Source organism: Anolis sagrei, chromosome 3, assembly GCF_037176765.1.
Source record: "Anolis sagrei isolate rAnoSag1 chromosome 3, rAnoSag1.mat, whole genome shotgun sequence".
NCBI lineage: Eukaryota > Metazoa > Chordata > Lepidosauria > Squamata > Dactyloidae > Anolis > Anolis sagrei.
The window spans coordinates 72,839,072-72,965,153 of record NC_090023.1 but is presented as its reverse complement, the minus strand read 5'-3'; the positions used below and the strand labels follow the sequence as shown (position 1 = coordinate 72,965,153).

General features: G+C 40.6%; 1 protein-coding gene across 5 annotated transcripts; it reads left to right on the top strand.

Moving 5' to 3' along the window:
- Positions 1-9,407: 9,407 nt before the first annotated feature.
- Positions 9,408-78,481, top strand: BRWD1 (bromodomain and WD repeat domain containing 1). Of its 5 annotated transcripts, none has more exons than XM_060770323.2 (42): positions 9,413-9,597; positions 9,835-9,893; positions 10,054-10,083; positions 11,555-11,614; positions 14,216-14,366; positions 19,873-19,971; positions 20,782-20,942; positions 21,985-22,206; positions 23,976-24,076; positions 24,366-24,436; positions 26,712-26,812; positions 31,805-31,845; positions 33,244-33,342; positions 34,608-34,758; positions 36,412-36,546; positions 37,844-37,972; positions 38,412-38,637; positions 39,640-39,825; positions 41,416-41,599; positions 42,937-43,030; positions 43,845-43,973; positions 44,581-44,666; positions 45,218-45,410; positions 46,954-47,085; positions 47,995-48,102; positions 49,434-49,558; positions 49,643-49,725; positions 50,198-50,309; positions 51,626-51,687; positions 53,186-53,341; positions 53,578-53,698; positions 54,738-54,863; positions 55,330-55,405; positions 55,592-55,633; positions 55,815-55,961; positions 56,866-57,018; positions 58,869-59,044; positions 61,144-61,376; positions 62,125-62,337; positions 63,320-64,183; positions 71,219-72,127; positions 75,801-78,481. In XM_060770323.2, exons 1-42 carry the CDS (start codon positions 9,522-9,524, stop codon positions 76,820-76,822), a joined length of 7,644 nt encoding a protein of 2,547 aa, XP_060626306.2. In that variant the 5' UTR covers positions 9,413-9,521; the 3' UTR covers positions 76,823-78,481. The 5 variants fall into 5 exon arrangements, with proteins under 5 accessions (XP_060626305.2, XP_060626306.2, XP_060626303.2 ...); XM_060770320.2 differs by having other exon boundaries at positions 53,183-53,341; XM_060770321.2 differs by having other exon boundaries at positions 34,605-34,758.
- The last annotated feature ends 47,601 nt before the right edge of the window (positions 78,482-126,082 follow it).

Genomic DNA, 126,082 nt, shown 5'->3' with positions numbered 1-126,082 from the left:
GCCCATGCCCTTGAAAAGATGGTGACCTTTTAAAACCTAGAAACATCTATCCTGGCCAGAATGTAAACAATACTAATTAAAGCCACTAAGAGCACTATGTCTCCAAGTTGAGATTCTCATTCAAAGGAGCACGAGCAGCAGCAGATCACAATAACTTGCCTCTAGTTCATGTGAGGTCACAGTACCTGCCACTCTACTGCAGGTTTAAATCTTTAGCATGAAGTCACAATGATCAGTCTCTAAGTGGGCAGTATTTGCATGAACTCACAATGGCCACTTCCCTATTTCAGGAAATCATAATTAGGACAGACTAATATTGAAGCAGACAGCAATATAGGAGAGGGAAGCCATTTCAAGCATCATGGAGAAGCTGTGGCATGAGGTAGCTCTTTCTCATCAATGAAATTATATGCAAGAAGTTTCTAATGAGTTAGGCAAGACCCATGTATTCATAGTGACCACACTATTGGTGGCAGTTATCTGGACGGGGAAGCAGTAAAAAAATAGAAGAGAGCTGGCAAGAACTGCAGCTATTGCAGCAAATATTCCATAATACTTTGACATGCAAAGAAGTAATGGTGACAGTGAATTGGATACAAGGATGGATATGAATCCTGTGAACATCATGGAGAGACATATGTATAGAAAAGAGCTGTAGGATTGCTCCTTTGGTCCCATGTGTCCTTTGTCTCATCAAATGTTTATATATTAAGTATGGTCAACTACAGAGAAACAATTTTCATCTTTGTCTAGGGTTTCATAATTAGTGGAAAATGGACATAGTCTTTTCCACATGGATATTGAGGGCAAGAGCAAACTACAGGGTTTGAAAAGCAGAAGTATCTGCAGGAAATTTTTCTCAGAGGGGGCAAACCCATATATAAATGTTAGCATATTACATATTCGCAGAATACACTGATACAGAATAGTGTTGCATTTTGCTCGTGTAAATGTCTACAATGTGGGAGGAAAATCAGAAAATCAGAAGCTGATCGGTAGCCAGTGGAGTAGGCATAACAAAGAAGTTGTATATTCCCTGTGCGTTGCTCCGGTGAGCAACCTGGTTGCTGACCGTTGGACTAGTTGAAGCTTCCGGGCAGTCTTCAAAGGCAGCCCCACATAGAGTGTGTTGCAGTAGTCTATTTGGGATGTAACAAGAGCGTGGACCACCGTGGCCAAGTCAGACTTCTCAAGGAACTGGCGCAGCTGGCGCACAAGTTTTAATTGTGCTCTCGCACCTACATATATTACTCCAATCTTGGTGATGATGCTTGAAAAACTGACCCCATTTTCAGTATACCTTAACAACATCTTCTATTACTTACCTTGGTCCTTTCAAATCTGTGCATGAAAATTTGAACTGCTGTAGCACGATCAGCAGGAAAACATGCTTTCCTATATTTCTGTGCCAATTTAACCTTCTACAAGAGGAGATGGAGAAAGGCTGCAGAAATATGCCAGAAAATAATGCTTAAGGAAAAGAGGAAACATTGTGTTGTCAAAGGCTTTCATGGCTGGAATCACTGGGTTGCTGTACGTTTTCTGGGCTATATGGCAATGTTTCAGAAGCATTCTCTCCTGACATTTCACCCACATCTATGGCAGGCATCCTCAAAGGTTGAGGGGTCTGTTGGAAACTAGGCAAGTGAGGTTTATATATCTGTGGAATGTCCAGGGTGGTAGAAAGAACTCTTGTCTGCTTGAGGCAGGTGTGAATGTTGCAACTGGTCACCTTGATTAGCATTTAATGGCCTTGCAACTATAAAGCCTGGCTGATTGCTGCCTGGAGGGAATCTTTTGTTTGGAGTTATTAGCTGGCCCTGATTGATTCATGTCTGAATTTTCCCTGCTTTTTGAATGTTGCTCCTTATTTACTGTCCTGATTTTAGAGTTTTTTAAATACTGATAGCCAGATTTTGTTCATTTTCCTCGTTTCCTTTGTTCTCCCACCCTGGACATTATTCCACAGGTATAGAAACCCCACTTGCATAGTTTCCAACAGACCTCACAACCTCTGAGGATGCATCGTATAGATGCCTCCCGGAAAACTCACAGCAACCCATTGTTCACAGATACTGAAGACTCCAAAGAGAACCCTGGATGAAATTATTCTCCATAAACATAACACTTTTATTCATTACTGATAATTGTAATGAGTTGTAGGTCAGCACAAGCACTGCAGTTTTGCTTTAAAGGTAATCTATTCTCTCTCAACCCTTTAACTATATTTGAACAAGCACCTGCAGGACAATTTAGTATAGGTGTTTTTGCTGCCTTAAAAAAGTGTCCAAAATGTATGTATACAACCATAACAGTTAAAGCACCTGCAGGATAATTTAGTCTAGATGTTTTTGCTGTCTTAAAAAATGTCCAAAAATGTATGCATACACCCGTAACAGTTAATATCTCAGTGGGTTGTTTTTTTTTTTAAATCCCCTTCTATCTCCCTATTATACACTTTAGAGCAGGCATTGTAAACTTTGACCCTTCAGGTGTTTTGGACTACAACTCCCACAATTCCTGGCCTCAGGGCTCCCCCCCCCCCCCGCCCAGCCACTTATGTGAGGGGAGGGGGAGAAATAAGGTTTAACACTGTGAAAGCCATTCACTGCATGACTATCAGCCTCCTCCCAGTGGACTCAAATCACAGAAAAGCTTCATGAGAACCACCACTCCGCTAATTGTTCCTCCAGCAACAGCAAGAATATCCCTCTAGGCCAGGGGTCCTCAAACTAAGGCCCGGGGGCCAGATATGGCCCTCCAAGATCATTTACCTGGCCCTTGCTCAGGGTCAACCTAAGTCTGAAACAACTTGAAAGCACACAACAACAACAATCCTATCTCATCAGCCAAAAGCAGGCCCACACTTCCCATTGAAATACTAGTAAGGTTTTGTTAAAATTATTCTTAATTTTAATTATTGTATTGTTTTTAAGGGGGGTTTTTTTGCATTAAAAATAAGATATGTGCAGTGTGCATAGGAACCCATTCATGCTTTTTTTTCCAAATTATAATCTGGCCCTCCAACAGTTTGAGGGACTGTGACCTGGCTGTCTGTTTAAAAAGTTTGAGGACCCCTGATCTACAAACATCACATGCAACTCCTAGAACGATTCCATCAGTGCTGCCTCTAAAAAATCTTGCAAATCTCCTGGGAAGACAGGCAGACAAATGTCAGAATGCTGGAAGAAGCAAAGACTACTAGCGTTGAAACAATGGTCCTCGATCATCAACTCCGCTGGACCAGCCACGTTGTCTGGATGCCCGACCACCATGTCCCAAAGCGGTTGCTCTGATATTGAGCTAGAATTTAGAGACTCCCACCTAGGAGAGAGGAACCCTTAGATCCACCAAGGAGGATCTGGTACTCTGGCGAGCGAAGAGAAAAGAGCCAGAAATTTTCCCTGAATTTTCCCAAATAAATCTCACCAAAATTGAAGAAAAGCCACTGAGTTGTATTTATTTCGTCCAGCTGGAACGGATATCAAACAGCGATAGTTCGTCAGGAGAGACATCCATGCAATACATTTTGGTACAAATGGAGCTGTCAAAGTTCAAATTTCCCATCCATCCCCTCGCCCCTTAGCCGGCATCTCCCTGATTGGCTGTTGTCATCAGCTGGTGGGGAGGCGCGGCCGGATGAGCTGCATTTCAGCCAATCAGAAAATCAGTGCTGCTCCGGGCTCTCGACCAATGGGAGCGGAGGAGGCGGTCCTTGGGAAGAACAATGAAGTAGATGTCCAGAAGATTGATTTAAAGTGCCTTAATGTGTCCAAATGGCCGGAATTAATCTATGAATAGATTCCTCAAGCTGGTCGAGTCTCTTGAAAGGTTGAGATATGCAGATAGGGCTGGCACGATCGCCCAGCCCTAGTATTTCCTGATCACAGATATGGGTTCAGATATGATTTCATTGTGTTGTCTTATGTTTTCCTGGGTCCATGGGGAAAGACAAAAGGGAGGAAAGCTGGGACATCCTGGCTTCCTTTGAAAGCAGGATGCCTCTTTGTTGGAAGATAACTAGTTTACCAGGTGGCTCCCCCCAAGCGGTCCTGCTCCGAGACTTGAGGGGGCCGGGTTATTATCATGCAATCAGTCTGTGCTTGAAACCTTGAATTAATAGGGACAAGCCTTGGGAAATGGGCTACACAAGGCTGATGTCATGCTGGAGGTCACGAAAAGGTGGCTTTCCATATTTCATATACAAAACATACACACAGGGGTCAGGGAGATACATAAGGAATAATGAAGCATTAGGGAATTTCATATACACCCATCCCACCCACCAATCCACCAGAATAAGTTCATAAGCATGAAATCATATCATCCCTCAATCATGAGAGGGGATTCCATAGGGCTTGGGGAAAAGTTCCATAAAGTTTTTTTTAAGTTCTTGAAAGTTTGGGAAAGTTGTTCAAAATTGTAAAATCCAGAAAAGGCCAGTGGGAAAAGGTGTCCCAGTGTCCACAGAGTCCTTATGGCCATCCACCAATGCTGAATATCGAGATCCATGGAGAGAACTACAGATCCCTCCACACCAAGGCGGCCCGCTGACATCTTAGGGATCCCATGGGTTGACCGCGACAGTTTCCCAGGATCAGCAGGCTTCTTGGACACCCACAAAATGGTGGCAGTGAGGCAACATCTTTGGAAAAACAGCTGGGATTTCAGAGGCAAAAAAGGTTAAAGGGCGGGAGGGGCAGCGGAGCAAAACCCAAGGGAAGAATGACACAATTTTTGAAGTAATCCGTTGACTTGCAGATACGGGGGCCCGAGGGGTTTCCGTATCCACAGTTTAAGGGAACACAGTTTTGGCCTCCCCGGGATGCGAAAATCGCATCCCAGGAGGGCTGGCAGCCATCTGCAGCCCGGGAGAACAAAGGTTTATTGAAAGAGAAGTTTTGAGGCAGTGTTGTTGTTGTTCATTCGTTCAGTCGTCTCCGACTCTTCGTGACCTCGTGGACCAGCCCACGCCAGAGCTCCCTGTCGGCCGTCACCACCCCCAGCTCCTTCAAGGTCAGTCCAGTCACTTCAAGGATGCCATCCATCCATCTTGCCCTAGGTCGGCCCCTCTTCCTTTTGCCTTCCACTTTCCCCAGCATAATTGTTTTCTCTAGGCTTTGCTGTCTCCTCATGATGTGGCCAAAGTACTTCAACTTTGTCTCTAGTATCCTTCCTTCCAGTGAGCAGACGGGTTTTATTTCCTGGAGGATGGACAGGTTGGATCTTCTCGCAGTCCAAGGCACTCTCAGCACTTTCCTCCAGCACCACAGCTCAAAAGCATCGATCTTCCTTCGCTCAGCCTTCCCTATGGTCCAGCTCTCACATCCGTAGGTTACTACAGGGAATACCATGGCTTTGACTAGGCGGATCTTTGTTGCCAGTCTGATGTCTCTACTCTTTACTATTTTATCGAGACTGGACATTGCTCTCCTCCCAAGAAGTAAGCGTCTTCTGATTTCCTGGCCACAGTCTGCATCTGCAGTAATCTTTGCACCTAGAAATACAAAGTCTGTCACAGCCTCCACATTTTCTCCCTCTATTTTCCAGTTGTCAATCATTCTTGTTGCCATAATCTTGGTTTTTTTGACGTTCAGCAGTAAAGGACACAAAGTACCACTATGGAGAGGGAAAGGTTACAATTAATTGATACCTGTTTATTGGGGGGATTAGTTACAATGTTAGGAAGCGGAAAAAGGCAAAGAAATGAAAAGGCTTCTGAGTTGCAGCTGCTGCTGTGCCCACGTTCATGTGGTTGGTCGAAGTGGGAGAACTGAGGAACTCCCTGCTGCGAGTCAGATCAACTTGAAGGCAGGGAGTTCTGGGTTTGGCCTCAGCTCTATTCCGAACTCAAGAACGGAAAACGGAATGTTGGAGGACAAGAAAAGAGATTTAAAGATGGGCTCAAAGCCAACCTTAAAAACTGTGGCATAGACACAAAGAATTGGGAAGCCCTGGCCCTTGAGCGCTCTAGCTGGAGGTCAGCTGTGAGCAGCAGTGCTGTAGAATTTGTGGAAACCGATACCTTCACTGCAGAACATGCGGGCCAAGAATAGGGCTCCAGTCACCTACATACCCACTGCCAGTACACTGAACTTGGAAGACAATCTTATTCTAGGTTCTTGTGGGTTTTTTTGGGCTATAGGGCCATGTTCTAGAGGCATTTCTCCTGACATTTCGCCTTATTCGGTCAACCAGGGATCGCCTAACTATTCATTTTTTTCGTATCAAAAGCATTGCCTAAATTAGTATAAAACTGCTAAAAATAGGAACATAAGCGGCTAAATAATATCTTTTGACCAAAAACGGGCAACAGTGACTGCATTGGGTTGTTGTAGGTTTTTTTCGAGCTATATGGCCATGTTCTAGAGGCATTTCTCCTGACGTTTCGCCTGCATCAATGGCAAGCATCCTCAAAGGTAGTGAGGTTGTGACTGCATTGTCTGTAGCCTCTGACAATTCTTCCTCTGTGCAGACAAACATACAGATGCGGAGTTGTCTGCTCTGCTTCAGAGTCATAGAAGGATTCTTCTAGGTCAGTGGTTGCCAACCTTTTTTTTTTTTTAATCACAGACTCCTTAAGAAATGGGGCCACAAAGTGGAGTCCACGACATGTCAGTGTGGAGAAGAACAAACCATGGACCGCCTATTACAGGGGTCCTCAAACTTTTTAAACAGAGAGCCAGGTCACAGTCCCTCAAACTGTTGTAGGGCCAGATTATAATTTGAAAAAAAGAATGAATTCCTATGCACACTACACATATCTTATTTGTAGTGCAAAAGACAATACAATAATTAAAATGAAGAACAATTTTAACAAATATAAACTTAGTATTTCAATGAGAAGTGTGGGCCTACTTTTGGCTGATGAGATAGGATTGTTGTTGTGTGCTTTCAAGTTGTTTCAGACTTAGGTTGACCCTGAGCGAGGGCCGGGTAAATGCCCTTGGAGGACCGCATCTGGCCTCTGGGCCTTAGTTTGAGGACCCTTGCTATAGAGAGTCGCAGGCATATAGCAGGGTCGGGGGGACAATAGCTTTATAAACAAGTTCTATACTAATTTAGGAAATGCTTTTGATGCGGAATAAATGAATACACCCCTCTTCAAAATCAATGCCTTTACTTAACTTTCAAATAATCACGACGGTAGCAACTATGAGATGTTAAAGGGGGCATATATATATACTAGCAGTCCTCTGCCACGCATTGCTGTGGCCCAGTCTTGTGATCTGGAAAATAAAGTAATTAGAAAGTGCTGGTTTCTAATATATGTAATGTCTTTATGCTTGTGGGTAAACTGTATTTCTTGATGTTTCTTTGACAGAATTGACATAGAGATTGTCTGGTTTGCCTACTCTGGAACATGCAACATATAATTGTCCATGTTTAGGAGTTCCTTTCAAATCTATAATACTTTATCTCTGTGTGTATGAATCATATATATCTATATCTATGGCTGGATGGCTCTCTGTCAGGAGGGCTTTAATTACGTTTTCTTGCCCTGGTGAAGGGAGTTGGACTGGATGGCCTTAAGTATTTTCTGTTGGTCAGGGGGGTTCTGTGTGGGAGGTTTGCCCCAGTTCTGTCATTCGTGGGGTTCATTCAGAATGCTCTTTGATTGTACGTGAACTATAAATCCCAGTAACTACAACTCCCAAATGCCAAGGTCTATTTCCTCCAAACTCCATCTGTGTTCACATTTGGGTATACGGAATATTTGTGCCAAGTTTGGTCGAGATCCATCATTGAGTCCACAGTGCTCTCTGGATGTAGGTGAACTACAACTCCCAAAGTCAAGGGCAATGCCCACCAAACGCTGCTAGTATTTTCTGTTGGTCATGGGAGGTCTGTGTGCCAAGTTTGGTTCAGTTCCATCTTGGTGGAATTCAGAATACTCTTTGATTGTAGGTGAACTATAAATCCCGGCAACTACAATTCCCAAATGGCAAAATCATAATTTTTTGAGTGATGGTCATTCCTTGTGTTGTGAGACGTTTTGTTGCCAAATTTGGTGTGATTTCGTTCATTGGTTCCTTTGTTTTTAAGGTACTTGTGAAATCTCGGCCTGTTTATTTCCAAGTTGGACTGTTCCATTTTGCCGAGTTTAGGGGAGAAGCTTAGGTTCCCCCTAGAGTCCAAGCTCAGTTGGTGCGGCCCATTCTGACTCAGAGCCAGAATGGGCTGGTGATAGAACTTATGGCATTTTTTGTTGGTCATAGCTTATAGATAGTTGCCAGATAGTGTCTGGTCTGGCCTAGCAATTTGAGCAGGCCATCCTTATCACATATTTGCCATAGAATAGATAATATTTGCCAAAGTTTATAGATTATAGAATACGCCATAGTTAGTAGTCATATTTGCCATAGAATAGTTGTAGCAATATATGTTTCATAGATAGATAGTTTATATTTGCCTTATAGACAAAGAGTTCATAGATAACACATATTTGCCTTAGAGTTTGTAATAAAGAATAGTTAATAGTTATATTTACCTCATAGAAATTATAGTTGTTTTTTACCTCAGAGCTATACCATCATAATCAAACTGTACTTTTATACCTTGATTGTTCAGTAAACAATTGTTGAACTTAATCTTGTTTGTAGAGTTTTATTTTGGGGGAATTACAGTAATCAGGGCATACCGATGGTCACTGAGAAAATAGCCAGACACATTTAGGTTTCTCATTAGATCTTCCTGGTGTGCCATCATAGTACTCATTATGCACAGAGCATTTATATATATATAGATAGATAGATATGCCCCCTCCTTCATAGTCGCTGCCGTCGTGATTATTTATGTATATATATATTCATGTTTGCAGGGACTGCCTCTGTGCCTAGGAAAGCGAAGAGGGGAGCTCGCCACAGACCTCCTTCTTGAGACGTTGCGTCTCCTCGGCCGCCATAGACGTGTCTCCTTCCGCGCTGCACTTCCTTCGCAGAACACACTCAACCTCCACATTGACGGGGAAAAGAAAGGAAACACGGGCCTGGCGTACTTTCTGAGACGCTGCCGTGTGAATATTTCTCCTTCTATTAAAGAGAAATCGTCACACGAGTCCTCTCAGCTGACAGTCGGAGGCGGACTATTTTTCCTCCCGCCAGCCGAGACCCCCGCCCCTTTCCCCCCCGGTGACGTCAGAGAGCCGTGTGAGGCCTCTCGGCGCTAATGGCAGCAGCAGCAGCAGCGGGCAGGAGGGAGGAGGATTAATGTTCGAGCGCGAGGCTTTAGAGAAGGGCGGTGGCGCGCGCGCGCGTTCTCGCTCTGTCGCGAGACAGGCAAGGGGCGGTTGGCTGGTCTGTGTGCGCGCGCATGCTACCCGTCCGCGCGACCATTCCTCCCTCCCTCCCAGATTTATATCCAGTATACGTAATACAGAGCGAAGGGCGGGGGGGAGAGCGAGAGGGGAAAAAAGGGAGGGGGCACGCGCCGGGAGGATGACGTCGAGCTAGGCCTGGCGCGGCAGACAGAGCCTTTTGAGTCCTAATCTTGTTTTGGCAACAGCGGCCGCTACTGCGGATATGGCCGAGTTGTCGCCTCCGCCAGCGGCCTCTCGTTCTGCGTTGAGCGCTGCTTCCCCGCCACTCGTTGAAGCAGGTAATAATACAGAACAGGACGAGAGAGGCAGGGAGAAAGAGCCGAGGGACGGGACAAGCTGAGGAAGCGAACGCTCGCCTCCCCGCCGCCATCTTACATTGGTGTTGTTTGGTTATGAATTGCAGTCACCGAAGTCCCCCCTCCACTCAGCCTCCCCTCCCACGCTGCCCCAGCGTCGCCAGCTGTGAATTCATTTCTCTCTCTCCCTCCCTCCCTCCCTTTCTCTCTCTCTCCTAGAACTATACTTCCTCATAGCTCGGTTCTTGACCACTGGGCCTTGCAAGAGAGCAGCAGAGGTGAGTCCTCCTGAATTATTACCCAGCCTCACACCCCCCTCCCCCCCCCCCAACACAAACTGAAGGGCTTCACAGCGCCCCCTTTCCTCCTTCGGTCAGCATTTTTTTTAAACCTTATTCAAAACAGTCTTCTTTTTTCCCCCTCCTTCTTCCTCTGCAGGTGCTAGTGCAAGAACTGGAAGAGCACCAGGTTGGTTGGACGCTTTCTCTTCGTTTTAATCATTTTGAACTCCTCTCAGACTTCATTCCACTACCCTCGCCTTTTAAAGAAAATTCTACCACATTTATGCGAGCTTTTGTAATATGCAGAAGAGACAGTTGAGAAGGAGACATGATAGCCATGTATAAATATGTGAAACTGTCATAAGGAAGAGGGAGCAGGCATGGTTTTTTTGCTGCCCTGGAGATTGGGGGGGGGGGGGGCTCTTCCACACAGCCATATAACCCAGAATATCAAGGCAGAAAAACCCATAATATCTGCTTTGAACTGGGTTATCAGAGTCCACACTGCCAAATGTTCCAGTTCAAAGCAGATAATATGAGATTCTACCTGAACATTAGGAAGAACTTCCTGACTGTAAGAGCTGTTCAGTATTTGAACTCCCTGCTACAGAGTGTAGTGAAGATTCCTACTTATGAGGCTTTTAAACAGGCTGGATGGCCATCTGTCTAGTGAGCTTTGATTGTGTTTTTCCTGAATGGCAGGGGGTTGGGCTGGATGGTCTGCAGACTATTTTTTGACTCCAGGGAGAGCATGGATGAGCTCCCTCTGTCAGCTCCAGCTCCCCATGCATGAGAGAGGCTTCCCACAAGGATGTAAAATATCAAAACATCCGGGTGTCCCCTGGGGAATGTCCTTGCAGACGGCCAATTCTCTCACACCAGAAGCGACTTGCAGTTCCTCAATTCGCTACTGTCATGAAGAACCCCCCCCCCCCCCCGAAGGGGTTATTTTTCTTTGTGTCAGGAGCGACTTGAGAGAGCACAACATATAGGGTGGAGAACAACATATATATGGCAAACATTCAATACCGGAACACAGAAGAAACGATAAATACACATAAACACTAAAATCAATTGTGTCTGCTTTAAAAACAATTGTTTTAAACCATCTCAAATCAGCCATACTGGATTATATTGTTGCCTTATTGCACTGTCCCAAAGGCTTGTTCCCACAGCCAAGTTTTTAACCATTTTTCTGAAGGACAGGAGGGAGGGAGCCGATCTAATCTCACCAGGGTGGGAATTCCATAGCTGAGGGGCAATCACTGAGAAGGCCCTCTCTCTCGTCCCTGCCAATCACGCCTGTGATGGTGGTGGGACTGAGAGCCGGGCCTCCCCAGAAGATCTAAATCTAGGACTCAGAGCAATGGGTCCAAATTCCAGGAGATTCCACCTGGACATAAGAACTTCCTGACCATAAGAACTGTTCAGCAGTGGAGCTCTCTTCTTTGAAGTAAGATGAAAACTTTTGCTTTGGAAACTTTTAAACAGAAGCTGGGTGGCCATCTGTCAGGGATACTTTGTGCTTTTCTTGCATGGCAGGAGGTTGGATTAGATGACCCATGCGGTGTCTTCCAACTCTATTCTTCTGTGATTCTATGATATTCTGTTGTGCCATGATCTCCCCATATCTTTATTTTCCTTGTTTTAATTTTTAGTTGCTTCCTAAAAGATTGGATTGGGAAGGAAACGAGCACGGCAGAAGTTATGAAGACTTGGTGAGATTTTAAAAGTTCTCTAAATTTTGGTTTACTTGGAAAACCATAAGCATTTGTTTGTTAAGTGAAGAAACACGCTCTTTCATTTAATCTGTACTTTGCTACTAATGGAAGGTATTTATTCTTGTGGTTAACAAAAGCCATACATGGGATTCAGTGAACAGAGGATGTATGTTGTCAACGGTGGTGCAGTGGGTTAAACCAGGCATGGGCAAACTTTGGCCCTCCAGGTGTTTTGGATGTCAACTCCCACAATTCCTAACAGCCGGCCAAAGTTTGCCCATGCCTGGATTAAATCCTTGTGCTGGCTGGACTGCTGACCTGAAGGTTGGGTTGCTGACCCGAAAGTTGCCAGTTTGAATTCGCGAGATGGGGTGAGGTCCTGTCTGTCAGCTGTAGCTTGGGGGGACATGAGAGAAGCCTCCCAGCAGGATGGCAACACATCTGGATGTCCCCTGGGCAACATCTCTGTAGATGGCCAATTCTCTCACACCAGAAGTGACTTGCAGTATGTTCTCAAGTTGCTTCTGACACAATAAAAATGGTGGAGTGTAACAGTGTGTGACCCGTGTTTGTCTTTTCAGATTTTGTATCTTAGGATGATGTAATAATAATAATAATAATAATAATAATCTTTATTTGTACCCCGCTACCATCTCCCCAAGGGACTCGTTGAGGCTTACATGAGGCCGAGCCCAAAGTACATCAGACAAAACATCAATAAACACAACATCAACAAACAATCAATAAAATACAAATAATATAAATCACATAAACAGAAATCAATCAATAGTCACATAAACAATTTTAAAAATGGCCGGGCCAAATGTAATAGATTGAATAGATTAAAATTGAAAATATGCTTATGTGAACAAGGTAAAATATATATAGGATAGGATTTTTTGGAGAGAAATGAGGGAGCACAGTTCATCCTAAGTCAGTATTAAAGTGCATTGTGAGGACATATTGCTGAGAGTTCTCCTTATTCTGGGAAGGCACACTGGAACAACCACGTTTTCAGGCTCCAACTAAAGACTAAAGATGTACCCTGAAATGATGTTTTATTTTTTAGTTTCTATAGAAAATTCTCCTAAACAGTTTTAATTTGTCAGTGCTTTCTTGCTGGTTTCCAAAAATCATCTTGTTCTTCTGAAGTGCTTCCGTTAGACACTTGAGCTGTTAGAGGCTAGAATGTCAAACAGTTTACAGTAGTTGTAGATAACCAATCTGAAATATAGTTTATGCTTAGTGTTTGGTATGTGGCACCATGAAACTAGAATCTCGCCTTTGCTTTGTTTTTGAGTGACCTTTGTGCTCTTAGTTTCTATTGTATGAATATTAAACATGGATAAAGAATGCATTTTAGAGTGTTTTACCTATTTAAATAGAGTGATCGGGAGGGACTTTCATTGATGGACTTTCATTGATAGTTATCGTATGCATATCTACCTATTAATTAGTCTTCATAAGTACTATCACAATTGGGTATTTGCCTGTCAATAATCATTTATTTTTTACCGGCCTCTCCCCACAGCTCGAGGTAGGTCATAACAGTTAAAAACACACAAATACTATATAAAATTATACAAATACATTAAAATTCAGTTCCATAAAAGATTCAGATCAAAGTATTTATGGCAAGTCTGTGAATGTTCATAGAATTGTTTTAGACAAGGAATATTCAGAGGTGGTCTTGCTAGTTCCTTCTTCTGAAATGGGGGGTCCTTCCGGACAGGCCCTTTATCCCAGGATCTGACCCCAGGTTTTCGTTTTTAACCTGGATTATATGAGGCCCTACTGCCAGATAGTCTGGGATAAACAGAAAACCTGGGATCGGATCCTGGGATATAGAGTCTGACTGGAAGGGCCTATAGTTGAAAGCACCTGTTATTTGTTGATTGTCTCCCATCCAAGTACTAGCCAGAGCTAATATTGCTTGACCTTGTGGGGGTTTTGAATCTTTTTTGTTCAAATAATTGAAGTGAGGTTGCAGTCTTTATGTACACCTGAATCTGGGGTTGATCCTGAACATTTCTGTTTTGGTCCAGCTCCATATTCTGCAGAGCTCTTCAGATGCTATATCTCCCTCCCCTGCTCCCCACCCGAGCAGCAGCAGTGGAATTTGAACTGTCCAGTGAGGCCAATGTTTGTCCTTTCCAGACAGTTACGGGGAAAAGGGGATGATGGCACTGGGCATGTGGACAGTGTACTGATTCGAATTAGAGCTGCTCCAGCTGTGCACACTAACGCTTAAGTGCAGGGCTGCTCTGTAGAACTTCCCAATTTATAATGCAGGGTAAAAATGGGTTAGCTGGTTTTACCCCTTATTATAGTACAGAGGTTCGTAGACATCCAGGAGTGACCTCTGGTTGAAACCAGAATATGTGAGAGTGTAGACTCACTCCCACATATTCTGTTTTGGAGCACTCTGAGATTTTTTTGGTGAGTAACCTTGAGTGGTGATAATTGCAGATAAGAAATATAGAATTTGGAGCCGATACAGTTAATATACAATTGGTTTTGATAACCTAAGCTATGGAAACATTATTGCGTATTTTATTGGTTGTAGAAATTGAAAATTAAATCCTGTTTTTGTGTCAGGTTTTATGCAACAAACATGTGGCTCCTGATCACTTATTGCAAATTTGCAAGCGGATTGGCCCTATACTGGATAAGGAGATTCCACCCAGCATTCCGAGAGTAAATTCATTGTTGGGTGCAGGAAAGCAATCCTTGCTACGAACAGCAAAAGGTATGTATTCTTTATAAATATGGTTTCCCCTGATTTATTATATGTTCCCCAACTTATTATAAATATAACAGTAGTTGCATAGGGTGGAAAGAAGGCTCGGGTAGAGATCTATATATCCCTCTTTGAAAACTAATGGCTTGAAGGACTGCATTTCTGGATTATTACGTAAGAGCTGAGGAGCCCCCGGTGGCGCAGTGGGTTAAACCCCTGTGCCGGCAGGACTGAAGACCGACAGGTCGCAGGTTCGAATCCGGGGAGAGGCGGATAAGCTCCCTCTATCAGCTTCAGCTCCTCATGTGGGGACACGAGAGAAGCCTCCCACAAGCATAAAAACATCAAATCATCCAGGCGTCCCCTGGGCAACGTCTTTGCAGACGACCAATTCTCTCACACCAGAAGCAACTTGCTCCTGACACGACAAAAAAACAAAAACAAACAAAAAAACACACGTAAGAGCTATCGCTAGATATCCTTTAGTTATAGTGAAGGTATTTGGTACAAATCCAGTATTTATAATTTCTTTCATATAGAAATTTTAGTCATGATTCAGTTAAGTCTCTTCCAGTAGTAATTATGGCTAATCCAAACTTCTATAATGTTCCTTTATTCAGCATCTGAAACCATGTAACCAGGAAAAAACTGATAAAATGATATATATAATTCCGAGGAATATTTTGAATTCCCTAACTTCTATCATGTATGCATAAGCAGTCTTAACAGTCACCGTACCTCCACATACTAAGCTGTTCATTTCTGTTCCATGCACTGGTTCTTCATCTATCTGTTATGTATCTTTTTAATACATGGTATAACCAGATATTTGAAGAAAAAGAAGCAAAATTTGAATCCGCATATATTTGTATTTAGTTAACTACAATTTATAATTACCAAGAAAAGGATATAATTAGCAATGTCTATTGATGATGATGGTGATAATAATTATAATAATTATTATAATAAAACACTTTATTGATATTACGCTCTATCTTCCCCAGGGGACTCAGAGTAGATTACAACATACAGATAGGCAAACATTCAATTTTTTTTTGTTTTGGAAAGTTAGTCTATATATATAAATTTCCTACTGGTGTCCAACAGAGAAGCAAAACTCTAAAACCCCTCCACAAAACTCTACCAAAATTGCCATGCCCCAAGGACAACCCACTAGGTACAAACTAATCCACTCAGAAATCAAAACCACACAACAACAACCACAAAAAACGGGAAAGCAACTGAGCATGCGCACTGGCGCAAACTCCCCGACGCGCGCGCACATATGGCCCCTCCCCCTCCCCCCCGGCGGAGCACACACACGCGCGCGCCCCCTCACTCCCCCGGCGTGGCACACACACACACACCCACACGCGCGCCCCCTCACCCCCCGGCGCGGCACACACACACGCGCGCGCGTGCGTGCCCCCTCACCCCCTGGCACACACACGCACGCGCGCGCCCCCCTCACCCCCCCCCCCGCGTGGCACACACACACACACATGCCCCCTCACACCCCCCCCGGCGCGGCACACACACGCGCGTGCGCGCCCCCCCTCATCCCCCCGCACGGCACATACACACACACACGCGCCCCTCTCACCCCCCCCGGCGTGGCACGTGCGCGCGCGCGCGCCCTCACCCCCCCGTGCGGCACCCATTCTAAACCCATCCCCCCTCTCCTCCTCCCTCTTACCCCTCACGTTACCTCCAAGCCCCGCCCCCTTCTAAACCCATCCCCCCTCCCCTCCTCCCTCTTACCCATCACGTTACCTCCAAGCCCCGCCCCTTCTAAACCTATCCCCCTTCCCCTCCTCCCTCTTACCCCTCACGTTACCTCCAAGCCCCGCCCCTTCTAAACCCATCCCCCCTCCCCTCCTCCCTCTTACCCCTCACGTTACCTCCAAGCCCCGCCCCCTTCTAAACCCATCCCCCCCCTCCCTCTTACCCCTCACGTTACCTCCAAGCCCCGCCCCCTTCTAAACCCATCCCCCTCCCCTCCTCCCTCTTACCCCTCACGTTACCTCCAAGCCCCGCCCCCTTCTAAACCCATCCCCCACCCCTCCTCCCTCTTACCCCTCACGTTACCTCCAAGCCCCGCCCCCTTCTAATCTGTCAAGGAAGAAGGGAGAGAAAGAGGGAGGGAAAGAAAGAAGGAAGGAAGGAATGAGGTAGAAAAGGAAGAAAGGAGAGAAAGAGGAAGGGAAAGAAAAAGGGGGGAGGAAGGAAAGTTAGAGAAGGAAGAAGAGAAGGAAAGAAAAAGGAAAGAAGGAAGGAAAGAAGGAGCGAAGGAAGGGGGGAAGATGTAGAGACAGAGGGAGGGAAGGAAAGATGGAAAGAGAGAAGGAAGAAAAGAGACTGCAGAAGAGAAAAAGGAAGAAGGAAGGAAAGAGGGAGCAAAGGAAGGGGATAAGATGTAGAGAAAGAGGGAGGGAAAGAAAGGAAGAAAGAGAGAAGGAAGAAAAGAGAGGCAGCAGAAGAGAAAGAAAAAGGGGGAAGGAAGGAAAGCGATAGAGAAGGAAGGAAGGAGAGAAGGAAAGACGGGAAGGAAGGAAGGAAGGAAACAGGGAGTGAAGGAAGGAGGGAAAGAAGGGGAGATAGGGGGAAGGTTGGCCACAGCAATGCGTGGCGGGTACAGCTAGTAACTTGATAAATTTAATAATACTATTCAAGGAACATGGCTACAACAATGTTAGTCTACAACTAGAAAGAATATTCATGGTCTCCAGTCATCCTGCTTTGTTTTGCTTTGTTTTATGTCTGTTTCTTTCTTTGTTTTACTTCTGTTTCTGTTCAGTTGTGTAATTTGTTTTACCCAGTTCTTCCACCCAAAAAATATATAAAGTGATTAAAAGTACAGAACATATTGCAGCTTTTTGCATATATATCTTTGTTTCTTTAGAGCACATCTTGCTAAACTGTGTTACAACACATTAATGTGTCAGGTGCAATGTGTAGGTGTGTAATGTGAATGTCATGAGAAACCTCTGAGTCTGTGTGAAATTAGAAATAGTTCATATATATTTAAAATATTAGGGTTTTCATGAGATATGTTGGGTCCACATACATTTTGTTATTACAATTTATGTACGTGTTCATATCTCGCATAAGGGTTGATTTAACCTCTGGTTTGCTAGTAAAACTGCATTACATTGTTGCAAAATTGTGTATCTCTAAAAATGTTTCACCAACATGAGGATAGCTACAGGTTCAGAATGTCTCAGAAGTCAGGGGCTGATCATCAGTTACTGGACAGATTTGCTTATTTTACAAAGAACAAATGATTACTTTTGAGAAGATAAATACTCCTGATTTAATAACTTACTGGAATTCTGCCAATTTAAAAGCCTAAAATTTTTACGATAAATGATTCTCCATTTAGGCACAGTGGCCAATCTTTTTAGTGATAAGTAGAACAGCAATTTTTGAGTTAGATTCTGGACCCATCTGTAAAGGAGCGTAAAATTACTGCCACCAAATTTGTGAGGAAAGCCGGGCAATGATCAGTATCAGCTTAAGAGGGACTATTATTATAAAGGGGCTATTATTTGCAGAAGTATTTATTCATTTGATAGCGTAGCGTTTACTGTCCCTGGTTTGGTTTTACTTCTTATGCAGGCTGTTTGACTTAGGAGAAACTGTATCAAAGCAATGCTTAAAGAAACAGTAACAAGTTTATTGGAACAAGCAAGGTATAACAGATTCGATGTTTCTTCTCTAGAGGCACAAATCTTGATAGGTTACATTAGTAAGGTTTCATGAGTAACTTTAGGTACAGACTTTTAAGAGGTTTCTGTAAGCAGATGTATCTTTCCTGGTCAACTGTCCTAATAAAACCAATAAGCTAAAAGGCTTATTTAACAGAATTGGCTCCCAGCCACACCTTGATTCTTAACCCAGAATCAATAATCCCCTGTAGCTTTATCACTACTGGGTCCTTTCCTGTAACCCTTTTGGTCACAAATTAGTTCCCTGAGTCTCCTACCCAGAGATTTCAGTGTTCTCTGTAGCTCATCGGCTTACAGACTCTTCCCTGATTCTCCCACTAGAGAAATCAGTCCTTCCTGCAACTCTAATGGTCACAGACTGCCTATTTCAAACAGCCCTGAAGCTAGGTGACAGTTGGCTCCACCCCCGTTGCTATGGCAACTCAGGCCAAGCCAGCCACCATCTCTAACAAAATATAATCTTACATACTTACCATTTATTAACTACTGTTTAAACAACACATAACCATAAGAATAAAAATTACACATCGTCACACCATCACTTTCCAAAATCTTCCAATCTTTATATAAAATCCTGGATAGCAATACAATTTGTGATTTGCTGTGCCATATGTGAAATGCCTGATATATATTTATTCCACAAAACTAGCTATTATTAGTTTATCTGATTTCAACATAGATTTATTGATTGAATATTATCTATATATATAAAAATGCTCTGTGCATAATGAGTACCTTAAAAACAAAAAAACTACAGGGCCAAATGACCCCAAATTTGGCAACAAAATTCCTCACAATCCAAGGAGTGAAGAACCCCCCCCCCACAAAAACACCTTTAAATTCAAAAAAGAAAGAAGACAACACACTTCCCCTGCCCCCCCCTCGCACTAAGGACACAGAATGAGGGTTCTGAAGCAGCAGTGGCGGCAATGGTTGCTGCTCCCTGTATGTCTCTCAGTCCATAACTAACACTAAGGCAAGGGATGAAAGGGCAGAGGCTGAGGAGAAGGGGGAGGGGGAGGAGAGAGTGAGGGGGGAAGGAAAAAAGAGGGAGGCGGGCTCTACCATGATATTGGGGGAGAACAGACAGGAAGGAATGAGAGAGAAAGGAGGGAAGAAAAAAAGGAAAGGAATGAAGGAGGGAAAGGGGGAAGGAAGGAAGGAGGGAGGGAAAGAAGGAGGGAAGTAGAGAAGGAAGGAAAGAAAGAGGTACCGAAGGAAGGAAAAAGAGAAATAGAAAGGAAAGAAAAAGAGAAAGGAAGGAAAGAGATAAAGAAGGAAGGGAGAAGAAAAGGAAATAAAAAGTAAAAGAAGGAAGGAAACAGGGAGGGAAGCAAGGAGACAAAGGAGAAAGAGAAAGGGGGAGGGAAGGAAGGATGAAACCAAAGAGCGAAATAATGAATGAAAAAAAGAGGTAGAGAAGGAGAGGAAGGGGAAGGGGAAGAAAAAGGGGGGAAGGAATAGGTAGGTATCTCTTTCATAATAATCCAGATATCTTCTTCTACTTTGAAAATTCTTACTATAGGCCACAGCAATGTGTGGCAGGGTACAGCTAGTTAGATTATAAACATAGCCATTACATAATTGTAGTTTAACCATGCTGTTTCTAGAAATATTTAAATATTTCAAATATTTAAAACTCCTTTGTAATTCAAATACTTATAGGTGAGGCTAGGGAGATTGTTTTCTCTATGCATCATGTTTGAGCTAACATCTCTTAACTTTGCGTACTGAAAGGACTATTCTTACAATATATTAAGTAACTTTACATACAACAAACTTTTCAGATGGCAGAAAAACAATTTGGAAGGGCTCAGTTCTTGCTGCTCTTCATAGAGGAAGACCTCCTGAAATGTCTGTTAACTCTACTACATTGCCAAGTCTCGGTAAGTTTACTTTTGATTTCTCTATATACTTCATTCATGTATTACATATTTATAAAAATGACACAATATGAACACATGCAGTAATTCTACATATACCAATTTTGTTAAAATCAAGAGGCAGTAATGTGAAATGAAGGGAAACTAGCTCTCTCAGCAAGCTATTTTATACTGCCATGAAAATTACTTCTCTATAATGACATCCATTGCTAGTAATGTTTTTTCCTAAGCTTCTTTACAAATTCGATACTATCCTTTTCTTGTTACTTAAATATATAGATCTGTCCTGATGAAATACTGAATAGGATCACCTGCGGACACTTGTTTTCCACTTGTTGCATTTAAAATTGGGAAAGCAGCAACAAACTGCACCCTTCCACTGGATAAAAATGATGGACAAATAAGAATTGAATGTGATAATAAATCGTGTTTGGTCTTAAAAACTGGTTTCAAGATTCCAAATACTAATTGACCAATATTATTACTTTAAATTTGACACTTAAGTACAATTACTAGCCTTCATAGTGTTTAATTTACTAAACATGATTACTGTAAAAGCCAGTGTGGTGTAGTGGTTTGAGCACCAGGCTACAACTCTGGATTCCAAGGGTCATATCCCCATTTGGACATTGGAATCCAGTGAATGACTTCGTCAAGTCACTCTTTCTCAGCCTTAGATGAAGGTAAAGCTGAACCAGCTCTAATCAGATCTTCACAAGAAAACTGATCACCATAAGATGGAAGGTGCAAAACAATAACAATATTTAAAAAATAACCTTTATTGTATGTCCTTAACTGATATTCCTCTTCTAGTGGAAATAAATTATGCAAGACAATTAACCGGATGCACAAGATCCAGTTCTTCATTACCGGTCAACATGTATCAGCATATAAAGATGCATAGACGAATTCTTGGTCATCTCTCTGCAGTTTACTGTGTGGCATTTGATAGGACTGGACACAGAATATTCACTGTGAGTTTACTAATGAAGTTATGTGTTCTGGAAGTCTGTGAAGAATAGAGAAAGTTTACTTTAGTCACCCAGTTTTGCTCTAAATGTTAAAGTTTAATAATTGCAGATGTTTAAATTGTCTCCCTGTGGCACTTAACAGTGAATTTTATGAGTTCTTGGTAGAGTAGTTCAACAATATGTCAGATGTAGCAGGTTTTTTTCATAGGCTTGAAAGACTTATGTATTACCATATATGAACAGATCCAATGTCACTGACTTTTGAAGACACTAGATTAAGAAATGTTTGGTACTAGAATTTTGGGCAGCTATAAAATAGAAAAAGAAATGGATTGTAGTTTCGTAATCTTGATTACATTAGATACCATGACTGAAATCATATCTCTGCCAGACAGATTTTAGATAACTGCCTGTTCCTCAGAATAAGCATTTTACCTGGAATGAGAGGTAAAGAATTACTTTCTGTGCTTGTCGGACATTTTGTGAGTTGTTTATTATGTCCCTTTTGGGGATATTTTTGTTTGGGTTCTGGGCTCATAAAATGGAATCACTTTTTATGTATGCAAGAGAAAAATGCTTTTGCTGTTTTAGAAAAACGTCTTGAAGAAATTAAGGCCTTTCTTAATACGAAACTTAGAATAACTGTTTTCAGTAATAGAAAACATCAAGACATAAGAATTAAATTGTCGCCAGCCTGTTTCCATTGGATTGCAGTATTTTTAAACAAGATTCCATATTGCCGATGGTAAAGTTCATGAACTATAATCTTATGAAAGTGTTGCAGTATACCAAATGTATGTGATCCTGTTTGGATATAGTTCTGCTTCTCTCCTTTACGTTACCTCAGCATATTCTATAGCATCATTGTAAATGATAAATCAGGACTGATGCATACTGCTTAGTAACTTCCCAACTGATTGTATGATTATTTATGCAAGTGCATGTGGCTGTGAACGTTTTAATCTTACCAGCATGTAAACCGCGTTAATGACTTGAAGCAGGTTTTGTATTTTGAAATAAATTAGCATATTCTTTTTTAAATCAGGGATCAGATGATTGCTTGGTAAAGATTTGGTCCACACACAATGGGCGTTTGCTTGCTACATTAAGGGGCCATTCAGCAGAGATATCAGATATGGCTGTGAATTATGAAAACACAATGATTGCTGCTGGCAGTTGTGATAAAATTATCCGTGTTTGGTGTCTCAGAACATGTGCTCCACTTGCTGTCCTACAGGGACACACCGGTTCAATTACATCATTGCAGGTAAGTTCCTAACTAAATATTGAAATGTTTGCTTTTGTATGTTGTAAAAATTGACAAAATTCCACACTTACTCATTTATATTGTATGTGTTTTCTTGAAACCTTCAGAGTTTACCTCAGTTATGGAGAACATGAAAAGATCTCTGTGGTCTATCTTCAGTTTAAATATTAGTATTTCCATGCAATCAGACAAATACCCGTTTGGAAAACCAGAAGATAGGGAACTATCTAGAACTATAGAGGAATCTTCTAGGTCCTCTAGTGTTTGCATGGTATGCTTCTGCCACAAGCTAATGTAGAATCACCCTAGAAGATGTAGAAAATTCCTAGGAAGAACACATCTCAAGGAATTTTTTATATCCCCCAGAGCGATTCTATGGCAACTTTCAGCAAAAATCATTCAGCATGGTTAAGAGTGAATGTAATGTTTTTATATGTTTTAATGTGTCTTAAAATGTTTACTTTAATTTTACATTGTTTAAGGCGTCAAATAGTTGTCTGTATGTAAAGCCACCTTGAGTCCCCTTCAGGTTTAAAAAGGGTGCGGTAAAAATATGGTAAATAAATAAACTATGTATTTTGCTCATTTTGTGCAAATTTATAACTTTTTAATGAGTCTGGTTAATTAAATTGCTGCAGTAAATATTAATCTGCTCTCAAATGTCTGAGTAAATATAGGGGTCGTATTATACACACACAGTGGTACTGTATGCATTTTCCCAACTACATAGTGTGTGTTTGCCACAGTTTCTAGACTCAGCCCACTTATTATGTACAGTTGTCCTCTTTAGTGTGAACTTAATACAGTATCGTCTAGTGTGAAGCTAAGACAATCAGTTCCTGGTGTATAATATTCTTTGGCACTTCTAGTACCACTGTTTATCATAGTTAAGTTTGATATAGTATTGCATTTGATAGGTTTTTCATTTATGCTTAATCACACCTTTTAATGGACAGTTAGTTTTTTTTATGAAGCAATCCTATGTGTGCATTAATTGCTTGCTTGTTGTAAAAATGTGACTAATCACAGTGAGGTTCTACAGTTTGATGATCAATGAGTAATCACTTAAAACTATAATATACAGGTTGAGCATCCCTTATCTGGAATTATGAAATCCAAACTACTCCAAAATCTGAAATTGTCAATGTGGGTGGCTGAGATAGTGACAATTTTGCTTTACGATGTTCAGTGGACTCAAATCTTGTTTCATGCACAATATTAAAATATTATATAAAATTACGTTTAGGGTTGTGTATAAGGGTATACACAAGACTCCCTTAAAAGTGAAAAACAACAAATAAAAAGTTGCTATTTTTTAACTTGTGAGAATACCTCTCTAGGAATCTCCAGGTACTCCAGCATGACTATAGCCAGCCTCCAGAGAATATTAGCCATAGAGTTGCGATGGAGAACCCAGAGCATACAGTTTAATTTAATCTGAATAATCAAATCCTAAAAAGTCAAAGCTGTTAATGTGGAGGGCTGACCGTAAATGAAACACAAATAATTTTTGTGTTGAAATTTGGATCCCATCTCCAAGATATCTTATTACACATATGCGCAAATACAAGTTTTCCAAAATCTGAACATTTTGGATAAGGAATACTCAATCATATTTTTTTTCTTTTTACGTTTCACTCCTTTATTCAATGAACATTCAATGTAAACTTAATGGAAAATGAAAATGTTTTAGAAGTTAAAGAAAATCAAATATTTGTTGTCCCGTTTCTTGAAAAGATACAATTACTCATAGTTTTTTTAATTTCTAGTTCAGCCCATTGGTCAAAGACACCACACGATACATGGTTTCCACGGGTGTAGATGGAACAGTTTGCTTCTGGCAGTGGAATACAATTTCTATGAAATTCAAGTATGTCGTTATCTTGCTTTGCTGATTTTATTCACATACTAAGCATTTTGCTAAATCGGATTCAACATTACATTGTAGAATAGAAAAATAACCATCCTCAAACTAGTTTATAATATTATATTGACAGCTTTACTGTTGCAGAATGTAGTAAAAAAATCAAAATTGCAGCTGCTTTACAGTGTATACAATACAAAAAAGAAATTTATTTTTAATAAAGTTTTAAAGTTAAGATCTTCATGGGATTGATTACAGCATTCATATATTAAAACAACTCTTATTGTTTCTTAAGTAATCGGCCACTGAAATTCACAGAAAAACCTAGACCTGGTGTTCAAATGCTTTGCTCTTCATTTAGTGCTGGTAAGTATATGTTCTCCATTGTGGTCTCTGTGAAATCGCACATATTCCTATTATGTCTCTTCCTTAATCATACCTGGAGCCTTGGCTTAAATGAAGTCATTTTAAGTTTCTTTTCGTCATTTTGTAGATTTGAGGATTTATGATCAAATAATGTATACAGTTTTTCTATTTAAGTCTACTATGGTTGTTCAAATTAAATGTTTTTTCATAACTTTCAGACAGCGATTCAAAGGTAGCAGATTGTTAAGTTTGAGCTTTTTCTTGTCGTGGACAGATTTTTCTCCTTCCTTCATTGGTTTGATGTTGCGTTCAAATGTGACCTGGAACGTTGCTGATCTCCAAACTATAGTTACTGTATTTTCTGGCGTATAAGACTACTTTTTAACCCAAGAAAATATTCACAAAAGTCAGGGGTTGTTTTATACGCTGGAATAGTCTTATGCACCGGGAGTCGTCTTATAGAGCAGGTTCTGAAACTTCCAATCTGGATTGGAGAATCTGGTTGCTGCATATGGTGGGGGGAGCTCAAAAATGGCAGTGGCCATGTCCCTGCCGTATTCAGCGACTGTATGAAAGCATTAAGGGCGACACTGTACAAGTACGGTAGAAGAAAATCCATTCATCAGGATTCGTGGACTTAATGCGGTCCTGATGGTGAGGTGAAGGGGCGCGTCACTGGGAAGGTGTAAGTGAAGGGTTAGGGTTAAGTGCAAGCTGCAGGTGTCTGGGATGCCCAGGGTATGGAAAAAAGAGATAGAGAGGCTCTGGGCCCAGAAAAAACACACCTCATTTACCTGTCTGGCCCGCCCTTGTATCCTATTATCGTACCTCCTCCTCTGCCTCTCAGATCTCGCTCCTGAAGACTCCAGTGAAGCGGTGCAGGTGCGCATGTGCGAGATGTGAGAGGCAGAAAAGGAGGTACAGTAATAGGAAAATTATCATATTGAAATCAAATCCGATGCTTTTTAAATTTTTATTTGGTGTGCGTTGGAAGAGGGTTAGTCTTATACAGTGAGTATGTCCCTAACACTATATTTTAACTGGAAAAGTTGGGGGGGGGGGGTGTCATTTTATACGCTCAGTTGTCTTATATGCCAGAAAATACAGTAGATCAGATTGAAATGTTATGGGAGATCCACTGGTGCATGTGAGAATATAAAGGCCAGCAGCATATTTCTGATATTTAGATCATGGTATAAAGCTCAGGGAGGATTCAAAATTGTGCCAACATAGGAGCAGTTAAATAGACAAGATGGACAGAGTATTTAATTATGTCTTGCCTTTTAGGCACCCCCCACAAAACAAAATAGTAAAAAAGATTCAATAGTTCATGTCCTCAAGTTTGCAGTTTGACTAAGGCATGACACACACACAAAGGTTGGAGCAGAAAGAAATTTAACTCGGCCCATAAGGACTTGCTATTCTTCCTCTTCCATCTCCAGCAAAGCAGTGTGACAGTTGGAAAACTGAATGCAGGACTCTCAGCAATAAATGGGTTAAAAATTCTTTGAAGTAGAAATCACCATTACTGCATCTCTGCAGAGCAGCCTTTCTCAACCTTTTAACCTAATATGACCCTTGAAATAGTTTCTCAGGGAATCAGTACATAAGAAATTATATTTACAGCTCAAAGAAAGTTCTCTCATGGCACCTCTAGCAACTTCTCCTGGAACTCCAGGATTCTAAGGAGCTTCTCTAATATATTGAGAAGCTTAATTTCTAAAACAACAATGGAATTGTATAGCCCCTCCCCCCTCTCAAAATCCCACAATCCATTTAAGGTAATTACAACTGGTATATCCAAATTGATGGAGAATAAATATGCTCTGGACCATGAAGACAAGGATTTAAATCCTATCATGATGTTCTTATGTATTCCTGCTTTCTAGAGAAAGGGGAGATCAGGTGGGCTCCAGACTGTCATGTTTAAAGTAGGTCTGTTGATGCTTCATTTTGTAATGACTAGATGTACTGATTTCAGTAGGCCTGCTCTGAACATGGATCCAGTCCACAGTATATGATGAGATTAAACATACCTCTGCATTTAAAGAACCAGCCTAGTAGTAAATATATCAATGTTGTTGCAATATAATTAAATGAGTTGCATATGTTTAGTTGTAGAAATAGAATAATTAACATCTAGATTGAATTTCAGATCCTGCGAATATCAGAGTAATATCTTGGCTTCATTAAATAGAAGTTCTTGTATGTTAGTCTAGATAATGTCCTATGGTTTATTACATCTCAGCATCCTAAATTGTTGTTTAAATTGTAGGTGGGATGTTCTTAGCAACTGGCAGCACTGACCATGTTATTAGAATTTATTATTTTGGCTCTGAAATCCCTGAAAAAATTTCAGAGCTGGAGAGCCATGCCGTAAGTAATGTTAAATTTTAAAATTAATTTCTGTTGACATATAATGTTATATTCAGATTTTTTATTTTATTAAAATATTTCAATTTAATTTCAATTCTCCCCTATATTACAAAGCATGGTATGGGAGAACAAAATGAAGCGGGACGCAGGCTGATAGAATTTTGCCAGGAAAACTCGCTGTGTATAACAAACACTCTCTTCCAACAACCTAAAAGACGGCTTTATACATGGACCTCACCAGATGGTCAGCACCGAAATCAAATTGACTACATTCTTTGCAGCCAAAGGTGGCGGACGTCCATCTAGTCGGTGAAAACAAGACCTGGGGCTGACTGTAGCTCAGATCACGAACTTCTTATTGCTCAATTTAGAATAAAACTAAAGAGATCAGGGAAAATACACAGACTAGTTAGATATGATCTCACTAACATTCCTAGCGAATATACAGTGGAAGTGAAGAACAGATTTGAAGGACTAGATTTAGTAAACAGAGTCCCAGAAGAACTATGGACAGAAGTCTGAGACATTGTTCAGGAGGCGGCAACAAAGTACGTCCCAAAGAAAAAGAAAATCAAGAAGGCAAAATGGTTGTCTGCTGAGACACTGGAAGTAGCCCAAGAAAGGAGGAAAGCAAAAGGAAACAGGGATAAGGGGAGATATGCCCAGTTAAATGCGCAATTCCAGAGGTTAACCAGGAGAGATAAGGAACTATTTTTAAATAAGCAATGCATGGAAGTGGAAGAAGACAACAGAATAGGAAGGACAAGAGACCTCTTCCAGAAAATTAGAAGCATTGGAGGTAAATTTCAGGCAAAAATTGGTATGATAAGAAACAAAGATGGCAGGGACCTAACAGAAGCTGAAGAGATCAAGAGAAGGTGGCGGGACTATACAGAAGATCTGTATAGGAAGGATAATAATATTGAGGATAGCTTTGACGGTGTGGTGAATGAATTAGAACCAGACATCCTGAGGAGTGAGGTTGAATGGGCCTTAAGAAGCATTGCTAACAACAAGGCAGCAGGAGACGACGAGATCCCAGCTGAACTGTTTAAAATCTTAAAAGATGATGCTGTCAAGGTGATGCATGCCATATGCCAGCAAATATGGAAAACACAAGAATGGCCATCAGACTGGAAAAAATCAACTTATATCCCCATACCAAAAAAAGGGAAATGCGAAAGACTGCTCAAACTTCCGTACAGTGGCCCTTATTTCTCATGCCAGTAAGGTAATGCTCAAGATCCTGCAAGGAAGACTCCAGCAATACATGGAGCGAGAGTTGCCAGATGTTCAAGCTGGGTTTAGAAAAGGCAGAGGAACGAGAGACCAGATTGCCAATATCCGCTGGATAATGGAGAAAGGCAGGGAGTTTCAGAAAAACATCTATTTCTGCTTCATTGACTATTCTAAAGCCTTTGACTGTGTGGATCATAATAAACTGTGGCAAGTCCTTGGTGGGATGGGCATACCAAGCCACCTTGTCTCTCTCCTGAGGAATCTGTACAAGGACCAAGTAGCAACAGTGAGAACTGACCACGGAACAACAGACTGGTTCAAGATTGGGAAAGGCGTACGGCAAGGCTGCATCCTCCCACCCAACCTTTTTAACTTGTATGCAGAACACATTATACAATGTGCGGGGCTTGATGAATGCAAAGCTGGGGTGAAAATTGCTGAAAGAAACATTAACAACCTCAGATATGCAGATGACATCACTCTGATGGCCGAAAGCGAGGAGGAGCTGAGGAGCCTTCTAATCAAGGTGAAAGAAGAAAGCGCAAAAGCTGGGTTGCAGCTAAACATAAAAAAAACCAAGATTATGGCAACAAGAATGATTGACAACTGGGAAATAGAGGGAGAAAACGTGGAGGCCGTAACAGACTTTGTATTTCTAGGCACAAAGATTACTGCAGATGCAGACTGTGGCCAGGAAATCAGAAGACGCTTACTTCTTGGGAGGAGAGCAATGTCCAATCTCAATAAAATAATAAAGAGTAGAGACATCAGACTAGCAACAAAGATCCGCCTAGTCAAAGCCATAGTATTCCCTGTAGTAACCTACGGATGTGAGAGCTGGACCTTAGGGAAGGCTGAGCGAAGGAAGATCGATGCTTTTGAGCTGTGGTGTTGGAGGAAAGTTCTGAGAGTGCCTTGGACTGCGAGAAGATCCAACCAGTCCATCCTCCAGGAAATAAAGCCCGACTGCTCATTGGAGGGAAGGATACTAGAGACAAAGTTGAAGTACTTTGGCCACATCATGAGGAGACAGCAAAGCCTTGAGAAGACAATTATGCTGGGGAAAGTAGAAGGAAAAAGGAAGAGGGGCCGACCAAAGGCAAGATGGATGGATGGCATCCTTGAAGTGACTGGACTGACCTTGAAGGAGCTGGGGGTGGTGACGGCCGACAGGGAGCTCTGGCGTGGGCTGGTCCATGAGGTCACGAAGAGTCGGAGACGACTGAACGAATGAACAACAATATTACAAAATCATAGAGAAATGTATAAGTAGTAATATGGATGGAAGCATTATTCCTGTAGTAAAAGTCTTTGAAGACTGGAATGCTAAACTCTAAATGTAGCTTACATAGACCATCCAGCAATTTCTTTTTGTTTTTAGGTTTGTTCCTGTGGTTATTTGAGGCACTGATTTGGGAAGTTGTATTAGCTAGGCCACATCAGTAATTTTTTTAATATGTGGTTATCATGATTCTTTATGGGCAAGCATACGGTATCTGGTATATGGCATATGTTCTGTATCTCAGAGACTAAAGCGGATAGGGGAAAACTCCTGCCATTTTTGGAAACAGCAGTCAAATATACCCACTTGATACTTGAGGCACCAAATGTGTATGCAAGTGCTATTGTTGTTATAATTACAAGTGCAGTTATGCTAATGTAATATCGTAGTTATGCGAGTCACCATTGAATCTCATTTTTTTTAACCTTGAAACCAAAAAAAGTATTTGCTACTGAATATAATGTGAAGTGGCAAAACGTTGCTGCCTGCTTAGAATTCTTTCTTTAAAAACAAAAGTATTGGAATGCCAAAGCTTCCAGCAATGGAAAAAAGAAGTCTTTGAGATGCAACTATGCTGTAGAATGAATCCACTTTAACGGCCCTGACACAGTGCTATGAAATAAATGGGCCTGTAGTTTTACAAAGTCTTCTCAGCCAAAGAACGCTGATATCTCACCAAACTACAAATCCTAGGATTGCATAGCCTTGAGCCATTGCAGTTAAATTAGAGATTATTGTACCTCAAATGGGAACTCCAGATGCAACTAAAGCAGTTTTCCCCTTTGCTTTGGCTCAGCACTATAATTAACATATGATGCAAATCTGATGCTCACCTTAATTTTGGTGAGGTAATTTAGCCCAAAAAAGATGAGCATTAAATTCTAGTAAATAGGATATTTCTTGTGAAGATTTTGTCCATGCCTGGGGACTTGTTGTTTTCTTTCTTTTCTTTGGTGAAGAATAGTCATTCTAGTGATATATATTTTGATTACATTTTAGATATGTTTTTAAGTAAAGTGAGTAGAATTAAATGTCTTATAAAATAGAAATGTTTTTGTCTGACCTTTTCCTTTAATATTTTTATATTTAATATTTTTAGTTTTTGAATGGTGATGTTTGCTTTTTTCCTGCAGTGTGGGTAGGGAATACTTACACTATGTATTTCTTTTCCAGTCTGATTGTAGGCAGTGCTGCATGCAATGTCATTCATTCTTTCCACTCTGTAAAAGAATCAGCCCCCTTTCCCAGTTCAGGACAGGGCTTACTGTGCTTCGGCTGTTTATCTTTTGTGACTATTTAATTGGGGGATCTTGGGCTGGTTTTTCTATTCTGGGAGTATATTTCAATTTGGAATAACTTTTCTTATCTGAGTTTTCCCACTAATGGGAACCAAGAGCCTCAGTGAATTGCAATGGATCATAAACTCAGGACCAAATTCTTCTCAGATAAGGACTATAGGGTTGATTGCAAAACTGAAGATGCACCTTTAAAGGTGTATTCAAAGAGTAGACTGATCTACCCTCACACAAGAATTGTTTTTGAGCCATGGAAGCTGAAAACACATGTGCCTGTTTTGTGAGGAGCGGCCTCAGTACATGTGATATCTGGATAATGTGTCTATGACTGTGAAGGTAAGTGATACGGACACACGTGCTTCCCTTCCACCCCTTCTTCTTAAGGTAGTTTTTCATCAATCTCAGGAAATTGTTCTGCTGCCTTTTCCCCCAGATCCCAAAACACAGAACAGGAAAAAGAGTGTCACAGGTTGGATGTGTGTAACACAAGACTAAAGGGGTTAGGTGAATACCTTTGTGTTTCCTTTCAAAAGTCTCTGAAAGTCCCCTTCCTCATAGTGTAAATGGCTGAGTTGGCTTATCTGCACAGTTCTGCACAGCTTCCTTAGTGGATTCAGGTCCATTCCATGAGGAGTGCTGCATTGAGTATAGCAGTATCCTTGCTGGAATTTGTAGATCAGCTATTTTGACTTCCTTGTAATCCATTGTTGTTAGTAAGTAGAAAATTGAAAAAAATGCTTCTGTGGATGTGTCTGCAACAGATGGTAGCATGTGTAAAGCTATATTACTCACCTGACAGGTATAGTGATCACTTATGTTAGGTACCAGTGTATTCACACACTGCAGAAAAATGTCACATTGGTACTGATCCCAAAGTTCCCTTTTCTGTAGTTGTACGGGGATTATTTCCCACTCTGGTTGGTGATGTTTTTTGTTTTGAAATTTCTGGCGATATGTATATTTTTCTTGTTTGTCTGGAGCTTTGTCAGGCCAACACTGGGCAATGAGGCTGGTTCGTATAACTAGGGTGGAAAGAATGATTGACATCAAATAAAGCCCTACCTACATGGAGTATAGGAAGAGCTATACTCAATGTAAGCATTCCATTCTCACAACTGCATAATAAAAACTTTCCAGTGTTACATTTGAATGTAATATGTCTTTCTCTCTTAACAGGATAAAGTTGACAGCATCCAGTTTTCTAATAGAAATGACAGGTATGATCAGAACAATAATACACTGGAAAGCTAGCATAAACTTTGAAGTTGATGTTGTTGTTGTTCATTCGTTCAATTGTTTCTGACTCTGTGAACTCATGGACCAGCTCACACCAGAGCTCCCTGTCGGCCATCACTACCCCCAGCTCTTTCAAGGTCAATCCAGTCACTTCAAGTTGATGTAGTATATACAAAAAGTGGCTTAAACCAGCATGGAACAGAATTCCAAAAAGTATTTATTAGAGGACATTGTGACTAACATAGCCTAAATTCCCATTATGTTCACCAAACTGAAGGTTCTTCTCTTCTGTCACAAAAAGAGCATTGAGTTATACTATAACACTATATAACACAATTTGAGGGGGGGAAATCTGTTCCTGGTTTGAAAGTTTAATTGTGTGGTACTTACTTTAAAAGTAGTTGTTATACTTCAGAAGCTTCGTTTTTGTGATTTCCACAAACTATGTTGAATTGGTTGAGACTCGGTGAGATATTTATTGAAAAACTATAGCAAAATGTGTTGCAGGATGGCCCATTGCAGTTTAATAAACTTTCCCCATGTTTTTATGATAGCACCAATTAAGAAATGACATTTATAACCCAGGAACAAAAAAATTGTTAAATACTGAAGTCTTCAGAGAAAACTAGACTGCGTGACATTGTAAAACCTTAATGTTGTCTGGCTTTTAATGCCCTATCAAAATACCCAATAATTCTTTTTTATTCAACCTTATTATTGAAAAACTATTGTAGGAGAAATACAAGGGCTTATCATCATTCACAAAAGATGAATTTGCCTTCATTTTTTTTAGCATTGATAACATAAGGTTATACTGAAAATAATGCTTGTCATGTCATAAGTTGTTTCCTCCACTATGGCAACATATGTAGAAACTCCACTTAGTAGATTCCTTTTGTTCCAATTGATAAATCAGACAAGTGAGATCCTCATGTGGTTGGATATCAAAGAAGTGGCTTGCACATTTCTAAGTTGCGGGGACAACTATAGTACTTGGGAAATACTTCTTCCAAACCTATTAAAACAGGAAGTGGGGGGAAAGAGCATAAGTCAGGAAGAACTTTGGAATTATTGATTTGGAGGCAAGGGGTTTTTGTGTTAATTTTGTTTGAACAAAGCATTAACTAAAGGTGTCTAGTAAAGAATACTGTGTTACCAATTTGGTAATATTTTAATTTGAGATACTTATATCAGAAGATTCAGAAATAGATTATCCTACATGCATTAAAAAGTGTTTGACTATAGTCGGAGGCCAACTTTTGAAGGACATGTACCTGGTTAAACTACTTTTTTTGAATCTGAGTTTATAACCAGTCATAAATTGAATTACCATGATTACTTTCTGTATATTATATATTATCTTTTCACATTATGTCAAGGTTCATAAGTGGCAGCAGAGATGGAACAGCTCGGATATGGCAATTCCAGCAAGCTGAGTGGAAAAGCATATTGTTGGACATGGCTGACAAATTACCTGGGTATGTACAGCATTTGGGTCTTTATTTGTCTATGTGCATGTGTCAATAGGTGGTCATGAAATTTGCTCTGATACTGTCATTCGAATGAACTTTCTGAATACAGTTGGCCTTTTTAAAAAATGGGGTTTGCATCCTTGTATTCAGCTTTGTCAGGAGTGCTCCAACTAGATGTTCCTAGGTGGCAGGGGGTCAACTGGATGGCTCTTGTTGCCTCTAACAGCTCTCTGATTCTAACCAATGGATACTGAGGGCCCACTGGACTGTGAAAAAATGTTAGATATCTTTGTTGAGCTTGTGCATAGTTTTGTGGAAATTTTTAGACATGTTTTCACTACAAAATAATTATGCTCTTTTTTAAAAGAGGTTCCCAGTAGTCTTGTGGTTTTGTATAGAATTGCTATCCATTTTCAGTTTGTTTCATTCGTATGGCCCTGTTTTAGTTTTGGAGCGCTGTTTCCGAAAATAGGGCCTTTTGGAATGAACTGTTATTTATTTATTTATTTATTTATTTATTTATTTATTTGCTTTCATCTGAATGAACAAAACTTTTGTCCCATTGACCAAAATGAGAGGGCTTCTCATACTCCCATTCCCCTTAGTTTTAGGGCTAGAGGGTCTCACCATTTCACTGATCCTCAGACTTTCTCCAGCAGTCATTTGAGTTGTTAGGGTTGGTGGGTTAAACCCCTGTCTCTGAATCTGGATAGGCAAAATGCTGGTTTTGGCTCATTGATGCTGTTTTTTCAGCCCTTGCTTTTTCTTCAGGCAACATGGTCATTTTAAATGGGTAGCAAGCCTCCCCCCTGTACTTTGCAACACAGAGAAACTTGGAAAGAGACTCCCTTTAAGAGAGTGTGTGTGTGGCCTGCAGTCCCAAAGTGCCCATGACTGCCAGGGATTGCAGTTGAGTACCAAGTGCCTAGTAAGAGGCACTCTGCCCTCCACTTTGCGCTGACTTGCAGTCTCTGGCAGTCACAAGCACTTTGGGTCTGCAGACCCAAATGGATGGTACGAAATGAAAACACGAAATAAATGGGTGACACAAATACCAGGCCCATGACTAGTTCCCAGTAAAGTTCTTACTTCTATAGTCTTTACTTTAAATATTAATTTGGGGTAGCTCATCACATATTTGTACCTATAGTTAAGGAAATAACTTTTAGTTGTCAAAGAGATTATTTAATTCCTTAATTCCATTTCTGTCAAGTTCAATATATTTCAAATAAAGTTTTAGAGTATTGAAGTCTTCCATTTATTTTCAGTAGTGAGGTGTGCTCAGAAGAAGACAAATTTATGAAGCCAAAAGTAACCATGATAGCTTGGAGTCAAAATGATAAATTGGTGGTGACTGCTGTGAACAATCATCTCCTCAAAGTCTGGAATTCTTATACTGGGCAGTTGCTTCATGACCTCACAGTATGTATGGTTGCATTACTTTCTAAAAATATTTTCTTCAGGATGTAATATTGAATATTTTTGAAAGGTTCCAAATGGCTTAGACTAATGCCAAAAATAATTTTGGGGAGTGAATTGTAAGTAGAAATGTATTTATTTCTAAAAAAAAATGTCAAGAATGTCATGTTAAATTTTTGTGTATCATATATTACTAACTATTGATTTTTCCTATATGTAGCCTTGAGATTCAGAATGCAGGGCAATATGTATTTATTTTAATAACTGAAGGATATGGTTCAGCCTTAAAACAATAGGTTAATAAAATATGATACATAGATTTAATTTGTTAACTGTCAAAATATGTTAACATGAAGGCTGCCAGAAAAACACATAATTTTAGATGACTATTACTGCTCTTTATTGTTTAAATGAAGCAACAATTTAACTTGGAAACGTTATCACAAAGTATGTGCAGTAGAGTAAAACTACTTAGTACTGATAAAAATAGTTTAGAATTTAAAATTAGAGATCTTTTTTCTTTCCTGCCATTCTTCTTCACTGTACATGGTGAAAATAAATAATAGGGGCAGCTGCAGAAAACTGATGAATGAATTATGAGTTGGTTATTGACTGTTGAATTATGTATACCTTGAGTACTGTATTTCATAGCATAATAGTCACACCCCCTTTTGGTATCCCAGTTTTGGGAGTTTACAGTTTCTTGCATTATAGTTGCACTTGCACCCCCATCTGCATGCATGCCCCTGTAGCTCCAAGAAACAGGCACACAGATGGGTGAAGGCAGGAGACCTAGGAGGCTTCTCTCGGTGGCTGCCAGCTGATTGAGGCTTCCTAGCTTTCCCCAGCAGGCACACAGGCGGTTTTGCAGCTTTGAGATTTCCCTTGGCTGGCTGCTGAGGGAAGCCCTGTAGCGGCAAAACATTTTCATTGCATAATAGTTGCACCCAAGAGGGGAAAAGTCTGCTTTTTATGCAGTGAAATATGGTATCTTATGTGTTTTGTTTATGTTACTGTTTTTATGTTATCTATTTCGTGTATCTAAGCTGACTACTATCCCTTTGCTAGAATGTCAAAATCTGAAATTGTACACATGGGTGACTGAGATGATGACACATTTGGTTTCTGATGTTTCATCGTACACAATCTTTCTGTCATGCACAAAATTATTTAAAAAATATTGTGTATAAAATTACCTTGAGGATATGTGTATAGGTGTATATGAAACCTGAATTGAGACCTGGGTCCCATTTCCAAGATACAGTATGTCCCTATGTACATGTTTATATACAGAGGTTTTCAGAATAGTTGGAAAAAACCCAAAATCCAAAACAGGTCTGGTCTCAAGCATTTTGGATATGGGATAATCAACCTGTATAAAAATACAGTGTAACTATGAGGGAAACATGGTTAGTTGTTTTTAAGACATTCAGCAATGTTACAATTCGTCGTTCTCCCATCATAGTTACTAAACTTAGAATTCTAGTTCCTTTGAAAACTTGTTTCATTTATCTGTATATAAATTAATTTTATTGTGATAGTCACAGATCAGGGGTACAAAGAATTAAAACAGAAAAATCAACGTTTTTAAAGCAATACATTAACGTTAAGAGCAATGATTCAAAGCATTATCTTTTCTCTGCTCTTTTCAAAAAGGGACATGCTGATGAGGTATTTGTTTTGGAGCCCCACCCATTTGATCCTAGAATTATGTTATCTGCTGGCCATGATGGCAGTATCTTTATTTGGGATATAATAAAAGGCATTCAGATGAAACATTATTTCAATATGGTAAGTAGTGATCTTAACTTTTTCTCTTCTAACAATATATGTCCTTTTTTAAAACTATTTTTGGTTGTCTGAACAATTGTGAACATATGAGAGCTTACAACTTACTTGTCTGCTTATCTTTTATCATTTGAGATCAAAAGACTCTTAAATATCACTATCCTTTAGCACCGGTGGCGCAATGGGTTAAACCCTTTTGCTGGCAGGACTTCTGACCGAAAGGTCGGCGGCTTCAAATGGGAGTGGGGTGAGCTTCCATCTGTCAGCTCCATCTTCTTATGCGAGGACATGAGAGAAGCCTTCCACAGGATGGTAAAACATCCGGGCGTCCCCTGGGCAATCTCCTTGCAGATGGACAATTCTCTCACACCAGAAGCAACTTGCAGTTTCTCAAGTCACTCCTGCCATAGAAAAAAACCCCATGTAAATAATTTATTTTCTGGTAGTATTGAATACCTGTATATAGTTATAGAACAAGGACCTTCATATGGAATGTTGTGGACTGGAATCAGAATTTATTGTTAAGAAAAGAGACACAGTTACTGATGCAGGGAAGTTCCTAAGGGAATTGTTTGTGTGGGGCGGAGGGTGAATGCTGATGGTGGGCAGGGCTGAAACAGTGGTGACCAAGAACAAAAATGAGGACTTGATGAGACTATCTTAATTTCTATTTCTTGCTTTTCATCTCTACCCAGCAAACTGCCTGGGGAAAAACAAAACTCTCCAAAAATCTGAATTACTTACTTTGCTCACAAAAGCCTTTTGAAAGTAGATGCAGGGCATTTTAAAATTATAACTTAATAACCTATTGTTGTGCCATTAGAACATCTGCCAGGTGCAGTAAGGCTGAATCAAAAATCATATCTTTTGCATGCAAAAAAGTTTAACATTTAGTTCCTGACATTTCCATGTAGGGATGGGAAAAAACCCTGTCTGAGGTCTTAGAACAGTGGTGGGCTATTGTGGGGAGCTAGAGCCCCAAAGGAGACCCAAAGGTTACAAAAATGGCCTTGGGGTCCTACACTTTACCCACGCCTGTTGTTAAAGTAGTACTGAGAGTTCTGCACTACTTGGATTGAAGACCATTCTGTGTGCAGAGTGACTTTGACATTTCTTTTAAATCTGGAAAGGTGTTTTAAGGGGTGCTGTGGTTTTGATGGATTTTAAATGATTTTTGTGCTGGTTGTGTTTAATTCTATTTTAATTTTTGCATATTTATATTTTAAATGGTATACTAATGCTTTTATGTCAGGCCAGTTTGAGTCCCCTTTATAATTAAAATTATTCTGTTTTTCTTCAGATTGAAGGACAAGGACATGGTGCTGTCTTTGACTGCAAATTTTCATCAGATGGACATCACTTTGCTTGTACAGATTCTCATGGGCACCTCTTGATATTTGGCTTTGGCTGTAACAAACCTTATGAAAAGGTATTATTTCATTAGCCTTCCTAATAATTTTAGTGATATCAATGTATTTAGTGTTAAGCAATAGTTCTTCTAAACTTGTCTTTGCTTCAAGTATAGTGTAAGTCTGCAAGTTTCACAGATAGTTTAGACATAAGCTTGTTTTGGACAGTAGACAACTTCAAGTAATCTGTGCATCTGGCTTGAAAGGAGAGTGCTGTGTTAAATCACAACGTTCATTGGTAGGTGCAAGAAATGGGTCAGAATAAGACCTGCAAAGACCCTGGGCCACCAAGATTTGTTGCTAACAGATGTAGGATATTTCTCATATATGATTAAAGCTTTTAGGCAGCAACTTGAAACCTATTTTTCTTTATTCTTAAGGATCTGCATTTAGCATTCTATAACTTTCCATGCATTTTTTATTCAAAGGTGATTATATGTAAGCTTCATTTCTTTCTAGATCCCTGATCAGATGTTCTTCCACACTGACTACCGACCACTGATTCGAGATTCTAACAATTATGTCCTAGATGAGCAGACTCAACAGGCTCCTCACCTCATGCCTCCACCATTCTTGGTAGATGTGGATGGAAACCCTCACCCAACAAAATATCAGCGGTTGGTACCAGGAAGAGAGAATTGCGCAGATGAGCATCTGATTCCACAGCTTGGATATGTAGCAAGAAGTATGAATGGCAGTTTTCATCCTTTAGCTCTAAGTCTTAACTTTAATATCAAAATATGACAATTTTTTAAAAAAATCATCTGAATGTGTACCATAGTTTTAAAGCGATAGTGTTTCAAAGGTGGCGTTCAGTCAATCAGTCAATCTATTAAAATGTTTATTGTGCTAGCCAAAGGCTATGACAAAGAGCTATAAAATATATAGGACATTCAAAATTTAGAAAGTACAGCGAAATGTATATGCTTGGTAAAAGGCTAGTTCATAACGTATTTGCTAGGTAGATTTATACCTCAGCTTTTTTCAGGTGTATCCAGGTTTGTGTGCATGGCTCTCTTTCCCCATCATTTTACTTTCTAAACAGCAAACCTCTAAAGTAGATCAGATTGATTAAATGGCTTAGAGCAGTGCCTCCCAAACTCTGGCCTTCCACATGTTTTGAACTTCAACTCCCAGAAACCTCAGCTGCCTTGGTCAGCAAGCAGGGATTCTGGGAGCTGATGTCCAAAATACCTGGAAGACCGGAGCTTGGGAAGCACTGCCCTACAGTCACCCAATAAGGTCATTTTGGATTCTGATCGTGTCACTTATTAGCCCTCGTGTCACCTATTAGCATTAGCCTTCCTTCCCAATTTTGTGTCATCTGCAAATTTGTTAAGCTTGTGTTCTGTTTCATTGCCCAAATCCATAATCTGCTTTAAAAGAACCTGAAAGAAGCATCTATCCTACCCTACACTCTGCCCTGACCTTTTTGAATGTCTGGTGAGATAAAGGTCACAATGGTGGCCAGGGATAACTGGCCCCCTGATACGGTGTTGATACTTTACTCTCTCCATATCAAAATCCATAATCTTGACCCCAAAACATGCCCCTGAATTACACATAAGGTCTACCTATACACAAGTATATACAATAATCATGTACCATATGTGAGTTCTGGTGAGACTCAGAATTTGATGAAAATTCTAACAATTGACAATATCTTATTTTATTCAAATTTTGCAAGGTGATGGAGAGGTTGTTGAACAAGTAATAGGTCAACAAACAGCTGAACAGGATGAACAAGGTCCAGAATCTAGCATACTTGATGGAATGATTAGACAGTTGCAGCAACAGCAAGACCAAAGTAATGGCATTGATCAGGAAATTTTTCCACCTGAGCCACAAAATGGTGAAGAAACACCCAGAAGAGGTCAGTTCTTGCTTGATGGCTTTAATGAAACATTGACATCTTTTCATTATTATGAGAGCCATTTATTCTCCTTAGTAATAGAGTAAGCCCACTTAGTAGTACTATGGAATATTATGAGAAGTATGCTCTGAGATTATCAGATAAATAATTTAAATTGCCTGAATTCAAATACCTTAAACATTTTGCAGAATAACATTCATTGTGTTGGGATTTCACATAGACATTTAGAACATGATCTCATTTTAATGGGAGAGAAATTCTTGGTTATTTCACTGACTACTCCATGCACATTTACAACAAAGTAATTATAGTAGCTCTGGGGCCTTGAATATTCCCTGATACAGTACTGAGGATGGCATAATTCTCTCCAAAACAAAGGAGAACTGTATGTGATCATTGAGAACCCATGTTAAAGGATTTTTTTCAGTATGCTATTAAACAGGTGACCCTTAAGATGTGAGAATATGTGTGAAGAGAGAGAAGAAAATAAAATAAATAATAAAAAAGGTTCTGAAGTACTGAAATAATGCATTTTCCACTGGTCTAAGTAATGGTGCATCTACACTAGAAATAGTGGAGCTTGACAGTACCTTAGTTGCCATGGCTCAGTTTTATGGAATCACAGAAGTTGTGGTTTTACAGGGTCATTAGCCTGTGTCAAATAGTGCTGGTGTCTCACCAAACTGCAACTCCCAGGATTTCATAACATTGAGACATGGCAGTTAAAGTGGTATCAAATTGCATTCAATCTACACTGTAGGTGCACCCTCAGTTTCCTCTTTTTTATTTCCATTCAGGTTGTCTTACCTGTCCTTGGGTATCTTGTCTTTATGGCTCTGATTTTTGTTTTTCCTCTTAAAAACAGAAGAGACCTAGGTTTAGATTTTGCTTCTTGGTAATGTTAAGTTCTGTGTATTTCTTTTTTCTTCAATTTTATTTGATTTTTATTTTCCCATTAATTTTAAATTTTATTTATTTATTTATTTACTTTGCTTATATACCGCTGTTCTCAGCCCGAAGGCGACTGGGGTAATTTATACTGGGTTGGCATATTAATTTTCACATGAGACCATATAGGGATATTTGCTGCTGCTCTGCTTAGATATATGTCAAACCTTTATTGATCTTTGTGCTAAAATGTTGTGCCAGCTACACATGCTCATAATTTTTCAAAATCTTTTTTTAGATTTTCAAAATTTTTAATCATTTGAGCTCTTGCTACAGTGAAGTCTTAGCATTGCAAATAGCACACAGTGAAGTTTATTGAAATGTTGGACACAATGCATTATGGGTCTAAAGGTGTGGCACAGAAGCTTTATGATAAACTTTACCCTCAATTGCTAATTGTTTAGCTATGTTGCAAGATAATTGAGTTGTGTGGTAGCCCTGCTTGAATTTTGATCCCAAATGCAGCATGCTTCATGTTGCCTTCCTCATGGGTTTTAAACATTACAGAATAATCTGGATAATGATGTGCTGAATTACACAAGAAAACTGCTGGGTTGTAATTAATTGGTTAATGGAAGATACATGTCTATGGTGTTTACTCGCAGAATATTTGTTCACCAGTATTTAATATATTTTTAAAAGATTTTCGGAGACCAAGTTTAGATATCCAGTCTCCTCCTAATATTGGCCTGAGGCGTAGCGGTCAAGTTGAAGGTGTGCGCCAAATGCATCAGAATGCTCCAAGGAGTCAGATTGCAACAGAAAGAGATCTACAAGCTTGGAGGCGGAGAGTAGTTGTTCCAGAAGTACAGCCCAGTATATTCAGGTGTGTGTGTGTCTGCTCATCTAATATAATCCTTGTGAAATCTACTTAGATTGATAATATTTGTGTAACAATCTTGAAGTCATTTATATCATTTACATCTTTAAAATAATTTTTTACAAATATATATCTAGATAACTGTCGACCTAATGTTTTTGTGTGTAGGAGCTTTGATGCCATGTGCTTCTCTTTTGACCTCCATACACAAGTCATTTTTTCACTTTTTATTTTCAAACTATTGATTTTTTATTGAAGTCTTTTCAGGGTGTAGTCATAAAATTTCAGCGTTCTATACGTCAGCATGTCTTTGGGAAAAATTATTGTGTTGTTTTCCCATTGTGCCAGCAAATGGCACCATATTTTGTACCACTGATTTCTATTATTTGTTTCTTTCCTGAAATTCTCCAGTATCTGGCAACCAGAGTCTACCATTGATCCTGGGGACACTGTTTGAGTAGCACTTTAAGATCCGTTTATTCAGACATGTTGGATGAGTGGAAATTGTTATGATAACATTTACATAAAGCCCATTGTTTTGTTGGGTCTATTTCATTAGAACCAACAGTTGTATTTTATTTTTATTATGCCTCTCAGCCAAGCAAGCTGTAAAGTACTCTTACTTATTAAGAAGTTTTTTGAAGAACTGTGAGCCCTAAATTTGAAAACGTTCCTCTTTACATATGAAAATAGTGGTATATACTAGGCCTAGGCGGTTTCGTTTCGTTAATTCGTAATTCGTTAATAATTGGTTAATTTTTCCAATTACAAAACGATAACGAACCATTCTGGAGCAATCATTAAAAAAAAACGAATTTTTAAACACGTTTTGTAAATTCTTCATATTTTGTTATTGTATTCGTTTCGTTATTGTTCTGAGGTCATTTCATTATTATTTCCGCATGTCTGGGCCAGTTTTATGGTTTAATTAGTGAAAAAAAATTATAATATCACACCAACAGTCAAGAACAGAGGGAGAGGGAAGCTTCAGAAGTTTTTGGAGGTTTTTTAGCGTATTTCGCGGTCGCGTCCGCCATTAACGAATCGATTCGTTATTGTTTCGGAAATCGATTCGTTAATTTTTTACCATTTATGAAATTTCGTAAATATCGAACTTTTTAAAAGGAAAATTTTGTAATTATTTTAAATATCGAAACAAAAAAACCCCCCAAATACAAATCGATCTTAGAAACAAATTTTTGCGTTGTTACCCAGGCCTAATATATACATATTTCCATTCCTTAAAAACATATGTTCATTGCAAAATAATTTGATCTGGAAATACTTTTTTGCCCAGAGCTCTGATTTTACAGTTTTGACAGTTACCAAAATGTCTTTTTTAGAAATCAAGAGGAATATAGAATAGCAAAAGGAGAAGAAGAAAAATGTTTGTATAAAATGGAGCAGAAAAGAAGGATATTGCAATCTTCAGAAAAGGTAGGAATTGATGTCTGCAGGGAGAAAAAAGAGGTCTTACTTGTAATATGGGGAGTACACAGTATTCAAAGAGTCTGCTGGTCTGTAAGAGCTTATGCTTAGCTTTTTGGGTGTGGGAGAGATAGCAGTGAAAAATACAAATAGTTCCATCATTGTGCATAATTTCCTTGGTTTCTTTATGTGTGCTTAAATGATTCTTTCAGACTGCAACCGAAGAAATATTTTGAGTCTATTTTGCAGGCTTAGGTATGCTTTGAATTTTTTGTAATGATCATGACGTCATGAGTGGTAGTGCTTTAGCGATTACACACAGTGCACATCTGTTATCTAGGTATGGTCTTGTCAGTTGTTGTTGATGATGATGATGTTTTTATTGTTATTTATACCCTGCTTTTTAATATACAGCTCACAACATAAAATGCAATTTAAAATCTACAAAACATAAAATTAAAATAGAATTAAACTTTCAGGTCCGTTAAAATTGCTTAAAACACATAGAAACAGTAAAAATAAAACTCTGCACAGCATCACTTTGACTTGTTCTTTAAAAATATTTAAAAGTCTGCCTGAATAAAGAATTTTAGCCTACTTCTGGAAGAATAGCACAAAGGGAGCCATTCTAGCCTCTCTGGGAAGGGAATTTCAGATGCTTGGGTTATTTGTAACATTAGCCATCCTTCTCCCTAGTATGCCCAGTGGTCTATAATTAAACAGCTGCTAAATTTGGTCTAGAATGCGTTGACATATGGGCTTCTATATTTTCTGACAAAATTGATTCCAGTGGTTTTTTTATTATTATTATTTCTTACTTCAGAGTGATTCTGAAGATTCATTGATGCAGTCCAAGAGGCGGCTTTATAGACGTAAATATGCACGAAATAAAATTGACCAATCTGATTCTTCTAGTGAAGATGTGGATGATTGTTACGGGTTTATGGAACAGGTAAATATTTATATTTTTTCACTTTCATTGTTGGATCTACCACAAATTCTGACATCTTTTTTTTCCTTTTGGGGAGAAGTGGATCTAGGGCTTTAGTGTACCCTGAAAAGTTATCATGCAGCCCAAGACCCTCACGGTTCCCACCCCTTAATAATAATAATAATAATAATAATAATAATAATAATATTTATTTATACCTCATTCCATCTCCCCCAGGGGGACTAGGTGTATGTATGTATAATCAGTTTGTTATTAAATATTGTTTGCTTCATGCTTACTAAATGAGCATGTTGCTGATGAAACTTGAAAACTTATCTATAACAAAAAAAGATGGTTTGCACATGTAGAATTCTGCTACAAGAAAGAAGACTGCAATAATCTATGTTCAACTGCATAGAAATGTTAATGTCTTTAATAATCCTATTGTGTGGGACAGCATGGCAGGGGTTGTTGGCAGAATGGATTAGATATGTGGCACTCTTCTCTTTTCCTTTTGGCATAGCTTTCTTCTTGTAGTAATAAGTGAGAGCATAATAGTGATAAATTATTTGAAGATCTTTCAACTACTGGCATGATTTTGGACTGAAACCTGTTCCCTTTACTCTAGGAGGCAGAAGAAAGTGATGGGTTGAGTTTGTCTTCCCATGAGGAAGAATGGCAAAGTGATAGGAAAACCAACAGCAACAGTTCAAGGTAAAATCAGTTTGTGTCTTATCTCTGAGCTTTGAGAAGAGTGTGTTTAAACTGATCTTTTGAAAGAGCTGTTAAAGCCTTCTTGGTGCAAACATTATGTTACCTTGGGTTTTTCAGCATTTCCACAAAGGTTTAAAACTCACACCTAAGAAATCTTATATATTAAATTGTAATAACAGTGATGAAATCCCATTCATTAGCTCTGAACCAGACTGTTTCTATGGTAATCTGATAGAAATAAAAATAAACTTGTTAGCTCCTTGGTATTCATTATGTACAGTGCTCCAGAAAATACACTGCTAAAGAGTGATGGATCATCATCTTGGTGTGCTAGACAATGTGACATTATGCTTTTAACCCTTTAAAGCCTACATATGTGACTGTAGAGAATACTAGCTGCAGAACAACTAATCCATTAAATTACCTCTGTACATGATGTAATCTAGCTCAGCCTTGTGCAGTTCAGGTCTAAGAAACACAGCACAAACACTGAAGCACAAGTACTATTGCAGTTAGACCACTTAATTTGCTTTGTGATTGTTTTTGAACAGTGACTCCTCAAGCCAGTATTCTGATTGGATTGCTGATGCAGGGATCAACCTACAGCCTCCTTTAAGAGCCTCTCGCCGTAAAGCTCTTAGATACTGTAGTTCTTCTGAAGATGAAATATCATTGGGGAAAAAATCTCCCCGTCAAAGGAGAAAAAAAAGACGAAAGAAATACAAATCAAAAAGACATGAGAAGGTATTGTTAGTTTTTGAATCTATTTTTGGATACAGGCATTCTATTAATCATGTTAGATTTTGTCAATACCTATTTAGTGCTAACATCTTAAATTGCTTTTCGTAAATATCCATGAACTACGTAGAGGAAATACAGCAGGCAATATAAATGATATATTGTAAGGTTTTTTTCTCCTTTGGATAAAAAATGAAAAACATTTTTAACTTTAAAATTATTTTTTAAAATTGTGTATAGTGCTTATTTAATTCCTTATCTTTATCTTTCCCCTTTATTCTGGCAATAAGACTTTTCCATTTTGCCTCCTGTTTGAAGTAGGGAGGATGAATACTGTGATCTGGGCCATCATATTAAATCCAGGTCTTCACTCTGTTATGGTTTCTGACTGACCCCCCTCCTTTATGTAGAATGTACATAAAAAGTATTGTGTAATAAATACCTGTACAATATTCTATTTTATTTTCAGGTTCCCTTTTCTCTGTGCATATCTATATCTATCTAGATAGAAGTCATAGTATACATGTATGTATGTTGGTTTGGTACCACAAAGACTCCTACATGACATGATGGATCTGGCCAAACTTGTCACACATACCCTTCATTATCCTACTTTGAATAATTAAGAGGGTTTGAACTAAAAAACCCCCCACAAAACATCACCTGAAGCCCAGAGCAGAGGGAAAGAAAATGAATAAAGTGGATTTAGTGTGGCTCACTATGTGACTGGGAAATAAAGGGAATGAAGCAAATTAGCTGTTGCTAGGAAGGAAGGAGAGAGGGAGGGAAGGAGAAAAAGAAGAGAAAGGAGGGGGAGGGGGAATGAAAATTGGAAAGGCATAAGCGGAGGAAAGAGAAAGAGTGTGTCCACTGTTGCCAGAGTGTTGCCATGGGGACATTGTGAGGTAGGCTTTCTCTGAGCTGGAGAAGGGGGAAAGTAGGTGGGCAGCGACCACTCTGACACCCAAGCAGTGCCGGGTATATAGTAACTGTATATATGTTTAAGTGTAGTTTCATTGTTTTCACCGAACAGCAGAGAAACTTCTGTAAGCACACTATATACATATAAACAAAGTGTAACAATTAACGATTCTCTGCAAGTCTGTATTATTTACTGCCAAGTACCTGAGTGACTGTGATCTATTTAATTGTGTAGGGCTTGAATTTGGATATCTGCATTCTGTTCAGTTCATTAGATGGCTTGGCACAAAGAATTCAGTTTTTTTTATGATCTCCACTTTTACTTATGCACAGAAATTCCATGTTGTGTAAACTAAGACAAACATTACCAAACGTTTCTCCATAAAAAAATCCATGCCTAAAATCCAATTTCTGTTTAAGGGCCCTTTTGCTTTTGGATGAATTATGATTGACTAATCTTGTATAGTTTAGTATTCTGTGATAGCTGGGATTGTAAATGGATTGTGATGGTATTACAGCAGGAAAAATTGGAACCTGGATAACTTTATATAAATAATCTTATAAACATTCAATGAATGGATTATTAGCAAATGTAACACTTCATTTTAAACTGAACATTTCTTATTAGAATGTTGAACCTGAAGTGGATGCCTCTCATCAGACTTCAGACCCAGAACTGTCTTTTGAGTTCCATCCTCCAGATTGGATAACAGACATGAGACTCCGAAGATCTCCTTTTGTCCCACAAATGGGTGATGAGGTGAGAGAATTTATACTGTGCCAGATAATTTGCTGTCTCTTTGTAGTATCATAACTGATTCCAGACCTTTAACTCCCTGCATTGCATGGGAGAGTAATAATAGCAAATAATACTGTCGTGTTCCTTTTTATTGACAGTAGAGTATTTCTTGAACTTTAAAGGAATGTAACTGATCACATGTGAACCTTGGCTGCTTCCTAAGTGGTCCTTAAAGCCAGTAGTACTCAATCTACTTTTCCCCATAGCCCCTCTGACTGGTCTGTAGCAATTAGGAAGACTTGTTTATCTGCTACTAGTAGTGGCAGGGAAATGGATATTTCAGTGGAGGTTACTGGAGATTAGAGCACATTGTGCTTTATGTATGTGCACACATGTGCATGATTGATCCTGCACCAATATTAGATTCAAAAATTGGAAGTTAAAAGGTATGTGCAAACCTGTATTAAGTCACAAAATGAAGAACCAGATTGCTTTTGCAGTATATAAAAATACCTGTAACATGTTATTAGCCTATCTGACTACACACAGCTCTCTGAGTTCGTTATTAAGAGATACTAAAATGTAATAACTGAAAGCTAATAAGGGCTCTCATGAAGATCTCATAAGACAGTAGTGGCAAGGAATGTTCTAAATGCAGAATGGCAGAATATAGCAGAATTAGTCCCTGTACTCAGTTTCTTGTTTTGGAAGAATGGAGTATACAAGAGAGACTAATTGTTTTATAGCTGTTTTCATTCAGCCTGGTGGCCTGCAATTTTGTTGAGGAATAAATAGTGAGTGCAACGGGCAAATGAATGGTCATTATCTTCAAGTAATTAATGTAACCAAACCTGATCTGAAACTTTCTAACTTCTGTCAAATTAATTTTATACTTTTGACTCATTAACTGACAATAATTTTTTATATTAGGTGATATATTTTCGACAAGGCCATGAATCTTATCTTGAAGCTGTGAGAAAGAACAATATTTATCAGCTGAATCCTCATAAGGAGCCATGGCGAAAAATAGTTCTTAGGGTAAGACTGATTTGTTGCTGGCTGTATATTCCTTTGCAGAGTAACTTAGAGTTTTTCTCATCAGTTGCCTTACAAAAAACAGTAGACAAGAATATTACAAATTGGAGGGTGAAGTTAGTGAATTTCATAGCATAGTGAGGAATTTAGGTTTCCTACTTCAGACATAATCTGCTAGCTGTCATATAGGTTTATGTGTCACTTAATTCCACTTAAAACTATGACATTCCACTATTATAGGAATGGGCAAATTGTGCTCCATGTTCTGCATGTGGCCCCTTAGGGGCTTTCTTATAATGCCTGAATCCTTGTTGATGGTCTCCTACACTATTATCAAATATTTTAAAAATGATTATTTCTACTCCTGGAAGCTTGCAGAAGGGAGATTGTTTCATCATCCACAACTTGCTTTGCGGGGAAGTTTACTGGAGAGAAAAACAAGACCACCGTTAGCAGTAGAGCGTGACCATCCAGATACACTATTTTATTGCCTTCTTTCTTTTTCCTCCTTGAGTAAAGTTGTTGTTGTTTTGCATGCTACAATGTGCACACTGATCCAAGTTCAATTCAGTTACAGCATTTAGAATCTTGGTATTTATTAATGTGTGCTCTAACAATGTATAAACATTGCCCTTGTTTCTGTTGATATAAATCTGAGGCTTTATGGAGAAACAGTTCAAGAACTGTATGGAACAGACCATTTTTGTCTGAGACAGGGGCCATGGTCAGAAGTTGTTAATGGGCCACTTCCATGACCTTTGAAATGGATATAGGACATCAAATGAAAATGGATATGAGACATAAAATAAAAATGTCCAGCCACTGTCATAGAATTTAAATGCACAGTTCACCAACAAGAGTTCTGACCAGAATTTAGAAGAGGTGAAGAAATCTGGAGGGAGGGAAAGTGAGTGATTTGGGGGTAAGGTTACTATCACTTGTGTAGTCCGTGTTGAGAGAAGAAAAGGCTGAATAGTTTTGTAGAAAGTATAGTTGTCCCACAATGATTCAGTGCTTCTGATTCACTTGTTTGGAAGCAGAGATCCATGGAGGCAGAAGCTGCACCTATCCCTTTTTTCATTTTCTGGATATTCCTAAGGAAAGATTAGATCTATAAAGAAAATATGTGAACAAGCACCTCTGTTCAATTACTTTCCATCTCATTAGGGCTTTGTGTTTTGTATCTAAAGAGTCACATGTAGAAAGAATATAGTGCTTTTCTTTTTAGCATTTGAAGTATATATATCCTGAATAACTTTCCTCCACAATTATAACAAGTGTCATTATACTAATATCAATGGGCATCTTCATTATGTGTGTATCTTCTTGCTTAGGAACAAGAATTGGTGAAAATCGTTGGGATTCGTTATGAAGTTGGTCCTCCTACGTTATGCTGTCTTAAGCTTACTCTTATGGATCATATTACAGGGCATCTTCAGGACAAATCATTTTCTCTCAAGTACGTATGATTTCCATGTAGAAAATATGTACAGAAAAAAGGTCATTGTATAAATCAGATAACTAAATTTAATCTTCTTCTTAGATACCATGATATGCCAGATGTTATTGATTTCCTAGTGTTACGTCAATTCTATGATGAAGCTCGGCAAAGAAACTGGCGACCTCGTAAGTGTATCCTTCTCAAATGCTGGGAGTGTCTTGTCAAATGCTGTAAAAAAGGAAGGAATAGTGTGGCATTTGTAGTGGTATACTAATATTGATACTTGGTTGCATTCATTATCAGAATCCAACTAAGAGCTTGAACACTTCGCATTGAACATTTATTGATAGGACAGTGGAATGAATAAGTGTGTCTTACTGCATAAAAAGTAGGGATTTGTACTTTGGAAAATGTTCCTTTATCCTTATAGTGAACTCCAAGTTTTGAGGACTTGAGTTTTGAGTCTTCCAGGTTTTTCCTTTGCCTACTTTGATATCAGAAGAATGCAAGTAATACAATTCACAGCTTAATGCATTTGTCTTCGAGAGCAACTAGTTAGAAAATGAAATGAATAATCACCATTTTGCATGTGACCTATTGCTAGAAATGGCTCGAATCTGAATTGTATAATATCTGATGGACTTTTTTTCCTTACAGATGACCGCTTTCGTTCAATTATTGATGATGCTTGGTGGTTTGGAACTGTTTTGAGCCAAGAGCCTTATCAACCACAATATCCAGACAGCCCTTTCCAGTGCTATAGTGTTAAGTATGTGCATGGTGGTGTTTATTTTAAGCTGGTCATTTCAGATTGATAATTAAAACAGATTTTAAAAATATTTGCAGTGTGTGGCAGTGAAAGCATGTAATTGTTTATAATGAAGAATGGGATGACAATAGGAAAAACAAGCCCTTTCTCACTTTTTCTTTATGTATTCGGATTTTTCAGTGAGCAAGACTATACTGAGCATACACAATCTGAAATCTCAGGAATAATGTAATAAAATAGCCGAATAAAGAGGAATATGGGAAATCATGATTGCTTTGTATGGAACTGTACAAAGATTGAGCTGCAACTGTAAATGTGCTTCCTAGGAAATAATCTGCAACTGTAGGAAATAAGCTCCATTGAATACAGTGGGACTTATTTCAGAATAAATATGCATAAGGATTGAACTGCTCGTCCTCTCTTTGCTCAAATGTTAGTTCTTCTGCTGACTAATTTCTATAAAATTACTTTTTTAGGATCAGAGAACTTGGAATGATTTAATTGGTAATTCTGAATTAGAAGGACACAATTACCATTATAACACTATTGAAGCCCAGTGCAGTTTGGAATTAAAAAGATTGTGTCAATTGCCTTTGAATAGGCGTTTTTCAGTTCAAAATGGTTTAGACATGAACATATGTTGCTTGATGCATCTTGGAAATAATTATTCATTAGTTCCTAGTTTTTACACCAGAAAGAAAAATAAAGATCCTTGGCCAAGGGACATTTTTTCATTATAAAATATGTATTATTAACATAGCAAAGTTTCACCAATGATGTAGTAGCTATCTGCCATCAAGTTGACTAATTAGTGGTGACCCTAGGAAAGATTTTCAAATCATTTTGTCATCAACAGGGTCGTGACTTCTTTATTAGGCCCATCCATCAGTAATATGATCTTCCTCTTTTCCTACTGGTTTCTCCCTTGCCGTCTTTCCTAGTGAATCATGCCTTGTGGCATATCCAAAGTATGATAGTTTTCATGTAGTTACTTTGGCTTCATTTATTTGCTCTAGACAAATGAATGAATTTTATTGTGACAATTACAGACCAGGAGTATGTAGCATTAAAACATTTAAATCAGGGTTTTAAAAAATTACATTAAGATAAAAACATTAAAAGCAGAAAGTCTGCAACATTGACATTTAGATCAATGATTCAAAACATTAAAAGCAGAAAAGTCCCCAAAACCTTTCTGCTCTAAGGCTCTAAGTTTCCTAGAACCTGTATTTTAAAAATACTACTTTTACAGTGCCTTACATTAAAAGCAATATTTTCTGTCTGAATATATTTTTGCTTTTGCATCTATTTATTAGATGGGATAATGGAGAAATTGAAAGACTTAGCCCTTGGGACATGGAACTGATTCCAGAGAATGGTATGTAAAAATAATTGGCTAGAATTTTTCTTGCTAACTGTGCAGAAGTATATGTATTTCCAATATATCCTGTAATTTTTCTTCTTGGTCTCTGTGAAATCAAAGAAGTGAATTTACGTTGCCCGGGCAGGGTCCAACGGTGGCTTTTTGCTAAGCTCTGATTTTTGAGTTTTGGCAGTAACCCCGCCTACTCCCCAGCACATAAAAGGTGCCCTGGCCTGCGGCTCTCCAATTCCCCTTTTTCCACTGTTGCAGCAGCTCTCTTCTGAAGCTTTGCTCTTGCCTTTGTGCTCCACGTTTCTTCCTTCTTGCTGTCGTGATGTCCACCTTGCAGTCTAAACGCTGCATCCAGTGCACCTCGAAGATTCCAGACTCTGATGGCCACTCGAAATGTCTCCTCTACCTTAGGGAGAGCCACCTTGTTGGGTCTTGCCACCATTGCCAAGCCTTCACAACTCAGGCCAGACTTCGATTGCTCCTCTGTCAACAAGCACTGGTTCCATCAATTCCCTTGATAGGGCTATCGCAGACATCCACTACTCAAGGGCTTCAAAAGCCTCAAAGACTTTGAGACTGTTGAGACAGAATGCAAGCTGTGTGGTTGTCAAAGCCTCTCAGTCTTCTAACTAGCAAAACACTATCCTGACCAACAGAGAAGGGAAACATTTCAACTCTGTAAACAGCAAACTTTACTTTGGAGTATCCCTCCTAACTGGAGTGGCAAAATATGCAGGGAACTTTGAAAGAAGAAATCCATCAAAAGAAGGAAGCCCCTTCAACCATCCTTTTGCAGAGCACAGCATGCTGCCTTGTCACTTCCTGTTGCCTCACCCTGTTCCTAACTATGAGTTGTTTGTATGTTGGATGTTTGTAACTCGGGGACTGCCTGTACTTGGGAGAATGGGCAGGGTTACTGCCAAAAAAAATCTGCCTAGAAGTTTTCAAAGAGGCTCTGCGCAGGTGCAGAATATTCAGTTGTGTGAAATCACAGGTGACCACTTGAAGAAATACAGTTAAAGGTAAGTGTCCTGTCCATAATATTGTTTAATTGATATATATTAATTATGGTTCCTTAGAAATCTTTTACAAATATATTAAAAGTGTGCTTGCAAATGAAGTAAGTCATATGTGTATGCTTAGTTCATTATAGTGAAGCTGTAGTGGTAACAGTGTAGCTGATGTGAGCTCCTTTTGAATATTCAAATAACTCAGTTGAATTTGGTCAATAATAGCTCTTTAAAAAATTGTCTTTGCACCACATACTTTAATCATGACATTTAGTTCATATATATCTCTGACTTCTTTTTAGTTGGAATCATTCCCAGAAGTTGGCATGTTTGAATAGGCAAATGATGAACAAGGGACTGCAGTTTTATCCATTTAAGAAAAAGAAATGATATTGTTGTCTTCAAGTTGTATCATAAGAATTGATATTTTTAAAATTGGTTGCATTTCATCCCCCCTTTTTTTATCCCCTATATTTGTTTTAAATAAGTAGTTGAGCCACCTGAGGAACTGGGAGCCAGTGTTTCTGTGTCTGCTGAAGAGATGGCAAAACTATTATACAAACCTCAAAAGGGAGAGTGGCAAGGAGGATCCCAGGATGAAGAATGTGAAAGGATTATTTCTGCAATTGATCAGCTTCTAACTCTTGGTAAAGATATAGAAATCTAAAAAATAGATTTGGAAGTAGGGGATGAGATTGATGGATTAAGATTAGAATATTCCCTGCATATATGTTTTGTGATGGTAAGTACAATTTGTTCCAATCTGTTTGAAGTCATCCAAGCAAAGTTTAGCTCATGTTAAAATACTGTGTGATTAGTTTTGTGAAAATTTGTGTATGGCACATTTCAAGTGCTTTAACTGACTGAAATTACTTTCTGACAGATATTTCAGCACCGTTTGCTGGTCCAGTTGATCTGAATACATATCCAAAATACAGTACAGTAATAGCTTATCCAACAGACCTTTGGACTATTCGGATGCGACTACTTAACCGGTTTTACAGGTTAGTGTGATGGGGCTTTAGAAAAAAAGAATATTTTTCATTTTTAAAAGCTGGTGAAAAGTTAAGCTACCAATACATTTCCTTCCAAAGAATATTTTGTAAAATCTTCATGATAAAAGAATATTCATATAGAGTGAATTGATGAAAGTGCTATATGTTATTCAGCGCACAGTCAATTTTAACTTCAGTTGGAAGTTGTTTGTTTGTTAACTTTGAATGTTAAACTGGAAAATCCAGAGTAAGATCTTCAAAAGGTCCTCTTCTTGGTGCATACTCAACCTTCAGAACTGCTATGGTACAGGTCATTGCTTTAGCCACAGCATCTTAGTATTTTTAGTAGTACAAAGGAACAGTGAGTTGTTCATAACCATATATGAGAGTTTTTTCTTCTCTTGAGAGAGGAATGGCATACACTTTGGAATGCATGTCTAAAAGCTTTTCCTCTTCCATGTAAGTGCAGGATAACAGACTTCAATCAGAAACAGGCAAGCTGTTAAGGTGCTCACAATAGTCCTTTTATTGCAGTCTCATCACAGAAAGATTCAAAGGTGTCTGGTTTTCCTCCTCCCTTCCCTTCTCTGCATCTTTCCTTTTTATTTTCCGCCAGCCTCACCCTTCACACACACTCTTCCAATCACTAGGCTGCTGTTCAACAAGCCTTGAGCCACTGTTTGTGTTTCTTCCTGTTGAATTAGGGCAGCGTGCTGTCCTCTCCAAGGGCTGGACCCTCTGCCTTCAACACCCCTCACACCATAGAATATGGAACAATATACCTGGCTCTTACTGCTTTTTGTGTTTTTCATCCTCTTTCAGTATTTGTATGTGGATTTTCTGTTGGATTAAAATATGTTATATAGCGTCACAGTTCTACTCAAACATGGCAAATGCAGGATATTTTTATGTAGAGTGCTGTTAGAACATCAATGAAAATTCAGATACTTTCACTTATAAAAGATCTCCCGCTTTAGTAATATTTTTGCATAATAACTCTTTCCAATGATACTTTAAATTGTATTCTCTTTATATACTTTAATTATAGGAGACTCTCTGCATTGATTTGGGAAGTGAGATGTATTGAGAGCAATGCCCGCACCTTCAATGAGCCCAATAGCACAATTGCCAAGTCTGCTCAAAAAATCACAGATCAACTCTTAGAATTCATTAGGTAAGTGAAGTATTCCCAACTCATAATGAATGCAAGTTCAGTGCATAAAATAAAATCAGAATTGTGTTATTTCTGGCCATTGCTAGTGGTGTCAGTTTCTGTAAGAGTAGTTTTAAAAATACTAATTATAGGCTTTTCAGCTGATACCTAAACCATAGCCCATATTCAGTATAGATGTACGATTGCTTCCAGTAGCTATTGTGGTGGGGATATGGTTCCATGTAAGTTATCAGGCTGGATGTATTATCACTTACTATTATTACCAACCTTTAAATTTTCCTTTTGTCTTAGAAAGTGAGCTGAAACGTTAATCAGATTTGTTTGTTCGCTACAGCAAGTGCATTTAAAAATATGTTCCTGGTTCAACATTATTTCAAAAGACAAATTTCTGCTGTGTTAGCTGTAGATTTGTGGATAGCCAAGAACTGAAGTTTTTTTCCCTAAACATAATGTTTTTATTTTCCAGAAACCCAAACTGTACAGATATTTTTGAGTTGAGTATTGCAACAAATAGCGAGGATAGCATTGATGCAGCTGAACTGGTAATAAAAAATACATTTTTATTCTTATGTTGTACATATTTTCATTTACAGTACTGCTGTTTTAGAGCTCTGTTTTTCTTAAATCACACCAGTATTGACTTTGCATTATGAATTTGCTAAGTAAGATGGTGTCTGGCACTTTATCTCTGTTCCATAATGTTTCAAAATGTTTTGTTTGTTTTGTAGGATGATGAAGAGGCTTACATACCAAGAGCACAATCTAAAAAAGTAAGTTAGCCTGATTCAGCCATAATTTTCACCCTTTTCGGAAGATACTAGCAATTTTGCAGTTTTGTTGCTGTGTGGAATATTATAGTCCAGTAATATTGATGTCATATCCTAATGTCTTAGGTATATGTAGACCATTCATTGATGTGTTATTTAGGCATATTATACTTCTGTCTTAAAGCGGCAGACCATGAAGAAGAAAACCATTGTGAAACCTAGCTTTGATGGAAATAATTGGAAGAAGCAATGCATGGAACTTATAAATTTAATTTTCCAATGTGAGGATTCTGAGCCATTCAGACAACCTGTTGATCTGAATCAGTACCAAGTAAGTTACTATTTATTGATGAGACTATGATTACTTTCTTTCACTTTATAGAGATAATCTCCTCTGAGTTTCTTAACTTGAAAAACAGCCAGGATAATTACAAGATGTTTGTTTGAGATTAATAATGCAGAACATTAAATTCCATTTGGCATTGTATCAGCTTTTTCAAACCTGTTTTGGACTCTTAACTCCTGTCATTTTGACCTTTGTGGGTGAGTGGAAGTGATACCAAGATGGAGAAGCTCTATGAACAGTGACTAAATGCAAATGATTGACCCATGTATAAATTCACATTGAAATACCTCATGTTAATATTATTGTCACCAATACTACGATGCATAAAGTGTTCCAAAGTAACCCCAGTTTGAAATTAATTTAATTAATTTTGCATCTTTCCTTTCTCCAGTAAAACTGAAGATTGCTAACAGTACAAATTAAAACATTAAAGAGAATAAAACCTGCTGACACCAGTTTTAACAAAGCAGTGTTTTGCAAGTTAAAACAAAATACCCATGATTTGAGATTTTTTCACAAGGACAATTTTGGAAGAGTATGCATGGAAGAGAAAGACATTGCAAAAATGCAGGGTTTTGAGATTTACTCTCATATTTCCAGAATTGTCTTATAGTTTGTTCTAACATTCTTCAAATACTACTCCCTATGGTGGATTAAGAAATACGAATTTCAGAATTGGTCCATAAGGTTGTATGTTTAAAACTGTGTCTATCCGTCTGTCTTATTTATCTCACAAATTATAGTTTATATTATTCACCTGGGTTATACTGCAAACTGTGTCATGTTTGGCCTTGTCAAGAGCATATGCATATAATAGAAGCCCACCCCCATTTTATTTCGCAGCCCCAAAATGTTTAAATAATGTAGTCATTTTGGTTTCTTTATTTAGGACTACAGGGAAATTATAGACACACCAATGGACTTGAGCACTGTAAAGGAGACGCTAGAAGCTGGAAATTATGACACACCAATGGAACTATGTAAAGATATCAGATTAATATTTAGCAATGCTAAAGCTTATACCCCCAATAAGAGGTCCAAGGTAACATTTCTATATTATTTTCCATAACAGTCCAATTTGCATTTAGATTAATTAAAGAAGGATTGAGGCAGTGTTGGCATTGAAGGGTGAAAGAAAGTGTTACCAAGGTGGAGAAGGGATAACTTAAGTTACAAATACCTAAAACCACAAGTTGTACTTATCTAAAATGATACTGTATACATTTGCTAAACTGTGTGAAACTAATGCAGTTTTAAACTACATAAAATAGTAGGAAGTGGTCAGAGATAAATTGGTTCATTTGGATGTGTAGGATGTGTTTATTGCATACACCTCCTGAACATGATGTCTACATGTAAGTGGTTCTTGCCAGCAGCCATTGAGTTCGTTTCTTATATAAAAAGTGACAAACATTTTTTTTAAACTATGAATGACTGTTTTCCCTCTAAAAACAGTCTTGTAGACCTTTAACATTTTATTACAACATGTTGAACATGCAGGTTTGAAATAATATAGTCAAACAGGTCATACAAATTTTACAGATTATAATAGAAAAAATACCTGACAAATCAAATAAAAAAACCACAAAAGTGATTTAAATACAACTAATAAAAAGCTTGCCAAAATAAAAGAAACTATATAAACCAAAAGTGAGGAGGAGCAGAGGAGCCTTCTGATCAAGGTGAAAGAAGAAAGCGCAAAAACTGGGTTGCAGCTAAACATAAAAAAAAACCCAAGATTATGGCAACAAGAATGATTGACAACTGGAAAATAGAGGGAGAATATGTGGAGGCCGTGACAGACTTTGTATTTCTAGGTGCAAAGATTACTGCAGATGCAGACTGTGGCCAGGAAATCAGAAGACGCTTACTTCTTGGGAGGAGAGCAATGTCCAGTCTCGATAAAATAGTAAAGAGTAGAGACATCAGACTGGCAACAAAGATCCACCTAGTCAAAGCCATGGTATTCCCTGTAGTAACCTACGGATGTGAGAGCTGGACCTTAGGGAAGGCTGAGCGAAGGAAGATCGATGCTTTTGAGCTGTGGTGTTGGAGGAAAGTTCTGAGAGTGCCTTGGACTGCGAGAAGATCCAACCAGTCCATCCTCCAGGAAATAAAGCCCGACTGCTCATTGGAGGGAAGGATACTAGAGACAAAGTTGAAGTACTTTGGCCACATCATGAGGAGACAGCAAAACCTAGAGAAGACAATTATTCTGGGGAAAGTGGAAGGTAAATGGAAGAGGGGCCGACCAAGGGCAAGATGGATGGATGGCATCCTTGAAGTGACTGGACTGACCTTGAAGGAGCTTGGAATGGTGACGGCCGACAGGGAGCTCTGGCGTGGGCTGGTCCATGAGGTCATGAAGAGTCGGAGACGACTGAACAAATGAACAACAACATATAAACCAAGCAAAAGCTCAATGAAAAACCTAATCCAATCTCCCAGAATTTTAAAAATCTATTAAAAATATTGGGAAAGGCATTATGGTATCATTTGTAGGTGAAAAAATGGAGCTGTCCATTCTGCTGGCTGTTTCTGTTCAAATAATTAACTTAGTGATTGACCAATTTGAAATAATTCTGTTGCAATTTAAAAGAGAGCCAAGCTATTGGCAGAATAGCGCCCCATAATTAGCTAAATGGAATTCTGGGCTGTAGTGAATTTGGGAAATAAGGTATAAGCTCAGAATTTAAGTGATGTGCCAATAGCAGTTTTACTTACATAAATTGGTTCTACACTAGTCCATAATGGCCAATATAAACAAAATGGCATTAACTTATACAGTCATTTAAAGGGGTAAATCTCACATAATTTATGAATTGTGTTTATTTTTGTGTTTGAGAACTTGGCTCGAGTATTTTAATGTTCACTCTTTATTTCCCAATATAGATTTATAGCATGACATTGAGAATATCTGCACTGTTTGAGGAAAAAATAAGGAAACTCCTCTCTGACTTCAGAACTGGACAAAAATACAACAAAAGATTGCGGAGAGGCCGGAGAAGTCAGAAATACAATAGAAAATTGCAGGGCAAGTCTACAGAGTCCACTACCAAAACACTCCGGTAATCTCCTAAATCAGACTTGGATCTAACATTATATTTCTCATAGCAGAAATGGCTGTACTGTTGGAACTAGGATGAGGGCTCATCTTCATGATCTCTGTGTCTCACACAAATGGATTTTTATATCAGTGCAGAGACCATATCAACATGTTCTGGAGGTGGTTAGCTTTCTGGGAACCTTGTTCCTCTGTGTACTATGCATGATATTACCCACTAAGCTATCATCCCTTCATTTTCTCTCACTTCTTTCAGTGTGGTCTAGTGTTGAATAGTTTTGCTTCTATTTTAATCTTTTTCTTCATATTTCACTAATTACTTCATATTTTTCTCTATCTGTACCACAAACCTCCTCTCCCTTCTGTATCTTCTGCCTTTTTATTTAAAAATTGTTCCTTGTGTCAGTGAAAAGGGTCATTATCTAACGGCCATACTGAATGCTTACTCTGTTTGAGAGTCGGGCATAACACTACATACACTAGACCTGCTGCTGATTTACTAATCAAGTTCTGAAAGGTTGGGCTTCTCGTCTTCAGTTCACTTCTGGCAACAATCTACATTTTGGATCAAGAAGCAGCTTGTAAATTGGTCTTCATCGCGTTTGTTACTAAATTGTGTGACAAATCTGAAGCCCTTTTTGGCTTTGAAACTGGCAGCAGAAACGTCAGGACCAATGCAGCTTCCTGGTACTGAAAATTATGATGTCACAGGCTTTGGACCCATTGTCCCACTCTTATAAGAGTTCAGACCCTGAGGCACAGAATCTACAATAATTAATAGTCTGAAGTCAAGAAGCCATAAACCAGAATTATGTCCAGGTAGAGGGCGCTCTGTGGTCACGAAGAGTCGGAAACGACTGAACGAATGAACAACAACAACAAAAGAGGTCAATGAGTAAGCCCAAGTGCCATAAATCCAAGATATACAACAACAGGCTTTGGTGGTCACAAGGAGGACTGATGTTGCATTCAACACCAGCCTTTTACCAAGCCTGATAGTATTTAGAGAGTGCATCTCACAGCTGTGGGCAAATAATCCTTTGCTACCTCTGGGGGCCTGTGCTGAACACTTAATTTGACTTTGGTCAAAAGAAGTGGGATATCTCTCCTGCAGCAAAACATGGGTGAAATCTCAGCTGAGGCTTTAGTAACTACTTCTCTAGCTATCAACACCAGCACCAACTACTGAGCTTATTGTTACTACAACTCAAGTTACAATTACTCCTCCAACTTTGGTCCTGACTGTTTTGTTACAGTTGCAGTCTGACACTAGTCAGCACACAGTGGGTTTCATTTCCATGTCCTCCATCAATGCAGATTGTGCAGACTCCCAGTTGTGTGATTGGCAGAAATAACGAAGAATAACTTTTATCAGACATTACAGATTGGACTGTAGTGCAAAAGCATTTGCAGGATTTGGCCAGGCTACTCTTTATTCTGTTATGCAGTGACCTGACCTACCACCCATTGCCAAACTTCATAGTAATCTATTTGTGTGAGGCCCAGAGACCACAAAAGAAGATGATTTAACAGGCTGCTTACCTGTAACTGATTCTTTGTGTGGTCCGCATGCCCTCACACAAACCCACCCCATGCCTTCCCCTCTGTTTAGGTCTCTGCCATTGCTGGATTTAGTCATTGAGGGGATGTTAGCTTGGTGGGAAAAATCAACTGCAGTATGAGGAGGGCAGCCTCTCTGCTCTAGAACATTCCAATAGGATCTCAGCACAAGCATGAAAACTCATGTTTGTGAAGGCATAGACCCCAGTTACACATAAGCAATCTGTCATACCTTAGATTCCACTTTAAAGTAGCATAGTATAAAATTGTGCATCTGATCAGATGAAGAGGTGTTGGCTAACTGAAAAGGTTAACAGAAAATGTATTATCAGATATTTCTGCAGTTTAATTTTTATATGTATTACTGAAAGTGTGGGTGAGACACTTCTATTTATGAATACTTTCTAAAATTGTGTTGCATCTTAAAATTAATTTCATAGTACAAATTGCAGTATTCCATAAAGTTGAAAAACATTTTAAACACAAAGAAATATTACAAAATCTATATTCATAAAATTTATATTGTCTTACTTTTTTGTCAAGAAATTCAAAGCAGAAGCAATGCAAATCTCAGCCAAAAATTCAGTCTGAGGCAGAAGACTTATCTAACCAAAATAACTCATGTAGAAGCATCTGTACAAGCCTTAAACTAAATACAGGCAGCTGTAGCCGCAGCATTGCCAACTTATCTTCAGACTCCAATTCTGAATCTTCTTTTGGGCAATATGTACGAACAAGAAGCACGGCTGTGCTACGCAGTTCCACGTTATTATCAGGTGAGTAATCTATGAAGAAAACATGTTGCAATAACTTGTAATAGTATTTGCAAACTCTCCTGTGTCTCAACCTGGCTGTCGATTGAAGCAGGCAGATTCCTACAGATAGTAGAAAAGAGAGAACTTAAGATGAAGGGCACTGTCATTTCCTGCCTCTTATTAGGTACCTTTGGGAGACCAAATGATGGGTAATTACTTTTTTCTGTCCTTCCTTGCTTTTTGAAAGCATTTAAAAATTATTCCTCCTGTTGATCCTATGCTTTATGTGATTTTTTTACTGTTTCTAGGGGTGTCTGGACAATTTGAATCTCTCATCAGGTCTTTTTTCCCTTCATTATTTTGGAGGTTTAACAACAGGAACATCAACAGGAATATCAGCAGTGGATTTGCTGCTAGTGCTTCTCAACTGTTAAACTTCCAGTAACTCTTCTTTCATGTGTCTTCTTCTTTTTTTTCTTTTTTTCTTTTTAAAGAGATTCTAGAACACAGATTTTTACAAAGGCTATGATGGGCACAAAAGTTTGTTTCATTGGAGTGAATAATCTATTGTATTTCTTAGAACTCCAGAATTTTGAATACTTGAGATCCATTGTTAGCAACAATTTGTTCAGAATCTTTTGTCAACAGAAAAAAATAGCATTTGACCGGCATAAGGCTACAGAAGAATTCAAAATTTATTTTTATCTTCCCATGCTGTTAAATCTGGATACTTCTGGTGAGTTGTAAATATCTCTAACTTTGTTCTCAGAAAGTGAACTAGAGCAATCAACAATGGATTCATCTTCAAGTAGTTCAGAGGAAAGCAAAGAAAGTTCTCCAGCTATTTCATCTTCTTTACCATATAATGGATTACATGGGAAAAAGAAAAACTTAAGGGTTACTAGAAATAGAGCACATAATCAAAAACAAATAAAAAAAGATGTTGATTGCAGAACCAGAGTTGCCCACTCTGTTATGCCAGGTATGTAGCTCTGTATTTATTTTGAAATAACCATATCTTTTGTCCCCCTTTCCCAAAGTCAATAAAATATACTAAGAAAGACAAAAATGCATAACATTGCTAAAATAACTAAATTAACTATCCTAAATTTTATATTAGCCTTAATTTTGAAGATTTGTCTCCTAAATGATTATTTGTTAAACGTAATTTTACTATGTCATATCTAATTTGTTGTAATGTTTTCACTATTACTTGATGTGGGTGCTAATTTTTTTAAATTTATGATTGCTTTGGTTATTTTGGTTTTTGATTGCACTTTATGGCACTGAATGTTTGCCGTTGCCGGTTGTAAATAGCCGTGAGTCCTCATGGGGAGAGAGGGCGAGATAAAAATAATGTTTTATTATTAGTATTATTATAAGATATTAAAGCCAATAGTCACACTAGATTATAACAAATATCGCAGCAAAGAGAAATGTAATCAGATCACCATTCTAAAAAGAGCTTAATATTAAATTTTAGTGTTTTTTGTTAATGAGAAAATGAGCATATCAAGTCTCCCTGGAGACTTTTCTTGCTTATTAACTTTATCAGCAAAGCTTCTGGTAGTTGAAATGACTCCCTGAGTGCTCACCACTGGGTGTTATAGAAGATATGGAGAGGTCATGCAGCAGTAGGACTTCCTGTGCTAATATATGCAAGGAAAGGTCAAAATCAGTAGCTCAAATTCCAAGAAATTAAAAGAGAGGCAAAGCAACTGGCAGGATGCGAGTTTGGAATTTTTCATTTGCATATATGCTAGCTTAGGAAAATGCTATATTAAATGCATCCTTTCCAAGATCTTTTCAGATAACTCTCCTGATATGTTATCAATTGTGTGAGAACTAACATATAAATGATTTTCTGGGGATTCAAATGGTAGTAGTATGCCAGTAACATAAATTAAGGGTAGTGTACAACTTCAAAAATATTTGACTTTTGTGCACATTTGTATTATGCCTAGCTTCTGAAGAGAATGAAAATAGTCAGAGAACTGCCAGAAAAAGAATACCAATGAAAGAAACAGATACTTCAAATGAGCTATGTAGAACTACAAACAACAGGCGTGGGAGGCACAGAAAAGTTCCACGTAGAAGTGCTACTGTGGCAGCTAATAAATTAAGACTTATGAGTGATGTAGAAGAGGAGTGCTCTAGCTCAGAAAGTGCTGTTATTGGATGTAAAAACAGAATATTGCCTCATCGTAGTGCCTCTGCTGCAGCCAGAAAAGTGTTGCTAAAAGACTGTGATGAAGAAAGTTATTTTACATCTGAAAGTGAGAAAGAACAATTTGACGTGAGAAGTCCCTGTCAAGATAGTTATCCTCTTCGAAAAAGGCATGTTAGAGAGTCTGAAAGTGGAAGCTCAGATTCTGATTGTGGTGTGCAAAAAACACCAAAGTGCTATCATATTAATGGTCATAAACAGAGAGTTGTTTTTCACAAACCTTCCAAATTAAAGGGCATAATGGACTCTTCCGAAGACAGTCCTCAAAGTTCCATGCCAGAAGAGAGGGTTGTTAAAAAAACTGCATCTTTACACAAAAAAGATGCCAGGAGCAACTCTGAGGAGGATTCTGAGCCAGAGAGAGACAGTAGTTTACCAAAAAGGTTAGCCACTCACTGCAGAAAAGCTAAAGTTTTAAGTGATTCAGAGGAAGGAGGACAGTCGGAGAAAGAAGATAAAAATGCTGTTATTTCAGAGAACAAAAGCTCTCCTAAGACTTCAGGACAACCCACCAATCGCTCCCACTGCTCGTCTAATTTAGAACAAGGAATGGATAGCCGTAATTCAGCAGAAAGGAAGAAAAGGGAAGCTACCAAGAAAGGTGATGTATGAATGGATCAAGCCCAGTAATTTTTGCTTTCTTTAGTTTTAAAATGCTCTTTCTTGTAATGCACACGGGAGTTGTTGCCACAAAAGTGAAAATGTGGTAGATTTCACTTTGTTGAATAAAATATGTCTAAATAATTGTCTCTAGGAGTTAAACCAACCTACATCCACTCAGGATTGCAACCCTAATAACCTTGCTAAGCATTGTAAATATGGTTGATTAAAAGAGTTCTTTTCATATGTTTCTTAAACATGATTTCTATAGAATTACAAATTAAGCTCAGTATAAATGATAATGGTAGGTTACATACCTGTGACCATCTTTCTTCGAGTGGTGCTCTGCGAATTCACACTTGTGGAGAGACTGCGCCTGCGTGGGCTCCAACGGAAACTTCTACATTTTAAAAACTTTCAAGTTTTGGCGGTAACCCCGCCCAGCCCCGGCAGGGGATAAAAGGGCGCCCCGCGCACACCGATCCAATTCCTACGCCGCTACGGTAGCGAGAAATTGGAGGTTTGCATAGAGGGGAGGCTGGGCGGGTTAGTGTGAATTCGCAGAGCACCACTCGAAGAAAGATGGTCACAGGTATGTAACCTACCATTTTTCTTCGTGGTCTCTGCGAATGCACACTTGTGGAGACTAGCAAGCTCAGGTCCCGGAGGCGGGAAGAATGCAAACCGACTAGTCAAGTCAAGGGCCAAACAATTTTATTAAGTGCAAACAGTTAGCAAACAAGAGATTGTAATCACTTCCGAAGAAGGGTACAGTGCATAAAACTTATGGGAGTACGTGATCCTCCCGGTCACGCGAGGGTGACCAATTAACAGTGAAAGACACTCAATAAATGAGGGCATTCGTGAACAATAAGAACCATCTCATGACCCTTGAATTAAAACACATGGTGATTTTCGCAGACACTCATTGCAATGAGGGCACATTAAGTAGTTACACAAAAACAGTTTTGTTAACAAGTGCAAAACACATTAGCAAGGCAAAAAGGCGTCGATATCGACACAAACACTACCCGTGGTGAGCCTCATTAGGCTATAGTGCAAGGTTGCCTGTGCCCCAGGCAGTAAGGCATCAAGTAAAAAGGTGCAACTACATTCACTGGCACCGGTAAACAGTCGAGTTCAAGTAAAACATGGTAAACAACACTCAAACAATGTACGGTACCGAAGAAGCCCTCGGTACCGATCAGCACAAGGAAAAGGAAAAAACACCTGGTATCAATCAGCACAAGGAAAAACACTTTGCAAGTGTTAGGAAGGACATGATTCCAAAATCGCCCTCCCAAAGGCCATGTCAGGTGTACACCTGGTATTTAGTCTATAATGTGAGACAAATGTCTGAGGATTCTTCCAAATGGCCGCTTTGCAAATAGCGTCCAAGGGAATCCCCTTAAGGAAGGCCGTCGATGTCGCCATAGCCCTGGTTGACCGAGCCCGGACAACCAATGGGGGTTGCTGTCGAGCAAGTTGGTAACAAAGCTCGATTGTCGAAGTGATCCAATGGGACAGGCGTTGCGCCGTGATCGGCAGGCCTAATTTCTCTCGGGCGTACGCTACAAACAGTCTCTGAGTCCTTCGAGACCGAGCAGTTCTGTCCTTATAACAGAGTAAAGCCCTCCGCACATCGAGCATATGAAGTCTCTCTTCCCTTGGGGTAGAGGGGTGCTGACACAACGAGGGAAGGACAATGTCTTCATTCACATGGAAAGGGGACACAACCTTGGGAAGGAATGACACATCCGTGCGGAGGACTGCTCTGTCCTCGTGGACAACAAAATATGGTTCGTCCACACGCAGTGCTGCCAGTTCCGAAGGCCTACGGGCCGAGGTGATGGCAACAAGAAAAGCCACCTTCCACGACAGAAGTCGAAGGTCAATAGATGTTATTGGTTCAAAAGGCTCCTGCACGAGCCGAGCCAGCACAAGGTCGAGATCCCAACCCGGAGTCGGGGAGCGGACTGGGGGGTGTAGGTTGTTGAAACCCCGCAGGAAAGACTTCACGGAGCTCTCCTTGAACAAGGAGGCCTCTCCTGTCCGTTGAAACTGCCAAGAGATAGCTGCCAGGTGGGATTTGAGTGACGACAGCGACAAGCCCCGTTCAGTAAGATGCAGCAAGAACGAGAGGATTGACGGTATCGACGGTTGATGATCGTCTAGGCCCTTCTCGGAGAGGAAGGCCTGGAAGCGGTTAAGGCACGCCGAGTAGCACTTTTTGGTCGCTGGTTTGTGGGCTGCCTCTAGGATCGGGAGAACTCCCGGGCACAGGGACCTCAGAACTGGATCCTCCACGCCGAAAGATGCAGAGAAGCGAGGTCGGGGTGGAGAAGCTGGCCGTCCTCCCGGGAAAGCAGATCCTGCCGAAGTGGAAGGCGTCTCATCCGTCCCCCCGATAGTTGGAGAAGGACCGAGAACCACGGTTGTCGTGGCCATTCCGGCGCGATCAAGATGCAGTTCGTTTGCGCCGACTGGATTCTCTCGATCACCCTCGGGATGAGCGGGAAGGGAGGGAAGAGGTAGAGGAGATGCCGCGACCAGTCCAGTAGGAACGCGTCCCCGAGACATCCCGGTACCGTGTTCGGAGCAAGCCGGGCACCGAACTGAGGGAGCTGAGCGTTTTGCGGCGACGCGAAAAGGTCTGCGGTCGGGAGGCCCCAATCCCTGAAGATCTTGGCCAGTTCATCGGGGTTCAACTTCCACTCGTGGGAGGTTGCCCTGGTCCTGCTGAGTGCGTCGGCCTCGACGTTGACCTCTCCCGGGAGGTGCAAAGTTGTTATCGACACCGACCTGGCCACACACCAGTCCCAAAGTTCCAGTGACAGCTTGAGAAGTTTTCTCGAGCCCGTTCCCCCCTGCTTGTTCACGTAGAACATTGCCACCATATTGTCCGTGAGGATCTGGACCGACTTCCCCGCGACTAAGAGAGCAAATGCCCTCAGGGCTTTGAAGATTGCCAGCAGCTCCAGGTAGTTTATATGGCACTGTCTCTCTTGTGGAGACCAGAGGTCGTGGACTGAGAGCTCTCCTGTATGGCATCCCCATGCGAACATCGAGGCGTCTGTCGTTATCGTGACAGCTGGGGGTTCTGGGTGGAACGGGACGCCTCTGCAGACATGCTGGCGGTTCATCCACCAGTTTAGAGAGTCCTTCACCGGCTTCGGTATCAGCAGGCGTTTTGCAGCACTGTCCCGCATGGGATTGAAGTGGTCCAAGAACCATCTCTGGAGGGGACGGAAGCGGAGCCTCGCCAATGGTGTCACCATCACCGTGGAGGCCATGTGCCCGAGGAGGACTTGTATCTGCTTCGCCGGGACCATTCGGGATCGACGCACTCTGAGCACTTCGGCTCGAAGAGCTCTGAACCTCTCCTCCGGAAGGAAGACTGTCTGGGAGAGAGAATCGAACATGGCGCCGATGAATTTTATGCAGGTGGTGGGCTCGAGATGGGACTTCTCCCTGTTCAGCTGAAGGCCCAGGTCTTCGAGGAAGGAAAGGGTCTTTGCCACTTGGAGACGCAGAAGGTCTGGGGAGCGTGCTGCCAACAACCAGTCGTCTAGGTATGGGAAAATGCGGATTTTTTCCCTCCTGAGGGCTGCCGCGACCACCGACATGCATTTGGTGAAGGTTCTCGGTGCCGTCACGAGACCGAACGGGAGGACGTTGAAGACGTATGTCTGTCCCGCTACCCTGAAGGCCAGGAAGTGCCTGTGATGCTTTCTGATTGAGAGGTGGAAATAAGCATCTCGAAGGTCCACGGACGCGAAGAAGTCCCCATACCTGAGGAGCGGAAGGATGGACGATACCGTCACCATCCGAAACTTTTGAGGTTTGATGAAGGTGTTTAAGTCTCTGAGGTCGAGGATGGGGCGGAGGGAGCCATCCGGCTTTGGGATAGTAAAGTATCTGGAGAAGAAGGCTCGATGGTTTTGAGAGTCCGGGAGAGGGGAAATTGCCCCCTTTAGAAGCAAGGTCTCGACTTCTGCCAGGATTGCCGAGGACGGTTCGGTGTCGACAATCTGTCCTGTTGGTGGGAGTTCTTCGAACTCCAATGCATAGCCTTCGTCGACAATCTTTAAAACCCATGCATCTGAGGTGATATTTTCCCATGCAGGGAGAAAGTCTGTCAGGCGATCTCCGAATGGTGTCGAGCCGGATGGAAGGAAGAGGGCGGGTACCATTGGGAGGGACATGGGAACAACATCGGTAACGAAAGAGCAAACGGTATCGTCCATTAGGGCGTCAAATGCGGCGCCTGGCCTGGTTGCCTCCAGAGGCCTGACGGGACCGCGAGCGTTGTTGCTGCTGGTGCTGCCTCCTTTGCTGCTGGGGTTGCTGAGGGTGGGTTTGCTGGGAGGTATGCAGAGGGCGGACTGGTTGACGGTATTGTATGGTGCGGTACGGGACCGTGTGTCGGCGTTTGTACTGGAACCATCTGGTCCTCTGCGCCTGGTTCTGATTCTCGAACCCACACTTGGAAGCCAAGGTCTCGAAGTCGTGATTTGACTTCAGCTTGTCGTCCGTTCCCGCATTGAAGAGCCCCAGGGCGTCGAATGGGAGGTCTTCGATCACCTGCCTCGACGATGTAGAGAGGCCCGAGGATCTGAGCCAGGCATGCCTCCTGATTGCCACGGCGTGAGCAATCATCTTGCCCGCGGTGTCTCCCGTATGTTTGGCCATCTGCATCTGATGATGCGCCAGAGAGTTCGCCTCCTGAGCCAAGGTGGAGAGGGCAGAGCGGTCCTCCTCAGACATTCTTTGGAAAAGTGGTGTTGCTTTCTCCCAAAGAATCTGTTGGTATGCGCCCATACAAGCGCCATAATTAGCCATGCGGGCCAGTAGGAGGGCACCGGAGTACAGCTTCCTGCCCACCGCATCAAACCTCTTGCCTTCACGGTCGGACGGCGCCGACGATTGCCTTCCGAACCCCTGAGCCGCCTTCACGACCACCGAGTTAGGGTCGGGATGGTGTTTCAGCCACTCCAAGCCCTCATCGTCCGTTCTGTACCATGATTCGATTTTCTTAGAGGTTGGAGGGATGGAGGAAGGGGTCTTCCAGGAGCCCTGGATCACTTCAAGGAGGTATGGGAGGAAGGGTAGGAGAGGAGCGGGTGGGGATTCTGCTTGCACCCTCTTAAACACCGGGTCTTGCACAGCCTTGGAAGTCTGCTTGACCTCCAGGCCTAAGGCGTCAGCCATACGAGCCATTTGATCTGCAAAGGCTCGGACATTGTCAGTGGGAGATGGAGGGTCAGCCTCATAGGCGTCGTGAGTGGGTGATCTCTCGATCCCGAGAGACAACACAGACCCCGAGTGTACCGATCCCGGCAACTCACCATCTTCTTCCTCGTCATCGGCCGCCAGGGATTGAGGAGGAGGGGATGAGGAGACATCCCGACTCGAGCGCTGCACCAGAACTGCTGGAGGGGCTTTTGAGGCCGAAGCCTGAGTGGCACGGGCCAGAGCTAGTCTCATAGTCTGTCTGCCCCTTTCCGGAGTCTCCAGCACTGGAGAAGTCTCCTGTCTTGCCGTCACAGTTGTCAAAGTTGTGACCGACGGGAAAAGCTCCTGTCTGGCTGTCACATGTCGAGTTGGTGCCTCGATCACCGTGTCCACTGAGATCACCGGGGACTCAGGTTGTTCCGACGGCCGTTCTAGCGGAGGCTGTGGCTCCTGGGCAGGTTGAGGGGCCGGTTGGGGTTCAACCGGTTGCAAAGGCGATGACCTCGCCGACGAGGTGGCCGAGGAGGCGGTGGTCTGCTTTCGGGAAGAAGAAGAAGACGAGGATGGAGGCGGCATCGTCTTCTTCTTCTTTGCCGGCGGCTGAGCTGTCTTCGACACCGACTTGCCCGGGGTGGGCGGAATGGAGGAGGGGGTGGAAGCACGCCGAGATTCCTCCTGAGACCGGCGAAAGGCAATGCGAACCGCCGTGGAAGATGGCGGAGTCGCCGACGTCGACCTCGTGGACCTGATCGATCTCACTGACGCCACAGAGCTGGTTGAGGAGTGCCGGATGCGTACGGTCTCGGTCGTGACCGTACATGGAGCCTTCTGCTTCGTAGGCTTTGCAGCCTTGGAAGCTGTCGACACCGAAGCCTTAGAGGCTGTCGACATAGCTGCTCTCGGCCTCTTCTGTGCAACCTTCTTCGCCCTTGTCTGGCGAAGCTCGGCCTCCGCCGAGGGGTCGACCGGTCTTGATGTCGATGCTGCCTTCGACGTCGAAGCCGAAGTTGAAGGCCTGGATACCGTGGCTGACGTCGACGCCGATGTCGATGTTGAAGGTACCGGAGCCAACGTCTGCTGGTAGAGCAGGTATCGAAGCCGATGGACCCGATTTTTACGGGACTGTGCCGTCAACGAATGACAATGACGACACGAAGAAGTAATGTGTGCCTCCCCGAGACACAAGAGACAAAGAGCGTGCTTGTCCGAATCAGGGATCTTCCTCGGACAATTCGCGCATCTTTTGAAGTGAGTTGTTGACATAATACAGTCAACAACTCGAAGAATATTCTGAGAATCACAATCTAATCGAAGTTCCGAAGCGAGCCGTGCGGCGGAAAAAAAGGAATTGGATCGGTGTGCGCGGGGCGCCCTTTTATCCCCTGCCGGGGCTGGGCGGGGTTACCGCCAAAACTTGAAAGTTTTTAAAATGTAGAAGTTTCCGTTGGAGCCCGCGCAGGCGCAGTCTCTCCACAAGTGTGCATTCGCAGAGACCACGAAGAAAAAATGAGTATACAAATATTAAAAACAATACTGTGGAAAAAAACACTTGCCTTTATAAGGTCTTGTGAACCTTATGTTGAATGTATTGTCCAACCTTATCTTGATTTAGTATGTCATGTGAAGATAGGTTAATGATGAGTGGACTGCATGTTTTGATCACGATTTGACTATTTACTACTGTTGTTATTTTGGCAAATATATGTCTTCTAACAAATAGCTTTTATTAGTAAATATTTAAAGCTGTATTACACATTTTGTGATTTCTCCACATTCTAAGGACACTTTAATTTCTTTATAGAACATGCCAGTCAAGAGAATGGGCGTGAAAGATCATCCAGGAAAAGATCATATGAAAATGATTTTCAAAAAGAAAAAACTCTTAGTAAAATACAAAATAGTGTTCATCATGATTCACGCCGATTACCCTGCAGAAGGGCAATTGTGGCAATCAACAAATTGAAGTTAATGGGTGATGAAAAATACTTCTCTAATTTGGAAGCCAGAGACCTTGCAAACAAGAATGGAAAACTAAATAATCACAGCGTTTCTTCAACAGCAAGGGAGGAATCAGCCAGCTCAGGAGATACAAGTCAACCATCAGAGGAAGAAGAAAATCGACACAACATCAGGAGAAAGTGCACCTTATCAGGTTCAACGAGTTTTCCTGCCAGGAGTCATGATAGTGACTCTGAAAATAGTTCAAATTCTGAAAATGCTGCAAGAAAAAAGAGACTTATTAAAGCCCATAGACACAAAAATACAACTGTTCATGATAAATCCTCTTGTATAAAACCCAGAATGGAAATTTCTAAGAGAAGCCAAAAGAGCCATAAATTAAAAGATAAAAATAATGATAAATTTCCTGCAGTGGATACTATAGCCAGTTCTGAATCTCAAGAAGAATCTCAGTGCAGTGAAAAAGTAAGGAAAAGACGTACTTATCAGAAGACTGCAGCTATTTCTAGTAAATCAAGCTCCCCAAATCAAATCAGTGCCACAACAGATACTGATGTGGAACATAGGGAGGGTGGAATAGGCTCTGTGCCCTACAGCAAGAGATTTTCTAGAAAAGCAAAACAAAAATGCACTGTAGACACCAGTTGCCCTTCCAATTTGGAAAATGAATCAAATTCCAATAGTAGCAATTGCAGTGATGGCATGATCGAACACAAGAGAAAGAAAAGAAAAACAGAAGTAACTAAGGAAGGTAATATTATAGCATGACTGTATTAGACTTTGCTTAATTCAAAGATGCTGTTTTAGTATATATCAACACGAATATAAAGATATCCTGTGTCATGTTCTCAGTTTGAAAGAAAAAAGCTTATAGCATAAGCTTTCATGGACTCAATCTCCTTGTATCTGATGAAGTCTTTGAAAGTTTCTGCTACAAACTACTTTCTCTCAATTAGTCTCAGAGATGCTACAATGATTGCTTTGTATCCTGTGTGGTATTGGTGGTTTGTTGTAGATTTTGTTGCTGGTGATCATTATGCTTAAATCAGAAATAGTGTAGGGTTAACAGAAAGGATAGTGACTCAGAGGCTTCACTCAGTACTAAATACATAATGAGATCCTCAGATTCAAAATAGACTATATGGCTGCCCTTCCACATTTATGGTTAAAAATTTATGGGTTTGATTACTTTAGGATTTTTGTATTTGCCACTGCTCAAATTATGTTCTAAATATGGCTAATTAAATTGTATTCTCTAGGCATTTCTTGGTCCTCCAGTACAGCCCTGTGCTGGGGACTTAGAAATGTTAACACAAGAGTTCTCTTGCAATTTTAATTTATATTTACTGCTTTTCCTTTTTCATGAGGACCCTATGTGCCTCCAACAAATGTGGAAGGATTACTTTAAATGAGGGAAAAATGGCTGTAATGTAAAATACTATTGGTCAGTTCTAGTCTTTGGTCACTAAGTCCAAAAAGCAGATTTTAAAAATTTGTATGGTGCTGATGAAAAGTCTTTTCAGGTTCTACCTTCTCCTGATGCCCTCCAGTTTGTCAGCAACTTCATCCATCTAGCTCAGGGGTGTGGAACTATTTTTCACTGAGGGCCGTATCAACCTTATGATTGCCTTCAAAGGACTGGTTGTTATTGTAAGACTATAAATGTTACTACTCGTAACATATTGTTAAATAACCTGAGACACCATATCACACACCATCCTTGGTGCATTCTGGTTGGTGTTTCCCTCTTTATTATCATTTTGAGCACAAATCACATTGATAAGAGTCATTTTTAAAATAGGAGTGGGAAATGGACACTGATTTTAAGAGTCTTCAGAGGCATCCCAATTGTTTGTCCAGTTAGAACGAACAAGATTAATGTTGAGAATATCTTTTGGGTTCTTCGCTCCCTTCTTGGAAGCTGGATGGCCATCTGTCAGGGGTGATTTGAATGCAATATTCCTGCTTCTTGGCAGGGGGTTGGACTGGATGGCCCATGAGGTCTCTTCCAACTCTTTGATTCTATGATTCTATGATTCTTCTCCCTTCTTCTTTCTTATCAGTCCCCACCCCCACCCTAGTTTCCTCTTTGCTGAAGTGTGTGTGTGTGTGCACACGCGTGCATTTGTATATATATGAAGTATCTTTAGGTTTATTTGATTAGAGCCAAAAGGAGTCTTTCCCCTCTGCACAACCCATTTCCCTTTTAAGGTCCTGGACTGCTCTGTTGCCTTTGTCTTATTCATCAACTGCTGCTTTCTTTTTTGTCTCCTTTGATTTGTTTATTTGCATGTCCCCAACTTTGTCTTTCTTCTCTCCTTGATCCTTTCTCTCCCCCTCCCAATATATCGAAAGAGAAGAATTAAAGTGCATACATAACAACAGGAAAAAAGCAGAAATTCTTTTTTGAAAGACAGAGAAGAGGTGGAGAAATGGGTTGAAAGCCTTGAATACACAGAGGAAGAAATTTTTGGAAGTTTGTGTTGTTGGACTGTGGATGAGAACTTATTACATACTTTCCCTGGAATCAAGTTGCTCCAGAGATCAGTGCTGTTCAATTCAACGAGGGGAGGTGGAGTGTGGGCTAGAGGAAGATTGGGGTTCTTTCTCTCCCAAGTAGATCGCCCCTTGAGCACTTTAGTTCCTGGGTTTGGGGGATTAGTTGGTTGGGAGGTTGGTGGCTCATTTTGTCACAATGTGTGTGTGTGTGTTTGAGAGAGAGAGATAAAGAGACCCTGTGTGTGTGTTTTCATTGTGTTTTGAGGTAACCCAGACTAACCAATACTTGTCCCATGGATTGCATTACCAGTTTTTTCATCTTTTTCAAAGCTTTGAGCCTGACGGGCAAGTAATCTGCCTTTTGCCTCTGTGCCCCCTCTCCCAACTGATGGCCAGTTTACTCTCAAGTGAATCCACTGAGCTGAAGTGATGATCTCCAGATGTAAGGGGGTGAGAGTAAGGAGTTGTGTGCACATGTGTTTGTGTTTGCTTTGGAAAGGTGGAAGAGGAGAAATGGCAGTCATAATTGGGGCAGAGGGACAACCCACTCAGTCCCATGAGGAGGTGCTCAATTCTGGGTGCTATTAGGCTCCTTCATAGCACCAAAGGCACTTGAGTATTGGAGAAAAGGAAGATAGAATTGGGAAGACGGGGGAGAGAATAACCTGTGGCAAAGCAGCCAGTAAGCAACAGTTTTGACTATAAAGCTGTTGTAAGGGTCCCTAGTGGCCTCTCTTTCCTTTCTCTTCCCCTTTTTTTTGTCCCTCCCTCCCTTTCACTCTTTTTAGTTTTCTTCCTTTTGCTTCCCTCCTTACTTTTTTCTTTCCCTTCAAATCATACCTTTGCCCTGTCTTTTCTCTTCCTTCTCTCCTTTTTCGTTCTTCCCCTTCCTTCCCTTCCTTCTCCCTTCCATTCTTTCTTTCCTTCCTTCCCACCATCTTTTCCTTCCCATTCTTTTTCTTTCTTTCCTTCCTCCTTTCTTCCCTACCTCCCTTCTTTTCTTCCCCTTCTTTGTCTCTCTTCACTTCCTCTCTTCCTTCCTTGATGCACATAACCTAGCAGTAGCCAATACGCTTTTCCTTGAGTAACGTGACAGACAACCATTTCACCTATCCACAGCCGGTACACAGTTCCTTCTTCCATCGCTCTGGGCCAAAGGGAGTGGGTCTTTTTTGCTCATACCTCACAATTCTTTTCAGTTGTATAATGGAGAGTATGTGTGCCAAGTTTGGTCCAGATCCATCAAACTATGTAGGAGCCTCTGCGGTACAAACCAACCAACAAACACACGTACATACATTGACTTTTATATAGAGAGATTACTGCCAACACTAGAGCCATCTCATTGAATGCTATTGTTGCATCCCCTAGGAGGGACTGTTTTGCCTTGCCCAACTCTGAGACAAAATGTCCACACCACATAGAAGGGCTCTTTTTTCCATCGATGATGATGATGAAGAAGGAGAGAAAAATGGTAGAGTGTTCAAGCACCTAGAACTGTTGAGGACTCTCTTCAACCATTGATCATGGCATCCCTTTTTAAGCATATTTATTTCTCTGTGACTCACATGTATGAATGTTCTTTGACTGCCCAGAGCCAGTTGGTTGCTTCTAGAATTAAGCTAATTGTTTTGTTGGGAGTGGGATCCCAGCAAAAATACAATTTAACTGTTGAAAGTTTGAACTGTTTTAGTACAGAGGCAAGGCAACCTATATATGTAAGTTCACATATATATAGGTTGAAAAACAACATTTATAGGCAACAACCTGTTTTGTGCCTGGAGTTTGTTTAGCTGTTCCTTCTGACAAGAAGCTGGACAGGGGCACTTACGCAGCACAAGCCTCTACATGTGATATGTCAAAGTGAACTAATTAATTTCTCTTGCAACTATACCACTTTTAACTGGATTTTTTTTCTTTTGTAGACTTGAATTCTCAAGAGATGAGCCAAAGTCGAATAGTGCTCAGGGGCAGGAAAAAATACAAATATGCAAAACAGAATAGTGAAACAATTACAGTCAGAACTCTTAATGGACAGAAAATACCACGCCGAAGTGCTGCTGTGGCTGCAAACAAAATTAAGCTAATTACTGATGCTAGAGAGGAAAACTCAAGTTCAGAAATTGGTTATACTCCAAACAAGAATAGAAAGTTGCCAGGTCGGAATGCATCTGCTGCAGCTAGAAAGATATTGGATGATCCACCTAAACCCTCTGAAAGTGAAGAAGAATTGGTAGAATGTAGGGTTGAGGAAGAACAATTTGAAACAGGTAGAGAATCTAGTAAAGAACCAGAATGTAAACATTTGAATTCTGAAAAAGAGAGTAAGGTGAAACAAAAAAGTAAGCACAGAAATAGACAACAACTTGTTCGAACTGTGAGTCAAAGCTATCCTAAACGGAAGAAACTTATAGAATTTTCTAGAGAGGAATCCTTTAGTGGTACTACATCTGAGGAACAGAAAGATTTGAGCCAGTCGTCTCCAGATTACCACAATGCAAAAATCAACTCTGCGGGAGATTCTGATTCAGAAAATGTGTGTATGGTTAGAACAGTAAGAGGCACGGCAAAGAGTGCTGAAGGAGCTTTATCAAAGAGCCAGAAATCAAAAGCTTCAGGGAGTTCAAAATCTGAACCAGAATGCAGTTCTAATATTTCTTCAGATTTAGAAACTGAAACAGAGTTGAAAAAAAGCAGCAAAGTCAGGAAAAGAAAAAAGAGGAAGAGGAAAGCCATTCCAGTCAGTCAAACAATAAGTGATGCTTTTTCTGAATCACCCAGAATACCTCAGAGAAGAAAACGGCCAAAAGTGAATGAAGAGAATGATTCTGAAGAATTGAAATATACAAAATATCGAAGAGTAAATCGACGTTCCAAAATCAGAACTAGAAATGGGGGCAGGAGAACTGTAAGATACGCAGACGAGGAAGATGATTGCGAAATGTAATATTTTTGTGATGTAGCCCATTTTTCTTTTACTGGTGATACTAGAATTAATAATAAACGGGATCTTCTCTTCCTATAATTCAGGGAATAGATATATATTTTTCTATGAAAAAGTTAAAATGCAGAGATTTTTCTTTTCATAATATAACTTGCACTTGTCTGCCTGTGTAGCAGCATTTAGCACATATGCCAAAATGTGCCTCATTATAGGGGCAAACATTTTCTCATTAATGGTATTTTGGTAATTATAGTAAGTGGCAGAAGTGGATGGATGGTTGGAAAAAGTGAATAATTTTACGGTGCTGCAAAGATACACTACCTAAGTCATACTGCATTAGGCTGTTCAGTAAATTGATTAATCTTAACAGCTGTGTGTCTTAAGATTTGTTACAGTAGTAACAAGTCTAGCATCTAATACTGTATATTCTAAACAACTCAAAGTGGTTACTTGTTTTAAAGAACAACTATGGCAAATGGTTACCAAATAATGTAACAACTTGTAAAAAATTAGCGGTGCTATAGATGTCTGAAAAACAGCTTGAAGTGATCAGTAATAAATACTATTTACTGATTTTATAAATATGTTGATAGAAGATGTTGCTCTTATACATAAACCCTTTAATATATGGCTTCCATGCTGTAAATTTGAGATCATTAGAATACAGGTGATCACTTGAGCCTAAGATATTTTTTGGGGTGGGAGGGGGTGCATTTTGTTACGAACAAGCAAACATGTAAGTAAGCTCTGTGCTTTGTGGTTTTTCTTCAAAATTGATTAAATTGTTAATGCTGGGAGTGCTATGATTAACATGTTTTGCTGAAATGTAATGCTTGATTCCTTAAGATTTAAATTATTTATAACTTAGATTATTGGTGCACTTAAACCAACCCACCTCCTGATTTGTCATAGTAAAGCACCTTCTTGTTGGTTGTGTTCAAGTCGGCACTGTTGGAGGAAGTGTAATTTCATTTCATTGCATATCCAGAGTGGGCAGTACTTTATATTGTATAACTGTTTAATGGTAAGATGTATACATTTTCTTTTTAAAATAACATTATCCCTTGGATGACCTTCTGGAGAGTATTTTTAACCCTTGTCTCTTCTAGAGATACCTTTTTTGTTATAGTATACCCCCTATTTGTTCTAGTCATACCTCATGTACAGTTTTCACGTAATATGCATTTAATTTATCCCTGTGGGCCTCCTGATGTTTATTTTGTTAGAACTATTAATGCAGGGTGATATTCATCTTTTTTTTATTAAACAAGCAAAACCCTGGTCTTTGGAATGTTGGTTTTGTCTACAACTACTAGGTTTCTCAAGATAATATTTCCCCAATCATATAATTTGTTTATTAATAAAGAAATGCTATTGATAAAAGTTATTTTTTTATACTAGAGAATGTGTTTGACATGGATACATTTACATTTTCCTGTATTTAAAATGAAGCTGAACTGGAGAAGATTTGTTTGTTCAGGAGCCTTGGGATTGTACTGTGTTTCTGAAAGAACAGTAGTAAAATGACAAAGAGAAGGCCTCGGAGCCCTGTAATTGATCAGAAGGGCACTGCTATGTAAACAGGCTTCTATAACAATTGTTTAATTTTGGTTTGTTTAAGTAAACCAGTATAATATGAAATAAAGCTCCACACAAAATGTATTTCAATTAGTAGAATCAAAACTGGAATTGCCCAGTGACACACCATCAGCCAAATGTTCTAAAATAAAATGAGGAAAGGATGGGAAGACATGAATATTATAGTTATGGCTGCAGGCTCCCTCAAGGAATGGAACAAAGTTCTCTAGTTTGAAGTGGCCATTACATCCTTGCTGCAGTTGGTTCATACACGAGCATGAAGCATTGCCAAACCTGAAGGTGTATCTCATCAACTGCATTTCTGTTTGCTTTTTTCTTTGCTTAATGCATTGTAAACGGGGGGAAAGATGATAGGACCAAAAAAAGAGGAATTTAAGTATATTAAAAAGTGCAAGTCAATACTTCCCTTTTCAAAACAGCAAGTCAAAGAATCTCCTGCATTAAAGCTAATTGCTACACGCAGATACCAGGCCTCAAAGTATGGGAATGGATCTTGTAGCACCTTTGAAACTAATTGACAAGTTAATGGCACCATCTTTTGTAGACTTAAGACTTCTGATGACATAGATGTCATCAGATCTGATAAAGTAAATTTAAGTATGAAAGCTTGTGTTACTACATTCTTTCTCTCAGTTGCAAACACACTGTAAACGTACTGATCCTGACTAACATGGTTACGAGTGTCTTTGAATTCTTTAGGCCCGAAAATGTTGAACAAGATTAATCCAAATTGCATGGTAGGCTTAATTAATCATTGGGAATATTTTTCAGCAATAAGATAATGAGTTCACGAGTAAGAAAAATGGGGAAAATGTTAAAGTAAAATAAGTTTTTGATTACTCTTAGTTGAATAAGAGATGTGATGTCTTCTTCAGCACATTCTGAGGCAAGTTTACATTTAGCTCTCAAATTTAGGAATTGACTATCTTAAAAGAAAAAGGAAGTATAGTTTTAAGATGTGAAGAAAACGTCCTCCAATTTTTAAAACAGTAAGTCAAAGTAGCATCTCACATTCTAAATTACCAACATTAAAGGCATTTCCCCCCCTTGGGGGCAAGTCCTGTGATCCGTGGCTCTCTCATATACTTACTGGAGATCAGCATTCAGAAGGCTCAATTTCAATCCTGTTGTAATATGTTATAACAGAAGTAACTTTTGATCAAGCATGTGGTAGTTTGAATACAGTGTCGTGGATAGTCTCCAGTAGTTCCCTCTGCTGATGGAAGCCTAAACTGTGATCTAGTGGAGGCTTTCGTTACTATATTGAGAGAAGAGTCATGCTCCTTAAGTTCCTCACACTATTTTCTATTGTTCTGGAGGCACTTCAGCTGTTGGATACTATAAAAAGGGATAAACTAGGAAGTTTTCACTTCATCAAAGAGCATTCTCTTATATAAGAGGGATACCCCTGGTAGCTTTGAGAAAGTTTTTCGTAATTTTTCTTGTTTCCTCTAGAAGCGGTTAAAATAGATCTTTCCCCGTGGTGGAAATTCCTCCTTCATGGTCTCTGTGAATATGTGCCAGTTGGTTAACTGCTTCCATAGTGCAGATTGGAACCTTCTAGGATACATTTTGGCAGTAGCTCCACCCACCATTTCGATGGTATATAATGGATAGGCTTTGCAATTGCCTCAGTTCTTTTCATTCCACTGCATCAGAAACAAGGGAAATAAGCTTTGCTTGCTAGCATTGCAAATTTAGGCCTTAATACTTTAGTCTGTTACCTTTCAGTAGTAGTTAGTCTTGGACCCTTTCTACACTGCCATATAAAATCCAGTTCAAAGTGGATAATGTGGATTATCTGATTTGATAATCTGGATTATATGGGAGTGTAGAAGGGGCCTTAGCACTCAATCTTTTTGCTGTCGGAGCTCCCATCTGGTCCTGCCAGCCAACTAGTTGAGTTATATATACTCTGTTTTGTGAGCCTATGGACCTCTCAAAACACCTATTTATCCAGATCCTGAGGCACAGTGCAATGTCAACCACACTAAGTTAAACGATGTGCAGGCCATAAGGCCAAAATCCCTAACAATGACCATTTGTGCAGCTTAATGTACCTTGGTGAAGTTCATGTGGTCTCCGTCTGCAAAATTTGCCAGACCTTCACACCAGCAGCCAGGAAAAATGGAGTAGCGTGTGAAAGCGGCCCTCTGCGAGACCATCCTTAAAGGTCGGCCTTCCTCTGTCTCTATTGCTCAGGAGCCTTTTAGGAACCTCTTGAAGAGCAAACACAGGCTTCCCAACAACCTAAATTTGAAGAAGTTTCTATACAACCTCAATCTATGGAGTTATCCCTCCACACCAGCAGGAGGCAGAAGTCGAAACGGGCTCAATTGTGCTCTAATGCCATCTCACTGGGTGGCCCTTACAAAAAGCCTACTCTCACTCCCCGCTAAGGTCCAGATGTTTGTGCTTTCACTGTTTCAGCAGAGCTTCTGTGGTCTCCTAGCTGTCAAGATAATTGGTCTGTTGGCACAAGGAACACCAATCTCGAAGTGCCCAGAATGATAGGCATGCATTGAATCAGGTCTCTGGGCCCTTGACAGCTTCCCCAGACCTGACATACATGGACTACTACCCTCACACGCTGATAAACGCAGAACCTGCTGTTCACAATCCCGAGCTGGATAAGGAAATGGAGGAACATCATGATTACGATGGTCCAACCTCCACTGATGCTATGTGTCTGCCCTCCCCAGACCTGGAGTTGACCCATCCGTCCCTAGTAGATGATGTCCGAGCCTTCGCAGACCTCATGTCGGGGATAGCTGGTGCCTTAGATCTTCAGTGTTCAGGGCCTTCTTGTTTGAACCATATTTGAATCTTAATCCTCCTGTTGCACTTCCTGTTACTGTCTGGAGTTTACAGTTGGTTCCCAGCTCTCCCAAGAAATCTTTCAAGCCCATGGCTTCCTTCCTAGTGGCAGTTACTTTAGTGTGAAGGCTCAGTGAGCTCGCTGCGCTCTGTGCTCACCAACCTTACCTCCATTTTCAAAATATCAAGGGCATTTTGAGACCTGATATTTCTATGCCTAACTTATGTTTTGTGTATTTGAATATGTATTTTATGTAAATATGCTTTAATATGTGTATTCTATGAAGTGTTTTTAAATGATCATGTGTTTGATTATGTGTTCTAGCAATGTAACCTGCCTCGAGCCGTGAGGAGAGGCAGGTAAGAAATAGTAATAATTATTATGTTACCTGCCTTTTTTCCATTCCCATCCTCAGAGCTCAAGAGAAAGTTGAACTCACTCAGCGTCAAGCAGGCACTGTCTTACCTCCACCAGATGACTCTTCGGTCAAACATCTAAACTGTTGGTGGTGCACTCACTACCAAAACTTGGGAGTCCAGCTCTTGACCCAAAGACTGTCCAAATGGGTTGTAAGCACTGTCCACCTGGCCTTTGAACTGGCAGAGGTACCTGCCCCAAAGACTATTAGGGGCGATTCCACAAGGTTGACATTAGCCTTGGTTGCCTTCCTGAAGGGAGTCCTTTTGCAAGACATTTGTTGGGCTGCAGCCCTGTCCCAATCCCCCACATTTGTGCCCCACTGTAGGATGAACCTGACAGCAAACAGGAACACTGCCTTTTGTCAGGCTGTCTTGCTTTACTGTGTTACTTGACTTCTGTTTACAATTGTATATCAATCTATGTTTGTAATGTTTTAAGTCATGTCCTTTGTGGGGCTGCCCCATCTGCAGGCCTACCCTGTTTTTCCAGTTGCCGTGCTTTGCACATTTTCACATGTTTCTGTCACAGTGGAATTTGAATTGAGGCAATGGCAGCCACCTCCCCATTGTATACCATTGGAATGGTGAGTGGAGCTGTCAGTAAAAGGTGTCCTTTAGACCTCTAGAAAGTTCCAAGTTGCACTGCATGAGCGCAATAAACACATTGCTGTGAGTAGACCACTTGACAAACTACAGTTGCAGGTAAGCAACCAGTGTATTCTGTTGTAGAATTAAAAATGGATGCATGAATCTGCAAATAAGCAATGCAAAATAAGCCAAGTTACTAGAACCATAAGAGTTAAAAACCTCCAGGGAGAGGATTCCACTCCGACAAGAGTGTATTTCACTGCCGAACAGCTCTTCCTATCAGAAAGTTCTTCCTAAAGTTTATTTGGAATCTCTTTTCATGCAATTTGAATCCATTACTTCATGTCCTGGTCTCTAGTTTAGCAGAAAAGCAAACCTGCTCAATGTGACATCCTTTCAAATATTTAAACATGGCTAGTATCATATCCCCTCTCAGCCTTTTCTCCAAGCTCAATATACCCAGCTCCCTAAGCTGTTCCTTGTACAGCTTAGCTTCCAAACTTTGACCATTTTGGTCACCCTTTTGGACACGTTTTAGCTTGTCAATATCCTTCTTGAATTCCAGTGTCCAGAACTGAGCACAGTATTCCAGATGAGGTCTGACCAAAGCAGAATAGAGTGGGACTCTGACTTCTGTTGTACTCCTATTGATGCAATCTAAATCACATTGGCTTTTTAAAATGCCACATCACACTGTTGACTCATGTTCAGTTTGTGCTCTACCAAGACTCCTAGATCCCTTTCACACATACTGGTTTCAAGCTAGATGCCACTCATCCTATTATCTCTGTGTTTCATTTTTTATTGCCTAAATATAGTACCATACATTTCTCCCTGTTGAGATTCATTTTGTTAGTTTTGGCCCAGCTCTGGTCCTCTCCTCGAGACTATTAGCTATCCCTCTCAATTTGAATGTACACTGAGTAGTGGACACAAGTGTATGCAATGATTTAATTTACAAAACCATCAAAAATGTAACCCGAGTCCTCTGTCCATTGTGTTGCTCTTGGTTACAAAGCATCATAATGATCAGATGATTCAGATTACAACCTACATTTTGTTTTGTAAGCACATTAGTTACATAGCTATGTAGAAATAGCTGCCTGACACGCTAGTTCCCATTTACTGGCCAGCAGCTGTTCTGATTGATGGGGGGTTTACTTCTTTGGGTGAGTGATCTCTGCTGTTGCAATTCCCTCTCACATCACTCACTTCCTGAACAAGAGAACTCCATCAATAGCAGCAATTGAGGGGCTTTTATGGTTCTTATTTATGCCTTATGTAAACAAGGGATAGATATGTATTCCCTTATGTAAACAAGGGAATATGAAGAAGTCACAAATGTGTACGTTGCAATTCTGTATTCATAACTACAGAATAGGATTCCAGCCAATTCCTTGGTGAGTAGGCTAGGACTGACAACACCAATTACGTAGCATCATTTACTGAGCATCTGAGAGAATTTGCTCTCTTACTTTCCAGTAGGTTTTCCAAATCCTGGGGTTCAGAAGGCCTATGAAGAATTGTATTACTGAAGTGGACATTAGGTCATTTTTTTTGTGATTTTGGTTTCCAAACAGCAAGTGGATAGAGTAGTCTGATAACCCAGAGGTTACTTCATCCCACCCTTAGTAAAAGACTGACTTACTTTCAAGAAAATGGAGTATCAAGGAGTAGCCATAGATTTTGCCTAGTTTCCTTGCTGCAGCTTTGATATTTTTAAACTATTTACACTCTTTTTTTTTTTTACTTATCTCTGGGCTTCATGTGACATCACAAAAGAAAACTAGGCCACCCTTTTGTAGTGATTAACTCATGATGTCATAATGCTCAACCTTTCATATCAGTTACTTGTTAGTTTTGTATGCTACTTCTATGGCCAGAAGGCAACTTCAATGCATGGATGTATGGAATTCAAATTCAAGCAGAAGAGGAAGGAGTTTTGGATGCACTGGGAACCAAAGAAGACTTATACAAATGGGACAACAACAACAAAACAACAACTCACAAAGGGCAATTGTGTGCCTGAGGAATGCTCACTTTATAAATGTGAAAAATAAAGCAATTGTTAAGAATCCAAGATCAAACAGAATGTACTGAGTATTATTTGCTCCCTAGCTAGTGTAAGGTGATATACCAGTGAAATATGCAAAGGATAAATGTATTGTCGAAGGCTGTCATGGCTGGAATCACTGGGTTGTTGTAGGTTTTTTGGGCTATATGGCCATGTTCTAGAAGCATTCTCTCCTGACGTTTTGCCTGCATCTATGGCAGGCATCCTCAGAGGTTGTGAGGTCTGTTGGAAACTAGGAAATTGGGTTTATATATCTGTGAAAAGTCCAGGGTGGAAGAAAGAACTAGGTGTGAATGTTTCAATTGGTCACCTTGATTAGCATTTGATGGCCTGACAGTTTTTAGGTGCGGCTTGTTCCTGTATGGGGGAATCCTTTGTTTACCAATAAAGATAAAGAACAAAACTCAAACACGGGAATTCCAGGCAATAAACTATCAGGAACAACTAATCACCTCTCAACAAAGGATTTCCCCAGGCAGGAACAAGTCATGTCTAAAAACCTACAACAACCCATGGAAAGGATCCTCTGCTTACTATATTATAGCTGGAGGAAAACTAGATATTCAGCAAAAAAATATGCTGGGATCTCTTATCAAAGGAATCCTCTACTTTTATTTCTGGGGTTAATGTAACCCCTATTAAAAGACATAATGGAAATGCAGAAAGAAGGAGGGCACCTTTTTCCACATGTGGTAGATTTGTGGTGGACTTGCGAAAAAGCAAGGGTTTATTAGAAGAAAATACATGAGACAATACAGAAAATGCTGGATATAAAAATACATTTAACACCAGAATTATTCTTGCTGGGCATGACGAAACCAAAAATGGAAAAAAATACAGACAAATTATTGTTTTTGCTAACAACAGAGGCGAGAATTTGTTATGCTAAATAATGGAAACTAGAAAAAATACCAGATATAGAAGATTGGTTACAAAAAGTTCTCGACATTAGAAACATGGACAGACTTACATATCTACTATCTAGATACAAAGACACTCCAATAAAAGAAACAAACTGGACGAAAGTAACAGACTATTTAAAAGTGAAAAATTATAAGACAAAATAACTGAAACAAAACCTCATATGACAGAAGGAGAGAAAGATTTAAAGAAAGAAAATTAGAAGAAAGAGAAAAGGAAGACACCTCCATCACGATACCCAGGAAGTCCAGAGGATCTTCACTTTTTTTTACTTTTTTGAATATATATATTTTAACTTTATAGATTACTTTTTTAAATCTTTATTTTTTTTTTATAATAAATTTTTATTGAAGTATATTCATACAAATATATAGGTAAAAAAGGGGGAAAAGGGAGGGATAGGGCGGGATTAGGTAGGTCTAGGAGTATTAGTGGGGTAGATTGGGTTAGGTCTTTATTTTTACCTTACTATTTTCTACTTTCTACTTTCCTTCTTGCAAATATTCCCCCTCTTTCCCTGTAACTATATAAAATACTTAATAAAATTATATTTTAAAAAAAGACATAATGGTCAAATTTAAAGGGGAAGCTAACAATAATTGTCACATGAAAAAAGAACATCCGCTTCTCAGACTGCTTCTCAGAATATGCTTCTTAGCAAATGCTTCATACTACACAACAAGAGAAAAAGAAATGAATACTCAAATTACATGTGAAGGACTTGGACACCAATTGCCAAGGAGTGGACTTGAATGTTATAGTGGAAAGGATATTTTCAAAAATTCTTAACTTAGGCAATCCCTCATTGTCCAAATAGGATTGTCTTCCAAGATCAGTGTACTGGCGGTGGGTCCATAGGTGACTGTGGAGCCCTATTCTTGACCCGCATGCCCTCCTGCAGTGAGGGCATTGGTTTCTAGGTGGAAGGTGGTCTCAGTTGGGGTTGGCTTGACATGCCTTCCTCTTGGCACATCTCTCTCTTTCGCCCTCCATTGCTTCAATGCTGGTGGTCTTTGCTTCTTCCAGCATGCTGACATTTGTCCGCTTGTCTTCCCAAGAGATTTGGAGGATTTTTCAAAGGCAAAGCTGATGGAATTGTTCTAGGAGTTGCATGTGATATCTGTAGATAGTCCACATCTCGCAGGCATATAGCAGGGTTGGGAGGACAATAGCTTTATAAACAAGCACCTTGGTATTCCTACGGAAAATGAAATACAAAAATACTGTACTGGGATCCTTTTCCCTCCAGGGGGCACAATACACTGTGGCATGGACCTTAGGCTGGAAGAACTGAGACTCTTGAAACCAAATGGCAAATTTGGACCATCAAGATTTGTTTATAATAGCACTTCCTCACATTGTCAATAAAAATGTACAAACAGCACTAAGAAATATTAAGACAGTGATTGTTTCTGAGCCCTCCCAGTCTGCCTTCACTCTTATCTTATGCATACACACTTTGGAATGAGCTACACCCTACATGTGGAGAAGATATTGTGCTAGAAAGATTCATCACATTAAAGTATGTTTGCATAATAATTAATGGGAAACATTCCATCCCTCGAAAGTGCTTAACAAGCAGGAAAAATAAATAACTTACGTGTTAATGTTGAGATCAAAGCAGAGATTAGATAGTCCACTTTCTAGGGGTATTTTAACAATGGATTCCTGCCCTGGAATGTGGCTAGATTTATTGTTATCCCCTTTAACTCACTTATTTGACATCACAAGATCTTACTTAGGCAATCCCTCATTGTCCGAGAAAGATTGTCCTCCAAGTTCGGTGTCCTGCGGTGGGTACGTAGGTGACTGTGGATCCCTATTCTTGGCCTACATGTTCTCCTACAGTGAGGGCATTGGTTTCCAGGTGGAAGGCGGTCTCGGTTGAGGTTGGCTTGACACGCCTTCCTCTTGGCACGTTTCTCTCTTTCACCCTCCATTCGTGCCTCTTCAAATTCTACAACACTTCTGGTCACAGCTGACCTCCAGATAGAGTGCTCAAGGGCTAGGGTTTCCTAGTTCTCTGTGTCTATGCAACAGTTTTTAAGATCTTATGATCGTATTCATAGAACAGTTATTTAAAACGCATGTTTAAAAATGTAGACAAAAAAACCCCCAAATTTAAAGTCATGTACTTGTACAGATTTAAATGAAATAAAGTTAATATTTGCCTCCTCCCCCCGCCCCCCCAAAAAATCAGATGGTTGCTACCTAACAGGAAGTAGATAAGACAAATTGTATCAATAGCAAGACTTCTTCAGAACCATTATCTGCAATGGTAAGGTGATATTTAGCATTTAGTAAATAACTTTTTAAAATAAAATTTAAATTATATTTCAATCTGGACTATTAAAAAAAGTCTGCTCTAAAGACTACTTCCAGTTAGCAGGAAACCATAAGAACACAGCTATATGTGAGGCTGCCCCAACTGAACAAATATTCTGATGACCCAGTGGGAAAGGGAAGGAAGAATGTAGGTGACTACAATAAATGCAACATCTCCTTAAATAGCTGCTACACACCTAAGAGTCAGAGTCAGTGCTGCTTCCTCACATGTCTGTAATTGTGAAAGGGAGCAGACCTATCTAGAAATGGTAACAACTTGGGGTTAGAATTTAAGCACAAGAGGGCAGCATTGCTTCATTGCAAACATTGTAGGATCATTATATATGATTGTCGAAATGCTTGCAGTGGTTCCCAAACTTTGGGCCTCCAGGTGTTTTGGACTTCAACTCCCAGAAATCACAGCCAGCTTACCAGCTGTTGGGAACTGTGGGAGCTGAAGTCCAAAACACCTGAAGGCCCAAAGGTTGGGAACCACTGGGAGCATCAAAGAACATGTATGATCCAGTGAAGAAACACCTTTATCTCACTATAGTTTCATCCAAGTAGAAACAAAGTATTCAATTTGCCCACATACCTGTAAATAATGTATAAATTAAATTGTGTGACCCATAATAATACTGCTCAATTTAATTGACTGACTAATGTGTTTTATATTACAAAAATGCTACAAGTCATGGGTATTGTGATATGCTAATTTAATGTGTATGCATGTGTGTGTGGGAGAGAAAGGGAGTAGTTTTGAGGCTAAAATCAATATGAGTCCTATGTAAGTGTGTTTCAAATGTCCCATTCGTTTTACTGTGTCAGCTCTAGTTGGAATTGGAGCCCCCGGTGGCACAGTGGGTTAAACCCCTGTGTCGGCAGGACTGAAGACCGACAGGTTGCAGGGAGAGGTGGATGAGCTCCCTCTATATTTAAAAAAGATGACAAAAATAGAATTTGAACAGGGATTTTTTTAATGTAATGATAAAGTTTTGTTAGATACTAGTTCCATATGATGTGGTGTCGGACCTCTTTGGTAGAGGTTCATGGGTGAGAACGAGGGTGGGGGAGTGGGATTGGGGAAATAATATTTGTATTTTGATTGTTAAATTTTATAGATTGTATGCTTTTTTTACATAACACAATAAAATTCTTTTTGAAATAATAAAGGAATGCTAAATGAATATCTTCTCTTACTAAAGTCAATGATAATATAAAATACCACATGTTATGCCAGAATACCTGAGTAAACTCAACAAAGCAAGTGAAATAAACCACAGAGAGTCACAGTACATATCACAGAAAGACACATAGGACTAATATTTTATAAGGGCCATAGCTGCCACAGAGCTATACAAAGAAATTAATTAATGATGAGAAATATAACTGTGTGCTTCAACAGAGATCATAAATGTTTCCAATGCATATTGAATTTCCAATACAATCAAATTTCATGTAGATTGTATTCACAATTCACAGTACATAATTATATGATGGTCTCACTTTAAATACCTTGACTTCATCCTGTGGAATACTGGGATTTGTAGTGTGTCCGGGTGATCATACTACATCACTATAAAAACCTGTCTATAGAACTTAGAGTGGGATCAAACTGTAAAATTGTGCAGTGTGGAAACTACAAATCATGTGCATTCAGAGTTCAGCACATACTTTGTATTTATAGCTTCCTCAGTTGCTCACACAATTAGTTAAGAATGTCATCAAACAACACTGGAAAAGACGTAGAGGGTTGTAGACACTCACAGTTAACAGTAAAGTTTATGTGTCATTATTTTGACTCCAAATAAGGCAGTTCTTTCTTTTGTTTACCTTGGGATCAAGCAAAGGAAATCTATGCACATTCATCTCCTTGAAGAATGCTCAACATGCAAATATCTATCTAAACTTGCACACACATCTGCATCAAAATGGCTAAATGCATACTGCGAAGATGTGAATAGGAATGTGTCTATCCAGGAGCATGTGTATATACAAAATTTTGCATGCACTCATCTAGGCTAAAATCAATAAATCAGCCATAAAAATAAATGATATATATGCATATTTCATTTCATTATGAATGGGTATTTCACCAGCCTTCTCTGCCAATATCACTATATTACCTATTCAATGTTCCCCCTTTCTTACTCTTGCTAAGGTATTACTTTTATATTGTTTTACTGGGCACCTGTTTGTAGGTTCTCTGTTTCAGTTCTTCCTCAGTACTATTCATCAGGTGTGATGGTTTTGACAAGCTCTAGTTTAACAAGCCAGCAATGACTCGGTTTTCATAGTATACACAGTCCCTGTGCCATTTTTCAAGATACAGGCCGAGTTCTCCATATGGTTTCCAGATGGAAACATATTGCTTTTGTTAGCCACCTTCGAAGCAATCTGTCAGCCAGGTCCCCTCTCAGAAACAAATAAATTGTCTAGTGTCTACTGTATTTCCTTTCAGGCTGCACTCTCCACTTTAAACTTGGCTATGTTTCAGAGCAATCAAAATCCAATCAGCCGTTGTGCTAACTCCATATGTTTTCTTTCCAGACTTTGCTACACAGGGAAAGCTGAAAGCACTTTCAGTCTGTAGCTGTGTTCAGGGTGATGTGCTGCAGATCTCTTTGCATGTTTTCTATTTGAATAGAAGCCACTGAGAAGGTCTCAGGTTTCATGGCACAAAGAGGGGTAAGCCAAATATTGCAAACAGAGTTATCTTTCATGAGAAATGAGCCTCCTCTAATATGAAACGAATCAAATGTAAGCTACAATTTGCTCAGCATGGGCAAAGGAGCCAAGGCTCTCTGGGTGATTGAACATTGCTGTTTAAATAAATTTGACACATTGTAGTGTAATAAGTTAAGTATTGCTAGTGTCAAAAATCTTCAGCTGGCAATGTAAATGGTTAATCTCTTTTGACCTCGTTTGGCTCAACCACCTCTGTTAGAGGATCCAAATGAATGGAAACAACTTCATGGGCTATCATGTGGCACCTGTATTCACACAGGGCTGTTCAGGTTTGGCCCAAAAGCTTTTGATGCCTGGGGTTAAAGAAAAAATGTAATCTTGCCAACTTTCCACATCTGCAAACCCAAGCCATCAGTTAAATCTAAAGATCAGAACTGATTAATTGCATATATTGTCAAAAGCTTTAATGGCTGGAATCACTGGGTTGTTGTAGGTTTTTTTTGGGGGGGGGGGCTATATGGCCAAGTTCTAGAGGCATTCTCTCCTGACGTTTCACCTGCATCTATGGCAAGCATCCTTAGAAGTTGTGACCTCACAACCTGGGATCAGATCCTGGTATATAAGGGCATGTAGAAAGGGCCACAGTTACATTACCATTGCAGCTTAATCAAGAATACTGTCTTCCTTTTGCAATAAAGCTGTAACTTTTTTGTTACTGGTACAGGATTGTATCTTAGCATAGGGGAGCGATATCATTGTGGAGATTATATGGTCCAAGAGCTGGTTTGTGCAATGACACATTTTGATTATTTTAAGATGACACTGGCATTGAGGAACAATTGCTGTTTCTTCGATTTTCAGTAACAATCATCTACACACATTCTAACTCACATATGGTAATACTGAAAGTCAGTTATTGCTATATCATGATGAAGCATTTCACTGTCTTGGCTAATGTGTGTGCTGCACCATAAAGGCAAAATTGTTATTTTTTCAGATGAAAGGATATTGCATCTTGTAGCACACCAATAACCTACTCTAGCTGTTTTCAGAAGGAATTTAAAAACTTGGCTGTTCCGTTGTGCCTTCTCTGACTAGGAATCCCCACCCCAAGTCCTAGTAGCACCTTAGCATAACTAATAGTCGCTGCACACCGCACTTTTAATCCTACGTGCCTCCTGCCATTCAGCACTTTTAACCTTGTACCCCATTGCGCCGGCCGAACCAGTTTTTAACAATGTCTTGATGTACTGCCATTGTCGTTATTTTGCTTATTGTTTTGATTTGCTTTGCTATTGTTGTGTTATGTTTTATATTGTATTGTGTTTTGAGGCTTCGGCCTGTGTAAACCGCATCGAGTCCTCCGGGAGATGCTAGCGGGGTACAAATAAAGTTAATAATAATAATATAATAATAACCTCATCACACTAGAGAATGAATCCACTTTAAATCCAGTTTCTGCCTCCTGCAGCATTCTGGGGTTTGTAGTTTTGTGAGGATGTTAAAGGCTTATCCCTAAACTACAAACCTCAGAATGCTGCAGGAGGCAGAAACCGGATTTTAAGTGGATTCATTCTCTAGTGTGATGAAGTAGAAAGATAGATACAGTTTGCAAAATCAAACTACAAATCTTTGGGAATGTCCTTTGGATGCTTAAATAGTCAAAAATTGCTAATGGCAGCCAATCATGTGTATGCTAAGATTAATTATGTCTCAGAGGAAAGTGACTCATGAATTGCAAGCTACTGTAATGTTGTCTAGGAATCTGATGATTTCAAATATTTGTTTAATTCTATTCACACCTCTGAATTAAATCCCAGCAAGAGTACAAAAATAAGGATGTGATGAAAGATGAGATATTTACAATAAAACCTACAAAACCAGGCTATACTGAAAGTTAAATTTTAGTTCCATAGAGGAAGTCATAGGGAGGAGGAAGCAACTTGTTTCTGCTGCCCTGGAGAATAGGATGTGGAACAATGGTTACTAACTACAGGAAATGAGATTCCACCTGAACATTAGGAAGAACTTCCTGACAGTGAGAGCTGTTCAGCAGTGGAACTCTCTGCCCCAGAGTGTGATGGAGGTTCCTTCTCTGGAGACTTTTAAACAGAGGCTGGATGGCTATCTGTCCGGGGTGCTTTGAATGCAATTTTCCTGCTTCTTGGCAATTTTCCTGCTTCTTGGCAGGGGATTGGACTGGATGGCCCACAGGTCCCTTCCAACTCTATGATTCTATATGGGGTGACCAGATTTCACCCCCACACCACAGCTGAGAAGGCAAGTCAATCTGGGATGCAGAGATGGAGGCCTAGAAGAGTGCTTTGTCTTCAGACAGAGAGGACTAGCAGTGGAGGCCTCCACGCTTAATTTCAGATTTCGGGCACCCATGGCAACTGTGTCACTCTGCAGAGTATTATTCAAGATCCTGCCTGTTTTTCTAAAACTTTGCTAGTAACATGGACAAAGCAACCAGTAACAAGCACTTCTTTAAGAAGCCAATATGATCTTTACTTGTGCTATCCATCCTTCAACTGAACTATTGGTTCTGAGCTGGAAAATGGCTACAATTTCAGGTTTCGCCAAGATTTTGTTTAACAGCAAAACAGACATATACCACTGCTATACAATAACATTCATTGGTGGTATCTGGTGTACAGATTTGGGAGCATTACTGTCCTTAGGTGATGAGTTTCAGCATCTTCTCACAACAAGTGGTAGACTTAAACCTGTAAAGAACAAATTTAGTTGCTAAACTAAAGTGAAATTCTGTTGTTTAGTCCCTACTAAACGTAAATTAACTGTTTCATGTTGTCTGAATTTGAAACACATTGGGCCTCTGGGATCTTCTGGAGAGGGCCTTTTTTCTGTCCCACCACCTTCTCAGTCTTGTTGGGTGGGAACAAAGGAGAAGGCCTTCTCAGTGGCTGCTCCTAGACTTTGGAACTCCTTCCCTAGGGATGCTAGAATGGCTACAAATGTGTTCTCTTTCTGGTAACAAAGAGATATTGCCTACCTGTCTACACACATGCACGCACAGGACACTGTCCATCTATCTACACACACACACACATGGAGAACCTGTGTCACTGTGTAGGCAAAGCAGATTGGCTATATAACATTATGAAATGATCACTGTGAGATCCTGATTGGCTGAGATCACTTCCTGAAAGAAAACAAAACTGTAAAGGTGGTGCAGAAACAACAACAGACTGAGAAAAACATGGCAACAAATAGAGGCAAACATATTTAGTGCCGTGGTTTGGAGAAAAATGCTTCTTCTTCCAAGGCACTAAGTTTTCTTTTAAATCTTAGAGGCAAATATTGAGGGCAAGACTGATTGTGGTTACTTGTGGTTACAGCAAGTTACCTCAGAAAGAAGGAAAGATGAATGCCAGGTGTGGTAGGCTATATTTCAGGGGAAGAAATTAGCAAACCACCTCTGAGTATTCTTTGCCTAAGGAAATCCAATGAAATACATGGGGTTGCCATAAGTTGACAGCTGGTTTGAAGACACATGTGCACACGCACACATAATTCTGCAATTAATAGGTACTATTGAAAACTCCTTTGATATGCCCAGAAAACCTAATCAGAGAAATTTATGATCAGGAAGCCATTTGTTGTCTTACTGAAACCATGCTAATTTACAGCAGTTGATGGTCTTTCTGTGAATACCTCCCAATCTGAAATTTAGTGAAACATCTAAATGCAAATTCAGTGTGAAAGTCAGACATAGGATTTGGAAAGCATGAAAAGATATGAGACAATACTGTGGCCTGGAAACTTAGCTTGGAGAGTATCATTGGACTTTGAATGGAAAGAATTGTGAAGATTCATTTGGGATAACTGTATTCATTCAAGTATGATATGGGTTTAATACTATCAGCTATTGTATATCTTAGGAATAAGAGACATTACATCATGGTACATTGGTCTGGCCTGTAGCAGTAAATCCAGCACAGAAACCCCAGAGAGATGGCATCAGGTTGACAGGAGCCTGGCAGCTTTAATGTTAGAAGTAAATAGACTTGGCAAAGGGGATCATGAAGCTTTTGCCAATGCATCCTGGCTAAGTGTGCCTCAATGAAAGCCAAATCCTGTGTGGTGACAGGGGAATGGCTCGACGGGGCTTCACGGTGATGCGTGCTGAGGAAAATGCTGATGTGGTGTCTCTAAAGCACAAAGAGTACAGTTTGTTCCTTAATAAGCCATACTGTTCATTCATACTCACAAACTAATAAGCATGGCAGCTCTCTCTACAAGGCATACGTTTGCAATCCCTTTCAATGGTGGCTATATTCTATAGAGATCAAAGCCTGCACAACATTCCTTCAGGTTCTGAGTTATACAGAATTCCTTCAATTTGGTCCTTCCCATGGTGGATTCAGTGTGACACAAAAAAGCAGGAATTCCCAGAGTTAGGAGAACAAGGGAAGGACAGGAAAACCAAAATGCAATAATACCAAAAGAAACAGACAATAAAACTATAGTATATGCAAACATGGTAGAGCATAACTTCACATAGATATACTTGATAGATGTTGCCACAGGGCACTTTAATGTGCAAATTACAATACCCCTAATGCAAGGTGGGGTGTGTGTGTGTCTGTGTGAGGCCTTACATGTGTAGTATGACTTCAGGCCCAACCATGTGGGAAGGATGATGGGAGTTTCAGTCTAACAAGAATCATGGAATCATAAAGTTGGAAGGGATCCGTAGGCCATCCAGTCCAACCCCCTGTGAAGAAGCAGGAAAATTGCATTCAAAGCACCCCAACAGATGGCTATCTAGCCTCTGTTCAAAAGCCTCTAAAGAAGGAGTCTCCAACACATTCCGGGGCAGAGAGTTCCACTACTGAACAGCTCTCACATTCAGGAAGTTCTTCCTAATATTCAGATGGAATATCCTTTCCTGTAGTTTGAAACCATTATTCCTCATCCTAGTCTCCAGGGCAGCAGAAAACAAGCTTGCTCCCTCCATATGACTTCCTTTCCTATATTTACTGGTAGACGACACACAAATCCCTGGTGTAGGTTAATTTTTCCACATATAACTACAACAGAAGGAGGCCATGCAGAATCAGCAAAGGCTACACATGGTTTTGATAATATGTTTACCAACAGATTCTTATTGTTTCTTGTGTGTGTGCAAGAACCCTCCATTTCCAGCACTGTGATCTCAGTATGCCCTGCACATGCATGCATTTCCCATTTTGGGGAAAGTAAAGTTAAAAGGAGGAGCGGGGGAAGGAAACTTATGGACCTGTTATTTTATGTAGTGGGTGTAGAGTGTAGAATGATCTAAACATTTGCTTCTCTTTCAGATCTAATCCAGTTGGACTAACAGTGTATGTTCTGCAGTCTTCCTGAGGCTGTTTGAACACACTTTAAATGTTAAAGATGTTATTCGTTTGGAAACCTAACATGTCAGCAACAGTCTAGAACATTTCTTCCTGGCATTCATTTTTCCCAATTGGAGGGGATTTATTAAGTCAGACAGCAATGAGCTAGGCAAACTATCACCTCTATGATGAAGTGAAACAGCCCCAGGAGAATGGTACTGTATCATGGACTATTTCCTTTGAACATTTGAGTAAGCTTTTGAAGACTAGACTCACCAGGACCTCTAAATTCCAATTTTTTTCTTTTTGAAAAAGGACCAGTAACATTTCTGGCTTTGTGTCCTTCTTTTAAGGATCACTAAGGGTCTATAAAACAAGCAATTAACTGTTGAAATAACTGTACAGTGTATTGAAATGTGAATATAACCATAGTAATAGCAGTTATACCACCTATTATTCTCAAAATTCTGAAGTACAAACTGGCAAATATGCCCGCTCATGGCTCATCTACTCTGAGAATTTTCATTGCCTTTTCAGGACTAGAGGGAATGGGCTACTTCTATGCCTTTTCAAGGATTATGGCTTATATATCCCAACTTGAGTAGATCTATTGAATCAATCTGATTTACAGAATTCACATTCAGCAGGGGATTCAGTAGATCTACTCCAGCTAAGATTAGCATTTGAATTTAGATCTCTGAGTTAACATTTCAATAGTTTTTTTTCATGTCAGGAGAGACTTGAGAAACTGCAAGTCGCTTCTGGTGTGAGAGAATTGGCCGCCTGCAAGGCCATTGCCCAGAGGTTGCCTGGATGTTTTTGATGATTTAACATCCTTGTGGGAGGTTTCTCTCATGTCGCTGCATGGGGAACTGGAGCTGACAGAAGGAGCTCATCCACGCTCTCCCTGGACTCGAACCTCTGACCTGTTGGTCTTCAGTCCTGCCAGTACAAGGGTTTAACCCACAGCGCTACCGGAGGCTCAATAGTGAAAAGTGCTTTAACAATACTCATTGTACTCTTCAGTGTGCCCATCTCTGCCTTCATATGTAAAGGCTGAGTGTGAAATCTTCAGGAGCAACACAGATCCTACATTTTCAAGGAGTTAGCAAATAACATAGATGGATGAGTCTGAGGCATATTGTAATGGCCCAGCATGGAAGGAAAGACCACATACATTGAAGGAAGTGCAACTCATTGAGTGATATTATTTTGGGGATGTGAGCAGAGCTTGGACTTCTTTGGATGGATATAACTCCTAGAATTCCTCCCAGATAGCATGGCTATTGTTGGAGTCAAAACAGTATGTTTTCCAAGCTCTGCACTTGAGGTGGCTTTTCTTACTGTGTCACAGAAATGTTTTTAAAAAAATTTAGTAATCAATAATGCCACCATCTCCCCAAAATCATGGCAAGATTCCTGAGGCATTTCTTGATGCTTCAGAATGGTGCAAAGCCCAAACACTTGGAAGGCAAAGAGACATGGAACATAGGCAGCTTGACTATTCGTCATATGCAATTCATGTTTACAGAAGAGAGTTAAAATTATAGCTTCAGTGCCGCTGGAACAGTTTCCGTCAAGAGGCGTGAAAAATAACACTCTCTGTTGAGACAGGCAACTGGAAACAATCAGCAGACTCGCAACCCACATGGGCGGTAACAGTAAAGAATACCCTTCACTCATGACAGTTTTAGCTTGGATATGTTGCGTTCTAAACTTGGCCAAGAAAAAGCAATGTTTCCCCAGACACGCTTAATATACTCTACTATTGTTATTTGAACGTCCTTATGTTCTTTTAGGGAGCTTTTAAACACAGTGTGGTGGACCTATTAAATTCACACCAGGACTAATATTTTTGGAAATAACATACCTTTTGGGAGAATAATAAGAAGTGCTAATCTTCACCCTTTGGCCATATTTCCTAGCCATGTTCTTGTGCTCAAGAATGGGGGCACTCAGGGCCACTCCTACCATTAGGCAGAGTAAGAAGGTAGCCTCAGGCAACCAATGCTGAGTGCCATAAAAGAGCAGCATTTTAATTATTTAACAAGTTACTCTATTTTACTTTTATTGTGTTTGTGGGATAGTGTGTCTTCTGTGCCAAAATAAGTTGCTAGGGATTGAGTACTGTGTACCTTGACTTTAATGGGCAGCATCTTCTGCAATGATATCTCAGGCAGCAAAATGCAATCAACAGGTATTATCTCTCAGTGAAAAGAAATCATATTGGTAAGAGAAAATTGTGTGCATGTCTATGTGTTTTTACACTGATTATGTGGATCACATTTTGTTTACTTCAAAGTCTTAGTGTATTAGAATCTAAACTCTTTTGAACTATAGCTCCAGCAGTCCTTCTAAATGAGGAATCCTGTAAACTGTAGGCTTCCAGAAGTAACTATCTCTAGTTCTGTTCTCCAGATATATCAATATATCTGCAAATGCATGTGAAAAACTGTGAAATGGGATTGTCATTATTCATTCTATGGTGTCAGAATACTCACAAGATCAATAATACACTAATAAATGCTGATGTTTATCGAATTGCAAACATTTTCTGCAGCATAAATAATGTCATGGCTAATGTCACATGTTTATATAATGTCAATGCACAACAAATTTTGGGAAAGGTGAAAAGGTTCTCCCAAAATGTTTTGCACAACTGAATGCCTGCTGGATCTCAATGGGAAGGAAATTGCTGAAAAGCTTAAATTGAAGCAATTCTGGTGGGAAGCTAGGGAAGAATTAAGAAACATCTTGGCTGAATCTTTTGCAGATGGTACACAGCTCAATTGCTGTGGCAAACTTGCCTAATATTTTTGGAAAACTTTGGATGTGATACTACAAATCCACTGCAATGGGCAAAAATAGGTTTCAAGCCATAAGAAGTCACATGGACCTTTCTGAAATGCAACTTAGTTGCTCATATTTCAAGAAACTGTGAATTTGGTTTCTTCAGTGATCTTCCCCCCCCCCCCCCCGATTTGATTTGCTTGAGTAGCCCAATGGTTTTGTATGCACTATGCAGACTAGAGAGCAATGGGATCATGAAATTAAACAAAGAAACTAATATACCTATAGTGTTCCTCTCCACTGACTATTTTCTTGGAAATATCACACTGCATATGGACACATGTATTTGGGTAAAGACATTGGGGGAGAAAATAAATGCATACCATTTTTTCTTAATGGGAAGATAAAGCTCTTTACTATGTCTTTTCGAATAGCCTGGATTACACAATAAAGCTGAAAACATGACAACATACTAATGACTGGCTAGATGTCCTATCTCTTTAAAACAATAAAAACAATATAATTATTTCTTCAGAAAACTGGGAGGGAATAAAGTTTACTGTAAAGGATTTTTGCTAAAGGATTTCCCAAATTAGAAAAAAATAGTAACTGGGACGGATGCTATTAGGGCCATGGCATTTTAGAGGAAGGAGAGTTAAATCCCAGCCTTTTCCTATTGAAAACTTACAATTTCTGATTGTTGTTGCATGCCTTCAGGTTGAATCTGACTTATGGTAACCCCAAGGCAGCGGTTCTCAAGCTGTGGGTCCCCAGATGTTTTGGCCTTCAACTCCCAGAAAATCCTAACAGCTGGTTAACTGGCCAGGATTTCTGGGAATTGTAGGCCAAACCACATGGGGATCCACAGCTTGAGAACCACTGCACCAAGGTAACCCTATCACAGAGTTTTCTGAGGCTAAGAGTACATTGCTTGCTCATGGTCAACCAGTGGATTTTCACGGTCAACAGGAGATTTGAACTCTGTCCTCCAGAGTTGTAATTTATTGTTCAAACTATTATGTCAGACTGGCCCCATTCAGCAAATGGACATTTTCAACAATGGTTCAAATAGCCATTTCAGGAGGTGACTGTTACTGAGGGGAATGATGCTAGAAAACATGTTAAGAACACCCTGCCTACCACACACAAACCTCTACTAACTATCAACTTTTATAGAACCATGGAAAATTTGTTCTCTGGTCTCCTACTTCACACCAGTCTACTCAAAATCTGGACTGAGCTTTAGTCCAAACTTTAAATGAGCTATTCAAGCCCCTGAGCTGTGTGGGAGGATAGAGTTCAGTACCTTGAATAGCTGCCTTAAAATGCCAATTCAAACTCAGGGTGTATTCACTGCCTTGCTGTCATGGGAGCCATCAACCACCACAGACTCTAAGAATGTTGTAGACAGACCCGTAGCCAGGATTTCGTTTGGGGGGGGGGGCTAAAAATTTTTCAGGGGGAGTTCGGGGGGGCTGAGTTTCGGGGGGGTGAGTTTCGGGGGGGGGGGCTGAGTCTGAGTGAAAAAGGGTCTAGCCTAGCAAACCTTTTGTATCATTACCCCAATACCCCCATGCATATGGGATATATTGAGTATGGTGATCAGATCATGATATGAATAAACATAACAGTTTAAATAATGCACCAGTAAGGCCTTTTCGCAAACCACCATGAGAATTTCGGGGGCGGGGGGCTGAAGACCCCTGAGCCCCCCCCCCCCCCCCCCGGCTACATGCCTGGTTGTAGAGGTGAACCTTCTTTCACAGAATGTCCTGTTTCATCCCAGTATGAATCCTGTTTGTCTTTTGTTCCTGAGCATACATGCACTTTCCAGACAGCTAACAACATTAATCTGGTGAGATAAGCTATCAAGAGTCACATTTTAGAGACTAATACATTTCTAGTGCCATCAGTTAAGTAGCTATTCTTTAAAGTGTCACAAGAATGTGGTGGTTTTGAGATGGTTTTGAGATGTTGCCAGTACAGGTTTACCTCCATTAGTGAAATAGGTATGTTCCTGGGCATAACGTCCTTAACAAAAACTTTGGACCAGAGCTAAAAATAACATGGAAAGAACAGGGATGGGTTCCTTAACCAGAAAAAGAAGACCCCATTACCAATCTCCAAATTGCTAAAATAAATCTTATGGCAGGACAAAGGATGAATATGAAAAGGGAAGCTGTGTGGCCATTAAAAGGAGCTTCTTTGTCAAAGGCTTTGTTAATTGTGGTATGCTTGTGTTATATGCTTCACCTTTCTTAGATGATCAACTTTTCTATATAACTTCCTTATCAGCCAATCTCTTCCCAAAGGCAAAAAATGTCCTAAGGCAGAAATAAAGGTGGATATTTGTTTTGACTTAGGAATTGGCATTAATACAAACAGGGTGAATCAGAAAAGCAAAAGACTTAAATTTATGCAATAGCAACTCGTGATTATTTCTTGTGAGTAATGCCTTCTTTTATATTAGCATAGCAATCTACACAGTCACCATAGATTTAAAATGTCAAGTGTGTTTGTGGGTGTGTGTGTGTGTTGGGGGGGAGGGTAGCCTCGTTAGCCTGTTATAGCAAAAGACAAACACAATCTTGTGGTCCCTTAAAGATAAACAAGTTTCATTTGGCTTAAGATATCATGGCTTCCAACAACTAATTAGGCGAACTGGAATTTATGAAAGCTTATGCCAAGTACAGCTTGTTAGTCTTTAAAATGTCGCAAGAGTCTTTGTTGTTACATTTTAAAATGGTATTCAGAATTCATAGAGCATTTAAAAAAAGATATACAAGCTAGGCTCTCTTAAATGATTATTCACATTTAGAATGGAGCTTTTTGATTTTATTCTTGGTAATTATTATTTTCTTTTGGCAAATAAAATTGGCCTGTGAAAATAGTGTTGTGCAGTGATGCACAGAGCAAGTGGACCTATGCAATCCAGGATCTTTGCTCTGGAGTACCCTAAAGTAGGAAATTTTTAAATAGTATTTATTATTTATTTATTTATGACATTTATATGCCACCCTTCTCACCCCGAAGAAGACTCAGAGAGGCTTACAAGTTATATGGACATACAATATATTATATTATTAGCATAACACAATATTAGTATTATATATTACTATATTGTACTATAACACTATACTGCAATATTATTGGTAATATTACATTTAATAAAAATATATTATAACTTTATTATTGTATCGTATTATTAGGATTATGTTGTATTACAATATTATGGTCAATAATATATGTACATACAATATATTATAATTATTAGCATAGCACAATATTAGTCTTATATATTACTATATTGTACAATATCACACTATACTGCAATATTATTAGTGAACTACAACTCCAGAACCCAAGGTCAATGCCCACCAAACCCTTCTAGTGTTTTCTGTTGGTCATGGGAGTCCTGTGTGCCAAGTTTGGTTCAATTCCATCATTGGTGGAGTTCAGAATGCTCTTTGATTATAGGTGAACTATAAATCCCAGCAACTACAACTCCCAAGTGACAAAACCAATTTTTTGAGTGATGGTCACTCCTTGGGTTAGTAGGTGTCTTGTGGCCAAATTTGGCGGCAATTTGTCCACCAGTGGTTTTTGAGTTATGTTAATCCCACAAAGGAACATTACATTTATATATATATATATATATATATATATATATATATATATATATATATATATGTGTGTGTGTGTGTGTGTGTGTGTGTGTGTGTGTATATCAGCTGTACCTACTATGTGTTGTTGTGGCCAACTTTTTCTCCCTCTTTCTCTCCTCCTTTCTTTCTCTCCTTCCTTCCCTTCTTTTCTTTCATTCTTTCCTTCCTTCCTTCTTTCCTTCCTTCCTTCCTTCCTTCCTTCCTTCCTTCCTTCCGTTTCCTTCTTTCCTTCCCTTTTCTTTCATCCTCTCCTTCCTTATCTTTCCTTCCTTCCTTCCCTTCTTTTCTTTCATTCTCTCCTTCCTTCCTTCTCTCTTTTCTTCCTTCCTTCCCTTCTTTTCTTTCATTATCTCATTCCTTCTTTCTCTCTTTCCTTCCTTCCTTCCTTCCTTCCCTCTCTTTTCTTTCATTCTCTCCTTCCCTCCTTTTCTTCTTTCCTTTCCCCCTTCTTTCCCTTCCTCTTTCTCCCCTTTCTTCCTTCTCTATCTATTCTTGGATTGCAACTCCCAGCAGTCCTCCTGATCAATCTACCCACCTACCTATCTATCTCTATCTAATCTATCTATCTGGAGGATTGCTGGGAGTTGCAGTCCAGGAATAGGAAATAGTAATAGGCAGGGTTACGTAATAGGCAGGGTTAAGTAAGGAGAAGAAAGCTTGCATCTTGGAAACAGTGCATTTCCTTTCCTTAAGAGCCTGGTCTAGGGGGTGCTGGGAGCCGTAGTCCGGAAGAGAATGTGAATATGCTATTGTGTCTTTTGTTTGCCAGAGGGAGTCGTTTTTGTGCATGTGCTGTAGCATCTTTTTGCTTTTTTTTTTTTACTTTTTAAGTCTCTTCCACTGAGTTTTTCAGTGTTTTTATGAGCGATTCTCACCCGTTGGCCTGAAAGGTGTATTGTGTCCAAATTTGGTATCAATTCGTCCAGTGGTTTTTGAGTTATGTTAATCCCACAAATGAACATTACATTTTTATTTATATAGATAATACAATTTTTGTATCGTATATAGTAGCTTTCTCTTCATGAGTGTCAATGAACCTTGCTATTGGTTGTTGATTTGATGTTCATTTTTTACACTGTAGAATGTTATGTTTTATTTCGTTATTTTTTGGTATTAATTTGTTGATATACATTTTAATGTGTTACTTTTTAACTGTTCTGTTGGACTTGGCCCAATGTAAGCCGTCCTGAGTCCCTTTGGGGAGATGGAGGCAGGGTATAAAAATAAAATTATTATTATTATTATTATTATTATTGCCTGGAAATAATTTACTAAAATTGATTTCTTGTCAATAATAATAATAATAATAATAATAATAATAATAATCCACTTATTACCTGCCTCTCCCACTATTATTTATTTATTTATTTATTTAATACGCTTGTATACCGCCGATATCTCAGCCTAAAACGGCGACTCATCGCGGTTTACAACAACAATAATAAAACGACAATATTCCAGTTAAAATATAAAAACACAACATGTACATTTCACAGTATTGGGCCACCAATACAGACCAATGCATCTCTTAGTTTAGCCATGATCCTGATTCGTTGTCGGTAATTGCCGGTCCTAGGTCGAGAATTCCTTGCATCGGGTTAATCGAAAGCTTGCTCGAACATCCAAGTTTTCAGTTTTTTACGAAATACCATCAGTGAAGAGGCTGTTCTTATCTCTATAGGGAGGGCATTCCAAAGCCGAGGGGCCACCACAGAAAAGGCCCTATCTCTCGTTCCCGCCAACCGCACCTGTGAAGCAGGCGGGATTGAGAGAAGGGCCTCTCCTGAAGATCTTAGGGTCCTGGTGGGCTGATAGGTCGAGATCCGTTCGGATAGATATGTTGGGCCAGAACCGTTTAGGGCTTTAAAGGCCAAAGCCAGCACTTTGAATTGGGTCCGGTAGCTAATCGGCAGCCAGTGGAGCTGGTACAGCAGAGGAGTTGTATGCTCCCTGCGCCCTGCTCCTGTTAGTACCATGGCTGCTGCCCGTTGGACTAGTTGGAGCTTCCGGGCCGTCTTCAAAGGCAACCCCACGTAGAGAGCGTTGCAGTAGTCGAGGCGGGATGTAACCAGAGCGTGGACTACCGTGGCCAAGTCAGACTTCCCAAGGTACGGTCGCAGTTGGCGCACGAGTCTTAACTGTGCGAATGCTCCCCTGGTCACCGCCGAAACCTGGGGATCCAGGCTCAGCGATGAATCCAGGATCACACCCAAACTGCGAACCTGTGTCTTCAGGGGGAGTGCGACCCCGTCTAACACAGGCTGTAACCCTATACCCTGTTCGGCCCTGCGACTAACCAGGAGTACCTCTGTCTTGTCTGGATTCAGTTTCAATTTGTTCGCCCCCATCCAGACCGTCACAGCGGCCAAGCACCGGTTCAGGACTTCGACAGCCACCTTAGTAGCAGGTGGGAAGGAGTGACAGAGTTGGACATCATCTGCGTACAGATGACACCGCACCCCGAAACTCCGGATGATCTCGCCCAGCGGCTTCATGTAGATGTTAAACAACATGGGGGACAGTATTGAACCCTGAGGAACCCCACAAGACAAAGGCTGTGGGGTTGAACAGGAGTCCCCCAGTAACACCATCTGAGACCGACCCTCGAGGAATGACCGGAGCCACTGCAAAGCAGTACCTCCGAGTCCCATTCCCGCGAGGCGTCCCAGAAGGATACCGTGGTCGACGGTATCGAAGGCCGCTGAGAGGTCGAGTAGCACCAACAAGGACACACTCCCCCTGTCGAGCTCCCGACGGAGATCATCCACTAAGGCGACCAAGGCTGTCTCAGTACCATGCCCCGGCCTGAAGCCAGACTGTGCCGGATCCAGATAATCCGTGTCTACCAAGAATGCCTGGAGTTGTGAGGCCACCACACGTTCCATGACTTTGCCCAAAAAGGGGAGATTGGAAACAGGCCGATAGTTAACCAATTGAGTGGGGTCCAGTGATGGTTTCTTCAACAGCGGTTTTATCACAGCTTGCTTTAAGCTGGCTGGAAATATGCCTTCCCGAAGGGAGGCATTAACCACCACCTTAACCCACTCGGCCAATCCCCCTCTGGCCTCCTTTAGAAGCCAGGATGGGCAGGGGTCTAGGATGCATGTGGTAGCTCTCATTCCTCCGAGCACCTTGTCCACATCCTCGGTTTGAACCAATTGAAATGAATCCATCAAAATTGGACAAGCAGATGCTCGTGTTACATCCTCAGAGACTGCCGTTAATATGGTGTCCAGTCCAGAGCGGATCAAAGCGACTTTGTCTGCAAAGAACTGAGCAAAGGCTTCACAGCGAGCCGCCGAGTCATCAGGGCACCCATCCTGAATGGTGGGTTTTAACAGGCCTCTGACAACTCGGAACAGTTCAGCCGGACGGTTCTTTGCAGACGCAATAGTGGCCGCAAAGAAAGTTTTCTTTGCGGCTCTTATTGCCGCGGCGTATGACCTTAAAAAGGCCACAAACCGTGTTCGATTTGGCTCGCTCGGATCCGAACGCCACACGCCCTCTAGTTCCCTCTTCTTTCGCTTCAACGCTGCCAGCTCCTCAGTAAACCAAGGAGCTGGTTTAGTTCGGCTACTTGAGAGGGGACGTTCTGGAGCGATCGTGTCTATTGCTCTGGTCATCTCCCCATTCCAGAGAGCGACCAGGGCATCAACAGGATCGCCAACCGAGGTGGCGGGGAATTCCCCAAGAGCCATCAGGAATCCCTCCGGATCCATAAGCCTCCTGGGGCGGACCATTTTAATAGGTCCTCCACCTCTGCGGAGGTTAGGGGGTGCAGTAAGTCTAAAGCTGACCAGATGGTGGTCGGTCCATGGCAACGGAGAGATGGATAACTCCTCGACACCGCCGCCTTCCTCCCATCCCTGACAGAAAACTAAGTCCAATGTATGTCCAGCACAGTGGGTGGGGCCAGATATTTGTTGGGACAGCCCCATGGTTGCCATGGTAGACATGAAGTCCTGAGCCGCTCCCGTTAGGGCAGCCTCGGCATGGACATTGAAGTCCCCCAGCACAAGTAGCCGCTGGGACTCCAATGCCAGGTCCGAGACTACCCCTGCTAGCTCAGGTAGGGAGACTGTAGTGCAGCGAGGTGGACGGTACACTAGCAGAATCCCTAATCTGTCCCGGTCACCCACCCTCAGGTGGACGCATTCAAAATTTGTTGACTGCGGGATGGGGGTCCTGGTCAGAAGAATGGAATCTCTATAGACTACTGCAACCCCGCCTCCCCGCCCTCCGGATCTCGGTTGGTGCTGCACAGAGAACCCGGGTGGACAGAGCTGGGTCAAATTTACACCTCCCGCTTCATCCAGCCAGGTCTCTGTGATGCACGCCAGATCTGCCCGTTCATCCAGGATTAAATCCTGGATAAAAGTTGTTTTACCGTTGACAGATCTGGCGTTCAACAGCACCACCTTCAATCCGGAGGGACCGCCAACCTGGTTACACCAACTTACCGTATCAGGAGACCGATTTGGGATTACTAATGTTGTTCCACGTTCCCTAGGCCGAATTAAAGGTCTCCCTTTCCCGTATCTCCCCTTCCCCACCACGACTTCTATGGGGGCTCCTCGACTAACGGAAGCCTCTCCCTCCTCCATGACGCGTTCAACATCCATAATAGTAAGCCAAGAATCATTATAGACTGTTTGATAGAGTACAATTCCAGTTTGCCAAGGCTTTACCCTCCAATCGTCTCCTGCTCCTATTATGTTATAATCAAGTCCCCCGGAGCTATTCCATTTTCTTTGTCCCCCACATGCAATTAGTAACCAAGTTAACAATTGCAAGAAGTTAAATAATAGCATGGATAACAGTTGATTATACAGTCAGGGGGTTTGGTTAAAGCTCTTAAAGTGCAATTGGGAATTATGTCAACAATTAAAATGCAGTGACTAACAATTAATCTCAAGGTGCCTAATGAGATGCGTCATGGAGGCCTGATTCAACGCTGATGTATCGAGTCAATTTAAGTGCTAGGATTGATTAAAGTGTCCCCGAGATAGAAAGTTTAAAGTGCTAATAAGATAAGATAAAGTGCTAAGCTTATGAAGTTGCTAAAGTGCTCTGTGCACCGTACTGAATTTAGTCCGTACAGTTGAAAGGTGGTTGCGCAACCAAAGTTAATTAGCACCATCAAGGAGGTCAACACAATAACAATATCAGCACCAAATAAGATAGAGGTCAATCCAACCAAAGTTGGTCAGCACACTTGAAAAAAATGGATTGCAATCAAAAAGGATCGGCAAAGACAATTAGAATTAACAACAATTGACAACGATCAGCGATAATACAGTTCGTTACAGTCCAAAAGTGGATCAGTGAGATGTAAAGATAAAAAAGATAAAAAATATAAAAAATTGGTCAAAGGTGGCCAAGTTCAATGTTCCGGGATGTGATGGAGAAACTGGGCAAACCAGCAAAAATTAATGGCCGGTAGCTGTTGATTAAACTGGCACTATTGCTTGTTGCCCGTCAAGATGGAATTTATTTAGGGCCTGTGTGTTATGAGGGTCCGCTAAGGTTTTAATGAGGCAGACTGGCCCACAAAATGGCGACAGCATATCAAGCCGGCGAGATGAAGCCCAATGGTGACACAACGCCGCTCCACAGCGGTCCAACCGAACCCACACCGAGTTGGGCCGACGCGGAGTCCGCGGAGCCGTCGGTCCCTGGGGCCGGCTATAGCAGCGAGACAGCAGATGTAGGAGGCTCACCACATCGGGCCGAGCAGCCAGCACAGTCAGGAGCGCAACCACACAAACAGCAACGCCGGAAGGTCGCGTCGCCGCAGCCGCCACAGCCCCGGCAGCCAGGCAGCCCAGCGCCGGCGCTAGGCAGCGGGCAGCCAAAGCAGGAGGTCCCGCGGAGTCCCGACGCCCGGCAGCCGACCGCGGTAGCGCAAAACAGCTCTCAACCCCCGAGCAACAAGGGAGGCGCCCGGGTCCAGCAGCCGCCGCGTCCATCAGGCGCAGCCCCCGGTCCCTGCGGCGCCCCGGCCCGGTCTCTCCGCCGATGTCGACAGCCGAGCCCACAGGGCGTGCAGTCAGCCGAGCCAAGGAGGGCAAAGTGGAACTCCAGGGAAAAGGGGAGCCCGCCCCGGCCGCCGACAAGTTGCCAACCAGCGCCTCGGCGTCCTCAGCGCTCCAACGAGACGCGACCCGCTCGAACACAGAGGGACGGCGCCCACCAGTCGCCCGGCGGTCACAATCCTAAGCGGGAACAAACCTACCCTCCACGCCGAAGCAGGTGGGCACTGGATGAAAATACAGCTCAGGGAGTGGAGGCAGGGGGGAGCGGGATCCTGAGTCCGCACGCTGTAATGGCGGCTGGCCGCTCTACCTTCTCCTCCTTCTTCCAGCTCTTCAAACTCTGCATACGCCTGTGCTCCTTCAGTAGCTTCCCCAAGGCCACCTACGTGACCCTGGTTTGGCAAATTGATTTAGGAGCGGTTTCTGTGGCTCAGTAGCAGGTTTAGGTTGTAAGTTAGCAGTTAAAGTTCTTTCTTCTGCCAGAGCTAGAGTTTGCTGCTGCTATCGCGCCGCCATCTTAACCTTTTAAACAATCATTTTGAATTCCATTATTTTAATCACTGTGTACCAATGATTTTACTTTTGAATAACAATAACTTTGATTTGTTACTAGTCCATCATTATTTTCAATTAAATGATTTATAGATAGAATCAATTAATATGTTACATTTCTGTTTAAAATACTTGTATAAATAAATTTCACATTAACACATTATTTCTGAGCAATAATGTTTCTAAACACTGTACCACTTCTTAGGAAATATATGGTCAGGAAATGGTTTCAATTCACAGAACTGTGACTCTTTCAAAATTACACAGAAACAGCATTATGATTCCACTTTAACTGCCATGGCAACAACCCATTCAATATGATAAGAACTCTATCATGCCTCTCCATTAGGTTCAATGCAACAGATGTCATTTTGGCCACTAGATGGTATCTGTATACTGAGTATCACTAAATCTGCATCTATTTTTCGACATTCCCACACGTACTTTAGCATCAAGCATACAGAGGGCACTGAAGTAGCATTTACTGCTGAAACAGACCTATTGATATCTGTGGCTATGAGAGTAAGTCACCATTCATATCACAGTTTTAAAGTTGTGAATGGATAGAGTGTATTAGGGGGAGAACACACATACAATTCATTTTTGATAGCACATGTATACACAAATATGGATTTCCTCTTCTTTCTTTATGATTAGTACATTATACAGAAATCCTTTTCTCTATTGAAATGAAAGTATAAAATATCAGTCTGCATTATCAAAGAATAAAGGCATCATCACCACCAGCAGTCATTCGTTTCTAAGTAGGATGGCCTTCCAAGTGTAGGGTCTTGGTAGTAGGTCCCATAGGTGACTGTGGAGACCTATTCTTGATCCGCATGTTCTTCCACAGTGAGGACATCAGTTTCCAGATGGAAGGCGGTCCTAGTCAGGATTGGCTTGATGTGCTTTCCTCTTGACAGGTTTCTCCCCTTTGCCCTCCATTTCTGCCTTTTTGAATTCCACAGCACTGTTGGTAATAGCTGACCTCCAGTTAGAGCGCTCAAGGGCCAGGGCTTTCCATTTCTCAGTATTTAAGGTTGGCTTTAAGCCTATCTTTAAATATCTTTTCCTGTCCACCAACTTCTTGTTTTCCATTCTTCATTTGAGAGTGGAGTAACTGTTTTGGGAGATGGTGATCAGGCATTTGGACAACGTAGCCAGCGGAGTTGATGGTAGAGGATTATTGCTTCGATGCTGGTGGTCTTTGCTTCTTCCAGGATGCTGATGTTTATCCACCTATCTTCCTGCAGTGAAGATCCTATCCACTGTTCCTCTGGAAAGGTGGAAGCCAAGGATTCATGTGAGGATTTTCCCAGCGGAAGTTAGAAGAGACATTCCTCAATAGTTTTCCCATTCTGGTGGCATCTTTGAAGTCTGCTGGAATTTTCTCGGTTGCCCACGCTTTTTCAATGAGCTGGTGGAGTTGTTATGTCAGCTCAGGTCCACCCTCTTTAAAGATTTCAGCAGGGATCCCATCAGGTCTGCTGGCTTTGTTTTTTTTTTTAGTTGGCTGATGGCTTTGCTCATGTCCTCCAAACTAGGCGGTGCTACAAAGTCATCCCTGGTTTGTTGTTGAGGGATTTGCGAGATAACCACTTTGGCCACCAAGGAGATTGTGCTAGTGCTCTTTTCAACATAATGCAATTGATATTTTATCCTTCTCAAGTTTTGTTCCATCTGACGAGCATAGAGGGTGTATGCAATGATTTCTTGTTCCATAGATGAACTTTGTGACATTAAAGAATCTCCATGCATCATGGACATCATCAAGGTGTTGGATTTCTTGAGTCTTTTTTGTCCACCAGATGTTCTTGAGTTCTCTGGTCCTTCTTTGGACCTCAGCTTTTGCACGTCATTTGGATGCCTCTGGTAAAACCACAGGAGCTCCCGCGTTGTGAGCCCTTTCTGGATGGGCCCGCTATCACGTAATGTGCAACAGTTACATTTATCCCTAAAGCTTCCAGGCCCTTATGTGATGTTCTCAGGAAGAGATAATAGGTGATGGTCCTATTATCTTCCACTGCTGTTGCTACAACAGCGGTGGAAGGGATAGGTTAGCTTCCTGCTGTTGACTGCTCTTTTCTTCCTGGGCATCCTTCACTTTCTTTACCTACAGAACCTGTTGCTTCATTTTGTTGGTGATGCTCTGGAAGGCGCTCTCCATAGAACAATCAAACATGATGGCTCAAATGTACTCCCTTATATGAATCAATTGTCCGAATACCCCATGAACCCAGGCTTCCTTCTATTGCTGGAGCATATCATATCACTTTCATTTGAAGCTCCTTTTGTCTGGGGTCCCAGCATCTAGAAACATGCTAATCTTATTGACTCAAATACCTGACTATAGGAATAGTGTGATTAAAGAGAGTAGTTTTATAGCTGGCATTTCAGAAATCTAAAATGGATTTCAATTCTATTTCATAATCTATGAAATAATTTTCTGCAGATGCCTTTTGATACTTTGTGCATGCATATACCAGCCTTATCCAGTCAAAAATCACTTTTTCCTGCTCTACTGTGTGTTACACAAATGGGCATATAGCATTTCACTTCTCCCTTACAATCTGGAGATACTGCTGAAGATACTACCTCCTAAAGTGCTGTAGAAGATTAGTAGCAAAGTGGACTGGTTTCTTCTGCCTGCTAAGATTTTTTCCCTGCAGTAGGAAAAGCTGCATATTTCGGATCTACAGCAACCGCAAGATGATCGTACAGTATGTTCAGTTTCTGACAAAGTGAACTAGAGGTTCCACTAGATAAACTCTCCTCCATCAATGCATGAATATTAGGGATCACCTGGGGATGACGGCTGTGCCTGTGCCTCCTTCATTCACTGTAGAAAAACAAAATATGACTCTGCCTCCTAAGCAAGAAGTAAGGCAAACTAGCCTGCAAGGACATATATGTCTCCCTCCTGGTTGATTGCACCCCCATTGTTAAGTTCCCTGGGAGCTGAAAATGCCATTATACGGCCCCCTAATGTGTGATTTCTCCAGGAACAAATCCAAGACCTTTGGTAATTGCATTTTAGGGAACAAATAGTGTACGGCTAGGATTTCTGGAACACAGGAGTGATATAAATGTGCCCTGCACACAATAAACACTGGAAATTCCCTTTGGACAGCATCCGTTTTCTTGTCATAGGAAACATTATTTCACAAAAGCGTAATCATGCACATTAACAAATATAAACAATATTTATCCAACACAACCAACAATTTCCCATCATTTCAGTAAAGCAAAAAACAAAAAAACAAAAAATAACAACCAACCAACCCTTCAAGATGCTTAACTTTAGTGTCACATGAGACGCCACTACAAGGCATCCATGCTCCTTTATGGATTTTCTTATAATACCTCGAAGCTTTTCAGGGCAAACTTCCCTTATAAGGCAATTTATAGAACATTAGTAAACATATCCTGTACCATTTTGTATACTAAATATACTACAAGTTGAATACGCCTTATCCAGATTTCTGAAATACTCCAAAAACCACAATTGTTCACATGGGTGGCTTTCTGATGGTTCAATATACACATACATTGTATCATACGCAGCATTACTTATACCTTCAGGATATATGTATAAAGTATATATGTGGCATAAGCAAATTTTGTTTTTAGATTTGGGTCCCATTTCCAAGACAGCTCATAATGTACACAAAAGTAGGAATTCTGAAATCCAATAATCATCACCATGACCACCACCAAAATCCAAAACATTTCAGGTCCCAAGTTTTTTGGGTAAGCGATACTCAGCCTGTATTGACTTAAAAGCATTAATGATTATATCAGCAACATTGGAATATGAAATGTTAATTAATTGTATGCAGATTGGAAGAAAAAAATGTCCTATAGGTTTGCTTATAATTAAACAATTATATGTTATCATGCTGACAGCTACTAGGCATGTGTGATAGATTCAGGGAACCATTTCTCCCTCATTTTTAGAGCTATAGTGACAAAACTTGCTATAATTGTACCATGTATTTTTCATTGTTATCCCACTAAAATTCAGAATGTTACACTCATCAACCATTTTGGGGGGAATTTTTTATTTTGTTTTACATTTTTTTAAAAAAACTACAAGAGTGATCTGCTTGAATTTTATATACAATGCACAAGATAATCAGGGCATCAATCCCTGGAAGTTTCAGAAAGATTCACATGTCTATGGATTTTTAGGGATTTTTTTAAAGTTTAGATAACAACATTTATTCCCCCTAAAAGCCACAACAGCAATCCCCTTCAATGTCCGTATGATACACAAGTAATCACATAACTTCAACTTAGCACAGATTTATACTATTACTTACTTAATTTAGTGCTCTTTGTATATTCCATAATTTCATTTATTATTATTAGACTCACTCTAAATGGCTGGCTGCTGCAGCTGTTATTGGAGCTTTCTGATGCTGAGTGCTGCATGCTGAGAAATGTAGTTAGGGCAGGGCATTTTGAATTTTCTGCCACTGGGGGCCTCGCCATCTCAAGCTACATTTCCCAGAATGCTGTGTTCTCACTCTCTTGCCCAACTCTGCTAGCCCCCCCCCCCCAGTTGCTCTTCCATATGGCAACTGGCAAAAGGGTCTTAATTTAAAACACTAGCTGTGGCCTTTTGGACAAAGTTGCTTAATTCTTATACTGAAAATATATCTCAGAGACATTAGAATAAGAGACTATAGAACTCATCCCAGGAAAAAAAGTTGTGTGTGTAGGAGAGAAGTGATTCCTTCTTCCTTCAGTCTTCGACATCATTTTCTTGCTGTGCAGATAGCTGAGTAGTAACAATATGGGGCAGCGGCAGTCTTCCTTATCATGAAGGACACAGCTTTCTCCTTCAGCATTTGTGTTCCTTGTGAAACTTCTATGTTTTTCTTTATTAACTCATTAACTATCTACTGAATACTCTTTTGAAGTACTGTTCAAATGCGAAGATTGCTCATCTAACTCTTTCAATGACAGCAAAAGTGGCAGCTATTAAGCCATGTTATATATCTTCCACCATGACAAGTACTCTTAATTTTCCTTTTTTTACTTTTGAAATTTCATTTGAAGGCAGAGTGGTTCCATATTGCTGAATTGCACATCTCGTCTATATATTAAATAAAACAAACCATGAAATAAAACCTCTCCATTATGTGACTTCACTCGTTTAATGGGATGAATGAGAAATACACAGATCTCTTTAAGAATCATTTCTCTGATCTGTATGGGCTTGTGGGAGGATCATCCCACATGACAGAGAAACCAAAAGATAGTCATTGCCTTCAAGGACCATCTGGATAAGGCCTTAGATACCATGTGGAGCTCAGCTGAAAGCTTCTTCAATGAATATATGACTGGATTTACAATTGGGACCAGTGAGTCACCATGGAACATTAAAGATGCTTGCTAAGAATATTATTGGATTAGAATGAAGCAAGAAGTCCAAGCAGAATTAGGCTTCCCAAGGTGGATTTTTCCTCAGAACCAACAAAACTATACCTGGGCCAGTCTCAAAAACTTTTTTCAGGCTACTCACTTCAGAAAAACAGATATACTATCTCTAAAAATAGCATCATTTCTATTGAAGACATCATGTGCAGAGGGAGAATGGAGGAAAGGGAGGGAGTAGGCTGGAATAACTGATAGGTGCATTTAAAAAATCTATAGCATAATTTACTATGGGCTCTCCAGCTGTTGTACCATGGAAGAAAATACTATGATTTTGGCAGCTGCTCTATCCTTTCTAATGCTGTAGTGCTTCACCATTTTAGACAACCTTAATTGCATCACAACTGCAACATCCCTACACCCTTCTTCTGAAAGAGTACAATTTTTTAGCCTGGGGATAACTCTGTGATGTCTGCTACGTTCATACAACTCAGCAGGAAACAAATGGGAAGTTAAAGAGAAGCAAATCACCTTCTTCAAAATTTGAGGCTTTTACATAAACTGTTGAGCTCTTGGAAACCTCTCGGCATCTGTGTGTCTCTGCCTCACCCTCCCCTCAGCCTGAGGAAGCAGCCTCCCATCACATTCCCAGGCTGGAAGAACAGGGAGACATGTGGCTGCCGACAGCTCTAGGAGAGCTCTCGACAGCCACGTGTCTCTGCCTCGCCCCTCCTTTCAGGCTGGGGACATGGCGAGATACTATGTCCACAGGTTAAGAGGAGGGCCAAGGCAGATGAAGGCCAGAGGAAAGAGCCCAGATGACCTGCTCTGGTGTGATGAGCCTGTGATGAGTTAAAACAGACTAATTCCAAACTAGTATGAGCAAGAACTATAAAGGAAGAAACTGTAGTCACCAGTAAATTCTGGTTATTACCCCTTTCCCCCTTTTTTCTCCTTTTTGCTTTCATGTGAGATAAAGTCTATGTATCAATTCTACAAAGCAAAACCTGAGTTCACAGGGGCATAGTCACAAACACAGGGACATACGGTTGTACTCATTATCTAACAACAGCCACAAACCTGGTTGCTAGAACTAATGCACCCCAACCCCAAATGAACACCTTTCATTTATAGAACCATAGAACCTATTTTGTAAAAAAAAAAAAATGGTTGCAGACATTTTTATGTTAATATTATTTCTTCAGCTTATGAAGTTACAATTGACAGGCAGCTTGAGATCCAAATTGTGCAATTGTTAAAATGTAGATTAAAACAACATGGTCACATCCACGGTGCCTCTTTGCTCCTGCTGTGCCACTGCAAATCTGGAGCACTCTGTCTGTGGTGTGGAGTTTCAATACATATTTTTGAAACACAGCAGGCACTCTTCCATCACTATCTTGCTACTGCATGACTATCTGGATTAGAAGGAAACCAAAAGGCCTAAATCTAGTTCAGGATCCTGAAAAGCATCAACCCATGGCATCGGTGGAAACGTGATAAACCAACACTTAAGTAGGTTCCATAGATTTGGTAGGTCTACTCTAGGTGGGACTAACAATTGAATTTAAGCCACATTTTTCGGAAGGGTATCTTTCTCTACACAATCTGTTCTATGGAAGAAAGTAAATATTACCCAATAGTGAGGGTATAGTGCAGTATCCCTCAAATTATATGACCATATGTACATGTGCTTCATTTTCATTTTAAAAATCCCATAAATGTTTCTGTTACTAGAAACTCAGCTCTCTCTTCCTCCCCTCCCCTCTCCTACTCCTTCCATCTGTGGTCAAGCCATGGCACCCCCCTCCCCAAATGTTTATGAACAAGAAAAGTTCAAGCAAAAGATATTATTTTTAAAACATTTTCCACTTTATTTTTAAAATATTTGTCCCATCCCTTTCCCACCATCCATGCAAGTGAGCATATGAAGGAATGTACATACATATCCTCCCTCCTTATGTTTCCTATCCTACCCCCTTCACACCACTTGTCTAAGCAAGTGATGGCAAGAGGGAATGCATGTGCAAGCCCTCACTTGGTATGTTCCTCCATCGTATCCAACTCAGTGAATGTATGCAGAAACACATGTGCATGCCACTCCTTCTTGTGCTACCTCTGTCCCATCCCCTTCCAGCCTGAGTGAACAAATGCACCAGGGATTGCCCACATGGTCAGGCCCAGCCTCCCTGCTATCAACAATTTCACTATTGACGAAGCCTGGTTAACTGAACACAGCTCAAGATAGACACTGGTTTTATCAAAGTCCCTATTAAATGGCATAGGGCAGCAGTAGAAGTAGTTTAAAATAATCCATAAATAATCAAATCCATAATGGTAAACCTGCATATGTGGAGGGACAACTGTCTGCTTATGAGTGTAACTCTGTGTGTGTGAGAGAGAAGGTATGTGTGTACATAAAAAATAGTAATAGCCTATTAGTACACATACTAATAAGCTATTACTATCTTTTGGATAGCTAGTTGTTCCTGGACAAAAACACTGTTGTATTTATTATAACCAAGCAATCCAGCTTTGTAATCAGAACTTAATTCATTCACTCAGGAGATCTGAACAAGGCATTTTTTCATTCCTTGAATCATTAATGACTTTCTTAAAAGAAACCCTAAAGTTGGGTATGTTATGTTTGTGCTCTGAGTTTTTGGACTTACATTTTCTTGTATAAAGGGGTTATTCAAAGCTCCCTTTCAGCCTTAATTAATTGCAGACCCTTTGGAAAGCCTGCCCTGTTGGTCTGGAGAGATTCCAGTCTGGTTTCCATTTAGCCTGCAGGCTACAGTTTAGCATGTTGCGAAACCAAGCCGACACATGGCTGGATGACTTCAACCACTTTTGCAGACACTCACAGTCAAATTACAGGAATACTAATAAGAAGTGTCATTTTTAAAAAAAGAAGAAATCAACAACATTGTTATCAATTGCCAACTAGAAATTACAGAGTGGATTTCCCCATTCTCTTTGTGACTTCATAACAACAGTAGGATTTGCACAATGTCTTTCAAGTCTGTACAGGTGAAGTGCCACAATGTCTGTGCAGTATTTTAGAAACAGATTTTCAATTTACAATATTCACATGGTAGCCTATGTCTGTCTGCTCAAAAATAAGTCCCATTGAATTTAATGGTGCTTACTTCCACACAAATATAGGATTATAGCCTTAAACTGTACATCACTGATAGGGAGCCTCCTCGCTCAATCTGATTTAGGAGTAATACTAGATACAGACATCTTATATACAAATCATTGTTTATAATCTAGTATTGTTTTTAGGCCTGTCTTGCTTTCAGGCTTTAACAAGCTTTGCATGTTTCAAGCTAAGCCTTGAAACAAGGTAAAATAAGCCCTGAGACACTTGAACCAAAATCAGTGTTGGTACAAGTTAGCCTTATCACACTAGAGTATGGATCCACTTTAAATCTGTTTTCTGCCTTCTGCAGAATTTGGGGGTTTATAGTTTAGTGAGGCCTAGGACCTCTATGGCCAAGCAATTTAAAGGTCAATAAAAATGTCTATTTATTTATTTATTTATTTTCTGCATTTGCACCCCGCCCTTCTTACCCCAAAGGAGACTTACAACAGGCAACAATTTGATGCTATACACACACACACACACACACACACACACACACATAAAATAAGCAAATACATTAAAATCCAAGCAGTTAAAAACATCCATTATTAAAACATCAATTAAAATCAAGCAATCCATGGGTCACTTTTCCTCCTCCCCCAGTTCTGTTAATCTTTTGAAAAACAATTCCAAGTTTTTTCAACCATCTCTCTTTGTTACATAAATGTGTATATTTAGTTTTGTTGGAAATAAATGGATGTTATAATTTAAAGAGTTTTAGAGATACTAGCAGTGATGAGTTTAGTAGTTTTCAGTGACACTTAGGACCTCATCTAATGCACCCCCCCTCCCCCTACACATTTTAAAAATCATGCTTGGTGGCTGTGACGGTCTGAATAAGGTCAAACAAATTGAAATTGAATCCAGACAACACAGTAGTCCTCCTGGTCAGTCGAAAATCCAAACACGTTATAGGGCTATATCCTGTGCTGGATGGGGTTTTACTCCCCCCCCCCCCCCCCCCGAAGACACAGGTTGGCAGTCTGGGAGTTCTGAACTCATTGCTGAGCCTGGAACCTCAGGTTTCGGTGATGGCCAAGGGAGCTTTTGCACAATTAAAACTTGTGTACCAGCTGTGCCTGTACCTTGGGAAGTCAGACTTGGTCATGGTGATCTATGCTCTTGTCACATCTCAAATAGACTACTGCAATGCACTCTACATGGGGTTGCCTTTGAAGACTGTTTGGAAGCTTCAAGTAGTCCAATGGACGGCAGCCAGGTTGCTCACCAGAGTGGCATACAGGGAGCATACAACCCCTCTGTTGCGTCAGCTCCACTGGCTGCCAGTCAGCTACCAAGCACAATTCAAGATTTCTTGAATCTTGCAGAAGAGGACACTTGTTCTGCCCTTTTTGTTATCTTCTATTTTTTTGAACTGTCCCTGTGAATACTGCTGAATGGACATATTCAGAATTCTGCCCCTATATTTGTCATTTTTTAGTTTGTATTTTGTTTGATAGCGCACATTTCTTATCCCTGTTCCCATATTTTTTTTTTTGGTCTGCTATCTAACCTTTTGTTTCACAGGGATAGAGAAAACTAAGCATCCCTCTGCCTTTAAAAAAAAAAAAACAGGTTTGCTTTGCATCATGGCACCTTCAAAACTAGTCTATCATGAGCACAAGCAAAATGAAGCTGGAGTCAAAAGAAAATCCTACTGAGCAAAGAAAGCCTTTCTGTGTTTGGGAGAAGAATTTTCTCCCAAAATGAATGACTCATTGAAGATGCGCTGCAGCTGTACGTCAGGGAGAGACACTTTCATGGAACTCGGCCTCACATGATGAACAGTTTTTCTGTATTAGTTTTCCAGACATTGCTACTTTGTTAGTAAGTTATCTGGAAACATTGTTGCCATGCTTTCTGAACAATTACTTTCCTCGTATTAAATCTGGAATACAGTTGATGTCTCTGATGATAAATGCAGTTGCCACATGGAAGCATGAGGCCATACAATATCGCTGAAGTAAATACCTTGGAAGAGGGCCTCTTTAAAAAAGAGAGAGAGCTATGAGTACAGTTTGATGTTATTTGTTATCAAGTAGGCTCTCACTTATGGTATCCCTATGTATGAGAGACCTCCAGGAACTGAACCTGGCTCAGGTCTTGCAAACTTGGGGCTGCGGCTTTCTTGATTGAATCAATCCACCTGTAATAGGGTCTTTTTTTACTGCCTTCCAGTGAATCATCGTCTCATGGTATGCTCAAAGTCAACAGCCACAGTCCAGCCATCCTGGCTTCTAGGGTATGCTCAGGGTATCTGTAGAACTGTTTTCCAACACTACATTTCTTTGGTAAAAATATAATTAACAGTGAATTCCAGCCTGACCACGCCCGCCCCCACAATCCCCATGTATGGGGAAGCAGGTGCTGCAATTGATAGAGGACTGTATTCCTGCCACTTTGGAAGCTGCTGACTGATGTTCGCATCCCCTCTTGTGAGTGATGTCTGGTGTAACAGTGGAAGAGTCTCTGTTGTAACCTGGGAGATTACTTCCATGAAGAGAGTGGGACCATCAGTCACCTGCTTCCTAATTGACAGGCGTACAGATCTCTGACATTCCCAGTGGCTGTCGCCCAGTTAGTAGGGATTGGGGAAGTTTCATGGTGGGCCCTTCCACACAGCCCTCTATCCTAGAATATCAAGGCAGGAAATCCCTCATTATCTAAATGTGGACTCAGATAACCTAGTTGAAAGCAGATATTGTGGGATTTTCTGCCTTGATATTCTGGGTTATAGGGCTGTGTGGAAGGGCCTATAGTCTGCATAGCCCTCTAAACTAGGGAGTACATAGTGATAATGGATACATAACAGTCATGAGAGCATAATTCTAGATTATGTATTATGTAGATGTTGTATGAGATTCTAGCCCCACATTTTAAAAAACTGAGGACCCTTCCACATAGCCCTATATCCCAGAATATAGAGGTAGAAAATCCCACAACATCTGCTTTGAACTGGGTTATCTGGGATATTCTGGGATATAGGGCTATGTGGAAGGGCCCCTAGCAGAAAAATGTCCTCAAATGAAAGTTATTAAAATGGAAGTGAGCAAAATCTATTTCAAACACTGTGAAGAATGACTGAAAAGGGAGATATGCCTGCCCACATAAAAGAATGCATCAGAAATATCGCCCTCAGTCTTTTCTGTTGGTTTGTACAAAACACACTCTAGATGTTTCTGTGAGTCAAGACAGAAAAGTTGATCCAGAGATCACTATATGAATAAACAAACTCCAGATGCTGCTCTACGCAAGCAAATGGTAAAACATGTGGACTGAAGGGTGAATCACTGGTGTCCTTTTGTTGCTAGTCGCAAATGAAGCTATGACTGGCAAAAAAGGACACCACACTATTTAAATCCAGAACAAATGTTACCAATATTTATTTAAATAGGGGGGAAATACTCTACAACTTTTAGAACAAACTGAAAGATGCCACGAAGAGCAATATCCTAATGTCATTCCCCTGAAAGAGCCCTCTGTGTCTAAAAGTGAGTTATCCTCAAGTACAGCAAAGCAATACCTGGGGCTCTGGGATGCAAATTACATGGCCTGGCAGGTGTTGTTGCATGCGAGTCCCAACATCCCTCACTAATGGTTCTGGATGATTAGAGCTGCTGGGAGTTGTGGTCCTACAGCATCAGAGCCATACAGTTTCCATTCCTGCAACAGTATCTCATCGAACAAGCAAGTTCTAGAGCAACCAAGAAGATTATGGGGCCAGATCCTGTACTGGCCAACGTAATAGGATTGATAATACGTAGTCTCCCACCCTCCAGATGTTTGGACTACAACACAGTCTCTTACTATCGGCTGTAGTAATTGAATTCAGAATATCTGAAGGGACAAAGGACCTCACCAAAAAAGCCCATGAATTTGCCCCGGATTGGGGCAACTCCATGGGCTTCTGGCAGAGGGTTTGGAGAAGCCATTGCTCTACATACTGTCTTGCCCACTTTACCTTGCTCCTCATTCCATGGAGGTGGGAGCATCACCACCCAGCTTTCTCTCATTGCTGGGAATAATAATGATGATGATAAATTAATTATAATTATTATTATTGTTTGAAACACAACAAGATGAGTCCACAACAGACACTCTGCTGACTGTTTAATTGGCTCACATGTCAGACACTTCCCAAGTGTCTAGGACTGTATGATGTATCGGCGAATAATGCATGCAGATCCTAGTAAGGTGGCCTTCTGCAGCTGGTAGATGGTAATTTTGTCAGTGTCAATTGTGTTTAAGTGCAGGCCAAGGTCTTTAGGTACTGCACCCAGTGTGCTGATCACCACTGGGGCCACCTTTACTGGCTTGTGCCAGAGTCTTTGCAGTTCGATCTTTAAACCCTCATATGATGTCAGCTTTTCCAGTTGTTTCTCTGCAATCCTGCTATCACCTGGGATTGCGACATCAATGATCCATACTTTGTTTTTTAACATGATTGTGAGGACAGGAGTATTATGCTCCAAAACTATGTCTGTCTTAATCCAGAAGTCCCAGAGGACTTGGTGTGTTCATTCTCTGTAGCTTTTTCCGGCTTGTGATCCCACCAGTTCTTTGTCACGGGCAGATGGTATTTGTGGCACAAGTTCCAATTAATCATCTGAGCAACGGTGTTATGCCTCTACTTGTAGTCTGTCTGCGCGATCTTCTTGCAGCAGCTGAGGATATGATCTATTGTTTCATCTGCTTCCTTGCAGAGTCTACATTTGGGATCTGTTGTCAACTTTTCAATTCTGGCTTTGATGGCATTGGTTCAAATGGCTTGTTCTTGGGCTGCCAGAATCAGGCCCTCCTTTGTCTCCTTTTTCAGAGTTCCAATTGTGAGCCACAGCCATGTTTTTTCTTTGTCAATTTGGCTCTCAATTTTTGCCAGAAACAATATTCACTCTTTGTCTTTTGCACTTTAAGCAATTTACTAGTATTGACTTCCCTCAATGTTGGTTCTTGACTGCCTTTCACATAATCTGCCAGTGCGTGTTTCTCTTCGTCTACCGTTTTTTCACTTGCATAAGCCATCTGCGTCCTTATTTTCTGGGCAGGTAAAGTCTGTCGACATCACTACGCGGGTGTAATGAGTTGTGAATTGGCAAAGCTGTCCAGATCATCCAGCTTTGCTTGTGTCCAGTTCACAATCCCAGCAGTGTATCTAATGACTGGGATGGCCCAGGTGTTGATAGCCTTGATCGTATTTCCGCCATTTAATTTGCTCTTCAAAACCTTTCTGACTCTTTGGATATATTCTTTGCTGACCACATTTTTCACTTGCTCATGCTTGATATTGTCCAACTGTAGTATGCCCAGATATTTATAGGCTTCAGGCTGATTGCACTTTATGGTTTGTCCATTTGGCATCTCTATGCCATCGCTGTGTGTAATTTTCCCTTTCTTTAATGCCACTGTGGCACATTTGTCTAGGCCGAACTCCATACTGATGTCAGTGCTGAAGATTCTGACTGTGTTGGTCAGTGACTCGATTTCAGTTTCTGATTTTCTGTAAAGCTTTAGATCATCCATGTACAGTAAGTGGGAAATTTTTGTTGAATTTCTTGCTGTTTGGTAGCCTAGGTTTGTTTTCTGTAGAATTACTGACAGTTATTATTATTATTATTTTCCCACCTCTCCACACAGCTCAAGGTGGGCTACAGAATTACTTAAACATTAACAAACACTTAATCATTTTAAACCACTCTGTAAAATACACATATTAAAACATACTTCCATAATATATATATCAAAATACACAAAACAAAAATCAGACAAACAGTAGAGTTTAAAATTTACCATTAAAACTGTATGGGTAGGCCTGCCAGAAGAGATAAGTCTTCACTTATAGCTTAAATTCTGACAGCTGATCCAGCTGTCGGAGCTCTACCAGCAGGTCATTCCACAGTCATGGAGTGGCTGGTGAAAAGGTCCTCTGGGTGGTGGTTGCCAGTTGGGTTTTGACTAGTTGGAGTAACTGCCCCATAGAGGACCTACGTGTGGGATGGATTGTATGGGAGAAGGCGATCCTGTACGCAACCATGTAGGGCTTTAAAGGTCAAAACCAACACCTTGTACTCTGCCTAGAAACTAACTGGCCACCAGTGGAGTGACTTTAGGATCAGTGTAATATGCTCAATCCTAGATGTTCCCCTAACCAGTCTGGCTGCTGCATTTTGAACCACCTGGAGTTTCTGAAATTGGTACAAGGGTAGCCTAATGTCGAGCATGTTGCAGAAGTCTAACCTTGAGGCAATCAGTGCATGCACCACCATCTTCAGGTCCTCCAAATCTTGGAAGGGGTGGATTAGCTGAAGCTGATAGTAAGCACTCTGGATCGTAGCATCTACCTGGGCTGACATTTGGAGAAATGGATCCAGGAGCACTCCCCAAGCTGTGAACAGAGTCTCAGGGGAAATGTAACACCATCCGGGGCTGGCTGATACACCTCCACCCCCAAATTAGGACTCTTGATGTCAAGCACCTCTGTTTTGTCTGGATTCAGTTTCAATTTGTTTTCCCCCATCCAGCACATTACCTCCTTCATGCATTCATTCAGAGGAGACACCCTATCCTTAGCTGAAGCTGTTGTTGAAGGCTGCCATGGTGTGCACTTCTTCCTCTCCTTTTTTTGGCATGGAGCCCAACCAGAAGTGCCTGTGTGTTGTGTGAAGGGCTCTGTGCTGAAAATGGAGAGGAAGCAGTGTACGATGGGCAAACTGGCCCATCTAATGAGGTAGCTAGATCCCCACAACTCAGAATAGAGAGAAGGATACTGAACAAATTCCAAACTATTTAAGATGAGCTTTCAGAGCAGAAATGCAACATCCACCTCCCAAGGATTTGAAGTCATAGAGATCACCCAAATCAGAGTACACTTCAGTACAATCATTCAGTTTTTCCCTCTGCCCCCTTTTTGGTAGAAAGGAACCAACCACATACTTTCCAACATTTCACAAACCAAAACCAGGAAGGCCAAGCAACATCACAGTGAAGTCACAATGGCCAAAGCTACTACTCCATTTACTAGAATCTAATGTTCATCTTTTTGGCCTAAATTATCTTGCCAAAATTAGGGTGTGCATTAGATCCGCATAATGCTGAGCCAAATCGAAAAGGGAAGCTGCTTCAGGAGCACCTGGAGCTCCTATTTGAGGGATGCAGCCTCTAATTTCTTGACCATGGCTCAATGCTATGCAATCCTGGGATTTGTAGTTTGGTGAGACAACAGCATGCTTTGGCAGCCCACATGACTCCATAGCATTGAAATACTCATTTTCCCTCCTCCCTGAAAACAAAGGAGAAAAATGTAAAAATAAAAGGAAAACTGGGACTTTTCAAAAGTCACTGAAAACGGGGAAAAACAGAAGATTAATCAAGAATAGCCCTGCCAATTTGAGTTGAAGGTATATACTCTTTTATTTGGATAGAACAAAGAAAGACAGCAATAGCCGGGGGGAAATTAGGGCAGAAAAACACAGGAGGCATTTACAAGCAGTTCAATGAAGCCAAGTCTCACAACTTTGGAGCAATCCAACTTTTTGATTAGGAGTAGTGATATCATCTCTGCCACCTCACTTCAACTTTTCCTGTTCTGTCTACACTGCTATTCTTTCTTGCAAGCTGTGACTGGGGAGAATTTTCCCAGTAACACTGCATTGTTATGACATATTTTTTCTCCAGTAAAAAGCATTTGGATTTGTATTAGTCTTCAAAGGACAATGAAGACCTAGTTACACATTAAAATTGCAAGAACTGGTTATAGTGCCTAGGCAATGGGAATGTCAGGAGGGGAGAGGCTGACTACCCATGAAAAATTACTACTACCACATCAGTGGTAGATTATTAAATATGTTTTTTGTGGGTGAGCAGATGGCGACTGCTGGATGACATATGTTCTGTATCAGAAACTAGAGCTGATGTGATCTATCCGATACAATTTTTTGAATCGGCTCCCCAAATAACCAAACCAAATCTAAAGTTGACCAAAACCTAATCTGTAACCCTTTTGGTACTAATGTTTGAGAGTGGTCCCTGGTAAAAGTGGCCCCTGGTCAAAGTGGTCCCTGGTCAACAAAAGGTTGGAAACCACTGCTGTAATGGAATTAGGATTGTCAGATGAAATGAGGGACAGGACCACTGTCCCATCAATGGTCTTGTAGGAAAGAGAATTTCAGAAGGTTAGGGAATTTTGGGAAAGCAAAGAACTGGTTTTTCATTACCAGAAATGTGCTGAACAAAAACCTATTTCCTCAAATGCTTATCCCATACTAGAATGGATTCACGTTCCTTGATTGGGAAACTGCAGCTTGTGCAGTGTTTTTTTTCCCCCCCCCACTGTGTGAGTACATGAAACAACTTATTTGGGATTTTCCTTTAACCTTGAGGCAGGATTGAACTATTACTGTATTTGTTTAATTTTTCAGTTGCTTAATATGAAAACATTGGTGTGGGACAGGTGAAAACAAGCTTAGTTTAAGAAGGGGAAAACCAAACAGCCTCTGATTGGTGAATTTCATGTAAATTCTTTTGGAAGACAAGTCCAGCCATGGTACTGGTGCATGTAATGTCAGCAGCACGTCAAAGCTCCCATGAAGATAAAAGGCACCAGGAGGCTATGTATGATTTGGAGGCCTGGTCTAGGCACAGGAGAGAGGATTCACATTTGTATTTCATGGCTGAAGGGCATATCTGATATGCCTTTGTGCAGTTCTGTTCCAGTGTGTGATGCTGGGGTAAGATTGCACAATCGAAGGGTAGAAAAAAGTTAACTGGAAATGGAAACTTGGTTGGATGCCAGCTCGATAAAGAGATGCTTAGAGAGAAGAAGAGCTTCCTCATTCCAGTTCTCTCTTGTGCAACTAAAGGAGTCGGCAGAACCCCTCCTTATTTAGCCATTTGAGAAATGTTTCCCTGTGAGTGC

Coding starts and splice junctions, on each gene's coding strand:
- BRWD1 (XM_060770319.2), top strand. CDS start 9,522: ATGGCCGAGTTGTCGCCTCCGCCAGCGGCCTCTCGTTCTGCGTTGAGC. Junction 39,826..41,415: donor TGAAGAAACACCCAGAAGAG/GTCAGTTCTTGC, acceptor TATTTTTAAAAG/ATTTTCGGAGACCAAGTTTA. Junction 55,406..55,591: donor GCATTGATGCAGCTGAACTG/GTAATAAAAAAT, acceptor TTTGTTTTGTAG/GATGATGAAGAGGCTTACAT.